Here is a 117,064-nt window from a genome sequence, read left to right as displayed (position 1 = left end):
ATTTGTCATGTTAATTTTCGTAGTTTAGCCTCTTGGTGTCATGCATGGATGTAAAGTTAGCAACTTTACGTGGTTTTCTAGATATTGGGTACCATATCTACATTCTTGGGCGTTAGAAGGGATGAAAAAAGGTTGAATTAGTTATGTTGGTCAAACTCGACGAGTTGTTCTGAAAAATCACGAGTAGGATCAGGTTTTTCCCGCTTTTCTGGAAAACTATAGGAACTCGATGAGTCATCTGGAGTAATCGGCGAGTTGGCTCGGACTTTTCCCGTTTCTCTGAGTACTAAGGAAACTCGACGAGTTGGCATGTGCACTCGACGACTTGGGTCAACAATGACTGTTGACTTGACATTGGCCATGGTTGACGAATTTGACTTTGAGGGCATCTATTTCTTTGCAAGTTTAGATTGAATAGTTATATGGTGGGTGTAGGCTGTTGAGTCTGGAGCTGAGTCTTGGAGTTGGGATTTGATCTTACCGGTTCAACACTACTTGTGATGTGAGTTCTACTCACTATACTAATAGGGTCGAAGGCACCAAGGCTAGCCCTTTGGATTGTATCCTGGTTATCGTATGATGCTATGCATAGTGATATGTTAGATCTGTATCCTACTATATAGGATGATGTTATGATTGATGATCTGTTAGGCATTTATGATTATTGTATGTGCTAGCTAGCATTTGATATTTATGTGATATTGTGTAATGGTGGGTGGGTTGAGGCTGTCCTTCTGTTTGCTGAAGGATGGATAGACTGAAGTCCTAACAGCGCGTACCAGTCATGCCGAAGTCCCGAAGAACGGTCTAAGATAGGCTGAATGCTAGTGAGGCAGTCTAATAATGTTGAAGGTTCTGTGCGTGGTCCAGATAGGCTGAAGGCCCGCAGAGGCGGTCCAGTCGGGCTAAAGGCTCTGTATGCATACTCTTTGTTCATGATATTCTTCCGGTTGGTATCATGTGGTATTTTTGGGAAACTCACTAAGATTTGGGCTTATAGTTTTGGATTCATATTTCAGGTACCTCTGATGATCGCGGAAAGGCGAAGGCTTTATTGTGCACCTCCTCACATTTTGTGCTACGATTTCTGGGATTTCTTTGATGTTAAGCTACTTTGAAAACAATTTTTAATAACTAGTTGTTTTTGGTATTTTAAAAAGTTTTAAAGTATTATGAATTTTTATGAGTGTTACACATGCGACTTGAAAGAATTATAGGGAGTTACCCCAATACCTCTTGTTGGATTAGGTGCCTAAGCCATAACTATAATTGGTATGTACTTGACCCGAGAGTAGTATGGTCCATTTCAGGTTGCATATCACCAGGACAATTTGATAGGATGGATACTTGAGTAAGAGGTTACTTATGATTTATTAATATATTATAGTTCTAATATATCAATACGAAATCATATTATTTAATTTGTATTGATCAATAATTAATTTCGAATTAATTATGTGATCAAAAGAGACTAATTAAATATATGGGGATTCATTTCATAAATCAATGATTCTTATAGTGTGGGCCAACTGTTATTTAGGATGGGCTAAACCAATATGGTAGTTCATGGATAGTCCATGGAGGTCTAATCCATGGATCATAAATAATATGAAAGGTCATGGGCATTAGGGTTTGCATGGATGTAAGCCTAGACTTTGCCACACTATAAAAGGAATCCCTTAGCACTCGAAATCATAAACTAGACTTCTTGGAGTTCATTAGAGCCGATTTTGAAGCTAGCAACATCTCACTCAAGTTCTTCTTTGTCTTAGGTGTGTTGTGAACCGTTTGAGGTATCACATTTTGGCTACTATAACTCATTTTTATGTTGTTTATGTCTATTGTATGCTTAATGTAGGCTTAATTCTTTGGAAACAATATTACATGTATGATTGCAAAAAACATAGATCCAAAGCATTTAGGGTTGTATGTGCACCATAGGATGTTGTAGTATACTAAAACCCAATAGTGGTATTAGAGCCATGGGTTGTTTTATGTTATATTGATGCAAATGTTTAATTTTCAAAGTTGAAAGAAGAAAAAAAAACATGAAGTTTGTCAAATTTTAAGATAATGACTTGATTTTATGAAAAACAAATTATTTGTAGAATTTGAGTTAATTTACTACAAGAGTAGAATTAGGTCAATTTATTACAAGATAGAATGATATGATTATTTTATATGTTTTAAAAGTTTGATCCAAATGTTTTTAAGGAGTTACAAATTTTGTCATAAAATTTTGGAACTCAAAAGTTTTTTTTTAAAAGTTATCATCTTAAGAGTTTGAAACTTCCATAAGTTATTGATGTGAAAATTCTCATTCATTAACTCTTTAAGTTATGAATTCCAAGAGTCTTTAAAGGTTACAAAATTTGTTATAAATGGCTTTGAAGAGTTTCATAACTTGCCCTCAAGTTATGGAACTTGGAAAGTCTCTTTTGTGGAATTCTAAAAGTTTTCAAGAGCTACAAAACTTGCCGTCAAGTTTTGGAATTTGAGAAGGTTTTTTTATGAGACATTGAATTCGAAAACTAAAAGTTATTTGAATAGTTTTCAAAAGTGTAACTCATGGATTCATAACTTAATAATAAATTAAATAGTTTTAATTTTGCTTTAGTATCTTGATGTTTCAAATAATTCACATTACATCTTTATGGACTTTATTAACAGTTAATTAAAGTGTTTAATTAAATGAGAATTAGTAATTCCATAATGACATGGTTTAAGTTTAATTTAATTAAGAGTATAGTTTAATTAATAGATTAAAGCACTTGGTATTTTAAAAGTTTAAAATACACCCTTATACTATTATAATATTAAAAGTTTAATATATTATATGTATAAGTAAAAAGTAGGTCTTACTGTTAGTAGGCCTCATTCACAAAGCCAATATATAAGGTGGGTATAAGGTTACTTCCTATAAAGTGACGGTTTAATGGGTGTCCACTCTCACCCACCGATTCCTTGACTGGTGGAGGGTCGTTAGCCGAACGGGTAGGATATGACATTAATTCTCATTAAAAGTATAATAAAAATACCAAGTAACTAAACACTAATAAATTCCTAATCTTAGTTACTTAGGAAAAATGTGAATTTGGTGCTAACCCATGAAATTTCACTTTGCACCTTGTTAAGTCGTTAGTGGAGCGTGTGTGGTTAATCGGCACACTAATATGGGACTCACAGTGTGTGGCAAAGGGTAGCTTGATGTTAATCATAGATTAATGGAGCGTGTGTGGTTAACCGACACATTGATTAGGTGATTTGTAACATTAAGTATACCAAGATAATTTGCATGGTTTTTACACCTTTTTTGTGATCCTCGGCATCCTAGTCACAAACTTGAAGGGCACAACCGAGATTTAAACATGTCATTGAAAAGTTCAATGAATCTCAAAGAATCTAGGAATTTCATTTCATTTAAAACTTAATAATCAATTTAGTTTTTCATGGTGGAAATTTCTAAATTGTCATTTACCTACCTTCAAATATTTTGCAATTGGATTACAGCATCCCTCTTCCGAATTGTAAAATATTGTGTTGGGTCATAGCCTTAATATTTCATTTTGGGTGTTATATTGAGGACTTAAATCAACTAACTTGAATTTCTCCCTTATAGATGTCTAGTTCTTACAACTATGGTCTTCCTAATCCTTTGGGAAAAAGATTTCTTCATAAAGATGATATTCCACAAGATGATCGAGGTGAAAGATTAATCCCTTCTTTTGTTGTAGTGGAACTTCACTTCCTCCACCTCCTCCAATAATTCTCCCTAACCCACAAGTTCAAAGACTTTAAAAGTTCAAGGTCACTAAAACCCTATTGGCTAAAAAACACCAAGATGGAAGGTCGGTATGTGCAAATGTCTTGGATATGAAGTTACACATTAACAGGTTGGGAATGTTAGGAGTCGATGTCTCAAAGGAAGTTTGTTGTTGACTTGGTTCTTCAGTTACTTCTCGAGTTGTATAGTCAGTTTGTTAAGGACTTCTATATGACAGATCACGACATGACCCTTATTGATCTTACCTATTTTCTTGTTGCTACAGAATCAGAAATGATTTGGCACACTGGTAAAGCAAATTTGTTTGGAAGATCTACTCCCCAAACTTCCATGGACATTGATAATGACAACATTGGAAGTCCAGAAAAGCTTTCTCTTCCCAATGGAAAGGGATCGACCATGGTCATGTCTTTTGATCGAATGGTAAAGAGAAATGCTAAGTCCGAGATAGTCTCGTGTACCATTCCCAAAGAGTCCATATGTTTCTATTGCCAACAGAAGGGGCATTGGTTGCGAAGCTACCATATTTACCTAAAAGAGCGCAAGGATGGTAAAGTCAAAAAGTTTGACTCTACTTTAGGTAAAGTCCACTGTCTAACTATATTAAGTTCCTATATGGAGATTCTTAATACATGATTTAATGTAATTACATTTTGATGTTTTGTAGTATCAAAGGAAATAAAGGAAGCTTAAAGGAAGAGTAAGTTGATTCTGATCGTGAAGAGATGGATTTCAATCGCATGGGCCGATGATAAGAATTTTGAGTTGCTGCTAAATATTTATGGTAGATTTCTTAGGAATAGATAACAACATAATTTTCATATGTATTTTCATTGTAAGGACAAGTTCTCCACACTTTTATAAATAAAGAAAAGTTTTTTTATTTTTATTTTAAGTATCCTTATAATGTCATTCGTGAAAATTGTTGCTTATATGTTTCCATTGATAGCAATATTAGAAAATGGATTTGATTCTTTCGTTTGTGGTAGTGTCATAATTTACCAAATATGGAAAAATTCCCATTACCCAAGTTTTTGTTGGATCGAAACTTGGAATCATGCAACTTGCATTGTGTGATGAATGAGAACTTCATCTTTGGGAAATTAAGACTAATTCCTTGATCACATGTATATATGAGTCAAGTGAAGGACTAGGGGATTGGGTACACTTGGTTGTGCACTGGTCAGGTCCACCACAAAGAACAATAAGGATATTCATCATGATTTACTAAAGTTTAGTAAATATGGTTACACTTACAAGATTAAGTGTAATTATGAATCATTGGAAACGTTTCAATGTATAACAGAGCGAATAAGAAGAATCAAATTAAGCAGAAAAATAAAAGTTTCTCCAATCTGAGAAGAAGGGAGAGTACTTGAGTATCATGTTTTGTGATTATCTTAGTGATTATGAAACCATATCACAATTGATTCTCTAAGGACATCATAGTGCACTTGTATGGCTAAGAAGAAGAATCGTGAATTGTTGAAACGGTTAAATCAAATGGTGAATGATACTCGTTCCAAAATCAAGTCTTAGAGTAACACTCCAAGATTGAGCCGTGAGTGACATAATCTTAAGAAAGGTTTATAACACTTATCAAATGTAGAGTATAATGTTTTCTGCTCTTGTACATTTGAATTTGGTAAGTTGTGATATTTTGGATAAAACAAAGACCAACTAAGACCAATTGTCAGAAGCATTTGTCTTGATAAGAAACCACACTATCTCTTGAATCTTATATGTTAAGAGGACAGTGGGAGTCTTAAAGATCTTGAAAAGTTTCAAGAAATAATCAAGAGTACACCTATTGTTAATCACTAGCACCCGACTTAAGGTTGGTAACCTATTATGTTGACATATTCTTGTTTCTGTGCCCATTCCAGTTAAAGATGACTATGCATGTGAGTTCGTTGAGTTCTCAATTGTTTGCATAACAACTTTGAAGCAATGGTAGGCCCTTGTGCTGCCAGGTGGCAAGCAATTAAGATTGAACAAGCTCAGTCCATATGAGTTTGTATTTGTCACTAACCTTGTCTTGTTATTATGATTATGAGAAATTCACATGATAGGAACACTTACACCATAAAATCTAAGTGTCATAAGGTTTCTCTCCAATTCATGAAAATGATTTCGAAGAAACGCTTTCACTAAGTAGATTTTAATTAGTTACCAATTGTGATATTTGCATTCTAAAATTCGATTATGATTACGGCATCCCTCTTCATAGTTCGAATTGTGAGAAATGGAAAAAGGTCTAAACATTTGAGACTTATTGTTGTAAGTTCTAAAATTGTTTAGACACACATGTAAGCTATATAAGGAAAGGTGTATGGTTTTGAGAAGCCTAGATAAAGTCTAGTCGAAGCATCTCGTATCAGAAATCTGAGCTTTGGTAATGAAAGTCAATAAGTATTGAATTCGAAAAGTCCATTTGATTTCTAGGTACATGTCAAAGCTAGTGGGAGCATAAGTGTTATGCTAGTAAGATATTAATTATTATGCTAGTGGGAGCATAATTATTATGGTAAGTGTTGCAAGTTAGCAATGTTAATTATAGAAAACAAAAGTTTCAAATCGGAAGTTGCAGGGTTTGAAAAGTTGTTTTGCTATAATTAAGGGAGTGGAATTCATACTTCATTTCAATTCTAAAAGCTTAGATTGAGATTTTAATCACGTTTAGTCAAGTATATATATGAATGTTATGTTGAAAAGATTCGGCATAAGGAAATTCTATATATGGAAATATTATAGCAAGAGACTAGTAAGTATCATGTATTTAAGTGAGACATTAGGGATCGTATCGCATATGCTTCCGGTATTGGGTCAATTGCATGTGATATAATATTTATGTGTTTTGAATTTTCCAAATGCCTAGGGCATTAAGAGCGAAAATGGACTAGAACTGGATATGAGGAAAATGGTTAAGCAATTGTCGAGGACAATCTGAGGTTTACGAAAGATTGGATGCTTATGGACTGTTGGAAGTATAGTGTAAATTTTGGAAGGACCATGTTCGCATACTCTGAGAAGAGGTAACTTGTGTTCAGAAGTGATAGTCAAAATGGAAATATGAAAATGTTTCCATAAGTGGAAGCTATTCTGTAAATCTGTCTAAGATTAGTAAACTTAATGCAACTAGGATGTTCAAAGGAATGTACTTTGAATGCGAGACTTCATTTCCATGGAATTGCTCTCCATTGGAATACTTTGTAATGTCTGTTGCCATGTCTCTATGACTTTAGTGCATAGTCGTTACAAGCGGATCATTGCATATAAGTGTAGAGTCTAACAGATTACAGTAAATGGTAAGAATTTGGTATTCTTACATTTACAGTAAGGATTTGGAATTCTGAAATGAGTTTCATTGAAGATGTGCTCAATTGATCTATTTCACAAAGAAAGGATCATAGGCAAACATAGTGTGCATGCTTGGAGCATGGGATAACTATTGTTTTAATTCAAGTATTAATTTGATTAATCGAAACATTATACAATGAATAATGTGTAATCAATATGGTCATTAAATAAAAGGTGTTTTACTTATATTCATAAGTTTTAAGACCATATTGGATTCGATTATTCTTGTGTTTCACTTTGCACATTTTGACTTCCCGAATAACTAGGTTATTCAAACTATCCATAGTCGATCATACTTTAGAAATAGGTATTGAGGCAAGACTGTCATGAATCTGATTGTAGATTGTGTAGGTGTTTTAGAGATAGCACAAGTTTGTTGTAGTGTTCATGAGTACTCCTGGAATAAGATTCGAGTATCGGATTACGCCCAAGCTCATCTAATCGCTTCATGGATTTTATCACGATTGATTGTGAGAGGATAATATCTTATATTTTTAAAACCAAGACATGTGAGTTGTATTTTACAATTCGTTTGCACATTAACATATGTAAACACACCAGTAACTTGATGTTATAAAACACATTGTTGTGTTTGATTTGATGAGTAAGTACAAGCAAACATTTGAGTCGAAGTTTATGCATTCCTTTTACCTAAAGTGGGATAAAAGCGATATTTGTAGGCCCCTCAATGATTTAGTGATGACACCCGAAGCGCTTGGCCAAGCCTGGACTGATTTGATTTGTTCAATTAGTCAGTCGTCATAAATCAGAAATCGAGAAACAACAGATGGAAAGAGAGAATGATTATTATCAATGTCTCATGTCCATACGATATATATAATGGAGGAATATATGATCCCTTATCTAATAGACGCGTCATTGACTATGTCAGAGTTCGACCACGGCTTTTAAAAACAAAGATTGCTAGACGGGTTGTGGAGTCGTACTTGCAATACCAGTTATTAGACTTATCCAATTGGGAGACTGTTGAATTAGGTGTCTAAGCACATAACTATAATTGGTATGTACTTGACCCGGGAGTAGTATGTTCCATTTCGGCTTGCATATCAGCAGGACAATTTGATAGGATGGATACATGAATAAAAGGTTAATATATTATAATTTCTAATATATAAATATGAAATCATATTATTTAATTTTTATTGATCAAGAATTAATTTGGAGTTAATTATGTGATCAAAAGAGAATAATTAAATATACGGGGATTGATTTCGTAAATCAATGATTCTTATAATATGGGCCAATTGTTATTTAGGATGGGCTAAACAAATATGATAGTCCATGGAGCATTAACCCATGGATCATAAGTAATATGAAAGGTCATGGGCATTAGGGTTTTCATGGATGTAACCCTAGAGTTTGCCACACAATAAAAGGAATCCCTTAGCACCCAAAATCGTAAACTAGAGTTCTTGGAGTTCATTAGAGCCGGTTTTGAAGCTAGCAACATCTCACTCAAGTTCTCGTTTATCCTGGGTGTGTTGTGAACCGTTTGAGGCATCAAACTTGTGGTGCTAAGTTCTTAAAGGGCAAACGCAACAAGCTACATCAAGAGGTAATCCTATAACTCATTCTTATGTTGTGTATGTCTATTGTATGCTAGTTGTATGCTTAATGCTTTGGAAACAATATTGCATGTATAATTACAAAAAATTAGATCCAAAGCATTTAGGGTTGTATGTGCACCATAGGATGTTGTAGTATACTAAAACCCAACACCTCCAGGTGACGACTTCTCATTCAACGGGGTGAGGATGGTGGCTTTTCCACTTGCATAACCGCAACACTATGCATTATGTAACATCCTGTTTCGAAAAGTCTATTATTTCGGGATTGTGGACAATTAATGGATCATTTAAAGGCCTTATGCTTCATGGGAATGGGTTTTAAACCTTATGTGATGATGATAATGTTGGACAAATGATTAACGCCTTCAATTTGTGTTTGGAAGAAAAATGGTAAAATGGGAAAAGTATATTCTGGGCTTCTTGCATGTATTATGGTTTCATTTCGACATGTATTAAGTCAAAAGTAATTAGATAAGGATGTGGGCTCGTGAATAACTTTCCGTTCATATAAAGATCATCGAAAACAAAGCAGAAATGAAGAAGTTATGATTGTTTGAAGTTAGAGTGAAATTAGGTGAGAACTCGTCCTCACGAGAGAATATACTCTCATAACGTGTGAACTATGCAACGCAAGCCCACAATTTTTCTGGGTTTTCAAGGTATTTAAATGTAAGGATTCATGTTTTAGGGTATTTTATTAGCATCCATCATATCTAAAACTCCTTGGGAGAATCCTAGCCTCCATTTTCAAGATTTGAGCCTCCCCTCTTTTCTCTCATCCATTTTTGGGTGTTTTGGAGCAATGTTTTCATGTAAGATTGATTCTTGAAGCTTGGTAATTGAAGCTTTATTGCATATTGATCTTGGATTTAAGTGTATTTGGTGTTTAGGTCCATTTTAATGAGTTTTGAGTGAGAGTTGTGAATAAAGTTTGCAACTTTATTACTCTCCTAGGTGTCAACAACATTGTATGTTTCATATCTAGACTCCAAAACCTTTTGATAAGTTTAAAATGTTTTCTTGGACCTTAGTGACTAGGAAAAATTTGATCTTCGGCCTTCCCTTTCCACCATGAAAGTTATTTTGGTCATTTTGGTCATTTTGGTGTATTAAATTTTAGATCTTGAATGCTTGAGACATTATTATGGATAAAGTTAGAAACTTGATCCATCTATACTTTATGTTGATTCATATATGAAGGTTGGAGACTTGGGTTTAATGGATTTAGCTGAAAAGGATGTATTAAATATTGGCGTTTTGACTAGAAGTAATGACATGACATAGGATGTGTCACGACGTGACGGTGCCCATAATCGTGACTGTTTTGTCGTTGCATTCCCACGACGTAACCAAAGAATAGTTACAGTGTGTCTTTGTCTTTGATTAAGCTAACTGTTGACCTCGTTCGCTTTGACGATTGAATTTTTAAAAAGTTTGAGTTTTGGTTAAAGTTCTGTAGATTTGAGTATTTGACTAAGGATTGGTGTCAATTTTGTTTTAGGAAGTTTGGGTGGGTTGTTATGATGCTGAGGTAGTTGTTGGGCTTTTGTTGAATAGTTCATGTGAGATTCCTCACTATACTCATCAATCGAAGGCACTAATGTCGGCCTACTAGGTTATGTATCTTGCTATATAGGATGATGCTATGTTGGCTATATGTTATATTGGTAGATCTGTATGATTACCTTTATTCTCTAGTTATATGTTATTTAGGTAGATGTGTATGGTTACCTGTACTTGTTGGTTGTATCTTTATCTCTTGCATATGTCGACAAAGTGTGGGTGGGTTGAGGTATTACTACTTTGTGTTGTGGGCCAGTGGCAATCCAATCGGGAGACTGTGGCCAGAGTGGCACTACAGTTGGGGGACTGTGGGCCAGGGGAAATCCAGTTGGAAGACTATGGTCTAAGGGCAATCCATTTGGGAGGCTGTAGGCCAGGGTAATCCAGTCGGGATACTATGAACCCAATATGCAATGTGTGTATATGTTGTGTTGTGTGGGTCACTTTAGGGAAACTCACTAAGCTTTGACTTACAGCTTGATTTTAAAGTTTCAGCTAAAACAGAGTACAGGGGCATCGCAAAGGCGTGATTGTGCACATCATTATAGGTTTTATTTGACTTATGATTTTGGGATACTCTGATTCATGATATAGTATTTGGAAACTATGTTTTTGTATAATTTATGGATTTTGGAATGGTTTTAAAAATGAAAATTTTATTATGATTTTTGGTATGTTACACGTTGATTACTTATACTTCATGGTTTAAGACTTTTACCAAAATATGTTAGTATGTTTTTAATTTGTTTGTGAATTTTTTTTTGTATATTTTTAATATTTTATGAATTAGTTTTATATGTTTTTAATTAATTTGTATTTATTTTAAAATAAAAAATTAAGTGAGTTTGGAAAGATGTGAAAGTTGGGTTTACATACGTTGTGAATTGAGAGAGTTGAAAGAGAGATTAGAAAGAAAAACTGATGTAACAATAATATAACATGTGATTTTGAAACAAACAAGAACCTACACCATAAAATCATACTATTTTGTTTAAACACCTTTCACAATTTAACTCATTTAAGAATTGATAATAAAGGTTTCACACATTAGCATCAAATGAAGCCCATAATTATTCTATTTAGGTAACGTTTAGTAGCGGGACTGAAGATAAAATATAATGTACCAACTTTAGAAATGTTTGGTTGTGATGGAACATAGACAAGTTGAAAGAATGACCAAGTCCAATGAGACTAAAATCCTAAATTATAGTTCCACTAAAAAAGATGGTAGAGAGTGGAACAAACAATTATTAACTAAAACACCGTGAAATCAAAACCAAAATAATTCTTACATAGTTGTCTTCAAATATCCATAATCAACTTAAATAATAAACTTAAACACATGTTTTTCATCTAAAAAATCAAACTTGAATCTAATCAAATTATTATTTCTTAAACATTCAAACCCACACTAATATGTGATTGTGTTTTATTATGCAATCCACGTCGATATTTTTTTTATTTTATTAATGAATGTGTTTTAAATCATGAACGAATTGAAACAATTATATTCCACCGTCATTAAAGATACTAAATTGCATTTAATAATCATCCAATATCTAAGAAGAATGTGGATCTTCATTTGTCAAACCCACACCACTTAGGCTCCATATATATATATATATATATATATATATATATATATATATATATATAATGTGGATTGATAACTATTGTGTGGACGTATGAACAATGTAATTCTATAAGAATTATTACGAAAATAGGTTTTTTTTGCTAACGTGAATACATTCAACCTTACACAACTATTGTCATTTCCATGCATTCTCACTAAGTTTTTTTCATTTTTGCTCTCACAAATCATTTTTTACTAATCATCATTTTTATAGAATGCGACTCAATAAACATTCCGACATAATGAGAATTATAAATAATGTCTATAACAACCTTATAGACGATTTAATTAGTGAGAATGCGTGATAATTACAATAGTTATGTAAGATTGAATGTTTTTACATTACCAAACAACATATTTTCTTTATCATTTTCAGAGAATATCATTGCCCACACGTCTGCATAATAGATGTCAATCCACATTTGAACCTAACTCTATCTCTTACTCTCTCTCTCTCTCTCTCTATATATATATATATATATATATATATATATATATATATATATAGAGAGAGAGAGAGAGAGAGAGAGAGAAAGAAAGAGGAAAGATCATTAGAGAACTCATAGTTTTAGAGAACCCGTGAACTAACATAAAAACTGAAGGCTATGATTAAACATGACGTTTTTGTAAATAATTTAAAAAACCAAGAGACAGGGGCATCAAAATTAAATAACATTAATGGAATTTTAGGGTTATAGAAATTGACTTCATATACACGTCTCCTGATCACCATTCCTCATCAGATCTCATTCTCTCTGTCACAAACACATACATATGTCTTGATCATGCTGTTTCAAATCTAGATCTACAATTGGTTCAGTTTTGGTGGCCGCTGCTCATCGGTCGATGAGCAGTTCCTCCCCTTCTTTCTTCGTCGCTTCAATAGAGGATAACAACCACGAAGATAAATTTTGCGAACCATTGGCCATCTCAACCCTACAATCGCAACGCTACCACCAAATCAGAAGCCACAGGTAGACAGGAAGACAGGAACACTGCTTTGAGCCCTAAGGTTTAATTTTTTTATCTCCTTACTTTATTTTCAAAGTCGCAAATATAATATGTGGCAAATGTATATTTGTGCCGACTGTTTAAGTTCCAGACACAGACACATATGTTATCGATGCTATTGACTTTTAGATGTAAATTAGCATTACAAAATGGAGCTTAAAAACGAGGTCAATTTTTAACTTTTTCGTTCCTAGACATATTCATATCGATATTCAATTTTGGAACTTTATATAAAAGTATTGATACCTATGCTAATCTATGTAAAAAGTACCAAATTAGAAATTTGTGGCCATTTGTTGAAAGAAATAAAGCTTCGATGTCCTTAACATATCAAATGTTGACTGTTTTAGAAACTTAGCTATTAGTAAGGAAGGTAAACATTGAGATTAGGAGGATAATTTTGGTTGATTTTAACTACTGATTTGCATTGATTTGGTTTCAGAAAGGATGGACATGAGGAAGAAGGTAGCAAAACTTCATATCAAATTGACTGTTGCTGAGAGGAATATGTTCTCATTTGGATATAAGAAATTTTTTGTGGCATCACAAAAGGTATCATGGAGGATTTTATCTTCAATTAAGGAAAAAAGAAGAATCTAAAGGAAAAAAGGCGAATGTTAAAAGGATTAAGGAATACAGAGAGGAGGTGGAATAGAGCTTTCCAATGTTTAAGGTGATATCATGACTGTGATTGATGAGGATCTCATTCCTTCTTCATCTGTTGGACAATCCATTATTTTTTACTACAAAACGTAAGTGTGTGTGTGTATATATATATATATATATATATATATATATATATATATATATATATATATATATATATATATATGAATTATGACAAAAAGTCCAGAACATTAGTCTTGATATGATTTTATTTGTAATGCTCATTTCAGGCATCATTTATTATTTTGAAGATGTTATGGTTTTGGACTGGAACTCGACGAGTTGTGGAGCTCCAACTCGTTGAGTAGAGATAGTTTTGCATGCAAGACTCAGGGTCTACTCGATGAGTTAGAAGGCTCAAACTCAACGATTAGACACTGTGAAGGAAAACCCTAATTTCCAGGGATTTGTACCGGTATTTAAAGAACTTATGGCTCATTTATAGCCTCCCTCATCGTCCTTACAGCCCAGAGAAACCTTAGATCGAGCCTTATACCTTCTTTAGTGTGTGAGCGAGCTTTGGAGAGTGATCTTGGTGTGGTTATGAAGGAGTTTGGAGCTTCAAGAAGTTGGAGTAAAGAGAGAGGCAGTAGATCTGACATCTACTCTGTTTTGGTAACCATCTTGAGGTCTAAAGTTGCTACCTTAACCACCATTTGCTTAGATCTCATATTGTGAAAATATATTGTCACTTTTGGTAATTAATGGTGTCATTCTCGGGTTTGAATTTGTCATGAGGATATGGTTTCAGATCTGGACACCTCCAGGCCTCCATGGACATAAAGTTGCCCACTTTATCTAGTCTAGGCCCTTTTCCATGCTATAAACCTTGTATGAACCTTAGTCTTAGTGTTTTAGCCTTTTGAGGCCTTGCATGCACATAAAGTTTGCAACTTTATGTGGTATTTTAGTCATAATGGATTGGATCTGTAGTTTGGGATGTTGGATTCGACTGAAAAGAGTGAATATGTTAAGACAATGGAAAGCCCCGCGAGTTGATGAGATAACTCGACGAGTTGGATCACATTTTCCCGTTTTCGGTCTACTCAGTAAACTTGGCGAGTTGATGAGATGACACGATGAGTTGGATTAGGTTTTCCCCGTTTTCAGTGTACAAAGTAAACTTGGCGAGTTGATGAGATGAATCGACAAGTTGGATTGGGTTTTCTCGTATTCGGTCTGACGAGTAAACTCGTTGAGTTGAAAAGATAACTCGGCGAGTTGGCTACGGTTTCCATGGTTTTCTGAACACTGAAGGAACTGGACAGGTTGCTAGATGCACTTGTCCAGTTGGGTCAACATGGACTATTGACCTTGACTTTGACCAAGTTTGACCATGATTGTATTATTGGTATTTAGAGATTTTGACAAAGCTAGTCACACGATGATTGTAGGTAGTTGAATTGGAGTTGCGTGTTGGGTCCTATCATATCTTATCAGTTCAGTATTCTTGGGAGGTGAGTCTCCTCACCATACCAATGGGTTGAAGGCATCAAGGCCGACCCATGTTATACTGATAGTTGGATTATGATAGTTGGATGGATTTTGCTATGTGTATGCTTTAAAAATTGTTTACGGTTAGGGTCTTATAGCCTCAAAATGATTGATTTGGCCTTATTTCCTAGTCCTTGTATGTAACAATGTAAATTTTCAAAACAAATTTTCATTTTTAAAACATACATTTACTCATAAAATAATGTCAAAACATATTGTATCAAATGTTATCATCACAAAACATCTCCCCAGAATCTAAAAGATAAACTCCAATGCGTGTGTGTGTGTATTAATCATGATGGCGCCTTCCCGCGCTCATCACTAGTACCTGAAACACATAACACAACAACTGTAAGCATAAATGCTCAGTGAGTTCCCCAAAATACCGCATATAACATATACGCCACTCGAGGCTATAATACGACCTTCAGGTCGATGTGTCTCAGCGGGACCCTCCAGTCCCGTAGCTCGTTGGACCCTCTGGTCCGGTCATAGCTCGTTGGGTCCTCCGGCCCGGTCTGTATCGTTGGACCCTTCGGTCCGGTCTATAACATCATATAACATACATATAAAACATAGCACATAATCTCATACATAAGACATAGGACCCTCTGGTCCACACAATATACCACTCTAGGTAACGTATAGTGAGAAGACTCACCTTGGTGTCTCGGTAAATATCTGACTCGGTGGGAATGTGATCTAGCCTCCACCTAATCACATAAAGTAAATACTCTCATAAATACGACTGTACTCAACCCTAAAAGTTAACAAGGTCAATAGTCAAACTTTGACCCGACTCGTCGAGTGCACTAGGGCGACTCGGCCAGTCTACACGTGTCCACTGACTCTCTTAGTCCCTCTCTTGGCACGTCGAGTACTTCCCCTGACTCGACGAGTTCCACCAGGCATGAATCGTGGGGCCACCCCGACTCAACTCGCCGAGTCTCTAGGACAACTCGGCGAGTTCCACTTGAACTCAGTCCTCCCTGACTCTCTCTGACTCACCGAGTTATTCCCCAACTCGACAAGTCCACTCACTGAGTGATTTACGGGCAACCTTCATACTACTCGCCGAGTCTGTTCTTTGGACTCGGCGAGTTCATTCCATGCACAAACTCTATACAACTGTTGAGGTCAGATCTGTTCCATAAAATCATAGATCTGGCCTCCTCAAGCATGATAATCACGTAAAGTTCGGACCTTGACACTCATATAACATCTAAATGGTCCAAAATGGTGATTTAGCCCAAAAAATGACATCCCTAGCTCATGGCTCCCAAAAAGACTCATAAAGCTCCAAGGGTTAAGGCCTCTGGACCACTTTGGGTCCAGATCCATAACACAAACTCGAGAAGGGACCAAATGCTCCACTTAATCAACCTCTAAAAGGGTTAGAAAACCCTAACACAAAGAATCAACACCAAAACTGAAGAAACTCCGAGAATAATACCTCAATACAATCTCTATGAGCTCAAAAACCACCAAAATCGCACCTCCTTCAGCCACAAAAGGATCAAGAATGGCCTCTCCTTCCTCACAAACGCTCTAGATCTCTTAGGGTTTCTCTCTGGGGGTTGGTGGCCGCAAATGACGGCCCTAAGACCCTTTAAATATGTCACACCCCAAAACCACGAACGGCGGAAACGTTCAAGGGTGGAGGACGTCATGTACAGTATCACAACAGTGTAATATAATAAACAAGCAACAACATCATCCATTGCATTATAAGTAAAGTTTAATACATGTGTGTTCTTTCATTGTAATAAGACACCAAAAATATACAATCAAAATAAAAGACGAGACTTGTCTGCTCTGTCTTCTCAAAACCTGGCCTCCATACCTGTCTACTGATGACCTGAGAATACAAGTTATTTTGAAAGCGAGTATCAACTTTAAAGATGGTGAATTCATAAGTATATAAGTGTCATTGCCTTGTTTGTGAAAATCTCTTATGAAGGCCATGTAAACCTTTAAATGAAAATGTTGAGGTAAGTATGAAATCCCTAGAAAAACCCTTATTTTCTATAAGTATGAAATGTAGTCTTCTACCAAGACCCGAATGTTTTGTACGTATGAAGTGTAGTCTTCTACCAAGACCCGAATGTTTTGTAAGTATGAAGTGTAGTCTTCTACCAAGACCCGAATGTTCTATTTGTAAAATGATAGTTTTTCATTTGTGTTGACTAGTACTAAAAGTGCTTAGTCGAACTCATCGTTTATGTGAATGTATCACAAAATAAAGTAAACAGGAAAAATGTACTACCGTAAGTGTTGTCAATGGGTACTAGGACCAACACAACATCGCATGAAGCGAAATGTATAACCTAATGAACATCCGAAGATTGTCCAATTGTCCTCTATAGCAGCAGCAGGTGGGTGGAAGGGTTAGTCCCAAATCGATCTTCCTAATATAAGTAGTAACCTTAGACCTCCGAAGATGGTCATCGACCACTGGTGCTAATCAGTGGGGTTCGGAATGGTAAGTCCCGTCTAGCTATCCCATGAACCGGGATAGGAAAGACAATTTACACAGTAAGTACTAATAAATCATCCTCGTAGTCCTAAGTACAAGTATCCAGGTAAGTGAATACAGGATAATGCACCTATGTAAAAGTGTTCATGTATGGTATTCATGTATGTGTGTCCATGTAACAAGTAAGTATATGTAAACATATTCATGTATCAGGTAAACCTCTGTAGGTATTCATGTATCAGGTAATGTACTAGTATAGACTCATGAATGAACTGACTCTTGTGTGATTCCTTGTAATAGAAGTAATGTTTGATATCTTCAAATTATCCCTATGATAATTTACTGTAATATAACTGGTTGATCATGTAGGTTTGTACACTCTTACTACTCAAGGGTGTGGGAAACTAAATGAAAAATGTAAACTATAATATCAATACATATATAAGAATATAAGTGTATATGCATAGTTTAGTTCAAGAATGAAAAATGGTTTTTGTAAGACATCTTATGGGTTTTGAACAATAATTAACAATGACTTGATGTCATTTTAATAAACATTTCAAAGGTAAAACATTTGGTAACAATGTGCTTTTAAGATGTAAAACCATTTCATGCATCACATTTTGTAGCATGTGAAATCTGTTAAATGACAAACACAGTTATAAAATACATATCAATGATTTAATAACATGCTTGTTTCTACTTGTATTCCCCCCCCCCCCCCCCCCCGCATTAAAGCATTTAAAATCATTTAAAATATTGATTAGGGGTATGAACTCACCTGTAGTTGGTGATTGGAATGAACTGAATGGTATAGGATGGCTAGGTGTCAAGCGAGGACTTGTGCACACACTACGATCCTAATGAACATATAATCACACATATATGCATTCAATTAGACTCAAATGACTAATTGATAATGTTTAAGACATCCTAGACATAATAAACACTTTATATAAGTGTTTTAAGCCTTAAGGATTGCATCTAAGCTATTGTGGGACAAGGTATTTGTGTTTAGGGTTCCAAAGGACCCTATAAGTGAGTTTACTCCCTATAAACCATCACACATGGAGTTTACGGTTGTCAACTCTTGAGTTTACGGCCGTAAACTCCCAAACATGTGTGTTTGGTGTGTTTTGAAGTCCCAAATGCTTTCTAGAATTATTCTAACTTGATGGCTAAGTCCTTGGAAGGGTTTAAGGTCTAGAAATACTCCAAATAGGAGTTTATGGCCCTGAGGCCAATCCCCTTAGAGTTTACGGCCGTTAAATCTAAGTATTGGGTGTTTTTGTTGTTTTCAAGTCTCTTGCTTTTGAAGGACATGTTCTAGACAATTGTTCCTAGCATATGAAGGCATTAGTCACACCTTGGTGCCCTTTTTAGGAGTTTACGGCCCAAGAACCATGTCTTGGCCGTAAACTCACTTTGTTAAGTGATTTTGATGTGGTTTTGGTCCTTTAATTAAGTGGAAACAATTCATTGTAAAGGTCTAGGGCTTTAGGTGTCATGAAAACACCCCTTTTGTCCATTTCAATGGAGTTTACGGCCTAAGATACACTTGGGCCGTAAACTCTCTTTTGTTTGTGTTTTTTGATGTGTTTGATGCCCTAGATTTAATGGGAACAAGTCTAGGTAATTGTCTAAGGCTTTAGGAGCCTCAAAAGTACCATTATGTGCTTGAATTTTGGAGTTTACGACCTATGATAATCTAGGGCCGTAAACTCCCCAAACTTGGGTGGATTTTGGTTGTTTTCTTGTCCCTAACATGGATACATAATAGTCTAAGGCTTTAGCATAACAAAAGGGTCAGTTTTGGCTTCGTTTCGGGAGTTTACCGCCCAAGAACACCTTGGGGAGTAAACTCGTAGATCTAATGATTTAGCCATCTAAATCATGTTATAAGCATCTAATAAGCATTCTAACACTACTAGAAAGAGTTACTCACGTTTTGGTATAAAAACCCGAAGATCCGTCAGAGAGAAAATGGCTTTTCTCTAGTTGGAAATGTTAATAATGAATGAATTTGGTTCAGAAATCTATTTATAGTCTTGAGATATTTTGGCAGAAAATATTTTTATTCCTGAAATGATCTCTAATATAATAGAGTGTTGGAATAACAGTGTTGCACAAAACCCTAGTGCACCAACTCTCCTGATATTTCCTGAAGTGTAAACCCTGAATTACTCAAACTCGTGTGAAAAAGTCTGAAAATTAACAGTGACCACTATAACTTCTATTGAAGTGACAGAGATTGTACAGAATGGAAATTTAGGGTTGTCACAAAATAGGTCTCAAACCCTGAAAATTAGGGTTTCATTAAACAGCGTGGGCTCACCGAGTCCACTCGTGAACTCGTCGAGTCCAGCTGTGAACTCGCATACAAATCCGCGACCATACTCGGCGAGATTAGATGCCAACTCGCCGAGTCTCCCCACAATATTCAGAAATAAAAGAACAAAATATAATACCTAGGAACCCGAATGTTACAATTCTCCCCCACTAGAATGAAACTTCGCCCTCGAAGTCTCACTCTGCAAACAACTCCAGATGCTGCTCCCGCATCACACGCTCTGGTTCCCAAGTCAACTCTGACCCTTTCCGATGCTGCTACTAGACCTGCACCAGAGGCACTTCCTTGTTCCTCAAAACTTTGATCTTCCGATCCCTGATCGCCACCGGTCTCTCAGCATAATTCAGACTCGCATCCACCTGAATATCTTTTATGGTACCACTGCCGACTCGTCGGCTATACACTTTTGTAGTTGTGACACGTGGAAAGTGTCATGAATTTTACCCAACTCTGTCGGCATCTCCAAACGATAAGCTACCCTGCCTACCCTCATGATTACCCTGAAAGGACCAATAATATACCGGGGCCCCAACTTGCCCCTCTTCCTGAATTGGATCACCCCTTTCCAAGGAGAGACCTTCAGGAGCACGAAGTCACCGACCTGAAACTCAAGCTAGGACCGGCGTCTGTCCGCATAACTCTTCTGACGAATCTGAGCGGTCAACAACCTCTGTCTGACCTGTTGGATCTACTCTGTCGTCTGAAGCACAATCTTGGTACTACCCATCACACGCTGCCCTACCTCTCCCCAGCAAATAGGGGTCTGACACCTCCTCCCATACCACAGCTCAAAGGGCGGCATGCCAATGCTCGAATGATGGTTGTTGTTGTAAGAAAACTCTGCCAAGGGCAAATACGTGTCCCAACTCCCGCCGAAATCCAACACACATGCTCGGAGCATGTCCTCGAGCGTGTGAATCGTCCGCTCACTCTGCCCGTTAGTCTGTGGGTGGTATGCGGTACAAAAGTGCAGTTTCGTACCCAATTCCTCATGAAACTTCTTCCAGAATCTGGAAGTGAAACGTACATATCGATCTAAGACAATCGATATCGGCACTCCATGCCGTGATACCACCTCTCTGACGTACATCTCTGCCAACTTCTCCGTGGAAGAGCTCTCACTGATGGCCAGGAAGTGAGCACTCTTCGTCAACCTGTCCACAATCTCCCAAATTGCATCGACACCCCTCGCGGTCCTAGGCAATTTGGTGATGAAATCCATGGTAATCTGTTCCCGTTTCCACTTGGGAATTTCTAATGGCTGCAACTTACCATGTGGACGTTGGTGCTCGGCCTTCACCCTGCGACAGGTCAAGCACCTCTCAACAAACCATGCGACATCCCTCTTCATACAGGGCCACCAATAATCTTTTTTCAAGTCCAAATACATCTTAGTGGCCCCGGGATGGATCGAGAATTTCGATCGATGGGCCTCCTCCATCAAAATGGTACGCGTGCCGCCCACGGACGGTACCCAAATCCGACCTTGAAATGTCATAAGCCCCCGGCGATCGGTAACTAATTCCGATACCATCCCGACAACTCGTTCTCTCTTCTGGCTCTCTGGCTTCACAGCCTCAGCCTGGACCCCACAAATAGCATCCAACACCGGGGTCATCACTGACAATCTCAAACAAACATCTCGTATTGGGGCGCCCTCCGCCCTACGGCTCAATGCATCGGCTTCAACATTAGCCTTGCCCGGGTGGTACAGGATCTCACAATCATAATCCTTGACCATGTCCAACCACCTCCTCTGGCGCATATTCAGGTTGGGCTAATCCATCAAATACTTCAAGCTCTTATGGTCCGTGTATATCGTACACCAAACCCCATACATATAATGTCGCCATATCTTGAGAGCGAATACTACCGCTCCCAGCTCCAGATCATGAGTGGGATATCTCGACTCATGAGGCTTAAGCTGCCTCGATGCATATGCTAACACATGCCCCCTCTGCATAAGCACCGCTCCCAATCCGGATATCGATGCATCACAATATACCACAAAATTCTCCATCCCTTCTGGAAGGGCTAACACTGGGGCTTCGCATAATTTCTGGCGAAGTGTCTCGAACGAGGTCTGCTACTCCGGACCCCATGAAAACGCAACACCCTTCCGGGTCAACTTGGTGAGTGGCACAGCGATCTTGGAGAAATCCTTAATAAATCTCCGATAATAGCCGGCCAAACCCAGAAAACTCCTGATCTCGGTGGGTGATCTCGGCACCTCCCACCTCATGACCGCCTCAATCTTGGCCGGATCGACCAATATCCCATTCTGGTTAACGAGGTGCCCCAAAAACTGAACCTCTCGTAGCCAGACCTCACATTTGGAGAACTTGGCATAAAGTCTCTCCGATCTCAGAACTCCGAGGATCTCCCTCAAATGCTCCTCATGCTGCTCTCTGGATCTCGAATACACCAATATGTCGTCGATGAACACGATCACTGAGCGATCCAACATTGGTCTACACACCCTGTTCATGAGATCCATGAACACCGTCGGTGCGTTGGTGAGTCCGAAAGGCATCACCACGAACTCGTAATGCCCATAACGAGTCTGGAATGTTGTCTTTTCGATGTCCTCCTCCCGCACCCTCACCTGATGATACCCAGACCTCAAATTGATCTTGGAGAACCAAGATACTCCCTGCAACTGATCAAACAAATCATCGATCCTCGACAATGGGTAACGGTTCTTGACCGTTAGCTTATTCAACTCATGATAATCAATGCACATCCGGAGCGAACCATCCTTCTTCTTGACAAAAAGAATAGGCGCCCCCTATGGCGAAGTGCTCGGCCTGATAAACCCCTTCCCCAGCAGCTCCTGAAGCTGTAAGGATAACTCCTGCATCTCCGGAGGCACAAGGCGGTAAGGTGCCTTGGCAATAGGCGCAGCTCCCGGAACCAATTCAATACCGAACTCTACCTGCCTCTCCGGAGGCACACCCGACAACTCCTCTGGAAACACATCCGTAAACTCACGCACTATCGGGACCTCATCAACTGGCTTTGGTCTCTCTGAATCAACCCTCACATCCATCACATATGCCACAAATTCCCTATAGCCCTATTGTAGACTCTGTCTTGCTCTGGCGGTCGAGCAAAATGCTGACCCCGTACGTGTACCCTCGCCGTACACCGTAAGAACTCCCCAACTAGGGTCTCGAATCGTCACCAATTGACGCTCGCAATCTATCACAACTCCATATCGGCTCAACCAATCCATACCCACGATAACACAGACGTCCCCCATCGCGATCGGAACTAGGTCTATCGGGAACTCCACACCAAAGATCTCAAGGACACATCCTCAAATCACATCCGAAGCATACACTGCTCACTCATCAACTATGGAAACTCGCAGAGGCTGATCCAACGCCTCTCGACGGATACTAATATGCTGACTAAATGCTACGGAAACAAACAACCGACTCGCACCCGAGTCAAATAATACCAACGCAGGCACATAACTCACAAGAAAAGTACCTACGCATATCATCATATAAGCATAAAAACTCAACTCAAATAAAAGATGAAAAGATAATACATACCAGCCACAACATCGGGCGCCGCACGGACCTCCTCCTCGGTCAACTGAAATGCTCTCCCACGAGCCTTCAGGGCCTCGGCCTTCACCGGCCGAACCTCGGTAGCCCTAGCAGCAGACGTAGATCCCTGCGCTGATCCCTAAAGAAGCTGCGGGCACTCGGCCTTCCGATGGCCGGTCTGGTTGCAATGAAAGGAAACTGAAAATCCCTTGGGGCAATCCCTCGTGATATGCCCCTCCTTCCCACACTTGTAGCACACCCCAGCCATGCACGACCCCTCGTGAATCTTACCGCACTTCCCACAAGTGCGGCCCTTCGCGCCCCCAGATCTCGAATCAGCGGGTCTAGCCCGCTTGGCTGCCGGCTGACACTGAGCCGGCCACCGATCCACCCTCTGTGACTCGGCCTCCTCCCTGTCCTGAGTCTCCAACGCAATCTCCCTCTTCCGGGTATTTGCCTGGAGCTTAGCAAATGTCCGGTAAGTCGAGTTCGCCACGAACTCCCGAATATCTCTCCTCTGCACACTCAGATAACGGCTCATACGACCCTGCTCAGAAGACACATGCTCAGGGCAAAACATCGCCCTCTCATGAAACTTCCTGGTGATGACTGCCACAGAATACGTACCCTACTTGAGGGTCAAGAACTCCTGAATTAATCGTTCCCTCTCCTCCGAGGAAACATACTCCTCTCTGAACATAGCGGTGAACCTCTCCTAGGTCACCTCGGAAATCTCAGCCAAGGTGAAGTTTGCCATCACGAACTTCCGCCAATCCTTCGCTCCCAAGTGGAGCTGGTTTAGGGCGAACCGAACCCTCAAGTGCTCTGGACAAGAACACGTATAGAAACATCCCTCGATGTCAGAGATCCACCTCATAGCGGCAATTGCGTCCTACGTCCCGTCGAACTCTGGTGGCTTTGTGTTGCTGAACTCCCGGAACAACAACGAGTCACCTCCCTGAGGTCTAGCAGCAGCAACAGCAACAGTAGATGTAGCTGCAGCAGCCTCAGTCAGCGTTGCGTACCGCTCATCAAAAATATCAATCAACGTGGTCTTAATGTCCCCAAACATCTCAGGAATCTCAGCCCGGATGGCAGCAGCCACCTCCTCATGAATCAATCGACGGATCTCCTCGTCGCTGACACCACTGCTCTCAGGTGTGTGTTGAGTCCCAACCATGATGCCTCTGAAATAAGACAAAAATTATCAGAGACTCGATTGAGCATACACATACTCAATGACGCAACCCTACTTGTCCTCCGTTGTCCAAAAGATTCTTACTTGGAATGCCCACTAATCCTTGGATCTTGGATTACAAGTACTCTATCCTCATGAGCTCCTAACTGCTATCTACTCGCTCTCAAAGCATCTCAGCAGCAAAAATCTCCTAGGCTAAGGCATCACAAATCAGGCCACTCTAGTCCTAATATGTATACCTAGCCTACTCTAGCATGCATAATGTAACATAACATATCTCATAACACATAATGTAAGGGTACTTTGGGGATTCACCGTTCGGGTGCTGGCTGATCATACACACGACTCTGCTCTGTTTGTCTCAAAACTCTTTTTACTATTTTCAAAATTTTACTTCATTATCAAAATTTTCCTCAAATCCTCAGTTTGAGTTCAGATACGCCCGAAGATGCATCCGAATCCCTTAAACCAAGGCTCTGACACCAACTTGTAACAACGTAAAATTTCAAAACAATTTTTCATTTTTAAAACATACATTTACTCATAAAATAATGTCAAAACATATTGTATCAAATGTTATCATCACAAAACATCTCCCCAGAATCTAAAACATAAACTCCAATGCGTGTGTGTATGTGTACGAATCGTGTTGGCGCCTTCCCACGCTCATCACTAGTACCTGAAACACATAACACAACAACTGTAAGAATAAATGCTTAGTGAGTTCCCCAAAATACCGCATACAACATATACGCCACTCGAGGCTATAATACGACCTTCCGGTCAATGTGTCTCAGCGGGACCCTCCAGTCCCGTAGCTTATTGGACCTTTTACTCCGTTCGTAGCTCGTTGGGCCCTTCGGCCCGGTTTGTATCGTTGGACCCTTCTGTCCGGTCTATAACATCATATAACACATAACACATAATCTCATACATAACACATAGGACCCTCTGGTCCACATAATATACCACTCTAGGTAACGTATAGTGAGAAGACTTACCTCGGTGTCTTGGTAAATATCTGACTTGGTGGGAATGTGATCTAGCCTCCGCCTAATCACATAAAGTAAATACTCTCATAAATACAACTGTACTCAACCCTAAAAGTCAACAAGGTCAACGATCAAACTTTGACCCGACTCGTCGAGTGCACTAGGGCGACTCGGCAAGTCTACACGTGTCCACTAACTCTCTTAGTCCCTCTCTTGGCATGTCGAGTACTTCCCCTGACTCCACGAGTTCCACCTGGCATGAATCGTGGGGCCACCCCGACTCGACTCGCCGAGTCTCAAGAACAACTCGACGAGTCCCTCTTACACTCAGTCCCCCCTGACTCTCCTCGACTCACCGAGTTATTCCCTAACTCGACAAGTTCCACTTAAACTCAGTCTGTTCTTCGGACTCGACGAGTTCATTCCATGCAAAAACTCTATACAACTGCTGAGGTCAGATCTGTTCCATACAATCACAGATCTGGCCTCCCCAAGCAAGATAATCACGTAAAGTTCAGACCTTGACAATCATATAACATCTAAATGGTCCAAAATGGTGATTTAGCCCGAAAAATGACATCCCTAGCTCATGGCTCCTAAAAAGACTCATAAAGCTCCAAGGGCTAAGGCCTCTGGACCTCTTTGGGTCCAGATCCATAAGACAAACTCGAGAAGGGACCAAATGCTCCACTTAATCAACCTCCAAAAGGGTTAGAAAACCCTAACACAAAGAATCAACACCGAAACTGAAGAAAGTCCGAGAATAATACCTTAACACAATCTCTATGAGCTCAAGAACCACCAAAATCGCACCTCCTTCAGCCTCCTCTTGCCTTGGTCACTTCCTTCTTGCAAAAATACCCACAAAAGGATCAAGAATGGCCTCTCCGTCCTCACAAACGCTCTAGATCTCTTGGGGTTTTTCTCTGGAGGTTGGTGGCCGCAAATGACGGCCCTAAGACCCTTTAAATAGGTCTCAAACCCTAGAAATTAGGGTTTCATTAAACAACATGGACTCGCCGAGTCCACTCGTGAACTCGCCGAGTCCAGCTATGAACTCGCATACGAATCCACGACCATACTCAGCGAGTTTAGATGCCAACTTGCCGAGTCTCCCCAGAATATTCAAAAATAAAAGAACAAAATATAATACCTGGGAACCCGGATGTTACATTGTATGGTTGTGGTCTTAGGGTATGGTCTATTATTCGAAATTCTATTTGATCTTGTTCTATGTATAATTTGCATGCAAGTAACTGGTTATGGTTGATTAGATATCTAAGTTGATAGGATTGAGGAAATCTTAGGATAGCCTAGGATTTAAGTTATACAGTACCCGTGAGATATGCTTTGTTCTGGGAAGAATTAGATTTATCAGGTAGAGCCTTGGGGAAAGTACAGGTAGGTGTGGAAGGTAGTATCAGGCACGTACTACTGGAACCACAGGACCTATACCTAAACTGATGTTAGACGTGGAAGCTCTAAGAATAACTGGTGTGGGAGGACCCCCTTTTTGATTATCTTAATCATTTTGTCTTATCAGGATGGTGGTGACATGATTTGGAGTAGGGGGATCAAGATCAGGATCTGGGTCGGGCAATGGTACAACACCCATTGATGAGAGGCTGCGGGAGCTCATAACAGCCGAGGTTATGAGGGGTATCCTCGACGCTACCACAATGATTTTTGGGACAGTCAAGGAAGGGATGATTGAGATCATGGAGGAACAGCTCATGTCATTCACAGCTGAGATTACTGTGGGACAGGTCAGGGCCCAAACTCCATCATTTTGGGAGTTCAATTCATGTGGGGTTCCAGAGTTCTTCGGGGTCAGGGACCCCATAGTCAGTCGACGATAGGTGGCAGACATGGAGAACACCAGTGCACGAGCTCTTGCCCTAATGCAGCAAAGGTGGTATTTGGTTCGTGTATGCTGAGGGACCGAGCTTGGGACTAGTGGGGAGAGGTGACCAGTCAGGTAGGGGCATTTGGTGTGGCTGAGATGACATGGGCAGCGTTTGTTATACTCTTTGATCTCGAGTTTCCACCACTCATTGAGGTGCAACGATTACTGAGCGATTTTTAGGAGCTCCAGCAAACCAACGAGACTGTAGCGGAGATCACCGCCAAGTTTTGGGAACGAGCACTTCTGATCACACAGTATGCTACAGACAAGGACATGAGGAGGACGAGGTATCATTCCATGCCGAGGGATTATATCTAATAGTTTGTGAGGTTTACAGGGTGTAAAAACATGAATGAGATGGTGGGGAAGGCCCATAAGTGGGAGATGGAATTGGACTTCCGCACCAAGCGGAAGCCAGAGCAGGCACAAACAACAGTAGGTCAGGATAAAATGCCTATGACCTCGGATACTTCCAGTAGGGGCCAACAAGGCCATGACCGGTGTGCCAAGTGTAGTAAACCGCACAGTGGGGCTTCTCGAGTGGCAGGCTCGGGATGTTACGTGTGTGGCCAGTCGGGCCAAATGAGCAGGGATTGCCCCAAGAAGGGCTTGATTTGTTTTTACTGCAACCAGACCGACCATAAATAGGGCCGATTATTAGAGGTTGCAGGGACGAGCAGGAGCAGTGGCGGTGCCTACGTCTAGACACTATTGGCCACCCTATTAAGGTGGTTGCTCCAGTAGTGAAGAGTCGTGCATTTCAGTTGACTACCGAGGAGACTCGGGCAGCACCAGGCATCGTCTCTGGTACGTGTTCTATTTTCCTGCTTGATATTGATTTGTATTGCTTATGTATATATATGTGCTCATGTATAGGGACCTTTTTGGTCAATGGTATGTCAGCTCACGTTCTATTTGATTTGGGTGCTACTCGATCGTTTGTATCTCTGTGCTTAGTAAGAAGTTTTGGGATGTGCCGAGGACTTTGGATTCCCCGCTTGAGGTTGAGATTATGGATAACCGTACTGTGAGTGTTGCGAGGGTGTATCGAGACTATGTCCTGAATTTGCTTGTGGAGAGGTTTCGTGTTTATCTAATCCTGATACCGTTGCGAGGGCTGAAGGCGATCGTCGGGATGGACTGGTTGGGAGCCAATGGGGTCATGATAGATTATGAGCCCCAAATGGTGAGGGTTTGAACCCCAAGTAGGGGAGAACTGGCTGTTCATGGAGCGAGAGCCTCGTAGGGGCCAAATCTCTATTCAACTGCGAGGGCTAGGAGACTTCTTCATCAGGGCTATTCAATATTTTTGGCATATGTCTCGGATATGAGGGTTGAGGCCCCAAAAGAATAGGGAAATGTACTGGTTGTACAAGATTATCAAGATGTCTTTCCCGAAGAGTTGCCTGGGGTGCCTCCACAGAGGCTAGTTGAGTTTTGTATTTATTGGATGCCGGATGCCGCTCTGATAGCTAAGTCACCGTATCGGCTAGCTCCGCCCGAGATGTAGGAGTTGTCTACGCAGCTTCAGGATCTGCTAGACCAAGGGTGAACCGATCAGCTCCCCGTGGGAATCACCGATCCTGTTTGTGAAAAAGAAGGACGGGTCACACAAGATGTGTATCGATTATTGGGAGCTGAACAAGCTAACGGTAAAAAACCGTTATCCGCTTCCGAGGATCGATGATTTGTTCTATCAGCTGCAGGATGTGTCTTTGTTTTACAAGATTGATCTTCGCTTGGGGTATCAGCAGATGTGAATTAGGGTTGAGGATATACCGAAAACGGCTTTCAAGACTCGGTACAGACACTATGAGTTTGTGTTGATGTCATTCGGGCTCACCAGTGTTGCATCAACATTCATGGATCTCATGAGCAGGGTGTATAGATTGATGTTGGATCGATTGGTGATCGTTGTAATTGATGATATCCTGGTCTATTCAAAGACCAAGGAGTAGCACGAGCAGCATTTGAGGGGGGTATTGGACACACTGAGAACATAAAGGCTTTATGCCAAGTTCTCAAAGTGTGAATGCTGGTTGCGAGAGGTGCAGTTCTGAGGCACATCATCAACCAAGATGCTATTTCAGTTGATCCAGCCAAGGTTGAGGCAGTGATGTGGTAAGAAGTATCGAAGAATGCATCGGAGATCCGTAGCTTCATTGGTCTAGTGGGGTATTATCGGAGATTCATCAAGGATTTCTCCAAAATCGTTGTGCCATTGACCCGTTTGACCAAGAAGAATGTGACTTTCTGGTGGGGCCCAGACCAGCAGTCAGCCTTTGAGACCTTGAGGCAGAAGTTATGTGAGGCCCCGATTCTAGTACTAACCGAGGGGTTAGATAATTTGGTGGTGTATTGTGATGCATCAATCTCAGGATTAGTGTCAGTTCTGATGCAGAGGGGGCGTGTGATCGCGTAGGCCTCGAGGCATATGACAAATCGAAATTTCTATCTTATACATTCTTCATTTTTATCAAAGTTAGCCTCGTTTTGCTGTTTTATAATGAAGTTTTGGGTCTATAGGAGTGCTTGAGACTTAGTATAATCAAGATATGAGTCGTAGAATGGGTTACTATGTGTGTAGCATCACAAAATCGGGCCAAGCACACCAATCCCCAGCCGCACACTCTACCATATATATACTACACTTGTCATTTTTGATCTCTTTTTCACTTCTTCAAAGCTAGAACACGTTTTCTCTCAAGTACCATCCAAAGTTTCACGCCAAACTTCAATCAAGTGAGTGGTTCATCCTTTGTTTAGTTAATATGTGACCTTAACTAGCCTTTCCCCTTGCCTTGATCCATGAAAACATCGATTTTAGTCAAGAACACGAAGAACAAGAAGAACACGCACTAGTTTTGGACCTTAATCACCCTTCAAGCCTCTATAACATGTATACACTTATCATAACTTGTTATATGCTAAGAACACTTGATGATATGCTAGTAAAACATGATTTTATAATGTTCCGAAAGGGTGTGAGGCCGCACACATCATGTTGGCCGCACACACCCTTTTAGGTCCAAAAATGGTAATAAACTTCATATAAGGCTAAAGCATGAAGTAAGAAACCTTCCTAGATGAGTCCTAAATCCTTAAAATACATTTTGGCACATTCCATAGGGAGTGTACGACCGCACACCCTGGCCGCACACACACAAATAGTGTGTATTTTGACCATACACTCCCTTGTATAGCCATATACCCCGTATATACAATGATATATGGTTGTAACACTTCAAAATAAGTGTTTACTGGCCCCTAAGGTGGTTTCAATTCAATAATTAGTTGTTATAAACACTAATTCTATTCATATATGTATCCTTATATGTTAAATAGGATTTGTGTGTATGCTCAAGTCTTTAATTGACACTTAGCATCCTATACAATCCATTCATCCAAACCACTCACTACATGTGAGTTCATACCCCCTTATTTAACCTTTTAAATGTTTTTAAATGCTTTTGTCGGGGGGGGGGGGGGGGGGACACAAGTTGAACAATTATAGTTATTAAATCAATCACATGTGATTAATAACTAACAAACAAGTGGTCTTCTTACTTTTCAAACCGTGTTATCAAACTGTTTTACTTCAAACTGTCTTACAAACTCTTTTACATGTCAAATACTGTTTCTTAAACTCTTTTAAACTTATATTCTGTTAAAAGTGTATCTATATAGATATAGTTATATAAGTAGGACTGAAAGGACTTAGGACTAATAGCTCACCTTACTTCATGTTCCTCGTTTGGTTGGGGACTTAGGGTATCAGGGTTATCTGTCTGAGGGTCGTTTGAATCCTAGTTATATATTATGTATATGTATATAGATATAAAAGATTACTTCATTCAGTATAATAGCTTTGGGTAGGAAGGGTATACAAACAAGCTCATATACACAAACAACGTTACTAGTAAACTATAATAGGTATAGATTAGAGATATGCTAATACTATTTCTAGAACAATGAAACATACAAAGTGTTAGTTCATACATGAGTAAATAACAAACAATAGGTACTATGATGAGAAACTAACAAGAGATACTATAACGAGAAACACACGATAGATACTATGATGAGAAACAAACATACAGGCTAGACAGAGAAAGAACACACAATACAACTAGCATATACATTAAATATACATTAATACAGTTATGTTAGACATTAAACGGGGCATGTGTGACAACCCAAAAATTTGCATTCGGTAAAACCATCCACAGCAAGTGAAGTCAAATCCGTTCTGCTAACTTTCAAACTTTTGGGATAAGTTTGAGCATTTCAGGATTTACACTTAAGGAGATATCAGGAGAGAGGTTGCACTAGAGTATTGTGCAACTCTGTTTTTCCAAAGCTCATTGATATTAGAATTCAATGCCTGAATAAAATATTTTTAGCCAAAAACCCCAGGAGTATATATATATATATATATATATATATATATATATATATATAGTTCATGACCATATATATTCACTAGTTGCATTTCCAGCTAGAGAAAAGCCGATTTCTCTCTCAAGGATCTTCGCCCGATCACCCCGGATTGTAAGTATTTCAATCTAGAGTGTGTATAAGTGTGTTATATGTATAGATAACATGGAAAATCAGTCAAAACACCATGGAAATGGTGTTCATGGCCCAAGATCTTCTTGGACCGTGAACACTAAATTTGAGGGCCAAAGTGTGCCCAATGTCCCTCCAAACCTTGGAACTGAACTTAGAGACTACCATTACATGTTTTAGACCTCAAAAACATTAAGAAACAAGGCTAGAAGTTAGTTCACGGCCAAGGATGTTCTTGGACCTTGAACTCCATTTTAGAGTGCCAAAATGCTCTAAAAGCCTTCCTTAAGACAAGAGACTAGAATAACACTTTACCTTGATGTGTATAGGACCCAAAGCAACAAAAATACCAACACCCATAGGTGTTTACGGCCGCAATCTCAGGACCAAATGGTCCATGGGCCGTAAACTCAAGATAGAGGTGTTTTGATGCCACAAACACTTCCTAAGGCTTAGGCTTGAATTTAGAATTCTTCCTTATGACCTTTAGGACCCTCATAAACATAAATGGCCATGAGTTTACGGCAGTAAACTCATTTGGGCCGTGAACTCCTCAAAAACTCCAAAGAAGGTGGTATTTCTCATCCTAGGTTAGAGCTAGTGTCCCTAAATCATTCCCTAGCATTCAAACTTGCATTCCCAGATGTGTAGCCATGAGTTTACGACCGTAAACTCCCCTGGGCCGTGAACTCATGGTAGTAAACTCATATGAATGCCTTTATACCTTCCTATGTTGAATCACATGTGATTCCAACACTTGGTCAAGGTGTTTCCTAGTCCCAGAAGGTGTTTCCGTTCATATAGTTGTTGGAAACACTATATTCATGTCAATATGTGTCCTTATATGTCATTTAGGACTAATTGTGTCTCGGGACTTCGTTCGTGGAACTTCTCATCCTTACACGCATACCCGTTTGAATCACCCACATCAGGTGAGTTTATACCCCGTAATGAATCATTTAACTATTTTAAACTGTTTTAAGGGGGGGGGGGGAATACAGGTTGAAGACAATGATAATTGTGTAAATATTTTTTGTTAAATATTCATCAAAGTATTACTTATGTTAATTATAAGTTATCAACACATTTCAAAACTCCGTTATTAAAGTTAAAGCATAACTTAGTAGGGAAAGGAGTCATTTCAGTAACAGTCCAAGTAGAGCATTAGTAAACTATTATAGGTATAGTCTAGGAGAATGCTATTCATTACTTCTATTACAACGAAGCACACAAATAGTCAATATCAGAACAGAACAAACAGTGAAGAGAATTAAACAATACTAGAACAGAACATAACAAACAAGTTAGTTTGCTATAACATGATAACACACAAACAAGATCTAATCATACCAATGAATCATTAACGCATTAGTGATAGTTATATTGGGTATACATGATCATATAACTTTAATGTGCATTACACGGATTGCATGGATTTGCTGGGGTCGCGTTTGGGTTCCCTCAGTCTCTTTACATTGAGAGCGTTTAGTAAGGGATTCTAGCTTTCACATTATGACCGTAATAAAAAAAAAGTATGTTTTTAGGTTAATAGTGCATCCGCATGTCATTATAAACGAAATCTGTGTACTTACTTCCCCCATTACTTTCGTAAAGTGTCGGTAACACTTGAAAGTTGATCTATTTTCTAGTCAAGATAGTTATAAACCATGGAGAATATACTTTACATTTGACAAAGGAACAGTCGGGTTTAACTCAGATCAGAAGATGCCTTGGTAGAAGGCTACGATTAAAGGTTAGGATCATAGTGCTAGCTTTATGATTCCTTAATGTATACACTATAGGATACATATATGCCAATAGATCCCGACAGCTAATAGGATGTGTGCCTTCGCTTCATTTCCATTTCTCGTTTGATGTGGTCTTGAACCGAGTTCCCCCAATCTATTATCCACCCGAATATATATATATATATATATATATATATATATATATATATATATATATGCTTAGTATACATTAAGTCATCTTAAGGGTACCAAGTACGGATCAGGTTATAGGACACAGAGTCGAAGCATAGTTTTTCTAGTACAAAACTTACTTATCAAATAAATTATTTTTTGTAGACAAAACTAGAGATTTCCCAGAAAAGGGCTTAATCCATTTTATTAAGCCAGTACAGTTTTAGAGACTTTAAGTGAGTTAACTCTATAATACTTTAGTTTATACACCATGTTTATATATAGAACTAATATCCGATAGATAGTTAAATGTGTGTTTTACCCCGACGTCCTGTTCCCGTTGGATGTGGGCTTAGGGCAGATTCCCCTAATTAACTATCTACCCGATATCAGAGTATATATAGCAGTATAAACAAAGCTATTATAAAAGTAATCACCGTAGTCAATATTTTATTATAAGAAAAATAGGTTTTCTTATAAGAACTCTCCATTAGATATAAAGGAACCATTACAAATAACTCCATGAGTAACAAGTGAATACACCAAGGTTATATATGACAACGATCTAACAACCAATGGAATGAGTGCTATCCGCCTTACTTGCTGTTCCCGTTGGGTTGTGAGTTTAGGATTGATGCGCACAATCGATTGTTTATTTACTCCAAGTATATATAACTTGTACCCACTTAGTACACATAAAAAGGCTTGTAGTGTCATGTTACTTAACTTCCATTAAAGTTGGAAATATAGGATTTTCTAGAGGAACAGGCGATCATTTCAAACAGAACTTACAGCTTACATCACTTGTGCTTATACATTTTCAACCATGTTTTTACAGCTTACTCACATCACTAAAATCTTATGAACTCACCAGCTTAATTGTTGATCAACTCTTTCAAATAACTTGTATTCTCAGGAGACTATTAGACAGGTGCTCGTGCTGGGACTTCAGAAGATGGAGCATTATAGCTTAAAGTCTTGTTTTGTTATTTGTTTATGACTTCTATGTTTTGTGAACACACACATTTTAAACACTTTCTTTCTAAAAGAAATGGTTGTTCATTGATTTCTTACCATATACATATCTCGTGATACTTGACATGACGTCCTCCACCCATGAAAGTTTCCGCCGTTCCGGTTTTGGGGTGTGACAGATTGTTATCAGAGCATTGTTTATAGTGAACTAAGTATATCAACCGATAAAAGGTATACGTTTATAAATACAATGGGGCTTAAGTGCTCTGGATAATGATATATTTTAGAGTATAACTACAAGTTATAAAAATATACCTACTTGCTCATACATGTACATAATAAAACTAGGGTCACGAGGAGAACATAACTAAAAGTATTTAAAGGTTGGACACTGTCATCAACCTGAACAGTTATGTAATCATAGCTAGGATCAGTATAGCCTGATCAACTATATTAATTCGAGATGTGACCAACATGTGTTTAGGAATGATGTGGTGTTGCAGTAGGGTTAAAACTTACCAAAACACCAGTCATGAGAACGCCATAACAAGTACAGTTAGAGTTAGAATACTATGGGAATATTCTATGATACGATAGCGCGATAACAAGTTTAGAACATAACAAGTACATTACATTAGGATACTATAAGAGTATTTTAGTCTAGATATATAACTTATGTGATAACTTAAAAGACCCTTGCGGATAGGTCTATAATCTTACAGGGTATATTCATAAAGTTTTATATTTAATCAAGATCTTATAGACATAGAATCTGTGACGGACGCTTTGCTATCCATTCCTTTTAAGGAAGTAGTGTTGAGGTGGGATCAATTGTTTGAAGGTCTATTTGATCTTCAATTATATACAATACAAACTGGTGTACCTTGTATAATTATAGGAGGATTCCGTAAGGATCACCCCATAAAGTTACCTTAAAGCTCATAGGTTCTTTAGACACTTTCATTCTCGCACGACAAGCCCAGATAAACGTAACCACTTCCTCATAATAGACAACAAAAGAGTTAAGGAGGAACAAGGAAAAATTCATGGAAAGATCCGCCGAAGTAACCAAAACGTCTTACGCATCACACTAATAAATATTAATTAGGTTAATTTATCGAGCGAGTGGAAACACTGCTCACATTACATGTGTTAGAATTATTTTCTTACATGCAGCTGGTAACAGTTATTCAGGAAACAGATATTCATTCGAGGATAGTTATTTGAAATTCATAGAGTTTATTTGGTATAGACTCATTTATGAATTGTTTCTAGAACCCTGTGTAAGTCAGGACCCGATACATCCAGAACTAGGATAACCTTGTCTTTTCAGCTTTCGGCTTTTATCTGTTGCTATAGACTTATTCCGTCTCATCTTTGTTTTCTTTTAGCAAAGATTCCTCCTCGTAGATCACCCAGACACGCTACTTCGATAACTCCCATACCTTCTCCATAAATCAATGCATCGACTCTGAACGCTGCAGTGGCCGCGACCGTGGCAACAACCATGGCACAATGTCACCCCATCAGTACAGGTGGAGATGAAACGCCTGCTGATTCTACTCAAGGTGAGGTCCTTGTGCGCCAGGGAGAGTTCTCCTGCAAGGACTTCACCAGATGCCAACCATTGTCCTTTAAAGGGACTGAAGGAGTCATTGCTCTCTTGCAATGGTTTGAGAAAACACAGTCAGTTTTCGAAATCTGTTTATGCCCAGAAGGAAGCAAAGTGAAGTTTGGTGCATGCACCTTTGATGGCAAGGCCCTAACATGGTGGAACAGCCATGTTAAGTAACTGACCCTATCAGTGGCAAACTCAATAGGTTGGGAAAACCTAAAAGAGTTAATGCGTGAAGAATATTGCCCGTTAGGCGAAATTCAAAAACTGGAACAAGAGTTGTGGGATCTAACTATGGTCGGCTCAGACGTAGTGACCTACACGGACCGGTTCAGCAAACTAGCAGGTCTATGCCCTGAGATGATTACCTCGGAGAGCAAGAAGATAGAAAGATACATTTGGGGTCTAACTGCTCCGACCCAAGGAAATGTGTTGTCTTCTAACCCAGCCACGTTCTATAGTGCTAAACATGTGGCTCAACGACTCATCAACCATGGAGTCCGCCACAGCATAAAAGTCCCTATTCCCGAGTTATCGACGGAAGAGGACTATAAATAGAAGTTAGGGAACAAGAGGAAGAAGAAGCAAACAACACAAGACACCCCGCAAGAGCAACAAGCGAGTACTATGTACGCCGCAACGATGCCTACTGTTTCAGCACCTTCCAGTCGTTATGCTAGAAACCTTCCGAAGTGTGGGAAATGCAACTTTCACCACACAGGAGTGTTCCGGGAAATACAGTGTCTGAACTGCCACAGAATAGGACACACATTCCATTACTGCAGGGCACCGGCTCAACCGATCTCCGAAGTCCTCAGAGGTGAAGTAGACCAAGCCTGCTATGGCTGTGGTGAGACTGGACACAATCAGAGGGACTGCCCGATAATCAAGAACTCAGGCACGGATGGACGTATTCTGATGATCACCATAGGAGAATCTACCCCGGAGTCGTCGACGAGTAGTGGTACGTTTTCAAAATAGTATTTACTTTTAAAATTAATTTATATTCATATAAGATTAAAATTTGGGGCTGACACTTAAAAGTAACTATAACAACTCACATGTTGAAATAGGTCGTAATATTCAAGAGAACTAAAAGATCTCTTAGAGAAGCTATTATGACTCACCATATACATCAGGTTTGTGCGCAACTGAGATATTGCAGACTTAGAGTGAGTGACTCCGCTTAGGTCCCCTTTCCTTAATAGGTTGAGGATTTGAGGCAGAGATGCTCAGCCGACTGCCTGGCACATCTTAAGTATTCACAACTAGTATATGACGGGTGATGGTAGTGGTACCATGGGGGATCAAGGTATAAAAGTATCCCTTCAATAAGTAAAGCACTTTTATTTGTATGTATGCGCACATAGCGGTACGATACATAAGAGTGTTAATTTTCAAAATAGAAAACAGGAAACTCGAGAACAGTTACAAGGAGTACATTGTTGAACATAATAGGAGTACAGTACCATGCATACCAAGGATACATCGTCGTTTATCAGACATTTCGTTCATTTGACCAAAACTTTGTTCGGTATAGGGTCCGTTGTTTTCTTTCGTCATTAGTTGGCGTGGTCCTCGCCATACTGAGTTCATATGTTTCTATCGCCTCGATCGGAAAGTTCTCGAAACTTTCGTCGTTCGTATCGAAAGTCCGAGCAGAATCAGAAATTTTATCTTTCGCATTCTAAACCCTCGAAGTACTTGTGCGAAGAGTACTTTGTCCTCTGAAGCCTTCTCATTAGACGTCCGCAGACCGTCACGAAATACCACTCGTCCAACAGACCAAGTTCGAGCACCGAGGCTATGGACGAATACAACCCGCCTACTATTATTTAGTGTATATGCGAGGGTGGTATATGAGTATGATTACGCAGATCTAGTATGTATGTTTCCACCCTATCTCCTGGTCTCCGTTGAGTTATGGACCTGGGCAGAGTCGCACATCCGACAGTCCTACTAATCCTAACTATATACGGCTTGTATACACGAAGTAATGGTAGATGGACCAAGTATGAATCCTATCAAGAACACCACGGCAAAGTTGCCAGGTCTACGAGTGAGTATTCTACAAAGCAGAAGAGCTCAACCCCAGTAGTAACGTTAAGAGAGCTAATTTCTGGACGAAATTCATTCTAACGGGGGGATGATGTGACAACCCAAAAATTTCCATTCGGTAAAACCATCCACAGCTAGCGAAGTCAAATCCATTCTGCTAACTTTCAAACTTTTGGGATAAGTTTGAGCATTTCAGGATTTACACTTAAGGAGATATCAGGAGACAGGTTGCACTAGAGTATTGTGCAACTCAATTTTTCCAAAGCTCATTGACATTAGAATTCAATGCCTGAATAAAATATTTTCTGCCTTAAACCCTAGGAGTATATATATGGCTCTTGACCATATATATTCATTAGTTGCATTTCCAACTAGAGAAAATTCGATTTCTCTCTCAAGGATCTTAGCCCGATCACCCCGGATTGTAAGTATTTCAATCTAGAGTGTGTATAAGTGTGTTATATGCATAGATACCATGGAAAATCAGCCAAAACACCAAGGAAATGGTGTTCACGGCCCAGGATCTTCTTGGACCGTGAACACTAAATTTGAGGGCCAAAGTGTGCCTAATGTCCCTCCAAACCTTGGAACTGAACTTAGAGACTACCATTACTTGTTTTAGGCTTCAAAATCATTAAGAAACAAGGCTAGAAGTTAGTTCACGGCCAAGGATGTTCTTGGGCCGTGAACTCCATTTTAGAGTGCCAAAATGCTCTAAAAGCCTTACTTAAAACAAGAGACTAGCATAGCACTTTACCTTGATGTGTATAGGACCCAAAGCAACAAAAATACCAACACCCATAGGTGTTTACGGCCGCAGGCTCATGACCAAATGGTCCATGGGCCGTAAGCTCAAGATAGAGGTGTTTTGATGCCACAAACACTTCCTAAGGCTTAGGCTTGAATTTAGAATGCTTCCTTATGACCTTTAGGACCCTCATAAACATAAATGGCCATGAGTTTACGGCAGTAAACTCATTTGGGCCGTGAACTCCACAAAAACTCCAAAGAAGGTGGTCTTTCTCATCCTAGGTTAGAGCTAGTGTCCCTAAATCATTCCCTAGCCTTCAAACTTGCATTCCTAGATGTGTAGCCATGAGTTTAGGACCGTATACTCCCTTGGGCCGTGAACTCATGGTAGTAAACTCTTATGAGTGCCTTTATACCTTCCTATGTTGAATCACATGTGATTCCAACACTTGGTCAAGGTGTTTCCTAGTCCCGGAAGGTGTTTCCGTTCATACAGTTGTTGTAAACACTATATTCATGTCAATATGTGTCCTTATATGTCATTTAGGACTAATTGTGTATCGGGAATTTGTTCGTGGAACTTCTCATCCTTACACGCATATCCGTTTGAATCACCCACATCAGGTGAGTTTATACCCCGTAATGAATCATTTAACTATTTTAAACTGTTTTAAGGGGGGGGGAATACAGGTTGAAGACAATGATAATTGTGTAAATATTTTTTGTTAAATATTCATCAAAGTATTACTTATGTTAATTATATGTTGTCAACACATTTCAAAACTCCGTTATTAAAGTTAAAGCATAACTTAGTAGGGAAAGGAGTCATTTCAGTAACAGTCCAAGTAGAGCATTAGTAAACTACTATAGGTATAGTCTAGGAGAATGCTATTCATTACTTCTATTACAACGAAGCACACAAATAGTCAATATCAGAACAGAACAAACAGTGAAGAGAATCAAACAATACCGGAACAGAAGATAACAAACAAGTTACTTTGCTATAACATGATAACACACATACAGGATCTAATAATACCAATGAATCATTAACGCATTAGTGATAGTTATATTGGGTATACATGATCATATAACTTTAATGTGAATTACACGGCTTGCATGGATTTGATGGGGTCGCGTTTGGGTTCCCTCAATCTCTTTACATTGAGAGCGTTTAGTAAGGGATACTAGCTTTCACATTATGACCGTAATAAAACAAATATGTTTTTAGGTTAATAGTGTATCTGCATGTCATTATAAACGAAATTTCTGTACTTACTTCCCCCATTACTTTCGTAAAGTGTCGGTAACAGTTGAAAGTTGATCTATTTTCTAGTCAAGATAGTTATAAACCAGGGAGAATATACTTTACATTTGACAAAGGAATAGTCGGGTTTAACTCAGATCAGAAGATGCCTTGGTAGAAGGCTACAATTAAAGGTTAGGATCATTGTGCTAGCTTTATGATTCCTTAATGTATACACGATAGAATACATATATGCTAATAGATCCCGACAACTAATAGGATGTGTGCCTTCGCCTCATTTCCTGTTCTCGTTTGATGTGGTCTTGAACCGAGTTCCCCGATCTATTATGTACCTGAATATATATATATATATATATATATATATATATATATATATATATATATATATATATATATATATATATATATATATATTTATGCTTAGTATACATTAAGTCATCTTAAGGGTACCAAGTACGGATCAGGTTATAGGACACAGAGTCGAAGCATAGTTTTTCTAGTACAAAACTTACTTATCAAATACATTATGTTTGGTAGACAAAACTAGAGATTTCCCATAAAAGGGATTAATCCATTTTATTAAGCCAGTACAGTTTTAGAGACTTTAAGTGAGTTAACTCTATAATACCTTAGTTTATACACCATGTTTATATATAGAACTAGTATCCGATAGATAGTTAAATGTGTGTTTTCCCCCGACGTCCTGTTCCCGTTGGATGTGGGCTTAGGGCAGATTTCCCCAATTAACAATATACCCGATATCAGAGTATATATAGCAGTATAAACAAAGCTATTATAAAAGTAATCACCGTAGTCAATATTTTATTATAAGAAAAATAGGTTTTTACAAGAACTCTCCATTAGATATAAAGGAACCATTACAAATAACTGCATGAGTAACAAGTGAATACACCAAGGTTATATATGACAATGATCTAACAACTAATGGAATGGGTGCTATCCGCCTTACTTGTTGTTCCCGTTGGGTTGTGAGTTTAGGACTGATGCGCACAATCGATTGTTTATTTACTCCAAGTATATATAACTTGTACCCACTTAGTACGCAACGAAAGGCCTGTAGTGTCATGTTACTTAGCTTGCATTAAAGTAGGAAATATAGGATTTTCTAGAGGAACAGGCGATCATTTCAAAGCAGAACTTAGAACTTACATCACTTGTGCTTATACATTTTCAACCACATTTTTACAGCTTACTCACATCACTAAAATCTTATGAACTCACCAGCTTAATTGCTGATCAACTCTTTCAAATAACTTGTATTCTCAGGAGACTATTAGACAGGTGCTCTTGCTGGGACTTCAGAAGATGGAGCATTATAGCTTCAACCCTTGTTTTCTTATTTGTTTATGACTTCTATGTTTTGTGAACACATACAGTGTAAACACTTTCTTTCTGAATGAAATGGTTGTTCATTACTTGCTTACCATATACATATCTCGTGATACTTGACATGACGTCCTCCACCCCAAACGTTTTTGTCGTTCTGGTTTTGGGGTGTGACCGCATGACACTACCTGCCATGACCGTTTTTGTATCCAGAATCTCCTTAATTGGGGAGCGTAGGAGTTTGTGTATAGATCTATACTGGATTGACTATCCTACACTTTGCTGCTTGCTACAGTGGGACTTGCAAGTCTACGGGTGCCAAATGTCATTTCTTACGATGTCTTACATCATTGCTTTACTATCGAGTCGGTAGCAGGGTACAGGCCGATCACATGGTACTTTAAATAACAATTGGTTTAAGGTAGTTAGTACAACAGTAGTTACTTAATACAACACTATAGTACTATATTATAAACACTTAATACAACAGTAGTTACTTAATACAACAGTAGTTACTTAAGATGGAGCATTATAGCTTCAACTCTTGTTTTCTTATTTGTTTATGACTTCGATGTTTTGTGAACACATACATTGTAAACACTTTCTTTCTGAATGAAATGGTTGTTCATTACTTGTTTACCATATACATATCTCGTGATACTTGACATGACGTCCTCCACCCCTGAACGTTTTTGTCGTTCCGGTTTTGGGGTGTGACAGCATGACACTACCTGCCATGACCGTTTTTGTATCTAGAATCTCCTTAATTGGGTAGCGTAGGAGTTTGTGTATAGATCTATATTGGATTGACTATCCTACACTTTGCTGCTTGCTACAGTGGGACTTGCAAGTCTACGGGTGCCAAATGTCATTTCTTACGACGTCTTACATCATCGCTTTACTATCGAGTCGGTAGCAGGGTACAGGCCGATCACATGGTACTTTAAATAACAATTGGTTTAAGGTAGTTAGTACAACAGTAGTTACCTAATACAACACTATAGTACTATATTATTTTCCCATTCTTCGTGAACATTCACACGATGCACAGTAATGTAAAAACTATATTTTTGGTTAATGATAGTCGGATTTGGGAAAATACACACTCTTGCAAGAGACACACACATAGATATTAGGTGCCTTGGTAGAAGGCTACTTTTAGTAGGAAACATAGTGTTTTCTAGGAGTGTTCAAACAAATACAAACTTTACAAAACTTTTACATTACATGTTACAAACGCTTTCATACAAACATAGACACTAATATACTTATGAGCTCACCAGCTTTAAATCTGATAAACTCTTTCAAAATAACTTGTATTCTTAGGTCACCAGTAGACAGGTATCGGTGCTAGGTTTCTGAGAAGAAGGAGCTCGTTCAAGACTCCTCTTTTATTTTGATGTATATTCTTGGTGTCTATATAACTTGACAAAAGACACTTTTATGAAATTATATTATTAATGAAATGGATGATGTTGTTGCTTGTTTACTACTTTGCATTGTTGTGATACTATACATGATGTCCACCACCGAATGTTTCCGTCATTCCGGTTTTGGGGTTTGACAGATTGGTATAAGAGCTTTGTTTATGGTGAATCGAGTGTATCAACGCATAAAAGATATATGAACTATAAACACAAGTGGGATTAAAATACTCTAACAAAGAGTTTATACTTTTAAATAATAAAATATTTAACCAAGTATACATACCTGCATTCATACTAAAATCAGTGTCACTAGGACAAAACAAAAGTATTACGATTGTTGGACAACACAAGTAGACTTGAAGACATATGGTCAACCTTGGGAAGATGTAGCCTGATCAACTACATTATCCGAGGAGTGATTAACATGTGCCAAAGTGTAGTAGTGAGGTTGCAACAAGTCTAAAAACTTACCAACACTACTACAATAAGAACAATAGAACAGAACATAAACTTAAAATACTATAAGAGTATTTTGTGTTACTATAATTACTTATCTGAGAACTAAAAGTCTTTATTAGTATGTCAATAGTTGTTTAGTGGATACGCTAAGGTTATATGTAACCAGGATATTATAGACTTAGAATCTGTGATCTTTGCGTTACTTCCTGTTCCTTGTTTGCTTGTGGGCTTAGAGTTAGGATCACTTATTCGAAGGTCTATCATGTTGTGGAATACATATAACTGTTATGCTCTAAACATGTATTGGAGTAACTGATAAAGATCATCTTATAATTATCTAGTTAGTTCGTCTATTAATTATTTCCTTATCTCTTTTCTCGCGTAGATATAATGGTTGGATTCCATCTTCCCGGAGACCCGTACTACCCCAACCACGACAATGTAGGATGGCTTGAAGAAGAGCCAGAAGATGATCACCCAATCCCATTGGAGGATCACGAAGCTGAAGGCTTTTTTGATGGTTCTAACTCAGAGCCAGAAGTCAACATCCAATCCCCAGCTGCTCAAGACCCAAACCCAAACCATCATCCATCATTAAAAGGACCCACACCCCTGTGGGCCACAAACTTGAATAGACGGAATCAGGAACAAGGTCAACCCATTCCCTACAATGGAGACAGAAGCTTCAACAACCTCACTAAGGGAGGTTCCACTCACAGAGTCCTACTCATTAGAGTTCGTAGGATTTCTCAGAACACAGAGCAGGTTCGAGCAGCTATCGGCCGAGTCATGGAGATTGACGCCAACTATGGCGTTAACACAATCCGCATTCACCAGCTAGAGTCTACTCATGAAAGGACTCTGGTCCATAATGCAGCTCTGCAGAGAGAACTTGCTGAAACCCATGATGAAGTCAGGGAACTTCAAGCTCATCAAGTAAGATCCGATAGGCATCTGAGGGACATAGAACGTCTTCTGTCGGATTCAAGAACTCACTCTAGTTGTTCTCGTCGCCGATAGATTCTCATCAACTTTTCTATTGGATATAACCTTGTTTGTGTAAAAATTCTAGTCTAATTTCCTATCTTTGTAAATCTTAGACCCTTTAGGTCTTTAGATTGTAGTCTGTCAAAATTTTCCCATCTTGGTTGATGTAAGACCTACTTCTAGGTCATTTTCCCGAACTCATTAAATCTGTAATTCTAGTATTATTTACAGATATATAGTCACATGGAAATTATATCCAAATGCTTTCATTTACAATTAGTCGTGTTATTCAGTTGTACTGTTGGACTATGGAGAGTTAGTCCATGAGTCATTCTCATCAATTCTTCTATTAAATTCTTATAAATGTCTTTATTTTCATAAACATATAGTTCAAAGATGCCTCCCCGTAAATCAACAAGACGCAATCCTCCTGCACCAACACCACCTACTCCTCAGTTCGACACGACAACTCTAAATGCTGCTGTAGCTGCAGATGTGGCTACAACCATGGCTCAATATCATACATCTGGTTCCACTTGTAACAACCCGAAATTCCGTATCATTACTTGTAACCCTTTTCGTAATCCATTTCGATCAACCAATTGTCATTTCCAAATTCATTTCCGATTTAGCTATTTAATAATGTCACTAAATTGTAATTATCTAAAATGACTTAATGGGTGTCCTAATGCATTTAGAAATCATTCTAACACCCCATTCTAGTTATCGTAACATTTCTAGAATCAACCATATCGGGTTATGGCAACTTGGCCGGGTGCGACCAAAAGCCCCGTCTAACGCCGGTATCGGGTAGAATCCCACCGTGTCCAATTCCCGAACACTATTTAAAGTGTTCTAAGCTTCCATTTGAAGCTTTTGACTCTTTCACTACTCTCTCTCTCTCTCTAACCTCTCTCCTCATCCAAGATTAAGATCCAAAATCAAAGAATTAAGGCTCCAAATCATAGAGGTAACCTCCCTAGCTTGTTATTCAACCTCTTAGGCCTTCAAATCCGTATTTAAATTATCATTTTAGACCTGGAACATGTGTTTATGGCCAAGAAGCATGCTTGGGCTGTAAACACATAAAATCATGGGTTTTTGAGCAATTTAACCCTTCCAAACCATCATTGGGACTTAGATATGACCTTAAGGCTTGCAAACCCGGACTTAGAACACCCTAGACATGGATTTTGAGGGACAGACATGAGTTTACGGCCAAGGAATGTGCTTGGGCCGTAAACTCCTCATTCATGGGGAGTAAACTCATTTAAACATGTTAGAAAGCCATACAACTACACCAAAAGCCTTGGCATAAATCCTAGAACCAACCAAAAATTATTTGGGGACCATAAACATAACAAAACCCTTTTTTTGAGAGTTTACGGCCATAGAACATGCTCCAAAGCCGTAAGCTCCTAATTATATGTCATTTGATGCCCTAAATTCATACCAAGGCTTGGAAAATTAGTTCGAATCACATGTGATTGTCCTAAGCATCACAAATTAAATATGGTTTGAGCTTGGGGGAGTTTACGGCCGTAAACTCCAAGTTTACAGCCGTGAACTCCCATATGTGATGTATATGTTGATTCAATTCAATCGATGGCATTAGAAAAATCCATTCTAGCATTCCCCATGTCCATATAAGCCATTTAACACTCAAAATCACCCAAACATGAGTTCACGGCCGTGAACTCATGTATATAGGGGATATATGGCCGAAAACTCATTAGGGAGTTTACTCTTGAGGAGTAAACTCAATTCCCAAGTCCCTCGCTTCGTTACAAGTCCGTAGATATCACTAGGGTCACTCCAAACACTCGTTTTGAAGTGTTTTCGCTCATTGGAGTGTAGTATTTCATCTAATTAGTATTTTTAAGTCTAATAAGATATATCTGGATATTATTTCATAATACATAGGAACCTTGCGAGTAATCAAGCCCCGAACCAACGTTTAGCATCCGAAATCATCACATTTCTTCGTTGGGTGAGCTCATACCCCTACCATTTTTCACTGTTTTTCACTGTTTTCAGGGGAGAACACAAGCAAAGTACAAGGGATTACTTGTTTTCATGTGTGTGTTTCACATTTTATATGCTTTTAACACTGATTGTTACAACTGATAACCGTTTGAACATGCAGATCACATAAACATATATTTGTGAAATGGATTTTAAACTGTTATGTTTTATATATATACTTCACAAATGCTTTTCCACATTTTATCAGTTAAAATCATGACATTAGAACCTTTGAACATAAAACTTGTACACTGTTTTGTCCTCGGTAACATTCCACAGAGATACGCGAGTGGAGGATTATCATATTATTACTAGTAAATTGTTAGTCCTGTATGATTGGAGACACGTCCTCGCCGAACACTCCACAGAGATACGCGAGTGGAGGACTGCACCCGTAACAAGAATCTCTAGGATAGGGAGCGTGACTTCAGTGTGTAGATCTATAAAGGGCTGACTACCCCACACCTGGCTGCTAGCTACAGCCGAACCGAAATGGTTCAAGGGTGACGAAAGTCATAAGGTGATGTGGACTACTTATTGCCACATCTAGTCTATCGTATGGTTATGGAACTCGCAATTAGGATAACAGAAATTTACTTAATAGTAATAATGAATAACGTAATACATTCCACAAGATAACCAGGTTTCAGTATACATTTTTCACATTGGTAACCAACAGTCAGGAAAGTATGGGACTTTCTTGGGGAATATTGTACATAACTAGAAAAGGGTAACAAACCGGGTAACTTCACATATCATAACGGTAAACATGTTTTTCAGAATACACCTTTTACATTTGATAACCAACAATTCAGGAAAGTATGGGACTTTCCTGGGAATACATTTGTACTTAACCAAAACAGATAACCTAACTATACATTTCCATAAGAATATACATATTTTTAGTGTACAACTTTACTTTTCATGTTGAGAAACAATAACCAACCTTTTTAAGAAAATATGGGATTTTCTTGGTGTGTGTAACATTTTCAGAAACAGAAAGGAAACTTGAACATTTTCACAAAACAAAACCGCTTATGAACGCACCAGCGTTATGCTGATTTTCAAACCGCATGTTCTCAGGTCAGCGTTAGAACAGGTACCCGAAGATCCTTTTGTCCAAAGATGGAGTGCGCAGAAGACCTGTTTCATTTTGTTTATACATATACTATGTATTACAACTGTACAACATTGCTTTTGAAACAATTGTAAAACTTTTCAATATGTAATGCAATGGTTGTTTTACTTTACTTACTATGTGCATCGGATTTGATACTCAACGTGGAGTCAACCCTGGAAATGTTTCCGCCTTCGGTTTTTGGGGTGTGACAGATTGGTATCAGATCCCTTGTTTATAGTAAATAAAGTATACCAAACCTTACATGGTATAAAACTATAAACACTAAATGGCCTAAGTGCTCTGAATTAAAAGTATCTTCAAACTATAAGTATTTTTGAAAAGTATACAAGTATACCGAACCATCAAGATCCGTAACTACAAGTAGAACAAAACATAAGTAAATGGGTGTTGTGTACTGCGGTTAAACCTGGGCAGTTATGTAGTCATGTCTAGGATCAATATAGCCTGGCCAACTATATTCATTCAAGACACGGATAACATGTGCTTGGGAGTGACTGTGGTATGCGGCATGCCTAAAACTTACCCTAATACCAAAAACATCGAGCCAGTGTCGTAGCGAATCATGAAATACTATGGGAGTATTTCTCGAGTCAATCCTTTGTAAAAATCCTCGTTCACGTATAGATCCTAGATCATTCCGTTAGCGATAGTTTACCTACTTTGATAACTTTTTCCTGCCTTATCGCTTATTCTGAATATATATCTGTCATATATCTAGATTCAATTTAGAGGACTTATCATCCTCTCTTTCTTCATCTTATTAGATCAAGATGCCTCCCAGAAAGAGACCCAACTCAAAGACCAACAACCCTCCGCCACCACCTCCTCCTGAATTTGACCCCGTGGTATTTCAGGCAGCTGTTACCGCCGCGGTGGCAGCTGCTATGTCTCAATTAAACACCAGTGGTTCTGGTGGTTCGGGAGGTGGTACTCAAACTCAGGATCAAGAAAGCAATCAGGGACACCGAAAGGAGGGTTCTTATAAGGACCTCATGAATGCAAAACCAACATCCTTCGATGGCACTGGAGGTGTCATTTCCCTATCCCGATGGTTCAAGAAAATCGAATCCATCTTTGAAATTTGTGCCTGTGCGGAATCTGATAAGGTCAAGTTCACAACCTGTACCTTCATTGATAAAGCCTTGACTTGGTGGATTGGCCGAGTCAAATCTCTAACCCTACCCGTAGCCAATGCCATGGGCTGGGAAGCCATGAAAGAACTCGTCGTATACTGTCCCCATGGTGAAATGCAGAAACCAGAGCACTAGCTCTGGAACCTGAAGATGAAGGGTTCCGATATTGCAGCATACACTTCTCGATTCGATGACCTCTCACGTCTTTGCTCGGGTTTGGTCACCCCTGAAAGTAAAAAGATAGAAAAGTTTATCTGGGGGCTGACCCAGCCAATAAAGGGAAACGTCTTAGTTGCACGTCCGGATACCTATGATAGTGCCAAGAGTTTAGCCCAAACTCTAATTGATAACAATGATGACATCGAGGAAACCACCATCGCTTCTGAGCCGACTAAAAGGAGTGGAGAGAAAAGAAAGTTCTGGAAGAAGAAGAAGGGTCAATCTTCCCAAGGATCCTCCAAGAGACAGCAGACTGTAGCAGTCCATGCTGCTACTACCCCCGTTGTTGCTGCTTCTGTTGTGGGATCCACAGCTCCAACTCCTACTAGCAGATATGCTGGTAATCTTCCTTTGTGTGACAAGTGCAAATATCACCACAACCCTGGCCCCTGTCGAGAACTATCCTGCACCAATTGTGGTAAGAAGGGACATACGGTCCGATTCTGTAAAGCTCTGGCCCAATCGGCCAATCAATCATCTGGAGCAGGCGTTGGTCAAGCCTGCTATAACTGTGGAGAGGTTGGGCACTTTAAAAGGAACTTCCCCAAGAAGTCAACAGCTGATAATACCGGGAGGGTTCTACCCATAGGACGGGAGGAAGCAGTCGTCGATCCCACTGTAGTCTCAGGTACATTCCTTCTCGACAACTCATATGCTAGTATTCTTTTCAATTCGAGTGTTGAAAGAAGCTTTGTTAGTCATTCGTACAAACATAACCTAAAACATAATCCCCAACCTTTAACTGAAACGTTTACCATCGAGATGGCTAATGGTGAGAAAGAAAGCGCTAACGAGATATTCGTAGGTTGTACCCTTACCCTGAATGACCATTCATTTCCTATCGATCTCATGCCGGTTTCCATAAAGAGCTTTGATGTCATCATTGGCATGGATTCGTTGAGTCCCAATCATGAAGATATCCTTTGTTTCGAAAAAGCCATCTGTCTCAACCTTCCTTCGGATCAAACTCTCGTAATCTATGGCGATAAACTCAGTTCCAATCTTCGTATCATTTCCTGCATCAAAGCTCAAAAGCTCCTGCGAAAGGAGTGCATTGCATTCTTAGCCCATGTAATCAACGAGAAACAGTAAGTTAAAGACCTCGCGAGCATCCCCGAAATCTGTAACTTTCCTGATGTGTTTCCCGAAGAACTTCCAGGAATTCCTCCCGAGCGTCAGGTCAAGTTCCGTATCGACCTACTTCCTGGAGCTACTCCCGTAGCAAAATCTCCATATCGCTAAGCTCCAACAGAAATGCAGGAGTTATCCAGTCAACTTAATGAGTTGCTCAATAAAGGATTCATTAGACCAAGTTCCTCACCCTGGGGAGCTCCGATATTGTTTGTCAAGAAGAAAGATGGATCCTTCCGGATGTGTATCGACTATCACGAGCTAAACAAGTGGACCGTCAAAAACTGATATCCTCTTCCGCGAATAGATGACCTCTTCGATCAACTCCAGGGAGCCAATTACTTCTCCAAGATAGACCTTCGGTCAGGGTACCATCACCTACGAGTTCATGAGAGTGATGTGTCCAAAACAGCTTTCAGAACTCGGTATGGACACTACGAATTCGTAGTGATGCCCTTCGGTCTAACCAACGCACCGGCAGTGTTCATGGACCTGATGAACCGGGTGTGTCGTCCTTATCTGGAGAAGTTTGTCATTGTGTTCATTGATGACATACTTGTCTACTCCAGAAGCGAAGAAGATCACAAACAGCACTTGCGGCTAGTATTAGAAACCCTTAGATCCGAGAAGTTGTACGCGAAATTTTCCAAGTGTGAGTTCTGGATTCGAAAGGTAACTTTCCTTGGTCATGTGGTAAGCGAGGAGGGTATTCATGTAGATCCTTCCAAGATTAAAGCGATAGAGAATTGGTCGGCACCGAAGACTCCCACAAAAATCCGGCAATTCTTGGGCCTCGCCGGTTATTATCGGAGATTTATCCAGAACTTTTCCAGAATCGCCAAACCCTTAACCACTCTAACACAGAAAGGTGTACCCTTTTGTTCGAGTGAAAAACAAGAAACTGCATTCCAGAAATTGAAGAAAGCCTTGTGCAGCGCGCCTGTTCTATCCCTACCCGAAGGGACGGAGGACTTCGTTGTCTTCTGCGATGCGTCTAATCAAGGCTTGGGCTATGTGCTTATGCAAAGAGGAAACGTAATTGCCTATGCTTCTAGACAGCTGAAAGCACACGAGGTCAACTATACCACGCATGACATGGAATTAGGAGCCGTAGTCTTTGCATTGAAGATTTGGAGACATTACCTCTACGGAACCAAGTGTACGATCTTCACTGACCACAAGAGCCTGCAGCACATCTTTGATCAGAAAGACTTGAACATGAGACAACGGCGATGGGTAGAACTACTCAGCGATTATGAGTGTGAAATCCGTTACCATCCCAGCAAGGACAATGTGGTAGTAGATGCCCTTAACCGAAAGGAGAGTTCAAGCCGAAAGGTGAAGACCCTGACGATGACCATCCATACCAACTTATCCATCCAAATCTGAGAAGCCCAGTTAGAAGCCCTCAAACCCAAGAACATGTCAATCGAAGCTTTGAGAGGAATGGAAAAGAAACTTGAGATCAGAGGTGACGGAGTCTACTGCTTCATGGATCGAATCTGGATTCCAAAGTCCGGAGGATTTAGGGAGATTGTTATGGAGGAAGCTCACAAGACCAGATACTCTGTTCACCCGGGTTCGGACAAAATGTGCCTAGATCTCAAGAAACAATATTGGTGGCCAAACATGAAAGCTGAGATAGCTACATTCGTGGGTAAGTGTCTGACTTGCGCTAAGGTTAAAGTTGAGCATCATAAACCCTTGGGTCTACTCCAGCAGCCCGAGATACCCGAATAGAAATGGGAGATGATTACCATGGATTTCATCACCAAACTACCCAAGTGTCCGAGTGGGTACGACATCATTTGGGTAATTGTCGAGCGTTTGACAAAGTCCACTCACTTCATCCCGATCAAAGAATCATTTAAGATGGAAAGACTCGCGCGAATTTACATCCAAGAGGTAGTTCGACTGCATGGTGTACCTGCATCCATTATCTCTAATCGAGATAGCAGTTTTACCTCCAGATTATGGCAGTCTCTCCAGAAGGCTCTTGGAACCAAACTAGACATGAGCACGGCGTATCATCCTCAGACCGATGGACAAACTTAGAGAACAATCCAAACCCTGGAAGACATGCTTAGAGCATGTGTCATTGACTTTGGAAAGTCATGGGACACACATATACCTTTGATCGAGTTCTCGTACAACAATGGTTACCACACCAGCATCGGGGCTGCCCCGTTTGAAGCCCTATACGGTCGCAAGTGCAGATCCCCTCTGTGCTGGGCCGAGGTAGGAGATACATAGTTAGCCAAGAGTCGAGTCCCCGACAGTGCTCTCACTGGTCTCGAAATCATCCGCGAAACCACTGAGAAGATCATCCAAATCCGATAACGATTGAAAGCTCCACGAGATCGTGTCACACCCCAGAACCAAGAACGGCGGAAATGTTCTGGGGCGGAGGATGTCATGTATAATATCAACAACAATGTAAAGTAGTAAACAAGCAACAACATCATCCATTGCATTAATAATATAATTATTATACAAATGTGTTCTGTCAAATTTTGATAAACACTAAAGCATAAATTGAAATGAAAGATAAGTCTTGAACAAGCTCCATCTTCCTTTCTCCTTGCATCGGTACCTGTCTATGATGACCTGAGGATATAAGTAATTTTGAAAGCGAGTATCAGCTTTGAAGCTGGTGAGATCATAAGTATTTAGTGTCTTAATTTGTAACTGAGCATTTGTATGTAAGAATTTGTAAGTATATGTATTGTAAGTATTGAAAGTGTATATGAACTGTAAGTGTTTGAAAAACCCTAGAATCCCTATGATTCCTACTAGTATATGAAGGTGTCTTTTACCAAGACCTAACTGTTCTGAATGTAGTCTTCTACCAAAACCTAATTGTTCTGAATGTAGTCTTCTACCAAGACCTAACTGTTCTGAATGTAGTCTTCTACAAAGACCTAAGTGTTCTGAATGTAGTCTTCTACCAAGACCTAACTGTTCTGAATGTAGCGTTAGTACTACCCTTTGGTACCAGGGTAACTAACGATGTTAACTGATGACATCCGTAGATGTACATTTACCTCTGTTGCTAACAGCTGGGTATAGGAATAGTCAGTCCCTTAAAGTATACCTGTAATGGTATCAACCGTTGACATCCGTGGATGTGCTAGCCGTAATGTATGTTCTCTCTATCTAGCAAGTATAGTAATGTACTGTAATGTTCTACGTGTGCTAGTTGTAATGTGTGTTCTCTCTATCTAGCAAGTATAGTAATGTACTGTAATGTTCTACGTGTGCTAGCTGTAATGTGTCTTCTCTCTATCTAGAAAGTATAGTAATGTACCGTAATGTTCTACAAAGTATTGAATCATGAATGAACTGACTCCTTGTATGATATCGTGTTCTAGTAATAGTTCTAGTATCTTCCTAAACTACCCGTATGGTAGTTTACTAGTAATCTAACTGGTACGTATGGTCATGGATGTATACCCTTGCTACCCAAGGGCATGAGATGAACTGGAAGGACCTTTTATTACAATATATGTACACATGATATATAACTAATATTTAAACGATTTTCGGACGAGTACCCGATATCCCACCAGACCACATCTCAAGCGCGAAAAGGAAATAGGGTGGATAGCCTTCCTAAGTCTTTTAAACATTTCTTATATAACTATACATATAGAGGCAGGCAATTTATAATATAAAAGCATAAATAAGTTTTGTGATACATTTGAAACATAAATATTATTTTAAGAAAAGATTGACTTGATGTCAATCTATAAAACAATTTGAAGGCATAAGTTTGATAAAACAGTTTAAGTGTAAGGAAACCTTTGTTTGAAACACAGTTGTAAATAAGTTTGAAAGGTACTGTACAGAGTAAAATATACAGTGTAATAAGGAGTTTAAAACATATAGAATGTTTTATAAAAATCTTTTGAAGGAAACTGTTTGGTAAAACGGCTAATGAGTAGCCGAATCATTTGAATGTTGTATATTAATCACATGTGATTGAGGTAATAACTAGCATAATTCTACTTATTAATCACATGTGATTGATATAACAAGCAGCATGATTCTACTTGTATCCCCCCATAAAACATTTAATAATAGTTTAAAACATTAATTAAGGGGTATGAACTCACCTGCAGTAAGTGACTGGAATTGAACGGACTGTTATCGTACGGAAGGATCAGACAAGTGCTTGGTGTCAAGTGAAGACTTAGACACACACAATGATCCTAATTACATATGAAAACATATGTATATAAATAATTAGTGATTAAAACACTAATTATACAAATACTAACATTTAAGCGCGAGGAAAAAACTTTTGGTCAAGTGCTAGGAGGCTAATGGGTTGCAACAAAGGAGTGTAGTGTCCCTAATGGAAGTTTATGGTCAAATGACCATATGTTTTGGAGTTTACGGCCCAGGGGAATAAACTCCTAGCCGTAAACTCTCCTTTGGGTCCCTAATTGAAGCTTAGAATTACTACAACTCTAGTGGGGGATTGTTTCAAGGCTATACAAGTGTTTTGGTACCATATGAACTCATTTGGGGAGTTTATGGCCCATAGACCATATTCCCTTGGAGTTTACGGCCGTAAACTCCCTTGAGAGGGTGATTATGGTGTTTTCTAACCTCTAGATTTACTAGGAACAAATCTAGGCTTTGGTACTTGTCTTTAGAAGAGTTTATGGCACATTTGGCACCATTTTATGGAGTTTACGGCCCTAGAACCTTTTGGGCCATAAACTCCCTCACTCTTAGTGTTCTAAGTGTTTTAACTAGTCCAGAACTCATTTAGGTACATGCCCAAATTGTCTCTTGGCTTAAGGAAGGATTTAGGGTGTCATTTGACCCCTTTTTAGGTGTTTACGGCCCAAGAGTTTGTCTTGGCCATAAACTCCTTTTTCCTTGTGATTTCTTATGTTTGCTAGGCTATAAACACTTTAGGGTACTTGTCCTAATTTAATCTAAGCCTTAAGAAGTGTTTCAAAGCATTTTGGCACTAAAAACTTGGAGTTTATGGCCTAAGAAGCTCCTTGGCCGTAAACTCCCTTCTAGCCATGATTCCTAATTGTTTTGTGGTATAAGGCATGAATTGGAGGCCCCTAGTTTGAGTTCTAAAGCTTTGAGGGTCATTGGAACCCTTTAGGACCTTAAAATGGAGTTTACTCCCCAAGAACGTTCTTGGGCGGTAAACTCCCGGATCTCACATATTCGCATGTAATCTATGTTATTAAGCTTATAACAAGTATTATAAAACAACTAGAGAAGTATAATCACGATTTGGGATAAAAACCCGAAGATCCGTGAGAGAGAATTTGGCTTTTTTCTAATTGGAATTCAACTAATGAACCAATTTGGTTCAGAATTCTATTTATAGTCCTGAGATATTTTTGGCAGAAAATATTTTTATTCCTGGGACGAACTCTAATGTCCTAGAGTCTTGGAATAACAGTGTTGCACAAAACCCTAGTGCATCCACTTTCCTGATATTTCCTTAAGTGTAAAAATCCTGAAAACTGCCAAACTTATACTCGAAATCTGAGTTTTCACTGTAACTGCTCTACATCTATTGGCTTGATATGGTTTGTTCAGAATGGAAATTTCGGGTTGTCACATGATCCCCCTGTTGAAGGGAATTTCGTCCCGAAATTAGAATTTAGTCAAAGAAGTACGCACGAATGATTGAGTCGTGTGGAGGAAACTTCCTAATCGATTGGTTCTAGCGCACTTAATGAAATCGGGTTCTCAGTTGGCATTCCAACGAACCTTCACTAACTGGCGACGGCGTTGCTTCGTCCGCTTGACCTCTCGGTCGAGGGTCACTACGGTTCTAATACGAGGGCGAGGATCTCGACGAATGGACTTGCAAGAGTCCTAATGGAAAGGCATGGTTTCACGATCGAGATGTGAAGAGTAGAATGTACGTTACTGATTTCATGGAGTAGGTCTAGTTTGTGCGAGGCGCAGGACCGATTCTGATAAGAATCTCGGAGGTCCTGTCTATCTTGGATTTATCTTTCCACGCTTTACGAAGCGTATTAAGCCATTCCCAAAGTGAGTTATCCTAAAGAACTTGGTCACTCACTTGGAATTTCAAAGGTTCCTTTTCCTGCTTAACTTCCCAGTCAAAGGCCACCCCTTGCTGGGTCAAAGTCGTACAGGTTTCTGTAGCTTGCGAGGAGTTCTGAATGAACGAAGGCGGTAGGTCGGTAAAACCTAGAATTTGGTGAAAGACTGCCGGCGTCTCTGGTGTCGATAAATGCTCCGCGGTTTTGACAAATTGAAAGAGTGCTCAATTTCTCACATTACTAACAGTGTGTCATAGAAATTTGACTCTTCAATTTCAAAACTTGTGTCTAGAGAACTTCGCTAAAGTTCCTCTGTAGGAAATGTTTCCCTGGGTTTTCTTCTTACTACGAGGGTAGATAAGTAAGTCATTACATGGAGAAATGACGAATTGATCCAAGTAAGAAAAACGTAACCCTATTCATTTAGCTCATGAAAACGATGGGCATATTGGTCCTATCCGAAGGGTATCACTATGGACTCGAAGTGTCCGCATCGAGTTCATGAGATAGTCTTCCGGGCATCTTTCCCTAACACTCGGACTGGTGATATTCGGATCTCAGGTCCATTCCTGAAAGTAATTCTTTCCTTGCATTTGCTCAACCATTTCATCTTCTATGAAAATCTTGACGGAGTCCTCGATATCCGAGGCACATACGTTGCAATCCATCGATCTCTAGGAGAATATGACCGGGGTTCTCTAGGGTGAGAAACCTAGTCCTCTAATTCTATTTCTGTGTAGTTCGTTAAGTTTTCCGGACTGTTCTTGTATCTCCGTAGGTGTTTAAACTATAGGGCGATCTGTTTACGGGAGTCGTACTGGATTCTAAGTTTGTTCACATGACGATGTGATTACTCGTAGGCTTAAGCAGTTCTCCATCCTGAAGTTCATATTAGAATTTATACATGGTTTCACAATCACAATTTCGGGTATACGAATCGCATATAATTAAGGTTGAAAAGGTAGTCGAATAACTGATTCTTCTTTAAGCTCACATCCCATTGGGGAAAAAGAAGTTAAAGTGGAATCATCAATTCTAAACCTGCAGAAGCTTGATTATGTATCACTCTTATGTATACCATTCCTCAGTGATAGATCAATCGCATGAATTCTTGGATTAAACTTGACGTACTGCACGAGTGGTACTTCGGGGATTTCTTCGGAAGGAAAATAACTAAGTGGTACTCCTGTCATGAGTACTTCGACGTTCTGATGTGATGGTTTCGCTGGAAAAGTGATCTAGAAGAAAGAGATGTACGTAACAAGCTATTTTCGTGAGGATCAAATCGAATCGAGTCGTATGCTAATGTCGGAATCATACTGAAATTTAAAGACATTAGATTTGAACATAAGACGTTTACAGACAAAACACAACTGTGCAACCATGAACAGAGTTACAGTACTTTAGATTTACCACAAGAATATTGCTGCGAATAAGATATACTACAAAAGGCAAGTATACGCAGCATGAGAATCCCTAAACAGACAGGATCTCGCAAAAGGTACAACTCTAGTTGCACTAGTTCTAGATAGTTTATAAGTCTGTTACAACGAAATGCCTTAATTACATTAACGTGGTTTCAGGAGTAGGCTCTCCTGTAGCTGTGACCCTGAGAATCTTCCCATCAGCACCCGAGTTCTTTGTTATTGGGCAATCTTTCTTGAAGTGCCCTATCTCACCGCATTGGTGGCATGATTGGCTAGTACTAGCTATGGTGACGGGATTTCAGTGTTTAGCCAATGTTATGTGGACACGAGTGCCTTCCTCGTTACTCCACTTTGAAAACTGCTTCTTAAATCGTTCAGCGTTATAACTAATCTTGTGTGCAGGGTTAGTCCCAGTGAAAGGGAACTGAGTGATGGGTCGCGCCAGTGCTCCACAGTTACGAGCATGGTGCCCAATGTTTAGGCAATTGCAACACTGCATCTCATGGCAAGCCCCATGATGATGGAAACTACACCTATCACACTTCGGGAGTTTTGCCTTGTATGGCCTGCTCGGTACGGGAACGGCAGGGGTTTCCACTTGCTGCTGTTGTATAGTCAGCTTTTGGGATCTCTTGCGCTCTTTCCGGGCTTGACGCTTTCGTTTCTTGTTTTCTGTTTTTCGGCTTTGCGTGCCTGTGACTGTTACTGTTTGATGACCTCCTAGATGGATACCACGATTGGAAACTTCATTCCCATCAGCAGCATTGACTGTGCTGTTAGTGCTACAGTGCGCAAGGACTGCGGTTACGACAGCCACCACGGCCGCTGTAACTGCTGTTTGAAAGGTAGCGGCGTCCATAAGAAAAGCGGAGGTTTCCCTGTTTGACTGGTTGCTTCCGGATGACGACATGATTCTGTAACACGAAAGATAAGGATTTTGTGAGCGATTCTGGTTGACCCTGATGTACTTAGATTGTTCATGTAAAGAGTAGAAGTATGTTCTCGAAAGTTTGACCTACATCCCTATGATGCAGCCCTAGTAATGAGTAGAAGTGAGTTCGTAGAATGGTCTCAAGACGTTTGTTGTGCATCCCAAGGTATCGTGGGTTGGGGAATAACAAGATCCAACCACTGAAAGAGACTTGGAAAGGTCTCCGGATCTAAGTTGCTATAGTCCAATGACTTGACCAAAGCATGATTTAGATAGACTCTAATGAAAGAATGATAAGGGTACTTGACTGAAGAATGACACAGAAGTTAGCCGGCTGTCAATACCTTTGATATTCACGATGTAAAGATTCTAGAAAATGATCTTGTAAAGGTCTTACATCATATCCACAGAAGATAGTTCCTGACAGCATAAATACCTAACTAAAGTACTTACGGTACAAGATAATTTCATAGAAAATGACACATCAGGCATAGACAGAAAAATACGATTCCTCTTTATAAGGAAATAGAGTAAAGCGTCTACTACTGGCGACGGTCATCTCTCTGGTGAACTCTTAGTTCAGCCAACTGACGTTCCATGTCAAGTAGGTGTCTTTCGCACACCATCTGGCATACTCGGAGTTCTATGACTTCGGCTCGTGATTCAGCCAGTGCTTGCAGCAGGGTTTCATGGTTTCTCTCTGATCTCTCGTGAGCATCTTCTAGATGAATGGTGTGGAGGGTATGCATTCTAGCATAGGCGACTATTTTTGTAATCTGATGGAGGGTTGTCCTGCCTTGAATCTCATTTCGGGTCACTCTGCGGACCAAGATTTGGCAAGACTCAATCTTTTGAGCCCCCCATTGCTCAAGTCGTAAAAGCTTCGGTCGCCATCAAATGGCATAGACTGATCTTGTCCTTGGCTCCATTTTTCCAAGCATTCCACTCACTCAGGGTCGGGCCACGAAAAGTCGGACGAGGGTTAGGAATTGGAAAGGGAGCTGCTTAGGGTAGGTTCTCAACCTCTAGTTCGGAGTTAGAATCATAAGAAAAGTCTTCATCATGGTGATCATTCAAGGGGATAGGATGATCATTCTCTGGTTCTTCTCCAATCCAACCAGCTATGACTTCGTTCGGAAGATACTGGTTGCCGAGGGGATGGAGTCCAGCTATGTTTTCTATGCGAGAATTTAGGGTAAGAGAATAATTATTAGACGAATTATCTAGATAATTAATTAGAAAATCTTCATTAGTTACATCGCTATTTGTGAAGTGCATACCAGCTATGTGTAATCTAAACAGGATAGACCTTCGAATAAGTGACCTTAACTCCATATTCACACAGAGTAGGGGTGAAGTAAAATTTTCACAGATTCTAAGTCTATAACCTCCTAATTACATATAGCCTCAGTGTATCCACTTAGCAACTATCAACTTATTAATGAAGATCCCGTTTTAATTCTCAAGTATAAAGTACTTATAGTAACACCAAATACTCCTATAATATTTTAAATTTATTGTTATGTTCTATTGTTCTCATTGTGGTAGGGTTGGTAAAATTTTAGCATTGTTGCAACCACACAATTAAACTTAGGCACATGCTAGTCAACCCTCGGATAATATAGGCGATTAGGCTATATCTTCCCAGTTTTGACCATATGTATCTAAGCCCACTTGTGTTGTCCAACAATCGTAATTCTTTTGTACTGTCCTAGTGACACTGATTTTAGTATGAACGCAACACGTATACTTTATTAAATATTTTATTATTTAAAGTATAAACTCTTGGTCAGAGTATTTTTAATCCCTTATGTATTTACAATTAGTATATCTTTTATGGGTTGATATACTTAATTCACTATAAACAATGCTCTGATACTAATCTGTGACACCCCAAAACCAAGAATGGCGGAAACGTTCCGGGGCGGAGGATGTCATGTATAATATCAACAACAATGTAAAGTAGTAAACAAGCAACAACATCATCCATTGCATTAATAATATAATTATTATACAAATGTGTTCTGTCAAATTTTGATAAACACTAAAGCATAAATCAAAATGAAAGATAAGTCTTGAACAAGCTCCATCTTCCTTTCTCCTTGCATCGGTACCTGTCTATGATGACCTGAGGATACAAGTAATTTTGAAAGCGAGTATCAGCTTTGAAGTTGGTAAGATCATAAGTATTTAGTGTCTTAATTTGTAAGTGAGCATTTTTATGTAAGAATTTGTAAGTATATGTATTGTAAGTATTGAAAGTGTATATGAACTGTAAGTGTTTGAAAAACCCTAGAATCCCTATCATTCCTAATAGTATATGAAGGTGTCTTCTACCAAGACCTAACTTTTATCAATGTAGTCTTCTACCAAGACCTAACTGTTCTGAATGTAGCCTTAGTACTACCCTTTGGTACCAGGGTAACTAACGATGTTAACTGGTGACATCCATAGATGTACATTTATCTCTGTTGCTAACAGCTGGGTATAGGAATAGTCAGTCCCTTAAAGTATACCTGTAATGATATCAACCGTTGACATCCATGGATGTGCTTTTACCTCTGTAGCTAACAGAGATTCTAGGAATGGTCAATCCCGCAACGTATCCTTTGGTACTAGGATATTAAATCCAATCTATCTCGTCGATTATGTGATTGTTTCACAAGGTAAAGATATGAATGAGGATTTGATAACAGAGTCGATACATATAAAATGTAATAGGACTCCTCCTGTAATATCTATGTAAAAGTACTCATATAAGTGTGATCATGTAATTGTATAGTAGAGTCCTGCAATGTTCTACGTGTGCTAGCTGTAATGTATGTTCTCTCTATCTAACAAGTATAGTAATTTACTGTAATGTTCTACGTGTGCTAGCTGTAATGTGTGTTCTCTCTATCTAGCAAGTATAGTAATGTACTGTAATGTTCTACAAAGTATTGACTCATGAGTGAACTGACTCATTGTATGATATCGTGTTCTAGTAATAGTTCTAGTATCTTCCTAAACTACCCGTAGGGTAGTTTACTAGTAATCTAACTGGTACGTATGGTCATGGATGTATACCCTTGCTACCCAAGGGCATGAGATGAACTAGAAGGACCTTTTATGACTATATATGTACACATGATATATAACTAATATTTAAACGACTTTCAGACGAGTACCCGATATCCCACCAGACCACATCTCAAGCGCGAAAAGGAAATAGGGTGAGACATTTGAAACATAAATATTATTTTAAGAAAAGCATAAATAAGTTTTGTGAGACATTTGAAACATAAATATTATTTTAAGAAAAGATTGACTTGATGTCAATCTATAAAACAATTTGAAGGCATAAGTTTGATAAAACAGTTTAAGTGTAAGGAAACCTTTGTTTGAAATGCAGTTGTAAATAAGTTTGAAAAGTATTGTACACAGTAAAATATACAGTGTAATAAGGAGTTTAAAACATATAAAATGTTTTATAAAAATCTTTTGAAGGAAACTGTTTGGTAAAACAGCTAATGAGTAGCCGAATCTTTTGAATGATGTATATTAATCACATGACCATACGTATGTGATTGTTTCACAAGGTAAAGATATGAATGAGGATTTGATAACAGAGTCGATACATATAAAATGTAATAGGACTCCTCCTGTAATATCTATGTAAAAGTACTCATATAAGTGTGATCATGTAATTGTATAGTAGAGTCCTGCAATGTTCTACGTGTGCTAGCTGTAATGTATGTTCTCTCTATCTAACAAGTATAGTAATTTACTGTAATGTTCTACGTGTGCTAGCTGTAATGTGTGTTCTCTCTATCTAGCAAGTATAGTAATGTACTGTAATGTTCTACAAAGTATTGACTCATGAGTGAACTGACTCATTGTATGATATCGTGTTCTAGTAATAGTTCTAGTATCTTCCTAAACTACCCGTAGGGTAGTTTACTAGTAATCTAACTGGTACGTATGGTCATGGATGTATACCCTTGCTACCCAAGGGCATGAGATGAACTAGAAGGACCTTTTATGACTATATATGTACACATGATATATAACTAATATTTAAACGACTTTCAGACGAGTACCCGATATCCCACCAGACCACATCTCAAGCGCGAAAAGGAAATAGGGTGAGACATTTGAAACATAAATATTATTTTAAGAAAAGCATAAATAAGTTTTGTGAGACATTTGAAACATAAATATTATTTTAAGAAAAGATTGACTTGATGTCAATCTATAAAACAATTTGAAGGCATAAGTTTGATAAAACAGTTTAAGTGTAAGGAAACCTTTGTTTGAAATGCAGTTGTAAATAAGTTTGAAAAGTATTGTACACAGTAAAATATACAGTGTAATAAGGAGTTTAAAACATATAAAATGTTTTATAAAAATCTTTTGAAGGAAACTGTTTGGTAAAACAGCTAATGAGTAGCCGAATCTTTTGAATGATGTATATTAATCACATGTGATTGAGGTAATAACTAGCATAATTCTACTTATTAATCACATGTGATTGATATAAGAAGCAACATGATTCTACTTGTATTCCCCCCCCCCATAAAACATTTAATAATAGTTTAAAACATTAATTAAGGGGTATGAACTCACCTGCAGTAAGTGACTGGAATTGAACGGACTGTTATCGTACGGAAGGATCAGACAAGTGCTTGGTGTCAAGTGAAGACTTAGACACACACAATGATCCTAATTACATATGAAAACATATGTATATAAATAATTAGTGATTAAAACACTAATTATACAAATACTAACATTTAAGCGCGAGGAAAAAACTTATGGTCAAGTGCTAGGAGGCTAATGGGTTGCAACAAAGGAGTGCAGTGTCCCTAATGGAAGTTTATGGTCAAATGACCATATGTTTTGGAGTTTACGGCCCAGGGGAGTAAACTCCTAGCCGTAAACTCTCCTTTGGGTCCCTAATTGAAGCTTAGAATTACTACAACTCTAGTGGGGGATTGTTTCAAGGCTATACAAGTGTTTTGGTACCATATGAACTCATTTGGGGAGTTTACGGCCGTAAACTCCCTTGGGAGGGTGATTATGGTGTTTTCTAACCTCTAGATTAACTAGGAACAAATCTAGGCTTTGCTACTTGTCTTTAGAAGAGTTTATGGCACATTTGGCACCATTTTATGGAGTTTACGGCCCTAGAACCTTTTGGGCCATAAACTCCCTCACTCTTAGTGTTCTAAGTGTTTTAACTAGTCCAGAACTCATTTAGGTACATGCCCAAATTGTCTCTTGGCTTAAGGAAGGATTTAGGGTGTCATTTGACCCCTTTTTAGGTGTTTACGGCCCAAGAGTTTGTCTTGGCCATAAACTCCTTTTTCCTTGTGATTTCTTATGTTTGCTAGGCTATAAACACTTTAGGGTACTTGTCCTAATTTAATCTAAGCCTTAAGAAGTGTTTCAAAGCATTTTGGCACTAAAAACTTGGAGTTTATGGCCTAAGAAGCTCCTTGGCCGTAAACTCCCTTCTAGCCATGATTCCTAATTGTTTTGTGGTATAAGGCATGAATTGGAGGCCCCTAGTTTGAGTTCTAAAGCTTTGAGGGTCATTGGAACCCTTTAGGACCTTAAAATGGAGTTTACTCCCCAAGAACGTTCTTGGGCGGTAAACTCCCGGATCTCACATATTCGCATGTAATCTATGTTATTAAGCTTATAACAAGTATTATAAAACAACTAGAGAAGTATACTCACGATTTGGGATAAAAACCCGAAGATCCGTGAGAGAGAATTTGGCTTTTCTCTAATTGGAATTCAACTAATGAACCAATTTGGTTCAGAATTCTATTTATAGTCCTGAGATATTTTTGGCAGAAAATATTTTTATTCTTGGAACGAACTCTAATGTCCTAGAGTCTTGGAATAACAGTGTTGCACAAAACCCTAGTGCATCCACTCTCCTAATATTTCCTTAAGTGTAAAATTCCTGAAAACTGCGAAACTTATACTCGAAATCTGAGTTTTCACTGTAACTGCTCTACATCTATTGGCTTGATATGGTTTGTTCAGAATGGAAATTTCAGGTTGTCACAAATCGCCAAAAGAGTTACGCTGATAACCGTCAGAAACCTCTGGAATTCAAGGTCGGAGACCGTGTCCTGTTGAAGGTCTCGCCCTGGAAAGGCACGGTACGCTTCAGAAAGCATGGGAAACTTAACCCGAGGTACATTGGACCCTTCGAGATCCTCGCCAGGATCGGTCCGGTAGCCTATAAACTTCGTTTACCTCATGAGCTTAGTAACATCCATCCCGTCTTCCATGTTTCAAATCTCAAGAAGTGCCTATCCGATGAAACCCTAGTGATTCCTTTAGACGAGATCGAGATCAATGAAAACCTCAACTTCGTGGAGGAACCGATCGAAATCATGGATTGAGAAGTCAAACGTACAAATCAAAGCCGCATCCCGTTAGTGAAGGTCCGCTGGAATCCCAAGCGGGGACCGGAGTTCACTTGGGAGCGTGAAGACTCGATGAAACAGAAGTATCCGCATCTCTTTCCAGATCCATGATTTGTATCTTGACTTGTATCTTAATTTTGAATTTCGGGACGAAATTCCCTCTAACGGGGGGATAATGTAACAACCCGAAATTTTGTATCATTACTTGTAACCCTTTTCGTAATCCATTTCGATCAACCAATCGTCGTTTCCAAATTCGTTTCCGATTTAGCTATTTAATTAAGTCATTAAATTGTAATTATCTAAAATGACTTAGTGGGTTTCCTAATGCATTTAGAAATCATTCTAACACCCCATTCTAGTGATCGGAACATTTCTAGAATCAACCATATCGGGTTACGGCGACTTGGCCGGATGCGACCAAAAGCCCCGTCTAACGCCGTTATCGGGTAGAATCCCACTGTGTCAAATTCCCGAACACTATTTAAAGTGTTCTAAGCTTCCATTTGAAGCTTTTGACTCTTTCGCTACTCTCTCTCTCTCTAACCTCTCTCCTCATCCAAGATTAAGATCCAAAATCAAATAATTAAGGCTCCAAATCATAGAGGTAACCTCCCTAGCTTGTTATTCAACCTCTTAGGCCTTCAAATCCGTGTTTAAATTATCATTTTGGACCTGGAACATGTGTTTACGGCCAAGGAGCATGCTTGGGTCGTAAACACATAAAATCATGGGTTTTTGAGCAATTTAAACCTTCCAAACCATCATTGGGACTTAGATATGACCTTAAGGCTTGCAAACCCGGACTTAGAACACCCTGGACATGGATTTTGAGGGACAAACATGAGTTTATGGCCAAGGAATGTGCTTGGGCCGTAAAATCCTCATTCATGGGGAGTAAACTCATTTAAACATGTTAGAAAGCCATACAACTACACCAAAAGCCTTGGAATAAATCCTAGAACCAACCAAAAATTATTTGGGGACCTTAAACATAACAAAACCCTTCATTTGAGAGTTTACGGCCATTGAACATGCTCCAGGGCCGTAAACTCCTAATTATATGTCATTTGATGCCCTAAATTCATACCAAGGCTTGGAAAATTAGTTAGAATCACATGTGATTGTCCTAAGCATCACAAATTAAATATGGTTTGAGCTTGGGGGAGTTTACACCCGGGTCACTCCAAACACTCGTTTGAAGTGTTTTCGCTCATTGGAGTGTAGTATATCATCTAATTAGTATTTTTAAATCTAATTAGATATATTTGGATATTATTTCATAATACATAGGAACCTCGCGAGTAATCAAGCCCCGAACCAACGTTTAGCATCCTAAATCGTCACATTTCCTCGTTTGGTGAGTTCATACCCCTACCATTTTCACTGTTTTTCATTGTTTTCAGGGGGGAACACAAGCAAAGTACAAGGGATTACTTGTACTCAAAACTTGTTTTCATGTGTGTGTTTCACATTTTATATGCTTTTAAGACTGATTGTTACAACTGATAACCGTTTGAACATGCAGATCACATAAACATATATTTGTGAAATGGATTTTAAACTGTTATGTTTTATATATATTTCACAAATGGTTTTCCACATTTTACCAGTTAAAAGCATGACATTAGAACCTTTGAACATAAATCTTGTACATTGTTTTGTCCTCGGTAACACTCCACAGAGATACGCGAGTGGAGGATTATCATATTATTACTAGTAAATTGTTAGTCCTGTATGATTGGAGACACGTCCTCGGCGAACACTCCACAGAGATACGGGAGTGGAGGACTACACCCGTAACCAGAATCTCTCGGATAGGAAGCGTGACTTCAGTGTATAGATCTATATAGGGCTGACTACCCCACACCTGGCTGCTAGCTACAGCCGAACCGAAATGGTTCAAGGGTGATGAAAATCATAAGGTGATGTGGACTACTTATTGCCAGATCTAATCTATCGTATGGTTATGGAACTCGCAATTAGGATAACATAAATTTACTTAATAGTAATAACGAATAACGTAATACATTCCACAAGATAACCAGGTTTCAGTATACATTTTTCACATTGGTAACCAACAGTCAGGAAAGTATGGGACTTTCCTGGGGAATATTGTACATAACTAGAAAAGGGTAACAAATCGGGTAACTTCACATCTCAGAAGGGTAAACATGTTTTTCAGAATACATCTTTTACATTTGATAACCAACAATTCAGGAAAGTATGGGACTTTCCTGGGAATACATTTGTACTTAACCAAAACAAATAACCTAACTATACATTTCCACAAGAATATACATGTTTTCAGTGTATAACTTTACTTTTCATGTTGAGAAACAATAACCAACCTTTGTAAGAAAATATGGGATTTTCTTGGTGTGTGTAACATTTTCAGAAACAGAAAGGAAACTTGAACATTTTCACAAAACAAAACCGCTTATGAACTCACCAACGTTATGCTGATTTTCAAACCGCTTGTGTTCTCAGGTCAGCGTTAGAATAGGTACCCGAAGATCCTTTTGTCCAAAGATGGAGTGCACAGAAGACATGTTTCATTTTTTTATACATATACTATGTATCACAACTGTACAACTTTGCTTTTGAAACAATTGTAAAACTTTTCAATATGTAGTGTAATGGTTGTTTTACTTTACTTACTATGTGCATTGGATTTGATACTCAATGTGGAGTCAACCCTGGAAATGTTTTCGCCTTCGGTTTTCGGGGTGTGACACCACTGGAGGAGGAAACCCTTTCCTATCTACTCATGGTTAAATCCCTGTGCGCTTGAAAGAGTGCTCCTACAAGGACTTCACCAACTGCAAGCCATTGTCCTTCAAAGGGACTGGCGGAGTCATTGCCCTCTCGCAATGGTTTGAGAAAACCGAATCGGTTTTCGAAATCTGCTCCTGTCCAGAGGAGAGTAAGGTCAAGTTTGCTGCTTGTACCTTTGACACAAAAGCCCTAACATGGTGGAATAGCCATGTTAAGTCACCATCACTCATGGTGGCCAATGATATGGGCTGGGAAACTTTGAAAGACCTCATGGTTGAGGAGTACTACCCGACGGGCGAGATCCAGAAGCTGGAAGAAGAACTGTGGAGCATAACCATGAAGGGGTCCAACGTAGTCGCCTACACCGCCAGATTCTGTGAACTGGTGGCCTTCTATCCCAACATTGGTCATATGGAGGGAAAGAAAATCGAGAGATATATATGGGGGCTGAGGCCACCATACCAGGGAAATGTTTTGGCGTCACACTCCACTACATTTGATAGTGCCAAACGATGGGCACAACGGCTCATAGACCGTGGAGTTCATACCCCAGCCGCAACAACAACCCTGTCCATCTCAGAACCTTCCAAAACCGTTGACCCCAAGCGGATGTTCTGGGAGGACAAAAAGAAGACGAAGGCTATCAAAAAGCAGTAGGTCGTGGCAATTCATGCTGTGATAGCACCTGCCGCTGCTGCTCCGGTAAAGCAGTACGCTGGAAGTTTGCCCAAGTGCAACAAATGCAACTTCCACCATGTCGGTGCCTGCCTGGAAATGTAGTGTTTGAACTGCAACAGGAAGGGACACACTGCCTGTTTCTGTAAAGCTCCGGCGAGGCCAATCACCCAAGTCTCCGGTGCTGTTGTGGGCCAGGCTTGCTACGGATGTGGCGAGGTGGGCCACTACAAGAGAAACTGCTTGAAGGCAGGGAATGCCGGTGGAGTGGCAAGAGTTCTGGCCATAGGCAACGAGGAAGCGGTTGCTGACCCCATAGTGGTCACTAGTACGTTTCTCCTTGATAACTCTTATGCATGCATACTGTTTGATAGTGGAGCGGAGAGGAGTTTCATGAACCAAAAAATTGCTCATTTACTTAAGCAAAAATCACGAGCACTTAAAGAAATGTTCATTGTTGAAATGGCTAATGGAAAGACAGAGAGCACTAGCAGTATATTCATAGGGCGTACCCTAACTTTAGATAGCCATTCATTTTCGATCGATCTCATGCTGGTCTCAATTAAAAGTTTCGACGTCATTATCGACATAGATTGGTTGAGTTTACATCGTGCCGACATCATGTGTTACGAAAAGGCTGTTCGCCTTAATCTGTCGTCTGGCGAAACTCTAGTAGTTTATGGCGACAAACCAGGAACGATTCTTCGTATCATCTCGAGCATTCAAGCTCATAAATTCTTGCGAAAGGAATGTCACACATTACTTGCTCATGTGGTCGATGTGACCCAAGAAACTAAATCTATTAAGGACATTCCAGTAGTACGCAACTTTCCCGACATCTCTCCAGAAGAACTCCCAGGATTACCTCTGCAACGTCAAGTTGACTTCCGAATCGACATAGTTCTAGGGGTTACCCCTATAGCCAAATCGCCCTATCGTCTAGCACCTGCAGAGATGCAAGAACTGTCCTGTCAACTTAACGAACTGCTCAGCAAGGGCTATATAAGACCAAGCTTCTCACCCTGGGGAGCTCCAGTCTTGTTCGTCAAGAAGAAAGACGGATTGTTTCGTATGTGCATCGACTATAGGGAGCTCAACAAACTGACCGTCAAAAATCGTTGTCCGTTGCCACGTATCAACGATTTATTTAACCAACTTCAATGGGCAAACTTCTTTTCAAAAATCGACTTAACATCCGGATATCACCAACTACGAGTGCTAGGGAGAATGTTCCAAAGACAACCTTCCGAACTCGTTATGGGCACTACGAATTCGTAGTGATGCCATTCAGATTAACAAACGCGCTCGCTGTATTAACGGACTTAATGAATAGGGTGTGTCGTCCTTACTTGGATCAGTTTGTTATCGTCTTCATCATTGACATACTTATCTACTCTCGTAGTAAGGAGGAGCATAGTCAACATCTGCGACAAGTCCTAGAAACATTACGTTCGGAGAACATCTATGCAAAGTTCTCGAAATGAGAATTTTGGATAGAAGAGTCGAATTCTTAGGGCACGTGGTTAGCGAATAGGAAATATACGTGGACCCTTCCAAAATCAAATCCATTGAGAACTGGTCAGCACCGAAGACGCCTACATAAATTCGTCAACTTCTAGGCCTCGCTGGCTACTATCGCAACTTCATTCAGAAGTTCCCCCGCATTGTGAAACCTCTTACAACACTCAACCAGAAGGGCGTGGCCTTTGACTTGGAAGAGAAGCAAGAAAGAGCATTCCAAACGCTCAAATGAGCATTATGTACCGCACCAATACTATCCCTCCCCGAAGGGATAGAAGACTTTGTAGTCTATTGCGATGCGTCGAATCAAGGGCTCGGTTGTGCTTTGATGCAGCGAGGTAAGGTTATCGCCTATGCTTCGAGACAGCTGAAGACACACGAAGTCAACTACACCACCCACGATCTAGAACTAGGAGCAGTTGTGTTTTCTCTGAAGATCTGGAGACACTACCTGTATAGTACAAAAGGCACGATCTTTACAGACCACAAAAGCTTGCAACACATATTCTACCAGAAGGAGCTCAACATGAGACAACGACGGTGGGTCGAGCTCCTCAGTGATTACGAATGCGAAATTCGTTATCATCCGGGTAAAGCCAATATATAGCTGACGCCTTAAGTTGGAAAGAATATTCTGGTTGTCGAGTCAAATCATTAACTATCACTTTGTCCACACAAATTAAGGCAACTCAGCTCGATCATTTGAAGCCTGAAAATGTGGCGGGTGAATCCCTGAGAGGGATGGATAAGAACTTGGAGGTTAAGGGTGGCATTGCTTATTATTGCATGGATCGGATCTGGACCACGAAACTCGGTGGTTTCAGAGACTTGGTCATGAATGAGGCACACAATACTCATTATTCCGTGCACCCAGGTTCATATAAGATGTATTTGGATCTTAAAAAGTTATACTGGTGGCCTAACATGATACAGAGATTGCTACCTTCGTGAGTAAATGCCTTACTTGCGCCAAGGTAAAGGTCAAATACCAGAACCCCTCCGGTCTTCTGAAACAGCCGAAGATACCGGAATGGAAGTGGGAGCGGATCACTATGGATTTCATAACCAAGTTGCCCAAGAAAACGGGTGGACTTGATACCATATGGGTCATTGTCGACAGATTGACCAAGTCAGCACACTTCCTGCCTATCATGGAAATAGACAAGATGGAGAAACGTACAAGAACTTACATTAGGGATGTTACGCATAAAACGCACAGTGGGGCTTCTCGAGCGGCAGGCTCAGGATGTTACGCGTGTGGCCATTCGGGCCACATGAGCACGGATTGCCCCAAGAAGGGCTTGATTTGTTTCTACTGCAACCAGACCGACCATAAACGGGGCCGATTATCAGAGGTTGCAGGGACGAGGAGGAGAAGTGGTGGTGCCTGCGTCCGTATTAATGAGGATCACTGTTGGCCGCCCTATTAAGGCGTTTGCTCCAGCAGTGAAGAGTCGTGCATTTCAGTTGACTACCGAGGAGGCGCGGGCAACACCAGACATCGTCTCTGGTACGTATTCTATTTTCCTGCTTGATATTGATTTTTATTGCTTATATATATATATATATATATATATATATATATATATATATATATATATATATATATATATATATATATATATGTGTGTGTGCTCATGTATAGGGACCTTTTTGTTCAATGGTATGTCGGCTCACGTTCTGTTTGATTCGGGTGCTACTCGATCGTTTGTATCTCTTGTGCTTAACAAGAAGTTATGGGATGTGCCGAGGACTTTGGATTCCCCGATTGAGGTTGAGATTATGGATGACCGTATTGTAAGCGTTGCGAGGGTGTATCGGGACTATGTCCTGAATTTCCTTGTGGAGAGGTTTCGTGTTGATCTAATCCTGATACCGTTGCGAGGGCTGAAGGTGATCGTCGGGATGGACTGGTTGGGAACCAATGGGGTCATGATAGATTATGAGCCCCAACTGGTGAGGGTTCGAACCTCAAGTAGGGGAGAACTGGCTATTTATGGAGCGAGAGCCTCGTAGGGACCAACTCTCTATTTAGCTGCGAGGGCTAGGAGACTTCTTCATCAGGGTTATTCAATATTTTTGGCATATGTCTCGAATATGAGGGTTGAGGCCCCAATAGAATTGGGAAATGTACTGGTTGTACAAGATTATCAAGATGTCTTTCCCGAGGAGTTGCCTGGGGTGCCTCCATTGAGGCTAGTTGAGTTTTGCATTTGTTGGATGTCGGATGCCGCTCTGATAGCTAAGTCACCATATTGACTAGCTCCACCCGAGATGCAGGAGTTGTCTATGCAACTTCAGGAGCTGCTAGACCAAGGGTTATCCAATCAGTTCCCTTTGGGAAGCACCGATCCTGTTTGTGAAAAAGAAGGACGGGTCACACATGATGTGTATCGATTATTGGGAGCTGAACAAGTTAACAGTGAAAAACCGTTATCCGCTTCCGAGGATCGATGATTTGTTCGATCAGCTGCAGGATGTGTCTTTGTTTTCCAAGATTGATCTTCGATAGGGATATCATCAAATGAGAATTAGGGTTGAGGATATACCGAAAACAACTTTCAGGACTCGGTACGGACACTACGAGTTTGTGTTGATGCCATTCGGGCCCACCAGTGTTGCATCAACATTCATGGATCTCATGAGCAGGGTGTGTAGACTGATGTTGGATCGATCGGTGATCGTTGTAATTGATGATATCCTGCTCTATTCAAAGACCAATGAGTAGCACGAGCAGCATTTGAGGGGGGTATTGGAGACACTGAGAACATAAAGGCTTTATGCCAAGTTCTCAAAGTGTGAATTTTGGTTACGAGAGGTGCAGTTTTGAGGCACATCATCAACCAAGATGCTATTTCAGTTGATCCAGCCAAGGTTGAGGTAGTGATGTGGTAGGAAGTATCGAAGAATGCATTTTAGATCTGTAGCTTCGTGGTTCCAGTAGGGTATTATCAGAGATTCATCCAGGATTTCTCCAAAATCGCTGTGCCATTGGCGCGTTTGACCAAGAAGAATGTGACTTTCTAGTTCGGCCCAGACCAGCAGTCGGCCTTTGAGACTTTGAGGCAGAGCTTATGTGAGGCCCCGATTCTAGTACTACCCGAGGGGTGAGATAATTTGGTGGTGTATTGTGATTCATCAATCTCATGATGAGCGGCGGTTCTGATGCAGAGGGGGCATGTGATCGCATAGGCCTCGAGGCATATGACAACCCAAAATTTCTAACTTATACATTCTTCATTTTTATCAAAGTTAGCCTCGTTTTGTTGTTTTATAATGAAGTTTTGGTTTTATAGGAGTGCTTGAGACTTAGTATAATCAAGATATGAGTCGTAGAATGGGTTAGTATGTGTGTAGCATCACAAAATCTGGCCAAACACACCAAACAAGGTGTGTGTGGCCGCACACCCATCCCTAGCCGCACACTCTCCCGTATATATATACTACAATTGTCATTTTTGAACTCTTTTTCACTTCTTCAAAGCTAGAACACGTTTTCTCTCAAGTACCATCCAATGTTTCACGCCAAACTTCAATCAAGTAAGTGATTCATCATTTTTTTAGTTAATATGTGACCTTAACTAGCCTTTCCCCTTGCCTTGATCCATGAAAACATCCATTTTTAGTCAAGAACACGAAGAACACACACTAGTTTTGGACCTTAATCACCCTTTCAAGCCTCTATAACGTGTATACACTTATCATAACTTGTTATCTGCTAAGAACACCTGATGATATGCTAGTAAAACACGATTTTATCATGTTCATAAAGGGTGTGAGGCCACTGTGACAATCTGAAATTTACCCTATCATTGTAACCTCTTTTTCCGTTAATAAAACCCGTTTGTATATCAATTTTTCCGTTAACTTTTGGATTAAGTTATTTAAATTGAGACTTTTATTATGAGTTCATGAGTGTCCAAACGCATTAGAAACACGTGAAAACACCTTCGTTATTCAATTGGAAAATTTTTAGTTACGACCACGTCAGGTTACAAACACTTAATCGGGTACGACCATAAGCCTCGTCTAACGTCAGTATCAGGTAGATTTCCACTGAGCCTCAAACTCAAACCCTATATAAGGGAGAGTGGACTTCATTTGAAGCTTTTTGCCACTCATAACAGTCTCTTTCTACTCTCTCTCTACAATCCAAGTTTTGATCCAAAATCACTCATTTCAAGCTCCAAATTGGTAAGTAATCCATCCTAGCTGATAGTTTAGCTTGTTTAGCATTCAAATCCATGTCTAAATCATCCAAAAAGGAACAAAGACATGTGTTTACAGCCCAGGAACAACCCCAAACCGTAAACACCCATAAATGGGGTTTTGGAGCCCCAAAACCCTCCCAAATCACTTCTAGTGCTTAGATATGACTTAGGGGCTTACATGAATGGACTTAGAACACCAAAATCTTATCATTTGGGCAGTAAACGTGAGTTTATGGCCCAAGAACATTATTGGACCGTCAACCCTCCTTCATAGGCCGTGAACATCATTTAAGGTGTTAAAATGCCCGTTAAACACCTCCTATGGCTTGGAATAATGCCTAGAACCAACTACCATTGCATTAGGGACCTTAAACTTGAAAGAAACCACATCCTTAGGAGATTACGGCCGTAAACTCCCCAAGGAATGGTTCATGGGCCGTAAACTCTTGTATAGTGGTCAAATGGTGCCCTAACTTCCTTCCATGGCTTGTACATTGGACTAGAATCACTTATTATTAACCTAGGACCATCAAAACACAAGAGGAAAAGGCATGTAAGAGTTTACAGTCGTAAAATCCTTGTTTACAGCCGTAAACTCCCATAATGGTCCATTTGATGGTTTAATCCCTTCCATTGCCTTAGATCCAAACCTAGTCTAATTCCACAAGTGTTGTAAGACCTTTAAGCATCCAAGAACACACCACCCATGAGTTTACGGCTGTAAACTCATGGGGATATGGTCATTGGGCCGAAAACTCCCCTAGGAGTTTACTCTTGCAGAGCAAACTCCATATCTAGGCCTTACACCTCCTTAGATGCAACCCGGATCACCCTTAACACTTGAAAGAAAGTGTTGCCGCGTCTCGGAGTGTTTTATGTCACAAATTAGTGGTTTAAGGTCTAATTAGGTAAAATTATGTATCTCTTCATATTACATAGGAACCTCGCGTGTATTCAAGCCCTGAGCTTACACTTAGCGTCCTAACCGGCACAATTCTCGTCTGGTAAGTTCATACCCCTACACCATTTTCCGTGTTTTTCATGTTTTCAGGGGGGAATACAAGAAAAAGTACAAGGCAAATTGTACTCAAAACTTATTATTTAGTATGTTATAGTTATATGTTCAGTATGCTTTTAACATTGAAATCCGTGTTAACCAATCGTTTAACTTGCAGAGTTAATTTTCAAACTAATTGCAGAACTCATTATAAAATGTTATATTTTATGTTTCATAAAGGATTTCATGCCAATCATCAAACAGGATTTTCCTTATTATTACTTGTAAATTCGTTATTCTTAAGATTGGAGACACGTTCTCTGTAACACTCCACAGAGATACAGGAGTGGAGGACCGCCCCTGTAACCAGAATCTCTTAGAAAGAGAGCGTGAATTGAGTGTATAGATCTATACGGAGCTGACTACCCCGCACCTTGCTGCTAGCTACAGTGGGACCGGCAGGTCTACGGGTGACAAAAGTCATAAAATGATATTGGCCTTCTTCTTGCCATATCTAGTTTATCGTATGGTTATAGAACTCACAACTTAGATAATGGAGATTTACTTTTAAGTAATAAAGAACTTAGTAAATTAATACCCTTAGGAAATTAGTTTACAACCTACTTATTAGTTTTATATACGTGTTAAAACTAATGTACTTTTCAAGGATAACTAGGCTTTCAAAATACTTCACTTAATCACTACAAGTATGGTAGATACTTGTACACTTCATTCCGAATCGATAACCAACCACCAACTTTTAAGGAAAATAAGAGTTTTTCCTGGGATAACTTAACTTTTCTTAATCAGGCAGTTTAACCAATGGATAACTAAACTACTCTTATAAGAAAATATAGGATTTTCTTGGATAACAACTTTTTCATGAAACCAAATGAAAACTAATTCTTTCACCAGAAACAAACCGCTTTTGAACTCACTAGCTTTATGCTGATATATTTTAAAACTGATTGTACTCTCAAGTTCCCGTTAGACAGGTATCCCACGTTCTTTTGGAGAAGACGGAGCGTATAGAAGTCACGTCTTTACTTTTGTTATACTAATGTATATGTAAAACATGTATTACATCACTTTCAAACAAATGTAAATACATCTATGTATTATGTTTACTATGCTTACTATGTATATTGGTTGTGATACTTTACATGACGTCCTCCGCCCCGGAATGTTTCCGCCATCGGTTTCGGGGTGTGACAGCCGCACATATCATGTTGGTTGCACACACCCTTTTAGGTCCAAAAATGGTAATAAACTTCATATAAAGCTAAACCATGAAGTAAGAAACCCTCCTAGATGAGTCCTAAACCCTAAAATACATTTTGGCACATTCCATAGGGAGTGTGTGGCTGCACACACCCCCTGGCCGCACACACACAAATTGTGTGTATTTTGGCCATACACTCCCTTGTATAGCCATATACCCTGTATATAAAATCATATATGGTTGTAACACTTCAAAATAAGTGTTTACTAGCCCCTAAGGTGGTATCAATTCAATAATTAGTTGTTATAAACATTAATTATATTCATATATGTATCCTTATATGTTAAATAGGATCCGCGTGTGTGCTCAAGTCTTCAATTGACACTTAGCATCCTATACAATCCGTTCATCCAAACCACTCACCACAAGTGAGTTCATACCCCCTTAATTAACCTTTTAAATGTTTTTAAATGCTTTTGTGGGGGGGGATACAAGTTGAAAAATTATAGTTATTCAATCAATCACATGTGATTAATAACTACCAAACAAGTGGTCTTCTTACTTTTCAAACCGTGTTATCAAACTGTTTTACTTCAAACTGTCTTACAAACTCTTTTACATGTCAAATACCGTTTCTTAAACTCTTTTAAACTTATATTCTATTAAAAGTGTATCTATATAGATATAGTTATATAAGTAGGATTGAAAGGACTTAGGACTGATAGCTCACCTTACTTCATGTTCCTTGTTTGGTTGTGGACTTAGGGTATCAGGGTTATTTGTCCGAGGGTCGTTTGAATCCTAGTTATATATTATGTATATGTATATAGATATAAAGGTTACTTCATTCAGTACAATATCTTTGGGTAGCAAGGGTATACAAACAACCTCATATACACAAACAACGTTACTAGTAAACTATAATAGGTATAGTTTAGAGATATGCTAATACTATTACTAGAACAATGAAAAATACAAGAGTCGGTTCATACATGAGTCAATAACAAACAATAGACACTATAGATACTATGATGAGAAACTAACATACATGCTAGACAGCTAGCACATACATTAAATATACATTAATACAGTTATGTGAGCCATTAAACGGGGCATGGCACTACCTTCCATGACCATTTTTGTATCCAAAATCTCCTTAATTAGGGAGTGTATGATTTTGCGTATAGATCTATACTGGATTGACTATCCTACACCTTGCAAGTCTACGGGTGCCAAATGTCATTTCTTATGGCGTCTTACATAGTCGTTTTACTATCGAGTCGGTAGTTGGGTACAGGCCGATCACATGGTACTTTAAATAACAATTGGTTTAAGGTAGTTAGTACAACAGTAGTTACTTAATACAACAGTATATTAGTATATTATTTTCCCATTACATTCACTTCGTGAACATTCACACGATGCACAGTAATGTAAAAACTATATTTTTGGTTAATGATAGTCGGATTTGGGAAAATACGCACTCTTACAAGAGACGCACACACATATACTAGGTGCCTTGGTAGAAGGCTACTTTTAGTAGGAAACATAGGGTTTTCTAGGAGCGTTCAAACAAATACAAACTTTACAAAACTTATACATTACATCTTACAAACATCTTACAAATGCTTTCATACAAACACATACACTAATATACTTATGGTCTCACCTGCTTTAAAGCTGATAAACTCTTTCAAAAGAACTTGTCTTCTCAGGTCACCAGTAGACAGGTACTGATGCCAGGTTTTTGAGAAGGCAGAGCTCGTTCAAGACTCCTCTTTTATTTTGATGTATATTCTTGGTGTCTATATAACTTGACATAACACAATTGTATGAAATTATATTATTAATTCAATGGATGATGTCGTTGCTTGTTTACTACTTTGCACTGTTGTGATACTATACATGACGTCCTCCACCCCCGAATGTTTCCGACATTCCGATTTTGGGGTATGACAAGGCAGTTGAAGCCTTATGTGGTGAATTACCCCACTCACGACCTGGAATTGGGGGCAGTGGTGTTTGCCCTCAAAATCTGAATGCAGTGCTTATACGGGGTGCGGTACACCATCTATACTGACTACAAGAGTTTGAAGTATTCGATGGATCAGCAGAACCTCAACATGAGACAGAGGAGGTGGTTAGATGTATTAAAAGATTATGATTGATAGATCATATACGATTGAGGATGACGGTGGTCTCTCCACTACTATATATGATCAAGAAGGCTCAATTGGAGGGTTTGAAGAAAGAGAACTGGAAGATACAATGGATTCGGGGTTGGTTTCCCTTATTTATATGGGATGGTCGGGAAATCTTGACACAGTGTGGTCGAGTGTGGGTACCGATGACTGGGGAGTGAGGAAAAAGATATTGGGGGAGGCATATAAGTCCAAGTTCTCTATACACCCAGGAGCTACAAAGACGTATAGAGATCTGAGGCCGAGCTACTAGTGGCCATTCATGAAGCGGGAGATCGCCTGGTTTGTGGAGCAGTGTGTGACATGCAGGAACGTCAAGGATGAACTTCAGCGGCCTTATGGCAAGGTTCAACCACTACCCATTCCTTATGGAAAGGTGTGGCTTCCATATGGGTTATTGTGGATAGATTGACAAAGAGTTTCCACTTTATGCTGATCTCTGAGACCATTTCTGATGAGAAATTAGCAAATATTTACATGCGAGAGGTGGTGGCTAGGCACGGGGTGCCAGTGTCAGTAGTCTCTGATCGGGATGTCCGATTTACATCTAGATTCTGGAGGAAGTTCCACCAGGAACTAGGCACTCAGTTACATTTCAACACGACTTACCACCCCCAGAAAGATGGGGAAAGTGTATTAGATTTTGTAGGGAGTTGGGATATATACCTCCTACTAGCAGAGTTTTCATATGACAATAGTTATCTTGCTAATATCGACCGACCCCCATTTGAGATGTTGTACAGTCAGAGGTGTAGGACCCTTGTTTGCTATGGTGAGGTAGGGCTTCGATTCATGGGGAGTACAAAGGTGGTGCTCAAGACTAATGAGTTGTTTCAACAACTACGCGGCAGGCTACGAGTTTCACAGAGCCGTCAGAAGAGCTATGTGATGAGATAAAATCTCTAGATCGTTTAGATCTTGCACAAGTAAATCAATGAACAACAAATAACAAAATCAAACAAGACAATGAACACAATATAGAATCAATATAATGCTTATGATTCAAACATAGTCACGCCACAACAGAGCTCGATTAAGAACTTCCACTGTAGAGGCGAGCTAGGGTTTACAATACTATAATGAGAATAATCAAAAGCGTCCAAGACAAAGGATGCATGCATGCACCTTAAATACTAAAACCCTAGAATAAAATAATGCATGGTTGGACAGGCGCAAACCGGTTACAAAACTAGGCTAAAAGGAACGAGCCCAAGACGCAACAATATGATCCCAACAATCTACCCCTTTGCGTCAATTGGGGCAAGACATTCACTTCGGTTGTATGACCTTGAGTTGCTTCACAACTTTAAACAACCAAGGGATAATAGCCAGAAGCGTCTGCCAAAACTGAATATACCAACAAAGCATATCAGTAAACAACTTCTTGTCAGCTTCACTGTTCTGATTACACCTATGGATGATCTCCAAAATATGCTCCAAGCAAGCAGTAGAGAACATGTGTTTGGCAATAAGAGCGAATAGGCATTTTTGACCTTCGCCCCCAATGAACATCATAGTATGAAACTTCGTGTCAATCTTGCCCTTGATCATTGTGTGTACATTGCCAGCTCTTCCAATATGTTTGACCGTAGGACGCTTGTGAACAGCAATGGCAATCTCTTGATCCATCTTTGTTACTTCATGAATGTAAAAAACAAGCATTCGCATGATATGATCAATGTTCGGTTGATACTCCTAAGGATTGCATAGCAGAATATTGTTGAGGAGTATCCAGTCGTGTGGGTTAAGATTTGGAAGGTCAACTAGGGAAATGGTATGGACCGAGCTATCTGAGCCTCGAGTCACTTTGAATTTGACATTGATAAATTTCCCAATTGAAGAGGGCTTCAATACTCTGACTGTTGTAATTTTCTTCAAGCTCCAGGTCAGGTATTGTGGTTGAGCAAATTATAGATAAAATTCCAGCAGATCCTGATCAACATTCAGGTCTGGAGAAGGAACCACAACAGTCTAGGCAAAGCAGAGAAAGACGAATGCCTTTCGGTTGATTGGCATGTTGAACTGAGCGTCCATCAAGTTCTCAAGACTGAACGATAAAACGGGTTCAAGCCAATGAGTACTCAGTTCATCAATGACTTCCATCTGGAATGATTCAATAGTCCATTCAGCAAACATTGACTTCTTTTTATCTAGAAGTTCCTTATCTTTCATTTATTTCTCCAACCGATCCATCTTCTCCCAAAGCTCTTGCTCAGAAGGCTTGAATTTTGGATCAGGCTTGGAAGGAGCTCCTGTAACAATATCATCAATATCACCCTCTTCATCTTCATCCTCTTCTTTAATGATCTTCTTTTTCTTTTGACTTTTATTGGCTAAAGCTTCATTATCCTTCGGTCCAGCAGCAACTTTCGGTTTTGGAGGAGGTGGAGGTTGTGTTTTTTCAAGTTTGCCTCCTTGGGATATCTTTTCTCCCCCTTGTTTCGGAAGAACAACAGCTTCCAAAACACCTTTAATTCGACAGAGAAAATCTAAGGCTGGACATAGCTTCTCAGCCAAGTGACGGCGAATAGAGATTGTTAAGATAAAGTCATGGGCGTCCAGGAGATGAAGCAGGACCGAATGGACATCACCAACAGAGTTGTGAATCACCTCTCTTTCAGATTTTAAATCATTAAGCTCTTGAGTTGCAGTACGGAGCTTTAAGTTCTGAACTTTGAGCTGAGAGGTTCGCTTGTCCAGCTCATCCATGACTTTGTTTTCAACTGCTAGCTCTGCCTCAAGTTGAGTTAACCGTTCATCAACTTTTAAATGAAGCTCTTCATTAGCAGCTTCAATGGCTTTACGATCCAGGCCATGTTGTGACAGCTCGGCCTCCAATGAGCATTTGAGAGAATCAAACGAAGCATTCATGGTATGTGCATTTTTTTGAGCAGTGGTTTGAAGGGAATCTAGGAGGATTTGAGCTTCAGAAATTAGTTTTTTGACTTTTGCGGTCGCATCCTTGCAGTCTTTAGTAGAGGCTTCCAAAGCAAGCAAAGCCTTTAGGCATTGAGAAGTGGAGGCATCAATAGCCTTCGCTGCATTGGAGATAGAGGTGTCATGCTCGCTAACTGTAGAAGAGAACAGGGCCTTGAGAGCAGCTTCTGAGTAGGGATTAGCAGAGGAAGAGGAAAGTACCTGATCAAGCTTATCAGTCACAGCCTTGAGATGTCACTTGGTGAGAGGAGCGTCATCATCATCGTCGCTCTGAACACGATAAGGACTGAAGTAAGTAGAATCGAACTCCAAGTCCTCACCTCCAAGAACAGTGTTGGTTTCGATTGAAAGGGTAGGAGATGGAGGTTTAGTAGTGACAGGGGTTTTGGGTGGAGAAGAACGAACCCTCGTATTAGATACGTTGTTTTGAACTCTTGTGGTAGTGGTAGTGGTAGCTTCGATAAAATTGTATGTAGGTATGGGAATAGTGGAAGAAGGTTGGGATGTGATAACTGGGAAAGTAGGAGGAAGGGAAATAGGAATGGAAACAGGTGGAGGAGAAGGTGTTTTAGAGCGAATATGTACCTCTGGGGTTGGCGAGCGAGGAGGGGTATCACCACGAACTGAAACCTCCTCATCAGAGATTTTGCTCTCAAATGCATTAGGATAGGGTCATTTATGTCCAATAGGTATATAATCTGAATCTAAATTGCTCGAGGACTGAATAATAAGCCTCCGAGCAGGCTTCATTGCCTTTTTCTGCTTGGGTTGTGAAGGTGCTGCCTTCTTAGTCTTTCGTTTCTGTGGAGTTTGCCCCTTAGCTCTTTTTATTACCAGTCCTTCATTCTTTTTATCTTGTTTCTTTCCCCTATTGGATGGTTTATCTACTTCCTCAATTGAACGAACCATTTCTTATGTGAGTTCGCTTCGGCCTGAAGATGGAAGTTTCTTGTATTCTTCAATGATTGTACTTTCTTCAGACACACAGGCATACATGGATGACGGAATCGATCCAATAAGTAGATACTTGTACGGATCAATGACTAGAATCTTCGCTGTATGAAATGTGGCAATGGAGGAGAGAAGCGAATCTACCATGATTGGGATATGATGACGATCCATCGCCCATTTTGTGACAATAGACCAGAACCTTCCACATGAATCTTCAAAATGGCGTGTAAAAGAGGATAAGCTTTGAACAAGCTGTTACCATAGAACTGAGCCATAATCCAAATGTACCCAATTGTATAAACCATAAAGCATGGTCATAAATGACTTCCTGGCACCATCAGATCTAGTGCTTCGCTCAGAAAGACCTTTGTACAATAATGTGAAGAGGCCATTCCATTAAGGAGGAAGGCAAAGTTTCTTGAACTTCGTTACTGTGGTTAGGGTTTCAGTGTACCCCATATTGTAGAACATTGAGAACAATTGACCAGTGGTGATGGAATCGGGGTTTACCATGGTGGGTTCATGAGCAAGACCTAGCAGGTTGCAGAAGCGATTCTTGGAAATTGAGGTCTTCTCATTGGGAATGTCGAAGTGGAGTCGCTAAGCAACTTTGTCATAGTATGCAGTGGAGTAGATGTGAGAGAGGCAAGAAATGGGAACAACCTCCACCTGGGAAAGAGCGATAACAAGTGGAGAGTATTTGAGGCACTCCACCACTTGCACCATGTAGGGTTCATAGGCTGATTTTGTAAGGTCGATAATGAGATTATGGTTGGGTTTAATGGCCAGAAGTGTTGAACGAACAGAGGTGTCTTGAACAGATGAGGATTCAGCCATTGAAGAAGCTTGAGAAGACGATGATGAACAGTGAAAGAAATCGTCTTTTGCTTTAGAAGAATTGAGAGCGGTAAAAGAGTAAAGTAGATTGGGAGAAACCTTTTTATACGTGAGAGAAGGAGAGAGAAAAATTCACCCAAAATCTTATCCTTTGTGAAACGGTTCCTGATACAGTGGGGATTGGACATTTGGCAACCCTGATGATTACGCAGGAGAGAGAAAAACGTTTCACTTTTACGCGCCTTTCCATAGATGTCACCTTTTTTAAATCGACGAAACTTTTAGATAACTGCTGACTCATCCATTGTAATTTATCTGAAACATCACCAACAGAAATAGCATGAACCCTTATCAACCTGATTATTTCGATTGAAAAACAGCAAAATGCTTTTAGAACCCAAGCCATATGAAAAATAGAACCAGATTTTTGGAAAATCAAAGATTTTCGTGCATAGAGTGTGAATGATAAAGAAATAAATCGAACTTTGTGGGATATTGTGATGTCGATTAAGACATGAAACAGTGGATCCCGGGCACAAATCTCTTCCTTTCAATTCAAAAGAGACTTCAAAGTGTCTGTGAGGTTTCCCGTTAGAATACGATCAAGTGCCTTTTAATAGGCAATGAAAGGCATCTTTTATATATTAGGCTTGTAAGGGTGCTTTTGCTTCAATTCAAGTTTCAGTTCATAATATAAGACTGAAAGAGAAAGAAGTGCTTGTGAGACCAATGTGGCCTATTGAACAAGTAGGTTTGACATGTATTTAGTGACTGTTTAAAATAAGAAATCTCAAAAGAAAATAAAAATGGATCCTTGGGGAAGAAAAGTCTTGGTGATAGACAATTTCGAAAGGATCTCTCAAAATAAAAAGAGATTTCACTGGTGAAATCTAGAACATAGTAATTGTTCACCGTCAATGCATTATGGGTAGTGAATTGTGGGTTTCACTTAGTACATAGTGACACGAGACTAAGATCATAAACATAGAGTGTTGTGTAACCATAAACCTCAGTGGTAGGTGCTGAGAGTCTCAAGGGTTACATGAATGATATGAAGGGAGATGGAGAAAAATGATGTAGGTGGTTTAAGAAGCGAATGTACCTCTACTATAAAAGTAGGACCAAGCAGAAAACTCTAAACTCAATATGAGAAGAGTAAGGTAGCTCACGATTAGAGAGAATGTAACAGCCTAATTGGGAAAACATGATTTGTATATATCACATTATTAAGGCTTCAACTCAAAATATTTAGAGGCTTTGGTCAACATGCAACAACATGCATCTAGGGACACTTAACTAATCTATAGAAAAGAATTTATACCAGATAGAACTCCATCATTGAGAGAAACTTTTATACAAAGAAAAACATTTGAAAAATGAAATAAAATGGAAAATATTTTTGAATTTTGTGAAAATTTTCAAAAGAAAGAGAAATAAAAGGAAAATTATTTTTGGATTAAATGAAAATAAAATAAAAATTAAAAGAGAAACATAAAAATGAGTATGTAAAAGAAATCTACAAAAGAATACAACCAAAATACCTTTTAGTGAAAAAGAAGCGAACTGAGTTCAGTAGGACCAAACTTGAAATAGACCGAGCGTTAGCTTCATTTCGGTTCCCTTGTGAACCGAACCCGAAATAGACCGGGCCTTCGCTCTATTTCGCTTATAACTATTTCGCTTATACCCTTTAATGAAGCGAAGGCGATTTCGGTACTGATTCAGCTTCCAATATTCCTAGGCCTTGAAGGATCTTATTCAAACTTGCTTCAGGTAAAGCCTTAATAAAGATGTCTGCTAATTGATCAGTGGTTCTAACGAAATGAATTTCTATGTTACCATCTTCCACATTATCTTTGATGAAGTGATATCGCAGTGCAATTTGCTTTGTCTTTGAGTGTTGCACTGGGTTATGACAAATCCTAATTGCACTTTCTGAGTCGCAATATAGTGGGATTTTCTTCATGTTCTGCCCATAGTCTCTAAGTTAACTTTGTATCCAAATATATTTAGCTTCAGCTGTGGAGAGAGAAACACAAGTTTTTTTCTTTGATTGCCAGCTTAATAATTTTCCATCCAGAAATTGGCATCCTCCAGTAGTGCTTTTACTATCCAATCCACAACCCCCTAGGTCAGCGTCTGAGAATGCTTGGACAAAAAATCCTGAGTTGGCGGGATACCATAGACCGAGAGAGGAGGTTCGCTTCAGATAGCGAAAGATGTTCTTCACTTCCAGCATGTGAGGTTTGTGTTGGTTAGCTTGGAATCGGGCACAATAGCAGACTGAGAACATGATGTCTGGCCTACTAGCTGTGAGATACATCTGTGACCCAATCATCTGACGATAAAATGTCATGTCAGCAGCTGGTTTCTCCAACGATGGTGTAAGCTTAGCTGCAAATGCCATATGAACTTTCACCTTTGAGTCTCCCATCATGGCAAACTTGGCAAGCAATGTCTTTGTGTACGCCTATTGATTGATAAAAATGCCTTCGGGTCCTTGTCTAAAATTCAAGCCAAGGAAAAAGTTAATTGGACCTATTGAGCTCATCTCAAATTTAGTTTCCATCAACTTCCTATATTCAGCTGTTATGCTGGGATTCATGGAGCCAAAGATGATGTCATCAACATAAATTTGGACTATCATAAGGTGGTTACCTTCTTTCTTATGAAAGAAAGTTGGGTCAACCGAGCGTTGTTTAAATTTGGACATTTTCAAGAATCGAGTAAGGTTTTCATACCTTGATATGGGAGCCTGCTTCAGGCCATATACTGTTTTGTCCAGAATGTAGCAGTGATTTGGATGCTTCTCGTTCACGAAGCCTGGCGGTTGCTCAATGTACACCATTTCTTCAAGTTCTCCATTGAAAAAGGCACACTTCATGTCCATTTGATAGACTTCAAAATTCTTGTGTGTAGCATAAGCAAGAAGGATTCTATTTGAATCTAATCTTGCAACTGGAGTGAAGGTCTCTTCATAATCTATACCTTCTTCTTGACAGTATCCTTTCACAACCAACTGAGCCTTGTTGCGAATAACATTCCCTTCCTTGTCAATCTTATTCCTGAATACCCATTTAAGACCGACGACCGAAGCATCCTTTGGAGTTGGAATTAGTCGCCATACTTTGTTTCTTTCAAACTCGTTAAGCTCGTCTTGCATAGCTTGAACCCAATTGGAATGATCAAGAGCTGTATTTATCGTCTTTGGTTCAACTTTGGAGACGAAAGAGTTTAACATGCAAAATTCTACTTGAGAGAATAATCCAGCTTGCTTCGCTTTCAGTTGGGATCGAGTTAAGACCTTTTTAAAGGATTCTCTAATGATTTGACTTTGAGGATGATCTTTGGTCCATTTAATGAGAGGAGGGTAATTTGGATCACAAGAGGGATCCAGTTTTGCATTGATTTCTTCTTCAAATTCTGATTGTGTATCATCATCATTAGCATTTGTATTCTCCCCCTCCAATGATGACACGAGTTCAATTTTTGGATCAGAACACTCCCCTTCGTTTGGACTTTTGGTTGAACTTGATGATAGTGATGATGGATTCGCCCCCTGGAATGATGAATCTTGATTATTTGGAGGAGATGAACCCTCCCCTTGGATATAAGTACTATCACCGGATGGTTCGTTTGAGTCTAGCCTTTCAGTTGCCTTTGGTTGTTCATCTGCCATCTTCTTTGCAGCATCGTCAATAATTTGCTACAAATTGTCGACTTGGTTATCAATCGCCTTGGATTCAGAATCAATTGCTTTTTCAGGTTCATCGAATAGTAGCATATATTGCTCGAAAATATTTGAAATCGGCACTGTGACTTGACCAGACTTTGGGAAGATTTCTTGCATAGCATCTTCAGTTTCCTTTAACTTCTTGAGATAATTGTCATCGCAAGTGACATAGTATGTTTCTTCAATCTTCTTTGAATGTTTATTCAGAACGTTATACGCCTTAGAGATCAAGGTGTAGCCTAAAAAGATCCCTTCATCGGCCTTAGCATCAAACTTGTTGCGGTTCACCTTTGAGTTGAAGATAAAGCATCTTGAACCGAACCCGTGAAAGAACTTCACATTTGGCTTGCGGTTGTATAATATCTCATACGGAGTGATTGAGAAGCGTTTGTTCAGATACGATCTATTCTATAGGTAACAAGCAGCAACAATAGCATCAACCCAGAAATATAAAGCCAAGGAAGCGAAGTTCACAGAGAACGATTTCGCCTTTCGAAGATTCCATTCTGTTGTGGAGTATATGGAGCAGAAAAATTGTGAGTCGTTCCCTTCTCATCAAGAAAATATTCAAAATCCTTGTTCTTGAATTCCAAGCCATCGTCGCTTCTCACATTAGGAACCATTTTTCAGAACTGAACCTCTACTTGCTTTATGAAGAGTTTGAGATTGGGAATTGCCTCTGATTTTTGCTTCAAGAAAAATACCCATGTGAAGCGAGAGAAATCGTCTACGATAACAAGTATGTACTTGTTTCCAACAATGCTTTCAATAGAGGAAGGACCACACAGATCGATGTATAGTAGCTCTAGTGGTTCTATCACCTTTGTATTGACTATAGAAGGATGACTTTGACGACTTTGCTTTCCCATTTCACAAGGTGCACATAGATGTTCCTTATCAAATTTCAGAATTAGAAGACCTCGAACGTGATCTCCAAGTACCAGCTTGTTGATATCTTTGAAATTGAGATGAGCGAGCCTCCGATGCCATAACCAGCTTCCGACTGAGTGTGCCTTCGTTAGCAGGCAAACAAATGGTTTCCATTGAATTAGATTGAGATTTAAAGGGTACATTTCTCCCTTTCGTTTCGACTTCAGCAGAATATTATTTGACTTCTTTTCGACTATTTATGAGCCTTCGTCATCAAAGGAGACCTTCAATCCAGTGCCAACCACCAGCTGTGAGACACTGATGAGGTTGTGTTGCAACCCTTCAACGCATGCAACCTTTATGATCAAGAAGTCACCATTTGTAATCATTCCATATCCTTTGATAGTTTCAAACGAATTATTGCCATATTTCACCATTCCACCATCCTTGAGAGATCGAAACCCCCTCAGTTCCTCCCTTCTACCTGTCATGTGACGCGAGCAGCCACTGTCAATGTACCCTTCTTCGTCAAACTGATCATCACGAATAACCTACAAAATATCAAGCAAGTTTAGGAACCCAAAGTTTCTTAGGTCCTTGTGAGCCTTTTATAGGACAAGGAATAGTAAGAGAAACATCAACTAGATAAGTTCCTTTTATTAGAGTTGTTGCATCTTATATTTTTATAGTAAAAACTTTGATTTTATTTGACTTGGACTCATTTGATTTAGACATAGGATTTGTGGTTTTGATGTCAGCAAGCTTTTGGGTCTCTTTCGGGCGTCTATCGTCTTCTAGAAAGAGCTTTACTTTCCCCTTTGAATCTTCCCTTCGGTTCTTATGACATTTGGATTTGGGACCGAACTCATCCTTTTGGTTGCTTACATGTTGAGGATCGAAACCTTCCTTTCGGTTCCTGACATGTTGTGGACCGAAACCTTCCTTTCGGTTGTTATTGTTGCGGGGACCGAAGTTTCCCTTTCGGTTGTTGATCACCTGATATCCGAAATCCATGTCTCGGTTGTGCTTGCCACATAAGGGAGACTGCTTTCGGTTGGCTCTTGGTTCTCCTTGTGACTTATTTGTCCTTTCATACCTAACACAACGAGGATTCTGGGATCGCCAAAACTGTTTTCTTTCTGATAGATTCTTCTTGTATCTCAGGTTACGTTGGTGCTTTCGTTCTGCCACCTGTTTTGGATTTTTTTGAATGTTGGCCTTTTTCTTCGGTACTTGAGCATGACTTTCGCTCTTTGACGAACATGTCTCACTAGATGCCATCACTGGTTCGCCTGAAGATGTTTTGGTACCACTTGTACATGACACATCATATCGTGTAGGTTCATTAAGTGGTTCTGCCACATACCTACTCCTCACTCTCCAATGATGTTTTCTGAGATAGACCTTCTGTTTCAGCGGCGTTATCTATGGGCGCTGACCAGAAAAACTCATCACACCCATTAGCATTATCTTCTTCTACCAATGCTGTTAGTTCGGCTGTCTGTTGTGGTGTAACTCCTTGAACTGTGTAAACTTGATTTGGAGTGGTTTGAACCTTTTGATATACAACAGATTTTGCTTTGAGGACTTTAGTCGTGTCTATTGATGAGCGAGTGAACTCAACAGATTTTTCAGAAATGAGATTTTTACTTGTTTCGGGTTCGCTCTTGATAAATTCAGAACAGTCCACCACATCCTCTATAGAGATTTCGCTCATGTCATCATCCTCATTAAATTTAGACGCATTTTCAACATCAATTTTATTTTCTAATCTTAATTTGGCATTCAACAAGTCAAATTTTGTATACAGTTTCGGTTCTTAGTTTCACTTTATCGTTTTCATCCAACATATTTTTTAGCATGTCGTTATGGTCTTTTGACTTTATGTAGGACTTTATTTTGTCAAGACCAATTTTGTAGGCAGGAGAAATTTCATCAAAAGATAACATTTTCACAGTTGTAAGCTTCGGCATCGACTTCATCCTCCTTTAACTCAAGGAAGGTTAAAATAATGCGATGTATCTTCTTTCCTATTTCACAATCAAGATGTAACTGAGTGATATTAAGATATAATCTTTTCGCAATCAAACAAAAAACGTTTCGTTGTTTTAAAAGCTTAAGATTGTCTCGTTGCAAATATATTGACTCATCCCTAGAACTAATTAATTCCTTCTCCTTCTGCTCAATCCAGATTCTCCTCTCCTCACTCTTCGACGATATCCTTCTAATTTGATCAGTCATGTTAGAGTTTGTGACACGAGTCTGGGTAAGACTACTACTTAAACTAGAAAATTTTGATTTTAGTCCATTTATTTCCTTTTCATAGTTAGTAATAGGATTTTTCAGAGAAACATCTGTCCTCTCGCTCCTTCTCGTCACATTCATTGATCTGTGCACTGACAGGTTTCGGAGTGAAACATCTGTCCTCTCGCACCTTCTCATCCTCCACTCGACAATCTGTGACACACCATCCGTCACCATCAAACATCTTCCCTCAACCTTTTCTTCTTTCACCAGCAGAGCCTTGCCATGAGTAGGCTTTCTTACTTCTTCGTCCACTGAAAATGTGGACCACACCTGCACTCCACCAAATTCATCATTATCACCTTTATCCTGTACAATCGAAGCATTCATGGTGTTATTGTTAGCTTCTGATTTCTTTTACTTGATCTCCTCCAATCGTCTCAGCAGGTTCACTTCCTCATCGTCTTCATCAGCTCTTTCAGACTTCTTCTTCAACATGCAGTCTTCGGCAAAGTGATTCTTGCCTTCACAATAATGAAAGTCAATACCTGAGTCCCCACCAATCTTCTTCTCCTTCTTAGATTCTTCAGACTTTGAACCCATCTTCGATTCCTCCTTCACTTTTTCAGAACTATAACTTCCCTGCCAGTTTCGGTTCTTGTTGGTGGGGAACTTCCTTTTGATAAACTTTCTTGGATTGGAAACCATCAGGGCATACTCTTCACCAGTTAGATCATAGTCAGCAAGATCTAATGCTTCTTCTTCTTCAACAACACCTTTTCCTTTGGAGATAAGAGCTAACGAACCAAAGCTGGAAACCACATTCATTTCCTTTGTCACCGCACTTACTGTAGACACAACTGCCATCCATTCGGGTCTGAGACCATTCATGAAGGTAACCTTCTGCTGAATAACCTTCCTTCCGATCCCATGCTTTATCATATTACTGAGAAGATGATTAAATCCATCAAAATCTTGAATAAGTTTCTCTTCGGGCTTCTGTTTGAAATCGCCAAATTCATAAAGTAACAAAGTTTGAATCGAATGTTCCAGATCTTCATCAGTAGAATACAATTCCTTTAACCTATCCCATATCTCTTTCGCTGTAGCACATGAACTCACCAATTTAAACGTGTCTGATTATAAAGCAAACCTAATCATTCTTAAGGCTTTAATGTTGCACTGAAACTTCTCTTTCTCTTCTTGAGGAATTTCTTTCACATCATTCACGAGCTGATTGTACTCCTTTTGAGTTTTGACAATTTTTGAAGTGCTTGAGTGAGCAAACGGACCAACTGTGATTGCTTCCCAGATCAAATACACATTATCTTCTGAACCGATTACATAATCTTCGAAGTGGTGTGTCCAGACTTCATAATCCTGAGTATATAGGATTGGAATCCTTGTTCTTGATCCAATACTATTGGAGATGTTGATTGGATTGGAATGTGAATCGTCCATAGACATTGTGACGATGTTTGATCGATAACCTGTTTATGACCAGACTTGTAATTTATCGTTAGGGCAAGATCAACAATTAATGAGATACGCCAATGAGGAATGAAGGCTCAATTAATATCAATCAATGTGGAAAACCCTAATAACTTCTTCAACAGAAGAGCTGTGTATGAATTACACAGCCTCCTGCTCTGATACCAATTGATGAGATAAAATATCTAGATCGTTTAGATCTTTCAAATGTAAATCAATGAAGAACAAATAACAAAATCAAACAAGACAATGAACACAATATGGAATCAATATAATGCTTATGATTCAAACATAGTCACACCTCAGCAGAGCTCAATTAAGAACATCTACTGTAGAGGTGAGCTAGGGTTTAAAATACTATAATGAGAATAATCAAAAGCGTCCAAGAGAAAGGATGCATGCATGCACCTTAAATACTAAAACCCTAGAATAAAATAATGCACGGCTGGACAGGCCCAAACCGGTTACAAAACTGGGCTAAAAGGAACGAGCCCAAGACACAACAATATGATCCCAACACTGTGCAGACTGACACTAATCAGATCTCGATACATTGGTCCATTATGGTTCTGGAAGATGGGCAAGTTATGGCCCCGATACATTGGTCCATTATGGATTACCGCCCAGGTGGGCAAGATAGCTTACCGCTTGGATATGTCAAACGAGCTCAGCCAGATCCACAACACCTTCCATGCGTCTCAGCTTCGGAAGTGTGCCACAGACAAGGTCGCGGTTGTTTCTCTAGATGAAATTCAGGTGGATAAGAGCTTGAACAGCATTGAGAGGTCCGTTGTAGTTCTGAATAGGAAGACTAAGGTCCTCCGTAACAAGGAAGTGAAGTTAGTGAAGGCGCAATTGCAGCACCGAAAAGGCTCCGAGTGGACATGGGAGACATAAGAGGAGATGTGACACCACTACATGTATTTGTTCGCATCCATAGTATTCGAGGACGAAGTCAAGCGCAAGTGGGGGTGATTTGCAATTCCCGTTTCAGGTATAAATTTTTTTCAATATGTTAGGGTTTTGGACTGGAACTCGACGAGTTGGGGAGCTCAAACTTGTCAAGTAGAGATCGTTGTGGACGCGTGACTCAGGGTCTACTTGACGAGTCAGAATGCCCCAACTCGACGAGTAGACACTTTAAAGGAAAACCCTAATTTTCAGGGATTTGTACCACTATTTAAAGAACTTATGACTCATTTGTAGCCTCCCTCATAGTCCTTATAGCCCAGAGAAACCCTAGATCGAGCGTTATATGTTCTTGAGTGTGTTAGATAGCTTTGGAGAGTGATTTTGGTGTGGTTGTGAATGAATTTGGAGCTTGAAGAAGTTGTAGTAAAGAGAGAGGCAGTAGATCCAACATCTACTATGTTTTGGTAATCATCTTAAGGTATAAAGTTGCTACCTTGACCACTATTTGCTTAGATCTCATCTTCTGAAAGTATGTTGTCACTTTTGGTACATAATGATGTCATTCTCAGGTTCGAACTTGTCATGAGGATATGGTTTCAAATATGGACACTTCTAGGCCTCCATGGACATAAAGTTTCCCACTTTATCTAGTCTAGGTACTTTTCCATGCCGTAAACCTTGTATGAACCTTAGCTTTAGTGTTTTAACCTTTTAAGGCCTTGCATGCACGTAAAGTTTATAACTTTAAGGACCGGATCTGTAGTTTGGGGCGTTGGATTCGATTGAAAGGACTGAATATGTTAAGACAATGGAAAGCTCCGCGAGTTGATGAGATAACTCAACGAGTTGGATCGTGTTTTCCCGTTTTCGATCTATAGAGTAAACTCGGCGAATTAATGAGATGACTTGACGAGTTGGATTAGGTTTTCCCCATTTTCAGTGTACAGAGTAAAATTGGTGAGTAATGAGATGAATCGACGAGTTGGATTGGATTTTTCCCATTTTTGGTCTGACGAGTAAACTCGGCGAGTTGGCTACAATTTTCCATAGTTTTCTGAACACTGAAGGAACTCGACGAGTTGCTAGATGCACTCGACGAGTTGGCTCAACATGTACTATTGACCTTGACTTTCACCAAGTTTGACCTTGAGGGTATTGTTGGTATTTCGAGATTTTGACAAAGCTAGTAACATGATGATTGTAAGCAGTTGAGTTGGAGCTGCATGTTGGGACCTATCATTTCTTATCAGTTCAACATTCTTGAGAGGTGAGTCTCCTCACCATACTGATAGGTCAAAGGCACCAAGGTCGGGCGATTTTATGATATGTGGTACACTAGTTGATGTGGTGATATACGACATGTTAGTTGGTTATATGCTAGGTGGTATGATAGTTGTATATGTGGTATACATTCAGGAAAGACCATGGTGGGATCCCATAGCGCTTGGATTTAAGACCATGTAGGGGAGCCCATGACTTTTCAAGTAAAGACAATGGGGGAGCCCATGACACTCGGATGTCAGACCATGTAAAGGAGCTCATGGCTTTCCAACTAAAGACTATGGGGGAGCCCATGGCACCTAGGTGTAAGAGCATGTGGAGGAAGCCATCACATACTGGAGTAGGACCCTAGGAGGACCCTACTACATTCTTATATGTTTGTATGCATGGCTTGTGGTACATGTAGCTTTTATACCTAATATGGATTATGTGATTATGTGGATTGTGTGGAGTATGCTCTGGGGAAGTCACTAAGCATTAGCTTACAGTCTGTTGATTGTTTCAGGTACTTCTGAGCCTAAGGGTAAGGCCAAGGTTTGATTGCGTGACACACACTCTCTCACGGATTTTCATGGCGACACTATGATATTTTAAATAAAATGTTGATGTTATGAATTTGAAATCACTGTGATATTTTAAATAAAATGTTGATGTTATGAATTTGAAACCAATTGTCATTGAGATTTTATGGTTTATGTTTGTTTAAAAATGAAAAAAAAAAATTATTTTGAAAATTGGGTTGTTACATTATTTATGGGATTTTATTATGGTATGCTGGAAAAGAGACTACTAAAGGTATCTTGTAGAGTTCAAGTATGGTAATGATAAAAAATAAATAAATAAATAAAATAAAATAGAAAAAGGCACCTGATCAGTTAAGTCGCTGGAGGCTTATCAAGTAATTTGCTTTTTATTTTTAAAATTCTTGATAAGTTTTAGATTTTTTGATAAATGACATATTGACTTATTTACCCCCAGTTGGCATCTACTGTTGCAGAGGATTTATCTCCTACTCATCCTATCTGATTGAGTTTGGCTTCGAACTTTTATGTTTTATATTATGAGGTTATGAATTCTCCCGAAAGGTAATGTCGAATTTTCAATAAAGTTGTTGATAATTTTTTAAGCAAAAGAAAAAACTAAAATATTGTTTCATTAAATGTTGGTGTTGTTAGAGCTTGCCACCTGGCGAAACAAGCATTTGACGAAGCTATATCAGAGCTTGACTCCTTGAGTGATGAATCATACAAAGATAACACTTTAATTATGTAGTTAATGGATGGATTGTTGATGGGATTAGACGTCAAAGGTCATTCCAAATTTGTTCCATACCAATGATAATCGGTGCTTCATTGAGGTGAGTGTATATATTATTTACGCTCTTAAGCTGCTTAATATAATTTTATAGTGTTGGCATTCCTAATAATACCAAAACTATGACTTGTAGTGCCACAACAGATGGACTTGGAGGTACGCTTTTTGGATGGCTTCTTGTGGGAACAAGAATGGGTGATTTCCCTCCTGTTGCATATATGTACATTATAGAGGTATGAAAGTTAATAAAATTATTTATGTGTCTTTTTATTGACCTTTTATTATCAAAAGTTAGTTTCACTCAGATTGCAACATGTCTTGGACTTATAGCTTATTTCTTCATTGGAATCCCTGCAAAAGATGTGCCTCGTTGGTAGGAAATGTGATGTATGCTTATAATCACTTATACATTTTGATTAGTCACGTGGATTTGTAATAATTCATATGTGATTCAATGTGATGTATGCTTATAATCACTTATACATTTTGATTAGTCACGTGGATTTGTAATAATTCATATTTGATTCACATATAAATCACTCGTGAATTACATATGAATTACATGTGACTCACATGTAAATCACAATTGAAGTACATATGTTTAACCTGTAAATCACATGTAATTCAATATGAATTATATGTGATTCACATGTAATTAGCACGTAATTCATATGAATTAGATGTGATTCACATATAATACACATATGAAATATATGTGATTCATTTATAATTTATAAATGAATCACATATGAATTACATGTATTTTGTGTGAATGCTCTTCATTAATTTTTTAAAAGATATTTTCTTATGAATTTGTCATTTGAATGTTAAAAGATACAATCACATGTGAATACCACATTATACAATCACATGTGAATCTTAAATTATATAATCAAATGTTAATCTTACATGATATATACATATGCATTTTTGTGAGTTTTTTTTTTGCATTTAATCATTTTTTTTTATTTTTCTTGTAGATGTCGATGAATTTGTGGAAAATATTGAAGATTTGAAAATGATAAACTGAGAAAATATGAAAATCTTGACGTAAAGGCATGAAAATGTTTTGAAAATTTGTAGCATTTTTTTTATTTTTATATTTTATTTTGTATTGAATAAAATACAGTACTATTATGTATATAGATTAGTAATAAAAATGTGTTTTTTCTATGATTTCGTTACGAGTATTGTAGTAAAAAATATATGCATATATGTTGTTGAAAAAATATGCATATATACACTTAAAAAGTTGATTTATTTGGTTAAAAAATTAAAGTTTTTTTTTTCTTAAAATTTATTGATTTTTAAAAATTTGTTGTTTTTTAAAAAGAATTTTTTTTTTAATTTTTTTTTAAATTCATGTTTTCTAAAAAAAATTAAAAAATCTGCATTTATTTTTAAATCGAGAATTATTTTTTTAAGAAAATCCGTAAGTTTAATTTGTCATGTTAATTATTTAATCATTTTATTAATGTTTCTAATAACAAAAAAAATTAAACATGAAATAAAATTGGTAAGATGTTGATCCTGACCTAAATGAGTTAATATTGATCTAACACTCAACCTTATGTTATCGAGGTCTCAGAAACTATGAGTTTTCAACGGATCTCACCGAAAGAATTGGTTTGTAACTTTTCTTTAATTCATGTCTTCAAAATTTTGGTAAATATTAGTGATTTATTTATGCGTAATTGATTTGTACAAAAAACTTTGTATCTTATATCTTTTAAAATTGAAGATATGACTAATATGCTTTAGAATAAAGTATTTTATATATATATATATATATATATATATATATATATATATATATATATATATATATATATATATATATATATATATATATATATATATATATCGTGTAAGTTAATTATAAAAATGTTAGAAAGTATTTGAATTATGTGTTGAGTCTAGGGACAATTTGGTGATTTGAATGTCTTGACTTATACTCTTTTAGTTTTGCCAAACGCTATAGATATAATTTTGTGAGTTCTATCTGTCCAATCCAATATTCAATCTACTTCAGTCCTCTTCCATCAAGTATCATATACCAAACGCTACTATATTGATTTTTATCACTATCCATAATCATGTTTTACCGTAGTTACAAGGGGCATAAAAAATATTTTAAGATAGTACGTGGCGTTTAAAATGATATAACTTATTTAGTATATAGTGATATTTTGTTGGTGAGATGTTAAGTTCATGATCAATAAACCAAATTTTGTCCATTAAAGGCAGAACAATGAAGTTTAATATGATCTATAAGAATCACTATGGAGATTGGCAACCAATAACTACCCTCAAACGTGCTTTGCTTTTTACTATATTCACCTACAATATCTATTATCATTGGGACCATTGGTCTTTTTCTTATTAAACAATAGTTATGTTACTTGTATAAAAAAATCTTGTATCTTTAATTCTAATTCACCGAACTGTCCGAACTATAGTTATCCACAATAATTCTATAAAAACTCTTATATCTTCGGCATTAATATAGTAACCGCCGCCGTTACCTATATAAAAGAGTTAAGAATGGGCTTTTAGCCCAACGATATTCGATGTTGTCCTTCCTTTTTGAGGTTGCAGGTTTAAATCTCATGGTTGACATACATGAAATTAAAAAGTAGTTTAAGAGTATATTAGATTTAACGTTTAAAGAAACATATATAGAACAATTGAATGCAGAAAATAGTTGTTGGTTTGGATTTGAACAACGGTTTTATGTTTTGAATTTTAATTTCTACTTTATTTGGATTCTTTGCATTGCATACATCGATAGCTAGTTACACGATGGTGGTTGTGTATATAGTACGTGTTTAACAAAACTAATTGAAAGCTAGTAGCTAATAGATAGAAGTTGAAAATATAACTTTAATTATACAAACAAAAACAACTATTCGTTTCTACGGATTTGAAATTACATAAAACCAAAAGTTAAAAGCTCCAAAAAGCTACGTGATGCTACTTTTAGATTAACAATTTTTTCTTTAAAAAGAAAATAGATAGTAGCTCCTCCCAATGAACAAAGTTTTTCTTTCCAGCTTCTTTTTGAAAGATAAAAGCTTAAATCTCTCAAAATCTCTATAAAACTTTGTACCGAACAAGCCCAAAAATTAAAGGCAAAGCTAGCATATACTAATGTGGGTCCGAAGACCTACCTAATTTCTTAATTTTATTTAGTATTTGGAGTAAACTACAAGAATGGTCCTTGTGGTTTGCAGTAATCTACATGATTGGTTTTAAATTCTTTTTCTTAACTAGGATGGTCCCTAAAATGAGATTTTGTTGCGAGTTTGGTCCATGTCACACCTACAAAGACTATATTACCTTTTTACTTCTTTCTCCTTTTGTTAATTATTTATTTCTTATTTATTTCTTAAATAATATTATTAAAAAATGTCCCATCCCATACCATCACCCTTCCCATCATCTCTTAATCATCATCATTGACCAATTCATCTAGTACCACCACCTTACAGTCCTTCCTACCTTCGTTGCAAAGCTATCTCCTCCATCAACAACATCACCTTCTTAATCCTCAATCGAGAAGAAAGGTTGATTCCAGACCGTTGCTTAAGGCTCCACAACGCTACTAAATCCCCACATCGAAGGTTGTGTTAATGACCCACCATTGCTGCTTGGACTACTATCGACTGCTAAACAAGCATTGGTAGGGATGGAAATGGGGCGGGTTTGTGGCAGGGTCGACCATCCTTGTCCCTATATCCATGTGACATCCCCAAAATCTCGGCCAGAAAAGACCAATTTTCATTTATGCTTTTAAAATAATTTCAGAGTAAATCCTTTTGATTTGAAAGTGTTGCGGAATTTGTTCCCAAAAACAAAGTATGATAAAATAATATTTACCAAAGCATTTCATAAAGAAATGTATTTTCATTATATAATCAAAACTCGAGATGTCATGTTCCGATACAGACCATAAAGCATAAATGATAACATTACAAGTCATCAACAAATATATACATATACGGACTTGTAAACAAAACAACTTGATGATTCATCCATCTTATGCCCTTGTGCCACTTCCTGTAATACAAATAAACTGAGTGGGTCAGGCGTGGGAGCCTGGTGAGCATATAGGATTTTCAACCCACAATAAGTAATTAACTTTATTTTCATTAACCAACAATAACCCAATTACCTATTCCTGTTATTCTCACATTATGTCCCTAAAACAACTAACACAAGGGACCTAGTCTAAGAATATTTCATCGGGGCGATAACACATGCTTCGTGGGTTCCTCAACAATATAAGTCAAATAAGGAAACCATGAGGGGGATGGAGTTCAGCAAATGAACACCCAAGTTCATTAACACCTACAGGTGGCGAACCTGCTAGCGTTCCACAGGACTGTCTAGAAAAGTCTGTGGTCGTCATCTAAACTCCGCTAGATGACTAAATCAAAACAACATCGAGGCCTGTCATCTGTTTATCAGACAACTATCTACCCATGTTCTACTCGACTTATTAGTAGATAAAAATATATATTTTTATACATAGTTTAAAACATGTATAGCATTCTCATTCAATACATATTCCAAACAACAGATGAGACACATACACATAACACGTATTTCATAGAAAATAAATCAGATCCATGAGATAGAAGAAAGTGAATATACATTCACACATATAACAACAAAATATACACATAACACGTATTTAATATAAAATACTTCATTATTATGCGTTAGAAGAAAGTAACCACACACTCACTTGATCAGAAGATGATCGAACGACACTACAACTTGTAGAAGTAATATTCTTCAGCAGATCTGGAAGATCTTCACAAAACTCGAACTCCTCGCGGGCAGAGCTTCGGCTCGGGAATCGCACTTCTCGGGATCTCAGGGCTTCGGGACTTGCTTCGGGGCACGGGAATGATGCTGGGGCTTCGGTATAATTCTTGCACGAAAAACGATGCAAAAACGCGAGAAAATGGAAGAAATGAGCAATGAACTCGGTTACTCTCGACCTCCTTTAATAGGGGCTAGAAGTTCGAATTACGCTGAGCGTAATATGAAATTACATTGGGCGTAATATGAAATTATGCTGGGCGTAATGACGATAGGGTCGCTGACTCCCCCCATGGATAATATCGGTTAATATATATTTAAATTAAATATCGAAAATATTTAATAAACTTCAAAAATTTATATCTTCCTCATACGAACTCCGCTTGTCGACGTTCTTTATATCCACGTGTAGGTGAGAGTACGATCTACAATTTTTGTTTAGACTCTGTCGGCTAATTTTGACTTTATTTTAATTATTAATTTTAGTAGGCCGGGACAGGAAAACTCTGTTATAAATTCATAACTTCTTCATCCGACATCCGTTTTCGCCTATCTTTTATCGTTTTAATACTATTAACGAGACCTTCGATTCTCATTTAGATTGTTTCGGCTAAAAACCGTTCGATCTCAAATCGAATATTCGGGATGCATACTACTAAGTCGAAACTTCGAAAAATCATAACTTCCTCATATGAAGTCAGATTTAGGCGTTCTTTTTATGCACGCTCTCGGTTTAAGGAACTCTACGACTTTCTCTTAGATCACTAAGGCTAAATATTGCTCTAAGGTAAATTTCACTTTTTACGTCATTCGGCGTTGTCGGTTCTGTCGCGAAACATCGACATGTCATAACTTCTTCGTTATAACTCGGATTTCGGCATTCTTTATATCTTCGGAATCCTTGTTTCGACCAATATGTCTTTATGCAAAGATATTGGGATTATCCCACACTTCAAATTTGACGTTTATTTTATTCTCAATTCATTAAATTATAATAATTAAGAAAATAAACACATAATTCACATAATTCACATAATACTCAAATATTTCATCATTAATACTTCAAAAAGAGTTACAAGGGTTAACCTAGACTATTACATCAATGATAATGTCTAGCCTGAAAACGCGGGCGTTACAATTCTCTCCCCATTAGGATGATTCTGTCCCCGGAATCACACATCGACAAACAAATGCGGATAGTGAGTCAACATGTCACTCTCCGTTTCCCAGGTGAGATTTGTCCCATTTGAATGTTTCCAACGAACAAGCACTAATTCGACCATCTTGCCTTGAAGCTTCTTAGTCTTTCGGTCAACAATTGCCTCTGGTTCTTCAATTAACCTCTTTTTTTCATCAATTCTCAATTCAAAAATTGGAATTATATTCGGAACTTCTCCCGTGAACTTCCTCAAATAACACATATGAAGAGTGTTGTGAATTCCATTCAGTTCTTCGGGTAATTCGAGCTTGTAAGCTTGGTTCCCAATTCTCTGAAGAACTTTAAACAGCCCAATAAACCTTGGACTTAACTTTCCCCTTTTACTAAATCTTATAAGTCCCTTCCACGGCGAGACTTTAAGCAAAACCGAATCTCCAACCTCAAAAGTCATTGGTCTTCGCTTCTTGTCAGCATAGCTCTTTTGACGATCTTGAGCTGCTAACATTCTTTCCCTGATCACTTTCAACTTCTCAGCAGTTTGATGGACCATCTCGGGACCCATAAACTGCTTTTCCCCAACCTCAAGCCAACAAGACGGCGTACGCCACTTTTGTCCGTACAAAGCTTGATAAGGTGCCATCTTTATGCTCGAGTGGAAACTATTTTTGTAGGAAAATTCTACCAAAGGTAAATGTTCATCCCAATTACCTAAGAATTCCAAGGTACATGCTCTCAGCATATCTTCAAGTGTTTGTATTGTTTTTCACTCTGACCATCAGTCTGCGGATGGTAAGTTGTACTTAAACATAACTTGGTACCCATTTCCTCTTGTAGACTTTTCCAAAATCTTGAGGTGAAACGGCTATCACGATCTGATACAATCATTAACAGAACACCGTGAAGCCTCATAATTTATTTCACATAAGAATTCGCAAGCTTATCCATAGACCATTTCTCCTTGGCTGCTATGAAATGCACACTCTTACTGAATCGATCAACGACCACCCGAATCATGTCGTGACCACTTTTTGTTCTGGGTAGTTTAGTGACAAAATCCATTGCAATGTCTTCCCATTTACCCATAGGCACAGATACAGGCTCTAAACTCCCATATGGTTTCTGATGTTGTGTCTTGACTCTCGCACAAGTCACACACTCGACCACATACTTTGCAACATCAAGCTTCATCGTTGGCCACCAGTAGTAGGGCTTCAGGTCCCTATACATTTTAGTGCTACCAGGATTAATCGAGTACATGGTTTTGTGAGCTTCTTCCATCAGAAGATCTCTTATTCTTCCAGACTTAGGCACCCAAATACGATCTTGGAATACCTTCAGTCCATGACCGTTTGTACCAAACACCAATGTTTTGACCAAAAGTTCCTCCTTTCGGTCATTTTTCTCAGAAGCTTCCTCTTGAGCTTTCTTTATACTCTCCATAATTGTCGAGACAACTACTATTCTCAACGCTCTTGGCCTTTTTCTCTCAACATTGACTTTCCGAGTGAGAGCATCAGCAACAACATTAGCTTTACCGGGACGGTAAATTATCTCATAGTCGTAGTCCTTGAGTAACTCTAGCCAGGGTCGTTTCCTCATATTCAATTCTTTATGATTAAAGAGATATTGGAGAGTCTTATGATCAGTGAAAATTTTGCACTTTGTGCCATAGAGGTAATGCCTCCATATTTTCAGAGCGAAAACTACCGCTGCCAACTCCAAATCATGAGTCGGGTAATTCTTTTCATGCTCCTTTAGCTGTCGAGACGCATATGATATCACCTTTTCTCTTTGGGTCAAAACACAACCCAATCCAACCCCAGACGCATCGCTATAAACAACGAAGTCTTCAACTCCATCAGGTAAAGAAAGTATCGGTGCGTCATATAGCTTCTTCTTTAGCTTCTCGAATGCTTCTTTATGCTTATCACTCCAAGCATAAGTAGCTCCTTTGTGGGTCAAAGATGTTAATGGAGTAGCAATCGAAGAAAAGCCTTAGATAAACCTTCGGTAATATCCGGCTAATCCTAAAAAGCTTCAGATATCCGTGGGACTTTTCGGTTGTTCCCACTTCATTACAGCTTCAATCTTTCCTGGATCAACCATTATCCCTTCTTGGCTGACCACGTGACCCAAGAATTGGACTTCACGAATCCAAAAATCACATTTGGAGAAAATTGTGTCAAACCGCAAAACCGGGACGGCGAAAACGTTCTGGGGTGGATGACGTCATGTCAAGTATCACAACACATGCATTATAGTAATCAAAGTACAACAAAACATTGCATTAATGGTAATAGTTTTACATGGTTTACATATCAATACATCAAGGTAATACAAATAATAGTATAAGTACAGTTTGGTACTAAGCTATCTTCAACAACATCTCCGGGGATGTACCTGTCTAATGCTAACCTGAGAATACAAGTTATTTGAAAAGCGTGTATCAGTATTTTTACAAATGCTGGTGAGTTCATAAGTATTTAGTGACGTTTTAATCAAATAACTTTATATAAGTGGTAGTTTTCAAGTATACAGTGAAATAGAGTCCTTTCCAGAAAATCCTATATTTCCAATTAAAAAGCAGTCTTCTACCAAGACTGGTCAGAGTTATGTGGTAAAAAGGTAGTCTTCCCTTAATCGCTTTCATTATCAAAATACAGAATTTGATTATTAAAGAAAGCAAGAGGAATCAGGGAAATAAGATATGCCTCAGCAGTGAAGACTGCTGACTAAGGCAAAGGAATCATAGACTCTAGGAGAGTATCGAACAAACGACACGCCTGGCTCAGTCTAACAAAGAAAGACACAGACCCCAGACGGTGCCAAATGAAAAGTACAACTGGCAAGGTCGAAACAGAGAATAAAGACCACAAACAATATCAAATGAAAGATACAGCTAGCAAGGTCTAAAACAGAGAATACAGACCGCAGACAGTATCAAATGAAAGATACAGCTAGCAAGGTCTAAAAACAGTGTGACTCTGAGAATGGGTTTCCTAGCATACAGTGTAAATTGCTAGTAAAATACCGTTACCTTAAGGCCATGAATTATAAGGCAACCTGGGATACTCATAACCATACTAACCGACACTAGAGTACCTGACGCCCTACAAGCGTCTATAAAATATGACATTTGTCACCCCTTGGCTTGGTGAGCCGTGGACTGTAGCTAGCAGTCAGGGTGCGGGGGTGTTAATCCCGTATAGATCTATACACATAATGTCCGCTCTCCCTACAGGAGACTCTGGTTACCAACTAGATGATGGAGAAGGCTGTGTCCCGAAGATGCATCCCAATAGTGGGTAGTGGGTTTCATATGTAGGTGTTGAACTAGGGGTAGAGACTCATAACCGGACTGACTAGAGTAAACCTACATGTTAATGCTCATATACATAACATATAACTAATGAATCAAACGACCTTCTGATGGCCCTCCGATCCCACCAGACCACATCTCAACGAAGAAAAGGAAATAGGGCGGACAAGCCTTCCTAAGTCCTTCAATCATTGTTTATATGCACCTATACAAGCACAGACATACATCTAACTACGACTGAGTGTGGAACAAGTGGAAATGTACAGTGTGGAATAACCGAATCGTATGTATAAACATACAGTGTGTAAATAACCGAGTCGAGATGTATAAACAAACAGTGTATGAATAACCGAGTCGAGATGTATAAACAAACAGTGTATGAATAACCGAGTCGAGATGTATAAACAAACAGTGTATGAATAACCGAGTCGAGATGTATAAATGAACAGTGTGTGAATAACCGAGTCGAGATGTATAAACAAACAATGTATGAATAACCGAGTCGAGATGTATAAACAAACAATGTGTGAATAACCGAATCGAGATGTATAATCGAACAGTGTGTGAATAATTGGACCGTGATGTATATGCGTTAACAAATATAAGTGTATCACGAAGTGGATACATTATCAAGTAGGAGTTCAAACTAAGTGAAAATGAAACAGCGGTGTCTAATAAGTAAGAGTATACGATATGAAAGAGAACTTTGTTGAAAACCTTGAAAAAAAAATCTTTACACTTAAGAAAATCACAATTTGGTATTCTTTGTTAAAATAAGTTTGAAAACCTTAAGGATTTCCTTGGAAACCTTTCATAAACCAGTTTAAAATGAACTTTGATAAAGCATTATAAGTAAGAGTTTGAACAAGTGAAAACCTTTTAGAAAGCCATTTATAGTATCCTACTTGGTAAACAGTTTACAGTGTGGTAAATCTTTGTGCATGCGGGTTATCAATCACATGTGCTTGATATGATAACTGGCATGTTTAACTTGTATTCCCCCCGCCCTTATAAAACATGTAAAAACATTTAAAAGTTTCATTCAGGGGTATGAACTCACCTGGTGTAAGTGGATCCCGAGGAAGGTGTCGGTTGGGTGCTCGGTGTCAAGTAAAGACTTGGAAACTCTTAATGACCTATTTAACATATGATAACATACGTTCACATATAATTAGTACATTTAATACTAATTAAACAAGTATACGCACCCTATAGAGCGGAAAACACTTTGATTAAGTGTTTGGGGTGTCCCGGGTAACATTTAAGGATGTAAATATCTTAGGAATGGAGTTTACTCTCTAAGAGTAAACTCACCTTATGGTGTTTATGGACCAAGGACAACTTCCCATGATTTTACGGCCGTAAACTCATGGTGAGGGGTTTCTAGGGTATTTTAAGGCTTTATCTTGCTTGTGGAATTATTCTAGGTACAAATCTAATTGGTATGAAGGGGTTTAAAGTGTTTTAAGGGGCTATAAGGGAGTTTACGGCCCATGAACCACTCCCTATGGGAGTTCACGGCCGTGAACTCCTATACCTAGCTTTTATTGATGTTTAAGGTCCCCATTACACTTCTAGTAATTTGTAATAATAGTCTAAGGCCATTTAGGGGATAAAAACCATCTTTTGACATGGATTTAAGGTGTTTACGGCCTTGGCATATGCTTGGGCCATAAAATCCTTTTTACCCCATATTTCCTTGTTTTTAAATGTTCCAAACCCTAATTAGCATGCCCCTAATTTATGTATTAAGCCTACGGGTGGTTTGGGAGTGTTTTGGACATGTTTTAACAAGCTTAGAGGGTGTTTATGGCCTAAGCATGTGCTTGGGCCATAAACCCTCTTTTAAGTCCCAAATGTTGTTTTATGCTTCAAACACTCCTAGGCTAAATCCTTAATTAGTTCCTAGGCTCAAAGGGACAAATTTGGGTCTTTTTGGCCTTATTTAAAGGGTTTACGGCCTAAGGAGGCTCTTAGGCCGTAAAATCCATTTTAACAGCTTAAATGGTCCAGTTTTGAGCTGTAATCACGAGTCATGATGTTTAGAATAGGTTAGGGTAAAGAGACTTACGTTTTAGAGGCGTTTGGTTGCGGGTTTGAGTCGAAAACGGGTTTTATGAGAGAGCGTATAGAGACAGGGTGATATGGGAGTGGGAAAAGAGTGGAATGAAGTCCACTCCCCCTTATATAGGGGCTCGAGTTGGGGCTCAGTGGAATTCTACCCGATACTGCCGTTATACGGGCTTTTGGTCGCACCCGATTTAGTGGTCGTAATAATAAAAACTAACTTTTTTCAATTAAATGGAAATGCAACTTAAGTGTTTCTTTATTTACTTTATTACGACTATAACATCATAATAGTATAAATAACTAAAACATTTATTTATTTTACGACCTCGAATTAACGAAACTTTTATAACATGGAATATTCCGTTGACGGTAACGGGGTAATGTAACGGAATAACTTTGGGTTGTCACATCATCCCACCGTTAGAGGAAATTTCGTCCCGAAATTCAGGTCTAGGCAAAGAAGTAGGTATGAATTGCCAAGTAGAGGTAAGAGAGTACTTCCTATTCTGTTTATCCTCGCATTCCCAAGTGAACTCTGGTCTGTGTTTGTCATTCTAACAAACCTTCACGCACGGGATGCGGATTCCGTCTCGTGTAGCTAGTGGGTTCTGACTGGTGTATTTATGAGGTTAGGGTTCTCAATAGTTCCTATCTGGATGAGTGGGATACGAAGAGTGACGTCGAGCAACACTGATCAAGTCTTGGAGTGGATCGATCAGGTATGAAAATTGTGGAATATCCAGAAGTAGTAGTGGTCTGATGAGGGTTGGACTAATCTCCGTAAAGGATCTCGGGTGGTTGTAAGCTCTCAGAAGGGTAGAGCTTTTCAGTACCTAGAACATAGGGTACTTCTATGGCAAGATCATCACTGGCGTGATCGCCATTCCGAAGTTCCTAACGTTCTCTCTCATACTGGTAGTGTAGTCCTTTAGGTTGGTTCTTAGGAAGCTCGGGTCATCCTTGGTTTCTCGTTTCCTGTCAATTGGCTTTTAGAGGCTTTCTAGATCATCGGATGGGTTGCGTGACTACGATTTTCTATTTGCTGTAGAGTGTCTATCTCAAGCTCGTGCAAAATGAATCTGCACTAACTATTATTGAGATACGGAAACCCTCAGGGTCAGGGAGATAAGGTTTCACCAGACGAGTGTTGGACTATCTCGGGAGGTGGTTATACTATTTCTGCAAGAGATAGTATTCGTGGAACACCTGATAATCCGATGAATCTCGTATGACACGCCCTAATTCCCAAGGCGTTGGTTTATTCTGGTGCGGAAAGCGTGTGCTCCTGTATAATCCATCGACTAACACTTAGACTGGTGTCAAGTCTATAATCTCTTCGGGATCTGGATTATGAGGCTTTACGCAACTACTTTCGCACTTTGATCAAGTATTCCTAGCTGCGAAGGTTATCCCGGGGTTCTCGGTATTCTAGTGTTCACTTTGGAGAATGTAGTCTATCATCTACAAGGCGGCGATGACTTCCTCCATGCGAGGGGGCGGAGGATCATAGGCACTACTCGTCTGTAACGGGTAAACGAAGTGCCTGAGTAGTGTGAGCATCTACTGCAACTACTCTTCTGAAGGTTCTGGGTTTTCGCGGTCTAGGTCAAATCTAGTGAGTATAGGGTTCCATTACTCGGAACTTAATCACTTTACTGACTGAGGGTGGTAGTTATCAGGTGAGCCTAACCGGTATGACAACAAATTTCGGATTTGTGATCATTATAGTAGCTCAACCCGCAGTGGTTCTCTTGATTCCAGCTACTATTGTATGGAATAGGATGAAGGGCTTTACTATGAGGTTCGTGGTAGAGCTCATACTTGGCTTAACCACTAGTACTTGGTGTATGCTGGCCGTATATAATTGAGGTCGGCAGGATGTTCAGTTGTCCGGCTCCACCCCAGACCCACAACCCAACGAGGAACAGGGAGTAGGGAGGAAGCACACATCTTAAATCTTTTTGATCTCAACTTTATACCACCTTTATGCATATACCTGGTTATAGTGGTTAGTACCATGAGTTCTATCCTCTGGGTTCACGAACCTGATGTGCGAGGTGCGAAGGGTCTTTCTGGGGAATCTACGAAGTATGCTTCGGATGCTTATTGTCTTTTGGAGTATCTTGTAGTGTCTTTCGCTTCGATTTCCATATGACTAAGAGAGGTCGGTCAACAGCGCGCGGTACCCTTCTCTTGGGTACTTTGGAAGGTTTGAGATAAGAAGGACGACTGACAGATTGTATTAGGTTTGATTATTTGTATTATGTTTAGGTTCGGAAAAACCATTTTTTGCCAACATGGCTACGGAGAAAGTTCTTTTTACACAGCACTTGGGATGCACACATGGCTGCACTATGTCAAACCATGATCGATAGAATCGTCGAAGTTGGCACACTTCGATATGATATAAGATGAGTATCGATAGAGTCATGCGCCAATCAGGCACACAAGTTCTAGGCGTTTTGGGTTTCATCCTATGTATCACTGTAGCTGATACTTGGACCGATAGAGTCGACAAGGAACTATAGAGAGTCCTAAGTGTTTCCGAATGGAGTACCTTTTCATGGATGGATTCTCACGAGGCATTTCTATAATCGCCTAACATATACTAGTCATGTATAGTTAAGGTGGGGAGGACTGTTGACTGAGCGACTCCTCCCTAAATCCACAACCAAATGAGGAACAGGAAATGGGGCGGCATTCACTCACTCTAGGTCTATCCATCTTAACTATACATGACTGTAACATATATGTTTAGCCATTATAGTTTTACGTAATGAATTTTAAATTTTATAACAGTGCTGCGACTTTCGCCTTAATGGGGAAGTATTTACATTTGAATTAGCCTTTTATTGTTTTCAATTTAGTTATCCGAGATCGAGAGACATACCAAAATCTACTAGGTTCCTTGATGCTTCTCCCTAAGCATTAGAGTTAGACTCCTCCTGTGTCTTTGTCTTTCCCTTCGGTTAGACAGTCCTTCTTGAAGTGTCCCACTTCACCACATAGGTGGCAAACTGTACGAGTCGCCACATTGGTGGTTGATGTAATAAACTCAACCGGGGTTCTGCAGACGCGAGCAGTATGCCCCAACAAATGGCACCTAGCACAATAGAGCTCCCGGCAGACACCATGATGATGGTAGCTGCACTTGCTGCAATGGTGAAGGTTTCCTAAGTATGGTCTCCTAGGTGTAGGGATGGGAGGGTTGGCAGAGAATTTGAACATCTCAGCTCGTTGCCCTTCGGAAGGTCCTTGAGCCGAGGTACTTCCCTCCTCGATCTTGATCTTTCTCTTCAGTGGATTTGAGTGAGGTTCTTGGGCAGCTAGGTATGCAGAGGTTGGTTGCTGCTGTCCATTACTAGGATCGAAATTCCCGATAGGTCCCTTGCTAACATTTGGCGTTATTAGCATTCAGGTGAGCCATGACAGCTGCTACAGCTGCCGAGACTGCAGCTTGGAACGTAGCTTCATCGAATAAAAGAGTAGGTTTCTTGCTTGCAGACTGGTTATGCTTCTTCAGAGGCATGGTTTTTCCTACACAAAAATGAACACAAGATAATGAGAGACGATGGCTAGCCTTGGACATATCTGTCCTGATTGCATTAGGCTTAGATTTTTCCCGTGCTTCTGGTATTGGCTGTCTGAGTGTCGACCTACATCCCTATGATGTAGTCCTGGAAATCAAGGTAGGAGTATGAGTATCGGAGAAAGGCCATAAGGTGTGAGTCATTCCTACTAAGTTACCTTTTATACTGGGAAAGGTTTCATTCTCCGGCTTGGAGAGATTTGAGAATAGTTCGGAACGAAACTGCGGAAAGAGAGGCTTATGAAAGCTTATGGCTAAACATTATCAATAGAGGTGCGGGGATCCGCTCTAATCGTGTAACTGGCAACGGGAAACGACGATTTTACCTAACACATAGCGTGAGTAGTGTAACCACTAACTCACTAAATTGTATGATTTTAAGGGTGTATTAGCGTGACGAACATGGGGGTAAGACACTTCTTGGGTTCCATGTATTGGCTCCCTCTGTCTGCCTCGTATCTTTGATTGGAATCGACATTGGTTTCCTTCGGGTAGTTACCTAGGGTTCTCTTCTCGTATGGACGTACTAAATCTCTACTCCGCCTTACTTTTGAATCCGTCTCTAGGTGTCATCAGTTCATGATGGATGACTGGAAATCTCGGAAGCTTAGGCGAATCTCTCACCACTGTCCCTAAAAGATATAGGCACTTGGTGAATTCTATAGTCTCAACCCGGTTCATTTATTTCCGAACAGGAAATCTTCTCAATGAACTTCTTCGGGGTCGGACTCAACTCTTATGTTAAGCACTGAAGTGGATAGGGTTTTCTACATGGTTCGTGCGAGAATGGAAATGTCTAAATAATCCTAAGAGATTATTAACATTTCACTGAATGATCCATATCGAGTCCTGCTACGATTACACAGGGTATACTACTCATATACAGCTTAGATCCGATAGGCCTTCGAATATGTGATACTACTCTATATCCACATCCCAAGAAGGAAAAGGAAGTAGAGCGAAACCACACATTCTTAGCCTATGGGATCCTTATTATATATAACCTTGGGAGTACACCCTCTGTAGTTGTAGGTATATCAATAAGGATCTTTTTAGTTCTTCACACAAGGTTAGTTATGGATCCTAAAAATACCCCTATGGTATTTTAATTCTTGTTTGATTCTTATCTGCTGATTATGATTCTGGGATTATTGTTAGTCTTTTAGTATTCCGAAATACTCCTATAGTATTTTAAACTTTATGTTTGGCTCTATCAGTCCTAATTGGTAAGTTTCAGACCTATTGCAACACCACTATCACTCCCAAGCACACGTTCATCGCATCTCAAATAAATGTAGTTGATCAAGTTACATTTATTCCAGCTTACGATTACATAACTGCCCAGGTTTGACTGTAGTGCTCAACATCCGAAGACTTTTATTATTGTTCTTCTTGTGATACTTTTGTTTGAGTGTTTAGGTTCTGGATGTTTTTATACTTTGGTAAAATATGGTTATATTTTAAAGTATAATTCTTGGTTAGAGTGTTTTATCCCTTTGTATTTATAGGCTCTATATCTTTTATGAATTGATATACCTAGCTCACTATAAACAATGCTCTGATACCAATCTGTCACACCCCAAAACCGGGACGGCGGAAACGTTCTGGGGTGGATGACGGCATGTCAAGTGTCACAACACATGCATTATAGTAATCAAAGTACAACAAAAAATTGCATTAATGGTAATAGTTTTACATGGTTTACATATCAATACATCAAGGTAATACAAATAATAGTATAAGTACAGTTTGGTACTAAGCTACCTTCAACAACAGCTCTGGGGATGTACCTGTCTAATGCTAACCTAAGAATACAAGTTATTTGAAACGCAAGTATCAGCATTTTTACAAATGTTGGTGAGTTCATAAGTATTTAGTGATGTTTTAATCAAATAACTTTATATAAGTGGTAGTTTTCAGGTATACAATGAAATAGAGTCCTTTCTAGAAAATCCTATACTTTCCAATTAAAAAGAAGTCTTCTACCAAGACTGGTCAGAGTTATGTGGTAAAAAGGTATTCTTCCCTTAATCGCTATCATTATCAAAATACATAATTTGATTATTAAAGAAAGCAAGAGGAATCAGGGAAATAAGATATGCCTCAGCAGTGAAGACTGCTGACTAAGGCAAAGGAATCATAAACTCCATGATAGTATCGAACAAACGACATGCCTGGCTCAGTCTAACAAAGAAAGACACAGACCCCAGACGGTGCCAAATGAAAGGTACAACTGGCAAGGTCGAAACAGATCCCCATGAGTTTGGGGTGTCCCAGGTAATATTTAAGGATGTAAATGGCTTAGGAATGGAGTTTACTCTCCAAGAGTAAACTCACCTTATGGTGTTTACGGCCCAGGGACAAATCCCCATGAGTTTACGGGCGTAAACTCATGGTGAGGGGTTTCTAGGGTGTTTTAAGGCTTTATCTTGCTTGTGGAATTAGTCTAGGTCCAAATCTAATTGGTATGAAGGGGTTTAAAGTTTTTAAGGGGCTATAAGGGAGTTTACGGCCCATGAACCACTCCCTATGGGAGTTCACGGCCGTGAATTCCTATACCTTGCTTTTATTGAAGTTTAAGGTCCCCATTACACTTCTAGTAATTTGTAATAATAGTCTAAGGCCATTTGGGGGACAAAAACCATCTTTTGACATGGTTTTAAGGTGTTTACGGCCTTGGCATATGCTTGGGCCGTAAACTCCTTTTTACCCCATATTTCCTTGTGTTTAAATGTTCCAAACCCTAAATAGCATGCCCCTGATTTATGTATTAAGCCTACGGGTGGTTTGGGAGTGTTTTGGACATGATTTAGCAAGCTTAGAGGGTGTTTACGGCCTAAGCATGTGCTTGGGCCGTAAACCCTCTTTTAAGTCCCAAATGTTGTTGTTTGATGCTGCAAACACTCCTAGGCTAAATCCTTAGTTAGTTCCTAGGCTCAAAGGGACAAATTTGGGTCTTTTTGGCCTTATTTAAAGGGTTTACAGCTTAAGGAGGCTCTTAGGCCGTAAAATCCGTTTTAACAGCTTAAATGGTCCAGTTTTGAGCTGTAATCACGAGTCATGATGTTTAGAATAGGTTAGGGTAAAGAGACTTACGTTTTAGAGGCGTTTGGTTGCGGGTTTGAGTCGAAAACGGGTTTTATGAGAGAGCGTATAGAGACAGGGTGATATGGGAGTGGGAAAATAGTGGAATGAAGTCCACTCCCCCTTATATAGGGGCTCGAGTTGGGGCTCAGTGGAATTCTACCCGATACTGCCGTTATACGGGCTTTTGGTCGCACCCGATTTAGTGGTCGTAATAATAAAAACTAACTTTTTCCAATTAAATGGAAATGCAACTTAAGTGTTTTTTTTATTTACTTTATTACAACTATAACGTCATAATAGTATAAATAACTAAAACATTTATTTATTTTACGACCTCGAATTAACGGAACTTTTATAACATGTAATATTCCGTTGACGGTAACGGGGTAATGTAACGGAATAACTTTGGGTTGTCACACTTTGCATACAACTTCTCCTTCTTCAAGACTTCTAACACTTCTCGCAAGTGTATGCCATGGTCCTCTTGGCTTTTCGAGTAAATCAGAATGTCATCTATGAACACTATCACAGATTTATCAAGGAACGGATTACAAACCCTGTTCATTAAATCCATGAATGCTGCTGGAGCATTGGTTAGTCTAAACGACATAACCAAGATCTCGTAGTGTCCATATCTAGTTCTGAATGCAGTCTTCTCGATATCTTGTTCTCTTACTTTTAGCTGATGATATCTTGACCTTAGATCGATCTTCGAGAAATAGCTCGAACCTTGCAATTGATCAAATAGGTCATCATTCCTCGGCAATGGATATCTATTCTTTATTATTGCCTTGTTCAGCTCTCTATAATTGATGCACATTCTCATACTTCCATCTTTCTTCTTCACGAATAACACCGGAGCTCCCCAGGATGATGAACTAGGTCTAATGAAACCTTTGTCCAATAACTCCTGAAGTTGCATCATCAGCTCCTTCATCTCTGTCGTTGCTAATCGATACGGTGCCTTTGCTATTGGTGTGGTTCCTGGTAACATGTCTATTCTGAACTCCACTTGTCTATCAGGTGGTAATATAGGAAGATCTTCGGAAAATACTTCTGGATAATCACACACCACTGGAATACTCTGCATCGCCTTCTTTTCCTTCTTAGCATCAATCACGAATGCTAAATATGATGTACATCCCTTGGTCAAACACTTTCTGGCTTTCATTAGGGAAATGATTCCAGAATTCACTCTACGTTTATCTCCATACACCATAAATGACTCTTTCCCTGGCGGGTTTACTTTTACTATCTTCTTCTTGCACAATATTTCAGCATCATTGGCGCTAAGCCAATCCATTCCCAAAACGATGTCGAAACCATTAAGTTCGATAGGCAATAATTCCTCGTGAAACTTATGCCCATTAAGGTCGATTAAGATGTTTTTCATACGATGGCTAACAGGTACAAACTTGCCACTAGCAACTTCGACTAATAAAGCATTATCTAGTCTATCAACAGGCAAAGCTAGTTTTCTACCAAACTAATGCGAAATAAAGGAGTAGTTGGCTCCAGAATCAAACAAAATTTGAGCACGTAATTCGTTTATGAGAAAGGTACCTGAAGCGACATCAGCTTCATCTTTCGTAGCCTCAAGTGTCATCTAGAAGGCTCTCACCTTCGGCTTTGGTAGAATGTTGGGCCTAGCTGCCTTCTTCTTCTTCGGACAGTCTTTCAAAATGTGTCCCTCTTCATTACAGCCAAAACACGTCCTTTTGTTGTTCGGACACTCCTTGGCAAAAGGCCCAACCTTTCCACACTTGTAGCAGGTTACATCCTCACTACATTTCCCAAAGTGTTTTTCTTACACTTATCACACCATTTCGCTTCGTCTCCTTTTCCTCCAAACTTTTTCGAATCAGACTTTGAAAATTTGCCTTTCTTACCGGAACCAGATGTTCCCTCAAACTTTCTCTTCTCACCAACCTCAACCTTGTCGGTGGTTCTCCCCTTAATCATGTTCTCAACAGACTTGGCAGCCCAAATAGCCGCCTCTAGAGTAGGTGCCTGACGAACTGGCACTGCGTACTCCCATGGGAGTCCTTTTGCGTACCGGTCAACCTTTGTCATCTCATCTGGAACGATGCACAAAGCAAACTCCATCTTGTATGTAAAGTTATTAGTTTATTCATCAACTGACATGCTACCTTTTGTCAATGTGAGAAACTTGTTCTCAAATTCCAACAGATTTTGAGTCGAGCAGAACTTGCGCTTGAACTGCGCCAAGAACTCTGCCCATGACAACTGCAGTGGCTCATTAGGGCTTAAAGTCTTCCCTAGAGTGTTCCACCAACGAACGGCTCCACCTCGGAACTGGCGCACTGGATAGATAGTCTGCAACTTGCCTCTGCAGCCACAAGTCATGAAGGCTAACTCCATTTCGGAGATCCAATCCATAACTCAGATCGGGTCCTCCTTTCCATTGAAGGTCGATGGTTTGCAAGTTAGAAAGTCCTTGTACTTGCATCTCATTCTATCATTCCTTCCATCATGGTTGTTTTGCCTAACTATCGGTGGGTTGGCTTGACCAACAGACCCACTGAAGTTTCCACCTTCTGAGTGCCCTTCATTTAGTTCGGGCTCTTCCACATGAATTGACAGTTCTTCATGATTCTGTTAAAGCAACCGCCTAGTCTCCTCCATTTGACGATCCAACATTGTTTGAATCATCATTTGTACACCAGCCATTGTTATTGGCTCCGGTGCTGCAGCTACAACAGGTAATTGTTCAATCATTGGTGGTTGATTCCTGTTTTCATCAGCATTTCCAACTCCGCTTCTTGTTCTCACCATTTTGATCTATACACCGAATAAGGTGAAATTAGATCCTCAATCACGATATATACTCAAATCATCCTTATCACTCCGAAACGTTTACATGCTAGTTCTAATATCGTAGACGTATGCTTAGAATCCTACACACATAAGGGTTCTAGATCCGGTCGGCAACAGACCATAGATCTGAACAAATAATATCATATATGGAAATATATAACATTTAGCACATAAAAACATTTTAGGCAACTTTACTAAAATAAACTAGTGCTCGTGTCTAAAACATAACAGACACACATCTCAAAATTCCACTTAGCATTTTAAGTTTAAGTCTAGAAATCCTACAAATTCCTAGTTCGCTTAAACTAATGCTCTAATACCAACTGTGGGATCTCGGCCAGAAAAGACCGATTTTCATTTATGCTTTTAAACTAATTTCAAAGTAAATCCTTTTGATTTGAAAGAGTTGCGGAATTTGTTCCCAAAAACAAAGTATGATAAAATAATATTTACCAAAGAGTTTCATAAAGAAATGTATTTTCATTACATAATCAAAACTCGAGATGTCATGTTCCGATACAGACCATAAAGCATAAATGATAACATTACAAGTCATCAAC

The 117,064-nt window shown here is 39.2% G+C and overlaps 1 pseudogene; it reads left to right on the top strand.

Annotated features, from left to right (window-relative positions):
- The first annotated feature begins 13,387 nt into the window (after window positions 1–13,387).
- LOC145064433 (14-3-3 protein 9-like) lies at window positions 13,388–95,649 on the top strand (annotated as a pseudogene).
- The last annotated feature ends 21,415 nt before the right edge of the window (window positions 95,650–117,064 follow it).

Source organism: Lactuca serriola, chromosome 7 (genome assembly GCF_051521515.1).
Source record: "Lactuca serriola cultivar US96UC23 chromosome 7, Lser_US96UC23_V15, whole genome shotgun sequence".
Taxonomy (NCBI): domain Eukaryota; kingdom Viridiplantae; phylum Streptophyta; class Magnoliopsida; order Asterales; family Asteraceae; genus Lactuca; species Lactuca serriola.
The sequence above is the reverse complement of the archived record's forward strand: the minus strand, read 5'-3'. Positions and strand labels throughout refer to the sequence as shown.